We start from the raw sequence: 114,354 nt of genomic DNA on the forward strand, positions 1-114,354 counted from the left end.
GGACAGTGGGTGTTTGAGAGAAGGATGCACGAGATAGGCTTGGATAGAAAAAGATGACACGCTGTGGTGACCCCTAATGGGACAAGCCCAAAGGAAAAGAAGTGTGTGTGAGGGTTTGTGATACATACGCTTCATGACATCAGAGATGTCTGAAAACATACAATATGACATAATCATAAACATTTAAATGCAATTTAATTTAATTGGTTCTCTCACATAGATATGTGAGGGTTTGTAATACATACGCTTCATGACATCAGAGATGCCTGAAAACATACAATATGACATAATTATAAACATTTAAATGCAATTTAATTTCATTGGTTCTCTCACATTGAGACAAACAGCTGCACTCACAATCACACCTAGGGGTAATTTAAAGTGGCAAATTAATGTTGCATGTTTTTGTTATGAAACTGCAGTGCCCAGAGAAAACATGCAAACTACACAAAGGTGGGGCTGGGATTTGAACCCCAGTCCTCAGAACTGTGAGATCAATGCTCTACAGCTGTACCACAGTTCCACTACTGTGAACACAACAGTGATTTTATTTGTTGTTGTTTTTCATATGTAAGCGTCTGCTTGCGACTTGGCCCACGTGTCAAATTTTAAACTACAATTGTCCCTGAGCCCAAATGTTTGCCCAGCCCCTGCCATAATTAAACATGTAAGGTAAACGCGTAGGTTGAAGATGTGCGAGCAGTATTGTGGAGTCACTTTTTTTTCGCAGGTTCTCACGTTAGTTCAATATGTCCCGATAACTCATTAAAAACAATTAGATAAAAAGTCATAACGGAAAAAAAGTCAGAAAAACAGTGTGTGTGTGTGTGTGTGTGTGGGGGGGGGGTTCTGAGAAAACAGAGGAAGTCTTGAAAACATTAGACAGGGATAACAGAGAAGAATAAATGAATCAAACAAATCACAGGTTTTATGCATCAATATTATTTAATCTGAAATGGAAAGTGGAATTTTGAGGAGGACAAAATTTAAAAAGTAGTCCTCCAAATGCAGCCCGATGGGGGCACAAACCAGTGCAATCTGTAGGCCGGTCCCAAGCCCGGATAAATGCAGAGGGTTGCGTCAGGAAGAGCATCCGGCGTAAAAACTGTGCCAAACAAATATGAGCGTTGATCTAAAGAATCCCATACCGGATCGGTCGTGGCCCGGATTAACAACGCCCGCCCCTGGCACTTCTAACCTGCAGGGCGTCGGTGGAAATTCAGCTACTGTGGGTCGAAGACAAAGAAGAGGAGGAAAACTGATCCATCGTCAGAAGAAAAAGAGGAATGCACAGAGCCTACCACTGAGTGTAGGGACTTTGAATGTTGGGACTATAACAGGAAAAGCTAGGGAGTTGGTTGACATGATGATGAGGAGAAAGGTTGCTATATTGTGCATCCAAGAGAGCAGGTGGAAAGGTAGTCAGGCTAGAAGTTTAGGAGCAGGGTTTAAATTATTCTACCACGCAGTAGATGGGAAGAGAAATGGAGTAGGGGTTATTTTAAAGGAAGAGCTGGCTAAGAATGTCTTGGAGGTAAAAAGAGTATCAGATCGAGTGATGAGACTGAAATTTGAAATTGAGGGTGTTATGTATAATGTGGTTAGCGGCTATGCCCCACAGGTAGGATGTGACCTAGAGTTGAAAGAGACATTCTGGAAGGAACTAGATGAAGTAGTTCTAAGCATCCCAGACAGCGAGAGAGTTGTGATTGGTGCAGATTGTAATGGACATATTGGTAAAGGAAACAGGAGCGATGAACAAGTGATGGGTAAGTACGGAATCCAGGAAAGGAACTTTGAGGGACAGATGGTGGTGGACTTTGCAAAAAGGATGGAGATGGCTGTAGTGAACACTTATTTCCAGAAGAGGGAGGAACATATAGTGACCTACAAGAGCGCAGGTGGATTATATTTTGTGCAGACGATGTAATCTGAAGGAGGTTACTGACTGTAAAGTAGCGGTAAGGGAGAGTGTAGCTCGACAGCATAGGATTGTAGTGTGTAGGATGACTCTGGTGGTGGGTAGGAAGATTAAGAAGACAAAGGTAGAGCAGAGAACCATGTGGTGGAAGCTGAGAAAGGAAGAATGTTGTGGGGCCTTTCGGAAAGAGGTAAGACAGGCTCTCGATGGACAGCAGAAGCTCCCGAAAGACTGGACAACGACAGCCAAGGTAATCAGAGAGACAGGCTGGAGAGTACTTGGTGTGTCTTTTGGTAGAAAAGGGGAGAAAGAGACTTGGTGGTGGAACCCCAGAAGAAGTGGGATACCGAGAGGACTGAGGAGAGGCGAAAGGAGTACATCGAGATGCGACGTCGGGCAAAGGTAGAGGTAGCAAAGGCTAAACAAGAGGCATATGAAGACATGTACACCAGGTTGGACACGAAAGAAGGAGAAAAGGATCTCTACAGGTTGGCCAGACAGAGGGATAGAGATGGGAAGGATGTGCAGCAGGTTAGGGTGATTAAGGATAGAGATGGAAATGTGTTGACTGGTGCCGGTAGTGTGCTAAATAGATGGAAAGAATACTTTGAGAAGTTGATGAATGAAGAAAATGAGAGAGAAGGAAGAGTTGAAGAGGCAAGAGTGAAGGACCAGGAAGTGGAAATGATTACTAAGGGGAAAGGCATTACAAAGGATGAAAAATGGGAAAGCAGTTGGTCCTGATGACATACCGGTAGAGGTATGGAAGCAATTTGGAGAGATGGCTGTGGAGTTTTTGACCAACTTATTCAACAGAATACTAGCGGGCGAAAAGATGCCTGAAGAATGGAGGAAGTGTTCTAGTTCCCATTTTTAAGAACAAAGGGGATGTTCAGAGCTGTGGGAACTATAGAGGAATAAAGTTGATGAGCCACACAATGAAGTTATGGGAAAGAGTAGTGGAGGCTAGACTCAGGACAGAAGTAAGTATCTGCGAGCAACAGTATGGTTTCATGCCTAGAAAGAGTACCACAGATGCATTATTTGCCTTGAGGATGCTCGTGGAAAAGTACAGAGAAGGTCAGAAGGAGCTACATTGTGTCTTTGTGGATCTAGAGAAAGCCTATGACAGAGTACCAAGAGAGGAACTGTGGTACTGCTTGCGTAAGTCTGGTGTGGCAGAGAAGTATGTTAAAATAGTACAGGACATGTATGATGGCAGCAGAACAATGGTGAGATATGCCTTAGGTGTTACAGAAGAATTTAAGGTGGAGGTGGGACTGCATCAGGGATCAGCTCTGAGCCCCTTCCTGTTTGCAGTGATAATGGATAGGCTGACAGATGAGGTTAGACTGGAATCCCTTTGGACCATGATGTTCGCAGATGATATTGTGATATCCAGTGAAAGCAGGGAGCATGCAGAGGAACAATTAGAAAGATGGAGACATGCACTGGAAAGGAGAGGAATGAAGATTAGCCGAAGTAAAACAGAATATATATGCGTGAATGAGAAAAGTAGAGGGGGAAGAGTGAGGCTACAGGGAGAAGAGATAGCAAGGGTAGACGACTTCAAATATTTAGGGTCAACAATCCAGAGCAATGGTGAGTGTGGTCAGGAAGTGAAGAAACGGGTCCAAGCAGGTTGGAACAGCTGACGAAAGGTGTCTGGTGTGTTATGTGACAGAAGAGTCTCTGCTAGGATGAAGGGCAAAGTTTACAAAACAGTGGTGAGGCCGGCCATGATGTACGGATTAGAGACGGTGGCACTGAAGAAACAACAGGAAGCAGAACTGGAGGTAGCAGAAATGAAGATTGTGAGGTTCTCGCTCGGAGTGAGCAGGTTGGATAGGATTAGAAATGAGCTCATTAGAGGGACAGCCAAAGCTGGATGTTTTGGAGACAAGAGTCGAGAGAGCAGACTTCGATGGTTTGGACATGTTCAGAGGCAAGAGAGTGAGTGTATTGGTAGAAGGATGGTGAGCATGGAGCTGCCAGGCAAAAGAGCAAGAGGAAGACCAAAGAGAAGGTTTATGGATGTGGTGAGGGAAGATGTGGGGGCAGTTGAGGTTAGAGAGGAAGATGCAGGAGATAGGCTAAGTTGGCAAAAGATGACACGCTGTGGCGACCCCTAACGGGACAAGTCGAAAGGAAAAGAAGAAGACAGCTGTTTCAGCTAATTTCACGACGAGCGTTGCCGATAGATGCTCGCAGCTGGTCTTGATCACAGTCTCGCCCCGCGTCAAGCCATAAAAAAAAAAAAATTCTCAACGGATTTGCAGCTTTCCCAGAAATGACAATTTCAGCTGAAAAAACTCAGAATTCTGTGAATCTACGGAAAATTCTCATCCCTGAACTAAGCAGGAAAAAGGCTTCTCCCCAGTGTCATTTGCTCTTACAAGCAAAGGTCTTCCCACACAGGACATTTCTATTGATTGTGGTCAGTGTGACAAATCAGTTTCAGACTTTTAAATCATATCATTATCTGAGTCAGGAGAGTGTGACCAAATGTCATCACAACCTGATAGTGGGGCGAAGAGGTCGTCTGCTTGTGGTCCTCCACAGTGCCCTAATTTGGAGATTTTCACTTCGGCCTTGTCACTTGAGCCATGTTTTGCTTGCTAGTGTGGGCCTTTTATTTTTGGAGGGTTGCCAGTGGAAAAAATACATTTTAATTCTCTTTAATGGGGAAAATGGATTTGATGTACAAGCAGATGGAGTAAGCCTCAATGTATTTTATTCAGGATCACAAACTCATTTTAGACTCAAAAGTCATTCTTTCCAGTGTTTCAGTCAGTGATTCACTTATTTGATATTGACATCACTAAAATACTGAACAAAATGCATGCATAGTCAGGAAAATGAAAAATACATTTTGGAGCAACTGGTAAACAACTAATTCCCTTTCCCTTTTGAATGCCTCTTTTTCATCAACAAAATAGAACATTAAAAAGCACTGGAAATGCTGGTGTGGGAAAAGGAATCTTCCATTCTGTGGCAGAAATTCATCATATTTTTACACATGTAGTTGTCAGGTGGAATCCTGACCTTCAAAATTAAAACCTTTCCGGAAATAAAAAAAAAACAAAATACAGCTTGCTTGATTTTTTTTTTAAACACTGCTTTGTTCAAATTGGTAGTGTATCATACATTGATGTCATATATTGTTTCATCGCATGAAAAATAGCTAGTACCCCCAAAATTATGTTCCCTCACAAATTTATCCTGCTTAAAAAAAACAACAAAATAAATTTATGGATTTGGATGGAAAAGGACGTTATGCTAAAAATGACAAACATGACAGGGTATCACTTCCTTCCAAGGCTCACCCAAAAAAATGTAGCTTCATGTCCCCAAACTGTCAGTCATCGCCAAAACATATCGTCTTTCTACTCTATTGTACTTTGCTTATTACTACTACTTAATAATTTTTTCAATGACTAGCCCGATATTTTCACTTTTATGGCTCAGATAAGCTCAAATCAGATAAACTGCTCTTTGGGACGAGACCTTTGTTACGGGTCGAAGATACAATAAAAGCTGGTACACAATACAAGAAGGTTGGTTCTCAGTCAATAAAGTAAATAAATTTACACCTTTACATTAAAATCTTTTTGATCATTGCTTTTCTCACATGTTCACTTGTGTGTCTTAACCTGACACAGTAATCCCTCTTTACTTCACGCTTCACTTATTGCAGATCCAGTGCATCACGTTTATTTTTCACCTCCTTCCCAATAATGCGCTCATGATATTTCATTTTTTTAAAGCGATAACATTTTTTGATCATCTAGTGACAATACCATCTCAGCATTGTCCCCTAGCGAAAGCTTCCTCCGCGACACCCAAGAAGTGGTATTGCCGCGGGCATTTTTTTCCTTCTATGGATCCAGCGGGAGGAATTGGCTCCTATTTGGGATCCAGCGAGAGGAATCAACCACTTTGTACAGCAAATTGCATGGGCACTGTGTTACCTACTGGGATGTCCTCCAGGTCTCCAGACAGGGCACTTTTCTCTTTGTTGGACCCTGCATCGTGTTTTACCACGGATGAGAAAAGCCATTTTTGGAAGAGGACCGCTACGTGTACTTCTTCAAGCACCGTGTTTATAATCATGATGTTGCAATGCTGCAGGTAAGTTCGCTCACCTGAGAGAGAGAGAGAGAGAGAGAGGGAGAGAGAGAGAGAGAGAGAGACAAAGAGAGCGCGAGAGAGAGAGAGAGAGATAGAGAGCTTCCCAACGATGGTCAGGTGACTGTTGCAGGAAAGATTAACAAAGGTTTTATAATTAAAGATTGTTAGAATTATTGTAAATACATTTATTATGGATTTTCTACAAAGCCAAAGTATTATCCTTGGATGCACAGTCCCCACACAGGTGTACCAGCCGACCCCTGATCTCCCGAGAAGTGGCCAATGACAAGTTCACCAACACACACACATTGTTATCAAAGAATGTGCCTTTGTCAACTTGCTTCCTCACCCCTCCCTCTTGACCTTGTGTGCTTTCAAAACAAATATGAAAAAAAGTGTGCGAAACGTTGGTTCAGAACGGGGTTGGAGACTGTTACTGTCTAGTCTCTTACGTTCTCCTCATGAGACAGAAGTCAGGTGATAAATCTGACAAAGACTTAAGTAAATACACATAGTGTTGTAAATTTAGTCTCCAATATCTAAAGTATAAATACTGTTTACATACAGTACTTTAATAATTCTGGTACCCAGATACGCATTCATGAAAATTCCTTGCGCGTGGGTGGTGGGTGATTGTGTGTGTGTGTGTGTTGTGGGGTGGGCTGCTTCTCAGTGTTTCACATTTCACGGGGGGTTCTGGTCCCCATTAACCAAAGAAAAAGAGGGATTACTGTACTTAATGTTTGACCAAAGTGACCAGGCGAAAAGTTTACTGATGTGTGTTCTTGTGTGTCTTTTTAAACTTTTATTCACAGAGAATCTTTGGCCACATTCTGAGCAGGAAAAAGGCTTCTCACCAGTGTGTGTTCTTGTGTGTATTTTTAAGGTTTCTTTCCGAGAGAATCTTTGACCACAAACTGAACAGGAAAAGGGTTTCTCACCACTGTGTGTTCTTGTGTGTACTTTTAAGTGTCCCTTTCGAGAGAATCTTTGACCACATACTGAGCAGGAAAAAGGTTTCTCACCAGTGTGTGTTCTTGTGTGTCTTTTTAAATCTCCCTTCTGAATAAATCTTTGGCCACAAACTGAGCAGGAAAAGGGTTTCTCACCTGTGTGTGTTCTTGTGTGAATTTTTAAATTTCCCTTCTGAGTGAATCTCTGATCACAAACTGTGCAAGAAAAACGTTTCTCACCAGTGTGTGTTCTTGTGTGTCTTTTTAAATCTCCCTTCTGAGTGAATCTTTGACCACAAACTGAGCAGGAAAAAGGTTGCTCAGCAGTGTGTTTTTTCATGTGTTTGAAATTTCTCATAGTAGCAAATGTTTTCCTACACCAAGAACATTTACAGCATTTGTTGGCAGTGTGACATTTCCTATCACCTTCTGACTGTTTATCATTATCATCATCATCATTGTGACCGTCTGTTTGTGATCCTTCCCTGTTGCATTCTCGATCACTTGAGCTGTTCCTGCAACGAGGCACTGCCACTTGTGTCTCCTCACTTTGACCATCTTTACTCCTCAAATGGACACTAGTGGATGCAACCTGGATGACTACCTCCTGCTCTTCCTCTTTCATATGGAGGATTTCTTCCTCCTCTTCTTTAATGCATTGAACCCATTCACCCTGTTCTTCCTCTTTGATGTGACCAGACACAGACTGCTGCCAGCCTGGATGAAGATATTCACTAACATCTGCAAGACATAAGACAAACACAAAGTGGTTAAATCTCATTTGTTCACAAGATTTATCTGTGACTGCATAATGCAGAGAAGGAAGGAATGGGGTGCTATTACTCAGTAACTCACAATTGTGGCAGATCACTGAATGAATGATTTTTGTTATGACGGGGGACAAACGTTTAGTATGGAAGAAAGTCCAAGTTGGGTTGGTTTTAGCCACAAGTATAAAAAAAATCCATTGCTGAAATGGGGAAATAATTTACATGGTCCATAATTCCAAAACAAATTATCTTAATAGATTTTTAGGCCATCTAGTGATGAGCCAGAAATTTGAAATGGAGGGTGTTACGTATAATGTGGTTGGAGGCCCCGTAGCTCAGTGGTTAGAGCACTGGCTTGGTAAACCAGGGGTTGTGGGTTCATATCCCACTGGGGACTCCACTCCCTGAGAAGGGTTGTGTCAGGAAGGGCATCTGGCGTAAAAATTGTGCCAAACATATATGTGCGTTCATCTGAGATGACACGCTGTGGCGACCCCGAAAGGGACAAGCCGAAAGAAACTTAACTTGAGAGCGGAGGTAGAAGCACGCAGGTGGAATATATTTTGTGCAGACGATGTAATCTGAAGGAGGTTACTGACTGTAAAGTAGTGGTAGGGGAGAGTGTAGCTCGACAGCATAGGATGGTGGTGTGTAGGATGACTCTGGTGGTGGCTAGGAAGATTAAGAAGACAAAGGTAGAGCAGAGAACCATGTGGTGGAAGTTGAGAAAGGAAGAAAGTTGTGCGGCCTTTCGGAAAGAGGTGAGACAGGCTCTCGATGGACAGCAGAAGCTCCCGGAAGACTGGACTACGACAGCCAAGGTAATCAGAGAGACTGGCAGGAGAGTACTTGGTGTGTCTTCATGTAGGAAAGGGGATAAGGAGACTTGGTGGTGGAACGCCAAAAAACAGTAAGTCATACAAGGAAAGAGATTAGTGAAGAAGAATTGAGACACTGAGAAGATTGGAGAGAGGTGGAAGGAGTACATTGAGATGCGACATAGGACAAAGATAGAGGTGGCAAAGGCTAAACAAAAGGCAGATGACGTCATGTACACCAGGTTGGACACTTAAGAAGGAGAAAAGGATCTCTACAGGTTGGCCAGATAGAGGGATAGAGATGGGAAGGATGTGCAGCAGGTAAGGGTGATTAAGGATAGAGATGGAAATGTGTTGAGTGGTGCCAGTAGTGTGCTAAATAGATGGAAAGAATACTTTGGGAAGTTGATGAATTAAGAAAATGAGAGAAGGAAGCGTTGAAGAGGCAAGTGTGAGGGACAAAGAAGTGGCAATGATTAGTAAGGGGAAGTTAGAAAGGCACTACAAATGGTGAAAAATGGAAAGGCAGTTGGTCCTGATGACATACAGGTGGAGGTATGGAAGCAACTTGGAGAGATCGCTGTGGAGTTTTTGACCAAGTTATTCAACAGAATACTAGCGAGCGAAAAGATGCCTGAAGAATGGAGGAATAGTGTATTAGTTCCCATTCCATTTTTAAGAACAAAAGCAATGTTCAGAGCTGTGGAAACTATAGAGGAATAAAGATGATGAGCCATACAATGAAGTTATGGGAAAGAGTAGTGGAGGCTAGACTCAGGACAGAAGTAAGTATCTGCGAGCAACAGTATGGTTTAATGACTAGAAAGAGTACCACAGATTCACTATTTGCATTGAGGATGCTCGTGGAAAAGTACAGCGAAGGTCAGAAGGAGCTACATTGTGTCTTTGTGGATCTAGAGAAAGCCAAGGACAGAGTACAAAGAGAGGAACTGTGGTACTGCATGCGCAAGTCGTGTGGTGGTGGTGAGGGAAGATATGAGGGCAGTTGGGGTTGGAGAAGAAGATGCAGGAGATAGGCTAAGATGGAAAAAGATGACACAGTGTGGCGACCCCTAACGGGACAAGCCGAAAGGAGGAGGAGGAGGAGAAGAAGAAGAAGAAGCAGAAGAAGGAGAAGAAGAAGAAGAAGAAAAAGAAGAATTCAGTCTTAGTGTATTATTAACAGTCACGTTGGAAACGGTGATCCCAGCTCTTTTTAGGTCATTGACTAAGTCCTGTCCCGTGGTCCTGGGATGATTCCTCACCTTTCTAAGAATCATTGAGACCCCATAAGGTGATATCTTGCAAGGGGCTCCACTCCGATTGAGATTGACCGTCATGTTTCGCTTCTTCCATTTTCTAATGATTGCGCCAACAGTGGACCTTTTTTCACCAAGCTGCTTGGCAATTTCTTCGTAACAATTTTCAGGTGTGTAGAGTTGTACAATTTTGTCTCTGGTGTCCTTGGACAGCTCTTTAGTTTTGGCCATGTTACAAGTTTGACTCTTTCTGATTGGATGGGGTGGACAGGTGTCTTTATACACTAACGACCTCCCACAGGTGCATCTGATTCAGGATAATACATGGAGCGGAGGTGGACTTTTAAAGGTGGACTTACAGGTCTTTAAATGTCAGAATTCTAGCTGATGGACAGGTGTTCAAATACTTATTTGCAGCTGTATAACACAAAATAAATTGTTACAAAAAAATCATACATTGTGATTTCTGGATATCTCTTTTTAGATTATCTCTCTCAAAGTGGACATACACCTACGATGAAAATTTCAGACCCCTCCATGATTTCTATGTGGGAGACCTTGCAATATAGCACTGTGTTCAAATACTGATTTTCTTCACTGACCTATAGACCTCGTGCACCTACGTCATCAAATCACGTCACTGGCCGGAAGTGTTGGTCAAGCAAAGCGTTGCTCAATGCTCAGTAGGTTGGAGACGACACGGAAATATGTCTTGTTGTGTGACGTCCAGAGTCTTGTCCGATACTGTCAGACATTTGGAAGGTTAAAATAAACGACGGTACGTTGAAAAATTAGATAAACTCGGCATAGAGGACCTGTATTTAATGCCGAAATTGAAGTTTTCACCGATAAGAAATTGGACTATTAATTCGCTTCTGCTTGTCTTGGACAACTGGATATACAAATGTATCTGGTGAGTAAGTCGTCGTGATTTACACAGAAAAGTTTGAAAGTGTATAAAAGTCTGGATGCAAACAAATACTTTTTTGGTTGATCTGTTCTCATCAGGAATAAATCCCACATAGTGACGGTTTTGATGGCTTGTGAATGAGAAAGTGTGTCAGGCGACACGTTAACCTTTGCCGGAATCCAACGATTTTTTCAGCTCGTATTCAATACAAATACAAATATTTAAACAAATGACCCCTGGTTTTCAACAAACTCGTATTCATTAATTATGGTTGAAAAAAAGATGACGGTTGACGACTTGTGAACGCGGAAGTGTGTTCGGCGCCACATTAACCTTTGCCGGAATCCATCGATCCTTTCAGATAGTATTCAATACAAATACCAATATTTGAATAAATAACCCCTAGTTTTACACAAACTCACATTGAGTAACTATGATTGAAGTAAACCTCTGTGACAGTTTTTTTTTAACACGCATTGTTCTCAAATGAGCCAACTTGGCATGATAAATACTTTTTGGTAATTTGAGATTGAGATGAATAATTCCTATGTGAAATGAAGTGATTGCTACACAGGCGTGTGTGTATTTTGGTTGGGCACCATCCATCGTGTTTAATTGCCGAAATCCATCAATATTTTCTGGCCGAGCAGCTCTGTTTGACCACCAATATCATGTGCACGGGCCCTCTCTCTCTCTCCTCTGTCTCTGTCTCTGTCTCTGTCTCTGTCTCTGTCTCTGTCTCTGTCTCTCTCTCTCTCTCTCTCTCTCTCTCTCTGCTCTCTCTCTCTCTCTCTCTCTCTCTCTCTCTCTCTCTCTCTCTCTCTCTCTCGTCTCTCTCTCTCTCTCTCTCTCTCTCTCTCTCTCTCTCTCTCTCTCTCTCTCTCTCTCTCTATATATATATATACATATACACATTGTGTATATATATATATATATGTCCACTTTCATCATAAGGGTGGTGGGTGTGTTGGAGCCCATCACACTTGAGTTCAGGGGAATGCCTGACTCCACCCTTAACTGGTCTTTAGTCAGTCGCAGGGCGTATGTTAATAATGTTACGTGGAATGCATCATCGAATCAGGCTCATAACTAAGAATATCATTCAAATGAGAATGCATGCAAAAACAGAACTAACCTGCTCTGCGTTGGACAATTTGAGGCTGCAGATTGAACACAGCGTCCCGTAGTTGACGTTGTGGCTCCTCCTCCCTTTTTGGTCCACAAACTTTTTTCGTGTACTCTCCTGTTGTTCTTGCACACATCTTCACACGACGATTACAACACTTTCTGCTCTACAAAAGAGGGATGAGAAAATCAAGTGAAAATCGGACCCAGTCTCACCTTCCTCGTGAGAAGGCATGTTGGTAGAATTGAGGAGGTCTTTGAAGTATTCTCCCCACCGACTCACAACATCCCAACTTGAGGTCGGCAGCACCCCATCCCCACTATACACAGTGTTGACGGTGCACTGCTTCCCCCTCCTGAGACGCCGGACCAGAATTTCCTCAAAGCCGTCCTGAAGTCGTTCTCCATGGCCTCACCGAACTCCTCCCATAACCGAATTTTTGCCTCAGCGACCACTGAAGCTGCATTCCGCTTGGCCAGCCGATACCTATCACCTGCCTTGGGAGTCCCACAGCCCAGAAATGCCCGATAGGACTCCTTCAGCTTGACAGCATCCCTCACTGTTGGTGTCCACCAATCTGTTAGTGGGTTGCCGCCACAACAGGCACCGACCACCTTACGCCCACAGGTCCAGTCGGATTCAATGTCACCCGCCTCCTCTGGGACGTGAGCAAAGTTCTTTCAGAGGTGGGAGTTCAAATTCCTTCAGGGGAATCTGCCACCCGTTCCAAGCAGACCCTCACAATACATTTGGGCCTGCCATGTCGGACTGGCATCTTCCCCCACCATCGGAGCCAATTCACACCAGGTGGTGATCAGTTGACAGCTCCGCCCCTCTCTTCACCCAGGTCCGATGACACGACCACAAAGTCTATCATCGAACTGTGACCTATGGTGTTCCTGGTGCCAAGTAGACATGTGAACACCCTTATGCCTCAACATTGTGTTTGTTATGGACAATCCGTGATGAGTACAGAAGTCCAGTAACAGAACACCACTTAAGTTCTGATCGGGGGGGGGGGGGGGGGGGGGTTCTTCCCAATCACGCCCTTCCATGTCTCACTGTCATTGCCCACGTGGGCATTGAAGTCCCATTGCAGAATGATGGCGCCATCCAGTACTCGCTCTAAGGACTCCAAAAAGGGTGGGTACTCTGCACTGCTGTTTGGTGCATAAACACAAACAACAGTTAGGACCCATCCCCCTACCTGCAGGCGGAGGGAGGCTCCCATCTCATCCACTGGGGTAAACTCCAACGTACAGGCCCCGAGCCGGGGGAAAATAAGTATACTCACACCTGCTGCGCGTCTCTTATCTGTCGGCAACTGCAGAGTGGAAAAGAGTCCAACCTCTCTCAAGAGGAGTGGTGCCAGAGCCCAAGTGGTGAGTAGAGGCAAGACCTCACGCACCAACTTGGGTTCCTTCCGAGCCAAAAGGTGACATTCCATGTCCCTAGACCTAGTTTCTGTAGCCGGGGATCGGATCGCCATGGTCCCCGCCTTTGGCCACCGCTCAGCTCACATTGCACCTGACCCCTACAGCCCCTCTCACAGGTGGTGAGCCCATGGGAAGGGGGACCCATGTTAACCTTTCGGGCTGTGCCTGGGCGAGCCCCATGGGTGCAGGCCCAGCCACAAGGCACTCGCCTTCGAGCTCCACCTCCAGGCATAGCTCCTGAGGGGGCCCCTGGTGACCCGCGTCCAGACAAAGGCAATTTTTGTAGTCATCATAGGGGTTTTGGAGTCGTATACTTTCTCTGGTACCTCAAATAGGACCCGTTTGCCATGGGTGACCCTAACAGGGGCACAAAGCCCCAGACAACTTAGCTCCTAGGATCAGAGACATACACAAGCCCCTCCACCACGATAAGGTCACGACTCGAGGAGGGGATTTCAAGATTCAGATTTGGATATTATGAGTGAAACAGTACATCCATCCATTTTCCGACCCGCTTATCCTCACAAGGGTCACGGGAAGCTAAAGCCTATTCCAGCTGTCATCGGGCAGAGTAAACCCTGAACTTCTTGCCAGCCAGTTGCAGGGCAAGTATAAACAATCTTTCACAGTTACATTCACACCTATGGGCAATTTAGTGTATTCAATTAACCTACCATGCATGTTTTTAGCAGTAGTAGTCGCTGATCCAAAGAATGACATGATGGATCAGCTCTGCAAAATACATTGACTCCCTGTTGCAGTCTTTGACAGTATATAGTATTTGAATCCAAAAGCTAGTTTATTTTCATATAGTACAATTTATCTGGCTTTAGACGATCAGGATTTTTGGGGCTGATCGATCCCATGAGTCCTTTAAATAACTTGTTAATTTACTGTATATTCTGGTACCCTTAATTGTTCAAAAATATATATATTGACAATAAATAATGTATCTATGTTCATCAATTTATGCCAGCGAGGAATAGTGACAGAACAATTTAATGCTTTTCTATTTGGTAGCAGTAAGTACATACAGCAATTATTGTACTTGTCGATACTTTTGTGGCATTTTAATTCTTGGCTGCACAAAAGTTGGAATTCGCTGTTCTGCTCTTATCATGTGCTCAACAAAATAGTACCATGTTTACAAACAACTGTGAGCACGAGCATTAGGTATGTAGTGTTTCACAAAAAACATAAAAAATATCATCAAAAAAAAAAAAAAAAAAAAAATCACTGGAAAAAAATATCAAAATGTCCAGATTTTTAAAATTATGTCAAGATGTACCAGAAGAAAAATCAGTCTGAATACTCTTCAATTGCACAAAACTATTACATTAACCCCTCTCTACTTTGCACATCACCCTTAGTGGATTCAGTGCATTGCGAATATCTGAGCCCCACCCTCCCAAAAAAAAAAAAAAGAAAAAAAAAATCCAGATCACTGCGTACCAATGACCCATGACATGGACCAATGAAGCCAAAAATAAATAAATGAATCCGCCTGCATACATTAGTTCAGTACTGTAGCGGGAAGCCGCATTGATAGGGTAATAATGCGGCATCCCCATTGAGACAACAAGGAGCTATGAAGCCAAAAAAAAAAAAAAAAAAAAATGCACTTACCTACCTACCTGGCGGTTTTTCACTTTTCACGGGTGGGTCTCTATCTAATTAATTACTGTACTGTAAAATCAATCGTCAATGTCTTTATCATTTTAGGCCTCCTTCTCAAATTAATTTTTTTATGCGTAGTTTGCCCATGTTAATGTTTAAGAAACTGTAAATATCAGGAAAATACAATCGAAGTGGATGTTAAAATGCTATTGCTCAAAATTCTGTACTTGAAATTTATACTTCTATTGTATAGACTGATATCTAGTAAAGATGACATCTTTGAATAATCCCACCTTTTGCATGATACCTTACCCACATAAGAATTGTTGACCATATATCACTGGTATTTTCCCAGATATTGTTGTCAAAGATTCCAAAAGAGTAGCTTTTAGGGGGAGGTCTTACAAATTCAGGCATCTATGGATTAAGTCAATTTTACTCTGCAGCCCCAAACATCACATTTTAAGCATAATTATTTTCAGCCAAATCCATCCAGGAGTTCCTGAGGTACAGTATACTGGTACTAGTGAAATTTTGTAATTGTGTTACAAAATGTCTGTTAACATGGCAACCAACGTGATGTTTTCAAGTTTTTTATTTTTTAAACATTATGGGTTCATATATAATGTAAAAATTTCAATGTTAGCTTTATTATGTCCCGGTTGAAATGTACCTGCTACTCTGGTCTCTTCTTCTTTTTCTTCATCTGTAGAATAATATAAAAAGGACGAATTTCAAACTGCTGAGAATAAGACAAAGATATAATTCTCAAAATCTCTCTTTACGTTTATTGACACACCAACTTCTCTATTTTCTGACACTGATTTATTTTTTGTGATGCATCTAAGTACACGTTTAATTAACAATTGAAAAATTATTAAATAGCCTTGCATATCTTAAAAATAGAATTCTGTTCAGTAGCATTACTCTGTATGAGATATTTGTTTCCAAAAAGTCACAGAAAATGAAATGTTCACACTTTTGGTGTGTCTTACGTCCTCACAATGGAAGTGGGATGAAATAGAAAGGTTTGCTGACGTTTCATTCTACCAGAAAATCCCACGGACAATTAAAAACTAACCCTAGTATGATAAATATCAAATATGTCTTACCTCGATAAGTAGTAAGTTGTTTTCATTCGTTTTTCTTACAGTTCGCCACATAAATAGCTTTTCATAAGCCTTGTCGCTTCTGCAGCAAGCTATGTTTTAGATGATGCATTCACTTCCACCAAGGAAATCAGAGGACCGCAAATCTCATGTTGAAGGGAAATTTAGATAACTCGCAAATTCGACGCTTGAGATTCAAAAATATTATCTGAAGCTAAAGAAACGTATATAGTTCACACCAACATCACCAACTGCGACAATCGTTCATTTTAGTATAAATAAACATGGTCACTTACATGTCAATCCATGTAGTTCTCTACCTTCCGTACTAATTGAAAGCAACACCTCATGCAGGTGCATTCCCCTCCCCCACAAGTGTCTACAAACTTCCAAAAGCAGTCACAGCAACTCTCCCCTCCCCCACTTCGGCTTGACCATTGTTGGGAAGCTGTTTGTTACAGTTGCTCTGAAGAGTCTCAAGGTACTTGCAGAGACAATCTACCCCGAATCTCAGTATGGCTTGCGTCCCAACAGGTCCACCATCAATGTGGTCTTCTCCCTCAGATAGCTGCAGGAGAAATGCAGAGAGCAAACACTGGCACTTTTTGTACCTTCATAAACCCGACGAAGGCCTTACAGTCAGCAGGGATGGTATCTTCAAGATCCTGCCAAAAAATATGGTGCCCACCTGGGCTGCTATACATCATTAAATCCTTCCACAATGACATGACTGACACAGTCGTCTTCGATAGCTCAATCTCCGAGTCTTAAGATCAAGAGCGGTGTGAAACAGTGGTGTGTCTTCGCTCCAACACTCTTCTGAATATTTTTTTGGTGTCCTGTTGAATCCCGCCTTTGGATAAGCCACTTAGGGCATCTATATTTGAACAAGATCAGACAGCAAACTCTATAACCTCTCCCGGCTCAAGGCCAAGTCCAAGGTCCAGCAGAAATGTCTCCGTGATCATCTTTTCGTGGACGACGCAGCAATTACGACCAAAACGGCAGAGGAGCTTCAAGTGCTCATGGACTGCCTTATCTAAACACATGAGGCTTTTGGGTTGACAATCAGCTGTAAGAAAACGCAAGTCATGGGGCAGGATATAGGCTCTCCACCCGAAATTAGACTCTCTAAACGCCTTTGAATACCTGCATCGTACAATCTCTGATTCTCTAGACCCAGAGCTCGAGAGATGCATCTGCAAAGCTGTTACTACAATGGCTAGACTCAAGTTTGGAGAAACACCAAGACGACAGAGCACACTCAAGTCCAAGCCTGTGTCGTGAGCACTCTCGTCTATGGAAATGAGGCAGACAATGACAACCAAACAGGAGCACGAGTTTAGCGCCTTCCACGTGTCCTGTCTCCAAAGACATCCTGCGCATCACCTGCCAAGACAAGGTGACAAACACCAGTGTACTGAATGGAGCCATGGTTCCCAGCATGTACAATCTGCTTAAATAGAAGCGCATGGAGGACAGAGGAATTCTAAAGGACCTACTCGATAGAGAGCTGGCACAAGAACCCGCCCCTCAGCCAGACCCAAACTCTGCTTCAAGGATGTCTGCAAGAGAGACCTGTAAGCCCTTGAAATTAATTTAGACACCTGGGAGGCCACTGACCTTTTAGACTTAGGAAGGTCACACACAACCGAAATTCAGAACACTAACCAAGCATAATGTGTTGATGAACATTTTCACATTTAAACCCTATTTCAAAATAGGTTCATGAGATTTTGGAAATTAAGTCTCAAAATGGGTCCTTGTGGGAGTGACCTTCCACACGGAGGAAGGTCACACATCTTTGAAATTTGGAACACTCACTGTGCGTAACATGTTAATGCACAGCATCAAATTTTAGTCCCTTGCTCAATGCGTTCATGAGGTATTGGAAATAACACATCAAAATTGGGCCCAGTTGAGATGACCTTTCATATTTGGGAAGCTCAAACGCATTTGAAATCCAAAGCACTGGCCACACATGCTATGCTATTGAGAATCACGCTTAAAAAACAGGCCTAGTGACGTTGACCTTCATATACTTGGAAAGGTCACACGGATTTGCAATTCGGAACACTCATCGTGCCTGATGTGTCGATGCACAATCTCAATTTACTGGTCTCTATCTCAAATTGTTCATGAGATATTGAGAATTATAATTAAAAAACAGGCCGAGTGACGTTTACCTTCATACTTGGGAAGGTCACACACGTGTGCAATTCAGAACACTCATCGCGCATAATTTGTCGATGTGCCACCTCAATTTTCAGGCCTCTATCTCAAAACGTTCATGGGATATTGAGAATTATGCTTAAAAAACAGACCTAGTGACGTTGACCTTCATACTTAGGAAGGTCTCACGTGTTTGCAATTCAGAACACTCATCACGCATAATGTGTCGATGTGCCACCTCAATTTTCAGGCCTCTATTTCAGTATGTTCATGGGATATTGAGAATTATGCTTAAAAAACAGACCTAGTGACGTTGATTTTCATACTTAGGAAGGTCTCACGTGTTTCCAATTCAGAACAATAATTGCGCATGATGTGTCGATTTACAATCTAAATTTTCAGGTCTCTCGGTCAATAAGTTCATAAGATATTGAGAATTATGCTTAAAAAACACGCCTAGTGACATTGACCTTCATACGTAGGAAGGTCACACACGTTTGCAATTCAGAACACTCATCGCGCATGATATGTTGATGCATAATCTCAATTTTAAGGCCTCTATCTCAATACATTAAGAATTAGGCTAAAAAAAAGGCCTTAGTAGCTGTGACCTTTCATGCGATGACCCTTCATAGTTGGGAAGGTCACATGCGTTCGCAATTCGGAACACTCATCGCGCATGGTGTGCCGATGCACAATCTCAATTTTCTGGCCTCTCACTCAATGCGCTCATGAGCTATTGAGAATTACGCTTAAAAACAGGCCTAGTGACGTTGACCTTCATACTCGGGAAGGTCACACGCGCACACGCGTTCGCAATTCGGAACACTCAATGCGCATGATGCGTCGATGCACAATCTTCATTTTCAGGCCTCTATCCCAATACATTCATGAGCTATTGAGAATTACGCTTAAAAAAGGCCTTAGTGCCGGTGACCTTTCATACTTGGCAAGGTCACACACGTTCACAATTCGGAACACTCATCACACATGATGTGTCCATGCTCCATCTCCATTTTCAAGCCTCGAGCTCAATGCGTACATGAGATACTGAGAATCACGTTTCAAAAACGGGTACAGATGGCTACCCAAAACAAAAATGTCACAAAATAACACAATTGATACAATTAAAACCGTGTAAAAAAATTAAAGTGCAAATGACAAAAGTGGAGAATAGTCAACCCCTTTGTCTCCTCTCATCAGAGGTCCTGTTCCAAGCACGTTCATACAAAAGTCGTACTGCCCCTCCTTTTTTTCTTACACTTTGATTTAAAAGCTTTTATGATCATAGTGCATCTCCATTTTATTCCAGGCTAACTCAAATGTGTCTTACTTTTAATAGGAGCTACAGGATCCATGACATTTTACATTTCCTAGTTTGTGATACAGCTGTGGTCTGCATAAACTTAGTGCTGGGCCTCTTATTTTAGTACGTTTTCACACTTAGACACATTGGTTGGCTGAATATTTGAGAGAAGCTGTAATTTAAAAAACACAAACAAATGGCTGAGTCCTGAATATCAACAATATCTATCAATGTATCTATCTATCTATCTATCTGAATAGTATTTAATGACTCACACTTGCAATATTATTATAATAAACGTGTCGCTTTCTTGCCGGCTCGCGGCCGAAGCGTAACCAGACTGTGTTTGCACAAAGATATGCCCTATATTTGATTTTTAATACACGTCTCGTATAAATGAATGAGACGTTATTCGCTAGCATAACATTGCTACGTGTGAACGATTGACACACTTATTCTTTGTTGAGCGATATTTAGCGATGATCGGACTGCACAAACGTGTCGCTTTCTTGCCGGCTCGCGGCCGAAGCTTAACCAGACTGTTTGCACGGAGATATGCCCTATATTTGATTTTCAATACACGTCTCGTATAAATGAATGAGACGTTCTTTGCTAGCATAACATTGCTACGTGTGAATGATTGAATGAAATCAGAAGCATGGCGTCTCTCTCAGTTAAGAATGTATTGTATTTAGAATCTATAATATATCGTTGATTTGAATGAAATCCGAAGCATGGAGTCTGTATCAGTTAAGAATGTATTGTATTGTATTGTATTTGCCATTTTTACTGTTTGTCTTACGTCAGCGCACGTGGCGTGACGTCACTTTAGGAGGCGTGGTTAAGTGCCCTGTACGGAGGGGTCAATTCTATGGGGCTTCGAGGTCACATGACTGAAACAGCCAATCAGAAAATTCCATGGCCTTGACCAATCAGAAAATTGAATTGAATTTCGCCTGTAGTACCCAAAAGTGCCACAGGGGACGAGTGTACTCAGGTTTCTAGCTCTCTGAGGACATTCTCTGAAATGTTTACAGAACATTTATTAGGACGAATGGAGCTCATTTAAGCATTATCTTTGTGAGGACCAGCACGCACACGCACACACACACAGTTGGCTTCCGGTCCCCGAACTGGTGACAACAAAGCGAAGAAGCTCCGACCTGCACAACCGTTCAATACTAAATCCTGCTGAATTTGGACCGAATATTGTGAGTCCTCAACGTGGGACACCCATGGTGATGACTTCAGTGGACTAAAATCATCATCTGTATAATCTTCGTACCCAAATTGGAGCCGTATCCATTCGCGTTGAAGCTGTGCGGCCTAGCCTAGCCTAGCTTGGTAACATCAAGTAACGTATGTAATCAAATATTTGCTGAGGAAGTAAACATCAATAGTGAGTACTTCAACGACCTGCAAAACCTATGTTTCGTATACAATGAGGACCATGAATACTTAGTACTTACTAACTTACTTATACCAATTTAAACATGCTTATAGGCCCGGCCCACCTTAGCTTAGCTGGCTAACAACAAGTAGCGTTTGAGAACAAATCGTGCTGTTGAAGAAACATAACAGAAACAGAACGTGTGTAACTTCATAACGTGTACGAACTAAACAACTGGTACAACGAGGGACATGAAGACTTCTAGGAAATTTAACAAGTCTTACGTTAGTACCCAAATACGAGCCGTATTGTTCACGTTGAGGCTCCTCGGACCAAGTTAGCTTAGCGCGCTAACAACCTTACCTAATCCCTTACATCCACATAGCCTTTGAATCGTCATATCCATTATATTTTCACACAAGTAATATGTGATTTGTGTAACTTATGTACCTTTTATCTGACTTAAACTTTAACATAGATTAAATAGTATGTAAATTGTGTATCTTATGTGTTGACTTTGTATATTTGATTGCTTTTATCTGACTTTAACATAGACTAGGTAGTGTGTAAATTGTGTATCTTACGTGCTGACTTTATTTAATTGCTTGTTTTTGTCTATCTGCAGCCCGAAGGTGTGTACAATACCTGTGTGTTCTGTAGGCCGGTCCAAAGCCCGGATAAATGCAGAGGGTTGCGGCAGGAAGGGCATCCAGCGTGAAACTGTGCCAAACAAATATGAGCGTTCATCAAATGACTTCTATAACAGATAAAAGCTCACTGACAATGTCCGAGACCTGATGTGCTGTTGGTTTTCACAACAGATGAGACAGATATTCAAAGAGATAATTCTATAGAATACCCGCTGAAAAGACTAGAAAAGATCGATGGATTTCGGCAATTAAACGTGATGAATGGTGCCCAACCAAAATCACACGCCTGTGTTGCAATCACTTCATTTCAGGTAGGAATTATTTTTCTCAATCTCAAATTCCCAAGAAGGATTTATCATGCCAAGTTGACTCATTTGAAGAAATAAATAAACCATCTGTCGCAGAGAGTTTTACGGAGGGTCATGTGTTGACCTGGGGATGACAACAACATGTATGGAGTGCACTGACTGGATTCTTCTTCTTCTTCTTTTCCTTTCAGCTTGTCCCGTTTTCAACGTACCGTCGTTTATTTTAACCTTCCAAATGTCTGACAGTATCGGACAAGACTCTGGACGTCACACGACAAGACATATTTCCGTGTTGTCTCCAACCGACTGAGCATTGAGCAACGCTTTGCTTGACCAACACTTCCGGCCAGTGACGTGATTTGATGACGTAGGTGCACGAGGTCTATACAGTGAAGAAAATCAGTATTTGAACACCCTGCTATATTGCAAGGTCTCCCACATAGAAATCATGGAGGGGTCTGAAATTTTCATTGTAGGTGTATGTCCACTTTGAGAGAGATAATCTAAAAAGAGAAATCCAGAAATCACAATGTATGATTTTTTTGTAACGATTTATTTTGTGTTATACAGCTGCAAATAAGTATTTGAACACCTGTCTATCAGCTAGAATTCTGACCCCCAAAAACCTGTTAGTCCACCTGTAGTCCACCTCCACTCCATGTATTATCCTGAATCAGATGCACCTGTGTGAGGTCATTTGGTGCATAAAGACACCTGTCCACCCGATACAATCAGAAAGAGTCAAACTTGTAACATGGCCAAAACCAAAGAGCTGTCCAAGGACATCAGAGACAAAATTTTACAACTCTACACACCTGAAAAGGGTTACGAAGAAATTGCCAAGCAGCTTGGTGAAAAAAGGTCCACTGTTGGCGCAATCATTAGAAAATGGAAGAAGCGAAACATGACGGTCAATCTCAATCGGAGTGGAGCCCCTTGCAAGATATCACCTTATGGGGTCTCAGTGATTCTTAGAAAGGTGAGGAATCATCCCAGGACCACGGGACAGGACTTGGTCAATGACCTGAAAAGAGCTGGGATCACCGTTTCCAACCTGACTGTTAATAATACACTAAGACTGAATTCTTCTTCTTCTTCTCCTCCTCCTCCTTTCGGCTTGTCCCGTTAGGGGTCGCCACATTGTGTCATCTTTTTCCATCTTAGCCTATCTCCTGCATCTTCCTCTGTAACCCCAACTCCCCTCATGTCTTCCCGCACCACATCCATAAAACTTCTCTTTGGTCTTCGTCTCGCTCTTTTGCCTGGCAGCTCCATCCTCAGCATCCTTCTACCAATATACTCACTCTCTCGCCTCTGAACATGTCCAAACCATCGTAGTCTGCTCTCTCGAATCTTGTCTCCAAAACATCCAACTTTGGCTGTCCCCCTAATGAGCTCTCATGTCTCCATCTTTCTAATTGTTCCTCTGCATGCTCCCTGCTTTCACTGGATATCACAATATCATCTGCGAACATCATGGTCCAAGGGGATTCAAGTCTAACCTCATCTGTCAGCATATCCATTACCACTGCAAACAGGAAGGGGCTCAGAGCTGATCCCTGATGCAGTCCCACCCCCACCTTAAATTCTTCTGTCACACTATAAGAACAAATTGGGACGAAATATGTTGGTGTAAGGTTTCGCATACTTTAATATGATACAGCTTGGAAGCAGGCAACAAAACGTTAAGTATTCTAGTTAACTATTGCTAGCGGTTTTATGTAAACATGCTACCATTCTGTCGTGTCATGGTCTCAGGTTTCAGTGTGGGGAACTGACTTAATTACGAGAAAGTAATAGGGATCGTAAGTCTCACCCCCGCCATTTTGAAAAACCCACTTCCGGTGGCAAACACACGGATCTGCACATTGCTGCTGTAGACACTGGTAGGCGCTTAGCTGGCTGCGATCACCCCTAGGACCTTTGTACCCTCCACAATATTGAAATAGTGTAAAACGGGTGTTCAATGCGTAGATCACGATGCAGTCTTGGTCGATCGCGAGGCGGCGTGCCAAAAAAAAAAATTAATAAAAAAAGTCAGCCAATGTTCCCTCTAAACTCCGCGCATGTGCAATTGTGCACCGCTGATGCAGTCTCTTCGCATATATTCTGCGTTGCGCGCAAAAAAAATTATCCAATGCTAACTGAAAGTATAGTATACAGCTATTCAGTTTGTGGCATGTTCAATGTGATTGAATGAGTGAGGGATGACTGGTTGTGACATCCAATCGCACAATTCACATACGTACTGTAAAAAATGAAAAGAAGCAGCCACTGGTTTCTTTTAGGACGCACATGGAACATTCTCTATCAACGACCGCTGCTCCACCACACTTTCGTTTTCCTAGTTTACCTTACACCCCCCCCCCATTCTTGCTCTTAAAGACGTACACTCATAATTACAAATGTTACAGTACTTACGCAGCCCATCAATGTGTTTCATAATGACATAATGTCCACCACCACTGCTTTAGTTCGCAACAGAGTCTGGGCAGCGTAGAGCAAAGACGAGCTAATGCTGCTTAAGTTTAGTTTCGATATTAATGGAGAAAGTTAAAAAAGAAAAGCTGTTGTTTGAAGATGCAATGACTGTCAGAGTATGTAAGTAAAGAAAAAGTGGTTGAACTTGACTAGATTTTCTCTTTTCGAGTGGGAAAGATCTAGTGTCAAGCCAAAGTAGAGAGTGCAGGATGAGATGGTGTGTCATTTTGAAATTCCACCTTGGCACAGCCTGACCCAAGACTGCTTGAAAAGTAGATCTTGGGGTATAAATGTCTGGGCACCCCTGGTTTAAAACAAATTCCAAACAAGCTGATTTGCTTGTCTGATGCCAGTTCATCACGTCATAAACATAATGCCCATGGAAAAGGGGATTTACACACCTTTTGTCCCCCCCCCACACATTCTACCGAAGCCCACTGGTTATCCCTGCAGGCTTCATGTATCTTTCCTTTCTCTCATACTTATACAATACAGACGAATTTTTATTATCAGATCAATCTCAGTGATGGATACAGCGTCACCACCTCCTGTGAATGTGTCTTGCAGAATTCACAGTGTCATCATGCAACTCTGTTGTATGGGTGAGATTTTTCACAACGAAAGCAATGACAGGAAAATGACCAGTAACAAATTACACATAAAAAGCTGCAGCACATGAAAATATTTTTCATTAGAAATGTGTCTATAGATACGTGATATAATTAAATGTAATATATACGTAAACTTTTGTTATTTGAAACTTGCTAGCAGGTACAAATGCAAGAGCAAAACAGATGATAAATGTGCATGGCTGAAGCATCCAAAGTCAACGAAGACAAACATTAAAATATTAGATTACTTGTTCCCACCCAGCATGCCTAACTATGAGTACAAAGGCAACAAAAGAAAAATTTTGAAAAAATTAGAATGGTCTCTTTGGATACATATTACATACGTGGACATTCGAATGTTAAGTCATTGTACATCATTATTTTTACCTTTTTTTCTCTGTCCTTTATGTCGGAGAGAGACATGGGTTTGCGCTTTTCACATTCAAGCATGAGGTCCTCAACATTTTTCTGAAGTACTTTAACTTCCAGACATCTAGATGAGCAAGCTGTTGAGGCATAGGTGTGATCTTCATGTGCATGCTAATCAAGGAAAAGTGCAAACAGGCATATAAATGTTTAATTACTCTTTATGTCTTTCTGGGCAAAGATTAAAAAATGTGAAGCACATATGGAAATCGATGATATATGATAATAGAATACATCATCAGCTGTCTGGACATGTTCATCTTCCAGCTGCTGACTATTTGTTGCCATCTCATGGACAAATGTCTCCGATTCCTCCTGACTGGTGAAGATAGCCAAACAATCCGATTTCAATATGTTATCACCACACAGCTGCCATTTGTAAAAATGTCTGTCCAATACCTGCGCTTTCCTGGATCAGCGGAGTCTATCCATTTTTCGAGGATGTGCGGAAAGTACACTGGGTCATTTTCCATCAAGCCATCTTTGAAGTGACAACTACGAAGGCGATCATTGGGCTGTGTTGGTTGTCTGTCAGATCGTCTATGGAATACAAAATTGAAATGGTTTGTCATAAACATGAACATCCCAATTATAACATGCATACATCTGTACAAACATGATAACGTGCCAACCTGCACAATCTTGCCCACAAAGTTTGCTTTTTCCGTGGAAATCTGTAAAACCTGCAATCCTCTCCCCCACTTCTGTGGTAGCACCCATATGCAAAACAGGTTACCATTTCTGAAAAACAAATGTTTAAAAATATATATTTTTTAATTGTTTTCCCAACCATTCAATCTGTGTAGAACTAAAGTCATCCTTGTAGTTGAAAACACAAGATCGTTTTTTACTTTGTGAAGGTACAAAAAAATCCATGAGTGAAGGTGATATGGAACGAAGGTTTTGTGTTTCTTTCTTCTCACAAACATGGACTACTCCAACTAAAAACAAGTTATGACAAAAAGATAGTTATTACAAACCTTTTTGGAGCTCAAATTATCCCCAATTATGACAAATGTGTATTCGTTCACCAATGTTCAAAACATTTTATTTTTGTAGCTGCTCTCATCCGGATTTGTTTTCAAAATCTCGTTAAATCTTGCAAACGAGCTTACGCTCCCTTTTTAATTATTGTAAATTAGCCCCCATTCTTTCTGTTTTATAACGTTGATTTGACCTGAAAAACACAGCAGTAAATTCAAATATTTTTGGAATCAAGGTAAGTACTATTGAAACATCTTACGACACACTAACAAACAAAAATGTCACAAAAATTCCCATAATTAATTGCTGTATTTAGTGCCTTCAAATAGAAGACCATTAATTTGTTCTATCCCTCACTTTGCCTCACAGGCATAAAAAGATGAACAAAGATGGATTATTTCCTGTAAATATAATGTTTGGAGTAATTAAGTTCACAAGTGTATATATACTATAAATGAACAGGTAATTTAAATAGCAATAACTCATTGCTTCATCTTGTTACCGGATCGTTATTTTTATTTTATTATTTTTTTAACTCTATAATCAGCCCTAAATGTTTTGAAGAGGAAACCGGAGTGCCCGCAGAAAACCCACACAGTCACGGGGATATCTCATAATCCACAATTCACAACATTCGTTTCAAATTCAGGAAGATTGACTGAAAGCCTCCTGCCGCATAGCCAGAAGGAAAAGGATTAGTCAGGAACCCTTAGACCGCTAATACTTAAGTGACAGACCACGGCGCCAACTGAAGTCAAGACAGCCCTTTAAAATGAAAGCAAATCTTCATCCTAGAGGGACGTCAATGCTCCGGGATTAAAATACTGTAATTCAAACCATATGACCTCTGGTATAACCCAACCAGTTCATTACTGAGACGAACTCAACTCAGCAACCAGCAAGGTTCATTTGAATCTTGATATGCATTAAAATTTCAAGTTTATTTGAAATCTATATACATAACTGCACGTACAGGGAGTCCTCGGGCTAAAACGTACTCGACCTACAACATTTTCGATTTTACGACGCCTGTGTCTCGTCCGCCATTTTGTCCCTAGTACCATGGTTTGCAATGACCATGGAAACAAAGCCTAACATCATAAAATGATCAAGAGAAAAGGAGTAACACCGACTGACATCGGTAAAGACTTGGGCTTCAGTCAGCCGACCATGGCGAACATTATTTAGGACAAAGCCCGTATCTTAGCACCTGTGAAGGGTTTCGCCCCTATGATGGATACAGTGAGCATGAAGAATTTTTTTTTTTGTGGAAAAAAAAAAAAGCAACGTTCTTCGATCGTTGGTGAGATGGAAAGATTACTTACATGATGGATTGAGAATCATAATCACCGTATAATATATAACGCATAATATCAGACAAAGTTCATTAAAGTAAAAAAAGCACTGCATATTTTCCCAACTTTGAAAGAGCAGAAAGGCAAGGGCCTGGAGGAATTTATCACCGTAAACAAAGGCTACCTGGACTTGCTTCCTTCACAATAGCTAAGCGCAGCCTCCCCTCAATCTTCGTCGTTCACCTCTCACAATAATGGGAACTGTAGCATGTTTTTTTTTTTAAATATATTTTTGTTTTTTTTTATACAAAGTACCCACACTCACCCATTTTCTGAGCCGGTTATCCTCACGAGGGTTGCGGGAGTGCTGGAGCCAATCCCAGCTGTCATTGTAAATGTTGACTTCAACGATGAAATCCAACTTATGTGGAAATTCAGTGATGTAGCCAATGTAGAATGGATCTTGGTCATAGACCAAGGATTCTCTGTACTTTAATTTTACACATTTTCATTAAAAGCTTCTTGATTATGACTTTTCCTACTGGCACATTTGCGTGTCCGAGCCTGATACTTCAACCTCAAACTGAGCAGGAAAAAGTTTATTACCAGTGTGGTTTCTTGTGTATATTTTTAAAGGAAAACTCCGGTGTTTTGGAGTAACAATGTATCCAATCGGTCACGTAATGTGTATGCTATCTTGATAGTGTGATGTTAAATCCTCTCTCATTTAACAGTGTTTTGAGAAGATTTTTATCGACAATTACGAATTTTCAGGTGCACCGTCATTTTTGCGAATCACATGACCTACGTGCGCTGATGTGACGTGTTACGTCCCATTCCAAATACTTGATTACATAGAACACCATTATGCCCAGTGCTGATTTCTTGGATTTTTCCTCATCTAATGAAGAAATAGTAGTATCAGTTGAGCAGGAAGATGGGGGAGCCGTGAGCTCCCTCCCCGTGGAGTCTCCAAGTCATTCCGCCTGAAAAACCATCCGAATATTCAACATTATTTACAGCCACAGGTTCAAATCTATATGGAAGCATTCCTCCGTCTTCCCGGTCAACCATTACTGCTATTTCTTATTCAGACCAGGACATTCCACAAATTGAGCACAAAAAAGGCTTCTCACCAATGTGTGTTCTTGTGTGTATTTTTTATTGGTCTTTCTGAGAAGCTTTCACCACAAAATGAGCATGAAAACCTCATAGATTTATCATAAAAATAAAACTTGTAATTTCTATTAAAAATATAGATATATTTTCATAGGAAAACTCTCATCCTGGATAAAACAAAGGAATAGTGATGGAGTGACATTTAGTGACGTTTTCCCAAATAACTATTTTGGCCTCAAACAGATTTTATCTTTGGTTTCATTCTAGAATACTGTAGTGTCCTCTTTTTTTTTTTTTTAACTACAGAGGTTTGAACTTTGAGTGTTTAAACAAGAGAAATGTGAGAAAATGTTAATGCCTGAGAAAAATTAAAAAAGTGCTAAGTGTTTTAACAGCCTGAAAACATCCCAGTCCTCAGAACTGTGAGGCCAACGCGCTACAGCTGCGCCACCATGCTGCTGCCTTAAAATATAAATTAAAAAAATATTGTAAACGAACAAAATGGAAAAAAATAGGAAACAAAAAAAAATACTTGTATACTTAAGTCCCTGCATGTAAGGGCCCGTAATTCAAAAGTGCGCACAAACATGTACAGATACGCATGTGGACAATCAATTTGTTTTCAGTGTGACATGTTACATCACCTTCACATTGTTCATCATCATCATCACCGTCAGGAGACTCTGATCTCAGGTCATCATGATCTGATAGTGGTGCTAAGAGTGCACTGAGATGTGATCCTCTGTTCTGGTCTCCATCACTTTCTCTTCTCATGTGTTGACTTAAACTGCTGCTTGGAGGCTCCGCCCCTCTGCTCTCCTCACTTGGACCTTCATCGTCACTCTTCATAGGGAGACCAGTCAATGGAAACTTGCTGGTATCCTCCTCGTTTTCCTGTTTGATGTGGGGCCTCTTTTCTTCCTCCTCTTTTTTAATTGAAATCGGCCCCTCTTCCTCTTTGATGCGGTGCACCTCCTCTTCCTCAATGTCCTCTTTAATCTGAAGAGGATCAGGCTCCTGCCACTTAATTCGAAGAGCTTCAGTGATGTCTGCAACATAAAAAGAACCACACATGGTTTGGTAAACATTTTCTTGCGCGACTTTGATGTTGTGTATTATGGTTTAGCTTTATGTTTAAGGTTAATGGGAAAATCAGAGGAGTTTGATATATAGCAATAAAATTGGGCAGGCCAACATCTAAAATAAAATACAAAAATGAGTGGGACTGGATTACTGCCAGAAGGGGCGTAGCTTGGTCACCACTTTGGGCGGTGCCACCTCTTGCACTTTGTCACAGCTGTTGCACATTCAGCATGCTAATTAATCGTGTATTTATGTTGGAGTTTAGATCACAGGCATTTGCCAGTTCATTGAGTTGCACTGTGTTACTGTGTGCGGAAACTCCTTCTGCAATAAAACCCGCTGGACATTATATGCCGTGGTCTCGCAGTCATGCATTTGGGTTCTTCCCCACACCGATGGCACGTGACAGAAAAGTAACATTAATAAAAGTTTTTAAGGACGATACAGTGGAGTCTGAATACTCCCAGTTTCACATTTATAAAGCTTTCTATATAGTTTTTTTTTTTTGCGTGTAACAGTGGCCTCTTTTAAAAATAATTTTTGCAGCAGTAAATACAAAAATCCAGAGTTAAAAATAATGGGTTGCGGATCCATCCCTTGGTTGGTTGTACGGGAGGGGGAAGAGTCAAATCGGCCACACCAACAACCCACCAGACAACGCAGAGCTGGGCAGTGCACGAGACTGGAAGCTGCTGGCAGACCACAACAAGAAGCTCTGCTTTCCATCTGAGATTGCAACTACCAACCTATGACCAAAAGAGTGCTTTGGTCTGCCTCTCTCAAGCTCGTCTACATCATCGAGCTCACAGTGCCCTGGGACGGGACAGTCAAGGAGGCGTATGAGCGGAAGCAGTTGAGGTATGCAGGACTTGCAGCCAAAGTGCAACACCAAGGCTGGAGAGCAGAGGTACGCCTGGTGGAAGTTGGCTGCAGAGTGTTTATAGACTCTTCAACATCCAGGCTCCTCAGAGAGTTGGGAGTCCGAGGGAAGGCCCATCGGGAGGCTGTCAGAGATTTTTCCAAGGCGGTGATAAAGACCAGCCAGTGGCTGTGGATAAAGAGGAAAGACCCCAATTGGGCCTTTAGGAGAGATTGATGGCAGCTAGGAGGAGAACCTGGGACGCTGGGATTCACTGCTGAACCGTCTCGAGAGCCTATCAGCAAAACACTTAATGATGGAAGGAAGCCCACTTGAAACACGTAGGGTGCCATCACTTATTTGAACATCCCACAGAGCCTCATAGGAGCCGAAATATGCATGAATAGAGGGATATTAACATCTAGTGCTACATATTACATATAATGGGGAAAATGGATTTGATGTACAAAATAATGGAGACAGTCTCACTGGTTGAAGTGTATTTTATTCAGGATCACTTACACTTTACCACCAAAGGTCAAAGTTTTTGTATTTCAATCAATTATTCACTTACTTCATATTGACATCACGAAAATATTGGACAAAATGCATGCATACTCAAAATACATTTTGGAGCAATTGGGAAGTAAATTCCCATTTGTACACTCCTTTTTCATCAACAAAATCCAACAAAATCACAAATGACAACAGGGCAACAAGTATCACTTTCTTGCAAACCTCACTGAAGAAATGTGGCTTCATGTCCCCCCCAAAAATACTGTATATGTAGACATTTCTTTGAAGGCAGCTTAAACAGTCATTCATATTTGACGAGCGAGAATGCGCTCGTGCGCCCCCGTGCTCGCAAATCTGGACAGTCTAGCGCAAAAAAAAAAACGTGCGTAAAATTTGTTACGAATAGAAAAAAAAATAGATATTGAAGGACGCTGCTTATTTTGTGTAGTCTTGACATTAATTTACGTGTTAATTTCATAAACGTTAACTAAACAAGCCTGCTCCAAAACAACTAGTATTCACCCAGAAACAGGAAATGCAAGTTATCTGTACTGAGCATGTCCGGAAGTTAGGCCGAAAGCATATGTTCAGAGCTGCTTCACGTACCGCAAGCGCATTTACGTCAAAAGTCATCAACATAATGAGCCATGTCAAAGGAAATTCAGTTACACCCGCGGTGCTTATTGAGTTTATCGCGATGGGTGCTTCCCCCCCACAACAATATGTCACGATGGACCTTTCCGACTGGCGATCTAACGCTCTACCCACCTGAGCTACACTTCCCATGCACCACAACTTTCCAAAATGGCGACTGAACATAACAGGTTTGAACTGGGTCCTCTATCGCGTATTCCATATAATATTGGGATATGCTTTTTGCCAAATGCGTCGGACTTGTCCAAGAAAGTTCTACAGAGAGGTCTCAACTATTCCACGCAAGGATATGTACACGGAATTAAGATTTTGGACGGAGCAGGACGCAACGTCAGAGTTACAACGAAAAGTTGGCGATCGGTGTAAAAAAGTTTGACGCGTCACAAACTTCATATTGAAATCCAACCGGATAAAATAGTGGAATCATACTGCGCACGCAAAACAGGATGAGTACTTTTTACTTGGAAATATCACGACTAATATCATTGTAGTCTTTATAAGTGAGTGGGTGTAGTCATTTGACTTGGCTCGTAATGGTACCCAGTGCTATGTCTTAAAAGGCCGATGTGATACAAATAGGCAAATAGACATTTCTCTTGCATGACATCCCGCATTTATGTATCACGAACCAGACTTGTCGGCATAAAACATTACACACTTCATTCAGCAGGTCAGTGCTATGCTAACAAAGTTAAAGTTGTTTTCCTGCAATGTATAAAGCACTGATAATAATGAAATCCAACCCGGAGAAGATACTTCTCCCTCACTTACCTTCGAAAATACAGCCTTGTGTTTGTTGATATTTTTCACACTGAGTTGTACGTGAGTTCTTCCACAAGCTATCATCCTTTGGAGACACTTCGCCAACTGTGTTTTCGGCTTTGGAAAATGAATCAACCAGGCCCCTTGTAACCTAGCAGGATATCGTTCATCAGAATCGCATGTTCCCCAAGCGCATTCTTCGTAACAATAACTTTTCAAAACGCATGCTACCGACAAACAGTGTTGGGTGTGGGACATGGCTGTGGGAGGGGCAGGACAAGCCAGGGGTTAAGACAATGCGGCTATCTGATTGGCTGTTATTGTGCGAGCGATTGACATGTTGGAAAGGTCCATTGCCAACAGGAATGTTTGTTAAAATGTATCGCTAGCTTGTTGCCACTAACGCCGATTATGTTGAACTAAAACTTTCAGCATCTTCATTACATTGCGGGTATAGACTGTTCATGTTTATTCCTTGACAGGCCAGTGCATTTAACTTTTCTTCAGATAAAGTATGTCAGATCAAGAATTTTTATTGATAATAAAAATGTAAATTAGTTTATCATGTTCTATTCTCAATTGAAAATTATAATTTCTGAGTTTGAAATTATTTTAGTTTTCTATTTTAGTTATGTGTTTATTTTATTTTTAATTTAGAGTTATATTAATCCAGTAAGTTATTTTAAGGTTTTGAAATTCCATTCCTATCTGACACCCGTATATTTTTCAAATGTGAGTCTGTGTGTGTATATATATATATATATATATTATATATATATATATATATATATATATATATATACACACACACACACACACACACACACACACACACACACACACACACACACACACACACACACACACACACACACACACACACACACACACACACACACACACACACACACACACGGGGCAAAGGCTGCACAATGGCGTAACTGTCGAGCGTTGGCCTCATAGTTCTTCAAACCGGGGTTAAAATCCCAGTCTGGTCTGTGTGGAATTTGCATGTTCTCACTGTGCCTATGTTGGTTTCCTCCCACATACCAAAAACATGCATTAATTTGAGACTGCAAACTGCCTCAAGGTGTGATTGTGAGTGTGACTGTTGTCTGTCCCTATGTGCTCTACGATTGGCTGGCAACCAGTTTCAGGTGTACCCTGCCTCCTGCCTGAAGATATCTGTGATGGGCTCCAGCACTCTCGTTACCCTTGTGAGGATAAGCGGCTCAGAAAATTGATGGATATATATTTTGAATTATTAGCACAATATTTAAAATTTTAAGGATCAGGTAAGGTCAAATCAGATCAGTTTGGGGACTAGAAACCTTTGTTTTGGGCCAAAAATAGAATAATAAAAGTTGACAGTTCCTTTTTCACAATCTTTTACCACAAGTTGAGCAGGCACGAGGCTTCTCTCCAGTGTGCGTTCTTGTGTATTTTTAACTGAGCCTTCTGTGAGAATCTATGAGTGCAAACTGAGCAGGATAAAGCTTTCTCACCAGTGTGTGTTGTGTGTAGTTTTAACTTTCCTTTATCAGTGAATCTTTGACCACAAACTGTGCAGGAAAAAGGTTATCACCAATGTGTGTTCTTGTGTGCCGTTTTAAGGTTCCCTTTCGAGAAAATCTTTGACCACAAACTGTGCAGGAAAAAGGCTTCTCACCAGTGTGTCCTTGTGTGATTTTTTTTAAAGTTCCTTTTTCAGAGAATCTTTTACCACAAGTTGAGCAGGCACAAGGCTTCTCACCAGTGTGTGTTCTTGTGTGACTCTTAAAGTATCCCTTCTGAGTGAATCTTTGACCACAAACTAAGCATGAAAAAGGCTTCTCACCTGTGTGTCTTTTCATGTGTCGTTTCAAATTTCTCATAAAAGCAAAAGCTTTCCTACACCGAGAACATTTCCAGCTTTTGTTGGCAGTGTGACAGGTAAAATCTGACTGTTCATCATGACCATCTGATGTTGATCCTTCACAATGGTCTCCATCACTTGAGCTGTTCCTGCTCGAATGCTCCACCCCTCGTCTCTCCTCACTTCGACCTTCATCTTCACTCTTCGAATGGACACCAGTGGATGGAACCTGGATGATTGCATCCTGGTCTTCCACTTTTATGTGTGGGAACTCTTCCTCCTCCTCTTTGATGCGTTGAACCTCTCCATCCTCCTTTTCCTCTTTGATGTGGCAGGAAATTGACAGCTGCCGCTCTGAATGAAGATTTTCCACTGATTTCTGCAAAGGAAATGACCAACACAAAGCCCTCAAATTTAATTTGTTTGCAATATTTAACTGCCATTCTAACGGCACACTGTAGTAGTAGAAATGGTCTTATTATTACTAAGCAACTCACAAAGGACCTTTCCAACCTGTCAATCACTCGTACAATAATGGGTTGTTTTAACTGAGGTCGTATTTTTTTGGCTTAATTACCCAAACAACCTCACCATTTAATCTCCCTACCTAACGCCTACCACTGTGGCTGCCTCCGGAATGCTCTCCGTTACGGTTTGTACTTTTGTGCTTCAGACTCAAGTACACAAGAGACGACTTGGAAAAAGTGGTCCCAGCTCTTTTTGGATCATTGACCAAGTCCTGTCATGTAGTCCTGGGCTGATTCCTCACCTTTCTAAGGATCATTGAGACCCCACGAGGTGACATCTTGCATGGGGCTCCACTCCGATTGAGTTTGACCGTCATGTTTAGCTTCTTCCGTTTTCTAATGATTGCTCCAACAGTGGACCTTTTTTTCCACCAAGCTGCTTGGCAATTTCTCTGGAGCCTTTTCCAGCCGTGTGGAGTTGTAAAAATTTTATCTCTTGTGTCTTTGGACAGCTCTTTAGTTTTGGACATGTTACAAGTTTGAGTCTTACTGATTGTATGAGGTGGAGAGGTGTCTTTATGCAGCTAACGACCTCATCCAGGTGCATCTGATTCAGGATAATACATGGAGTGGAGGTGGACCTACAGGTATTTGAGGGTCAGAATTCTAGCTAATAGGTGTTTCAAATACTTAATTACAGCTGTATCACACAAATTGTTTAAAAAAAAAAAAAAGTGATTTCTGGATTTTTCTTTATAGATTATCTCACAGTGGACATGCATCTACAATAAAATTTCAGACACCTCCATGATTTCTAAATGGGAGAACTTGCAATATAGCAGTGTTGAAATGGATATTTTCTTCACTGTAGCTGTATTGCATTGGCCTCACCGTTTTGAGGACTGAGGTTCAATCCCAGCCCCCCCTCTGTTGAGTTTACATGGTCTTCCCGTGCCTGTGTGAGTTTTCTCCAGGTACGACAGTTTTCTCCCCCGTCCCCAAAACATGCATTCATTTGACCCTCTAAATTGCCATTAAAGGATAATTCCGGTGGTTTGGATTAACAATGTATCCAATAGGTCATGTAATATGTACTGTATCTGGATAATGTGATGTTAATCCTCTCTCATTTAATTTTTAATGGCAATTACAAATTTTCATGGGCGCCGCCATTTTGGTGAGTCACATTACCTACGTACGCGCATGTGACATAATATGCACGGCACCAAAGGCTTGTATACGTTGGGAAACCATTGTGGCCAGTGCTGATTCCTCGGATTTATCCTCATCTGATGAAGAAATAGTATCAGTTGATCGGGAAGATGGAAGAATACTTCCATTCAGATTTGAACCCGTGGCTGTAAATGTAGAATTTTCAGATGGTTCTTCGGACGGGAATGACGAGTGTGAGACTACTCGGGCGGAAGGCCGGTCATTAAGTGCGTAAACAAAGGCTCGGTTACATTCCTACACAATCATGGGCCGCGGTGATTTTTCGGATTTATCCTCATCCGATGAAGAACGCGAGTCGGACGACGCGCAGGACACATCATTCATCCATCCTATCAATTTTGGAGTGCGTTTAGGTGAGTCACCGGAGGACTGCACTGAGGACAGCACCCGTGGCCATGAAGGATGGTAGAACCCATCAGTGAAAGGTAGGCCTTATATTGTGGGAAAGGTTGTTTTAGCCAATAGGGTGGCCGCAATCCAAGTGAGAATGAAATGAACTTTGCCTTGGTACAAGTTATTACTGCCTCCACAACAGCGCCACAGTAGCTCAGCTGGTAAAGTGTTGACCTTACAGTTCTGAGGACCCGGGTTTGATTTTTTGTGGAGTTTTGTGTGTGTGTGTGGTGTGTGTGTGTGTGTGTGTGTGTGTGTGTGTGTGTGTGTGTGTGTAATTGTGGAGTTTGCATGTTCTCCCAGTGCCTGTGTAGGTTTTGTCTGGGCACTCCAGTTTCCGGTCCTTAAATGATTCTTTTTCTTACTGGGAAGAACATGCCACCGAACATTCCGCAAATTATTTCTATCTAAATTATGGCAAAATGTCGCAATACAGTAAGGTATTTTACCGTGTCCGATTGTGGTGGTACCCCATGTGAAGACACTGCAAACGAGCGATGATTTCTTTGTTGCGGTACTGAATATGTCAACATCTGCGCACGTAGGTCATGTGGCTCACCAAAATGGCAGCACCCATGAAAATTCATAGTCGATAATCTCAAAAAACCATGAACTGAGAGAGGATTGACATCACATTACCAAGATACAGTACATAGTACAAGACCTATTGGATACATTGTTAATCCAAACAATTACAATTTCCCTTAAAGTGTGATCGTGAGTACGACAGTTGTCCGTCTCTGTGTACCCTGTGATTGGCGAGCAAACCGGTTCAAGGTGTACCCTGGCTCCTGCCCGATGACAGCTGAGATTGGCTACAGCACTCTCATGACCATTGTGATGATTACCGAGTCAGAAAATGGATGGATGGATGAATGCCCATGCATGCATTAGAGCATGTGTACCTGATGTAAGCACGGCTACACACGGCACCATATTGCCGGTCAAAGCTAGCTGCTCGACACTGCGGGAGCCGGTGAACCAGAACAGATTTTTCAAACTTCCCCATAACTGTCGTGCTGTTGGTTGTCACAATAGATGAGACAGATATCCAAAGGGATCATTCAATAGAATACTAACTGAAAAGATGAGAAAAGATCAATGGATTTTGACAATAAAACGGGATGGATGGTGCCCAACCAAATACACAAGTCTGTGTAGCGATTATTTCTTTTCAGGTAGCTATTATTCGTCTTTATCTCAAATTATAAAGAAGTATTTAAATTGCCATGATTGGTGAAAAAAGGTCCACAATTGGAGCAATCATTACAAATGGAAAAAGCTAAACATGCTAAATTGGAGTGCAGCCCCATGCAAGATATCACCTCGTGGGATCCCAATGATCCTTAGAAAGGAGACGAATTAGCCCAAGAAATACTCGACAGGACTTGGTCAATAACATGAAAAGAGCTGGGACCACCGTTTCCAGGGCGACTGTTGGTAATTTACTAAGACGTCAAGGTTTGAAATCATACATGACACGGAATGTTCCCCTGCTAAAAGCAGCACGTCAAGGTCCATCTTAAGCTTGCCAATGACCATTTGGATGATACAGAGGAGTCATGGGAGAAGGTTTTGTGGTCAGATAAGACCAAAATTTAACTTTTTAGTCATAATTCCACTAAGTGTTTGGAGGAAGACAAATGATGAGTTCCATCCCAAGAACACCATTCCTACTGTGAAGCATGGGGATGGTAGAATCCTGCTTTGGGAGTATTTTTCTGCACTATATTAAGGAGAGAATGACCGCAGCTGTGTATTGTGAGATTTTGGGGAACAAGCTATTTCCCCCCTCAGTCAGAGCATTGAGATGGGTCGTGGCTGGGCCTTTCAACATGACAATGACCCGAAGCACACAGCCAGGAAAACCAAGGAGTAGCTCCAAAAGAAGCATATCAAGGTTCTGGCATGGCCTAGCCCAATAGAAATAGAAAATCTTTGGAGGGACCTAAAACTTCGTGTTCCTAAGCGACAGCCCAGAAACCTGTGTAAAGAAGATCTATGTGGAGGAGCGGGCCAAAATCCCTCCTGCAGTGTGTGCAAAGCTGGTGAACTACAGGAAACGTTTGACTCCTGGAATTGCAAACAAAGGCTACTGTACCAAATAACATTGGTTTTCTCAGGTGCTCAAATACTTATTTGCAGCTGTATAACACAAATAAATCATTAAAAAAAATAATACTTTGTGATTTCTGGATTTTTCTTTTTAGATTCTCTCTCTCTCACAGTGTACATGCATTTAGGATGAAAATTTCAGACCCCTCCATAATTTCCAAGTGGGAGAACTGGCAATATAATTTTCAAATACTTATATTTTCATCATCATCATCATCATCATCATCACCACCACACACACACACACACACACACACACACACACACACACACACACTTGAGCTTTAATGACTTAATTGGCAGAGGGAAAATACTGTTTGAATGCCTGCTACTTTTGACTTTCATTAATCTCTAGCCTTTTCTCAACAGAAGAATGTGGAAGAGCTGGTGGCCAGGATCTGGAGGGTCCGAAAGGATCCTATCAGCTCTGGAGCTAGTTTGGGTTGAGTGCAAGTGGACAGCGTGGTGCCAAGAACTTGAAGGTCACGACAGTTGACACATAAAAGTTGAACAGCATCAGGGGCAGCTGTGGTGAAGGATGCCTCCTGAAGTCCACAATCATCTCCACAATCTTTCGAGTGCTCAACGCTAGGTTGTGTTGACCACACCAAAGCTCCAGTCTCGCCACTTCCTGTTAATACAGACTCGTCGTTCGTGTAGAGTGAGAAGAGCTGAGGGGAGAGGACACAACCTTGGGGTGCCCAGGTGCTGGTAGTGCGCGTGGATGACGTGGAACCCCAAGCCTCACCTGCTGTGTTCTGCCCATCAGGAAGATGTAGATCCACTAGGAGATGGCATGTGAGACACCAAGCTGGAGATGTTTGGAGGGGAGGAATTCAGGGATGATGGTGTTGAATGCAGAGCTGAACTCCATGAACAGGATCCTCACATAAGTACCCTCACTGTCAAGATGTTCAAGGATAAAGTGGAGACCCACGTTGACGGAATCATCCGCAGACCTGTTAGCTCGATAGGCAAACTGCAGTGGGTCCAGCTGGGGACCTGTGACGCTCCTGAGGTGGTCCAGCACGAGGCGTTCAAAAGACTTCATGACCACAGATGTCAAGGCAACAGGTCTGTTGTCATTAAGACCGGAGACTACTGCTTTTTTGGGGATGGGTATAATGGTGGAGTATTTGAAGCAGGCTGGTATTTCACACCGTTCTAGAGACCTGTTGAAGATCTTTGCGAAGACGGGAGCAAGTTGTGTCTGGGCAGTCTTGGGGATGGGGACACAAGGTCTGGGCCCGGAGCTTTGCTGATTTTTTTTTTTTTGTTCGAAGATCTCCCTAACGTCCCCTTCGTGGATGCTAAACGGTGGAGTGGAAGGTGGTGCGGCTTAGTGGGTGCGTAGTGTGGAAGTGTCTAATGAATGTGAGTTTGTGTAAAACCATGGGTCATTTATTTAAATATTGGTATTTGTATTGAAAAAAATCTGAGTGGGTCCATCACTATGTGGAATTTATTCATGACTGAGAACAAATCTAACAACAAAGTATTTGTACCCATCCAGACTTTTATACACTTTCAAACTTTTCCGTGTCGATCTCGACAACTTATTCAATAGACACACATGTATATTAAGATGTCAGTTGTGTGGGTCAGTGGTGGAGGGGGTTGAATTGGGTCCCTGAGGCCACCACTCTGTGCCCAGTTGTTGTGGCACATTGGGTGGACCAAGGGTCAATCCTGGGTCCCTCGGCATGGGATGTGTCACAGGAATTTCTCTCGAGTGAATCCCCGTCTTGATTGATAAGGTGGGGTCCTTATCCTACGTGCTGCAATCACAGCAATCATAGGACACTTCTGTCAGTCTTTTTGCTTGCACAATGGTCTGAATTAAGTCCAGAGGCTCATAACCCTGAGATTCTTTCATTGGGTGTGAGACTACTCACGTTTTGAAACAAACAACTCATATATACGAGCTTATTTATCACCTCACTTATATTCTCGTTCTAGAGAATTCTCTAATTTACTTAGTACCACCACATTCCAGTTGTCTCAGCCAGTTCAAGATCCTAGTCTTCTCCTGTCCTTGTTCCGTCATATCTTGTCCTGTTCTTTCTTCACAGAGTGGAGTATTTCAGTCCCATGCAGCATCCATATTGAATGTATGTTGTATATGTGGAATGATTTCTCATTCTGTTTACACTTACCACTTTTTATTTTTTTTTCCCCCCCTCTCTGACTCCGCTGGAAATTCTGGTCGACTGATCGACTCTGATACTCAATAAGTCCTCAATGAAAATGGGAAGAAATCACAGAGGAAGCTCAAAAACTCCACTGTGACACAGTAAAATTGCTCTGGTATACACAAAATGCTGACTATTGTTCTGCTTGATCTGAGCAGGACACACACACACACACAAAAGTTGATAAAGACCACCATGTTTTCAATCAGACTAGGACTGCAAAGTACTTTAAAGACACTGGTTCGCTGTTAAAAGACTACAATTCGAAGTATGATGATAAATACAGAAATCTGTGGTCAAGAGCGCAAACTGCAAACCAAATGATATTTCTTTTTTCTTTCACCAAACCTTCGACACCCAGATATGCACCAAGTCTGCCAAAACCCAGAGCATTTTCTGACAGAGTTTATTCAGGAGTGCTTACGGCAACCTGTTGCGTTAAAATGCCTGGAGCTTAAGAGAGCATTTGAGAAAATGTCACTCTCCTGACACACTGTAACAAGACGGTTGAGGACATTGCTGGAAACTTGGAGCTTCCACTGAGGAAGAGAGTAACAGACTGATTATTTTTCTCTGCAGATAGATGAGAGCTGCGATGTACATGACACTGCCAAGTTACTCATCTTCTTACATGGATAACCGGAGACTTTCAAAGAACAGAGCAGGTAGAAGCCATGCAATCCGATGAAAGGGAACACCACTGGGAGTGACATCTTTCCAGAACTAACTGCATGTTTCGACAAGTTAGGACTGGAATGGGACAGCTGGCAGATGTGACAATGGATGGTTGTCCTAATCTGATTGGGAAAAATGTTGGAATTTTGAAGAGAATGCAGGAAAAGGCGACAGAAATGAACATCGTGCAGAAATTGACATTTTATTTATCACCAGGAAGTATTGTGTAAATCAGCTCTAAAATTTAGCCATGTTGTTGGTGCAGTAACTACGAGGGTCATTCAATAGATAAGGTAAACTTTTCGTTATAACGCCATGTAATACAGATAGAAGTTTACTTTTTTTTAAAAGTTCTCTTTTAAATCTTTTCCACATGGATTGAATTTCCTTTGCAAGTTAAAAAACAGAGTTTTGGCGATTTAAAAAAGATGGCCGACCAAGAAACATACTCCAGGATCGTACAGCGGTTAGTTATAAGGTTTTTGGTTGGTGAAGGGTGCAAACCAGTAGAAATTCATAGGAGACTATCAGCTGTTATAGTGCAGAATGTTTCAGGCAAAAAACGTCGACAATTGAGCTAAATTTTTAAAGAAGGACTGAGCACTGTTGAGGATGAAGACAGCCCTGGCAGGTGTGAGGTCTCCTGAGGTGATCGAATCAGTCATTGACCTCGACCTCATTCAGTCTGACAGAAAGGTGACAGCGGATGATTCTGCAAGGACTTTGAGCTTATCTGTTGGGACAGCACACAAAATTTTCCATGATGATGCTACTTCAATGTCAGTTGCCGGTGAGTGCCAAAGTTGCTTACTATGGAGCACAAACAGCGGAGGGTCGAGTCTTCCAGCAGTGTCTCTCTCACTATGGGAAAGATTGTGATGAGTTTCTGAATAAGGTAGTCACATGTGACAAGACATGAGATTGGCACTATGAGCCTGAGCCCAAACGGCAGTCCGTGGAGTGGACGCACACAGGCTCTCCACGAAGAAGAAGTTCAAGTCCCAGCAAGGAAAGTGATGCTCACCGTTTTTTGGGATATGCAAGGCACAATCACCATTTCATTCCTTGAGAAAGGAACTACTACTGTGAAATCTTGAGGCAAGTTAAGAAAGACAAAAAGAACAATTTCAAGAGTCATCTGTCAGAAGAAGTCATCTTGCACCATGACAACACACAGCAGCCCAAACGGTGCGGACCATCAACAAGCTGGGCTGGGAACTGTTCCCTCATCCCCCTTACAGCCCATAACTTGAAACTTTAACCTGTTTGGTCCCTTGAAAGCATTCACGAAAGGCTTGAAGTATGAAAGTGACGAAGTCAAAAATTGTGTGAGCGACTGGCTGAGACATCAGTCCAAGGATTTCTACACTGAGGGAATATGAAAGCTTGTGTACGGATGGCAAAAGTGTGTGACAGTGCTGGGAGACTACGTTCGGGGGGCAGGGGGGAGGAGTAAGCTTCTAATTCCTTATCCCGAAACAGTCACCTAATTTATTGAATGACGCTCGTACAATAGCTAATCTTTATAGAGCAAATGAGAGAACATGGTGAGTGAGTCCAGTCTCACTTCTGGATTTTGACTCTTCCCTGAAAAAGGAGAACTTCTCACACATGAGAAGGCAGGCTCAGAAAAATCTCCTCTATTTTGGATCATTTTGCATTTGACGTTATGGTAATTAGGTCAGTGATATTGATTTGTTTATTTGATTGCTTCTTTTTGATTATCTGCAGCCCGTTGGCAGCACATTATTGTGCTACCTGTCTGCCGGTCCCAAGCCCGGATCAATGCAGTGGGTTGCGTCAGGGAGGCCATCTGGCATAAAATTGTGCCAAACATATATGAGCATTCATCACACAAATTCTACAAGAGTTAGGTCGTACACACCTTTACCCGGAAATGTTAATCTACAAGGCGTAGGTAGAAATTCAGATAATGTAGGTTGAAGAAAAAAAAAAAAAAGAGGAGGCAAGCAGCTTAGTTGGAAGAAGAGGAAGCAAAAAACCTACAACTGTATGTAGGGACTTTGAATGTTGGGACTATGACAGGAAAAGCTCAGGAGTTAGTTGACTTGATGATTAGGAAAAAGGTTGATAATGTGCATCCAATAGAGCAAGTGGAAAGGGAGTAAGGCTAGCCGTTTAGGTGCAAGGAGTAAATGGGAAGAGAAATGGAGTAAGGATTATTTCAAAAGAAGAGCTAGTTAAGAATGTCTTGGAGGTAAAAAGAGTATCAGATGGAGTGACGAGGCTGAAATTGAGGGTATTGAGTATAATATGATTAGCGGCTATGCTCCACAGGTAGGATGTGACCTCAAGTTGAAAGAGAAATTTTGGAAGGAACTAGACGAAGTACTCCTGAGCATCAGAGAGAGCGAGAGCGAGATTTTTACAGATGAGCCAGGAACAGAGTGACTTACAAGAGCTGAGGTAGAGGAATGAATAAAGAAAAAAGAAGCCACATGTGAAACTGACAGCATTGTGTCGACGGCGCAACGAGACAGGGCGATAAGGAAGTGAGTTGGGGGGGGGGGTTGTGAAATAAATATCACCCCCGTTAAAAAGGACAGTTGGACTCACGTCTACGTTATTCAATAACACGATAGCAATATCATAACATGGTGTCAGAGTGGGGGGGGGGGAGCCTAAGACGACGAGGAGGCATTCGGTGTTCCAACTCACCCAATTTACCAGATGCGTGGCAGAGATTCAAGCAACACAGCAAACTCATGTTCACTGAACCGTTAAAAAACAGCTGAAGAGGAAAAGTGCTGTTTCCTCTTGCTGTGGATCGGCGGAAAAAAGACGGGATGTCAGGAATACATGAACACTGACCGGAGACGAAGATAAGTTGCTAAAAACTTATTACAAAAAAAATTCTCCGATTACCTTACTCCGAAAGCAAACCCCATATTTGCTAGATAGTCAATTGACCCCTCCGTGGATATTGCACGCTCCGCGTCACTGACCAATCAGAGGCCAGAGATCTGCATAAACCAAAGCCCGTTTTTGCTCCCGCCATTTTCTCAGACAACATTGCATGGTCCAGTATAGGTTTTGTTTGCGTTTTATCTCGTATTTGGGTTATTTAACAAAAAATATGGTTAAGAGGTGTAGTCACGGACTTTGTAATAGTGACGACAGGTATCCTGAAAGGCTAGTTGGAGTTCGATTCGTACCCTTTCCAAAACCGAAGACCCAGTACGAAAAATGCCTTCGATGGATCAAACTTTGTGGAAGACCGCATCATCAACTAATCCATCTAATATCAACCGGAACACATTTGTTTGCACGAAGGTATGCCCTATATTTGATTTTCAATACATATCTCGTATAAATGAGACGTTCTCCGCTAGCATGACACAGCTACGTGTGAACGATTGACACACTTATTCTTTGTTGAGCGATATTTAGCGATGATCGGATTGCACAAACGTATTGATTTTTTTGCCATCTCGCAGCCGAAGCTTAACCAGACTGTGTTTGCACGAAGATATGCCCTAAATTTGATTTTTAATACACGTCTCGTATAAATGAATGAGACATTCTCCGCTAGCATGACACCGCTACGTGTGAACGATTGACACACTTCTTTGTTGAGCGATATTTAGTGATGATCGGACTGCACAAACGTATCGATTTCTTGACGTTCTCCGCTAGCATAACATTGCTACGTGTGAATGATTGAATGAAATCAGAAGCATGGCGTCTCTCTCAGTTAAGAATGTATTGTATTTAGAATCTATAATATATCGTTGATTTGAATGAAATCAGAAGCATGAAGTCTGTCTCAGTTCAGAATGTATTGTATTTGCCATTTTTACTGTTTGTCTTACATCAGCGCAAATGGCGTGACGTCACTTCAGGAGGCATGGTTATGTGCCCTGTACGGAGGGGTCAATTGGCTCAGATACCGTACAGCATTGTTGACTGTCGTGCAGGGGCAGGCTGCTGGCCCCAGACCATTTCTGGATACCCCTAGTTTTGCTCCGGCGGCGGTCCTGATACCAAGCGCCGCCGATTGCAGCAAAAGAAAAAAAAAAAAGCCTGCATAAAGATGCCCAGTCAAAAGAAAAAGAAAGGTGTGGTTTTTTTCGTTTTGTTTTTTTTGGGGTTTTTTTTTTGGCAAAATGAATGTGCGTGCTTTTGAAATACAGGCCATTACATGGACGAAACTCAGTCGCCAAGTTGTTTTTCTTCCTGTTTTTTCAATTCCTGTTTTAAGGCTGTTAAACCCTTAACTTTACACTTGAGCAACTTTTCTCAGACAGGTATTAACATTTTCGCACACTTCTCATTCAAACACTAAAGGTTCAAACCTTTGTACTTTAAAAAAAAAAAAAAAAAGACAAGTATTCTTGAATGAAACCAGAAGATTAAAAAAACCTGTTTGAGCCCAAAATATGTGAGAAATAACATCACTGCATCCATTTTTCTCCGCTTTACCCAGGATAAGCATTTTATAAGATAGTTGTGCCTGCCCTTCACTATCTCTGCTTAGAGACCATGATGGGTTTGTGTGCGTTTTCATGCTGCAGAATTATTTTCTCTCTCCTGGGCACCCTGTACCCACCCTCTTTTTTTTTTTCTCGATGAATCGATCGATTGGACAATCAGAACAACTTCACTTGTGCAGCTGATCAAATAAGTCATTGATAGGATCGGTACATTTGAATAAAAAAGCAGATACGATCAGCATAAAATGCTCATGATTGGCTGATACCAGTATCACTGACCTTTTTCTTTCTGCTTGTCTCGTGCATCCTCTCTAACACCCATTGTCTTCATGTCCTCCCCTGACAATATCAATCAACCTTTTCTTTGGCCTTCCTCTCGCTCTTCTGCCTGGCAGCTCTATCCTCAGCACCCTTCTACCAATATACTCACTCTCTCACCTCTGAACATGTCTAAACCATCGAAGTCCGCTCTTTTGAACCTTGTCTCCAAAACATCCAACTTTGGCTGTCCCTCTAATCCAGTGTTTTTCAACCTTTTTTGGGCCACGGCACATTTTTTACATTGGAAAAATTTTGTGGCACACCACTAACCAAAAATGTTACAAAATGACACTCTGTATAGTATATTTAATTACAATAGAATTTCTCTAATTATACTCAGTCAGTGTGAAACCTGGGCCTGCTTAGATTAACACAAAGCCGATATCCTGGCAGGAATAGAAGAAAGACACACAAGTACTCTATTTCCCACACTACTGGCACCAGTCAACATATTTCCATTGCTATCCTTAATCAGCTTTACTTGCTGCACATCCTTCCCATCACTATCCCTCTGTCTGGCCAACTTGTAGAGATCCTTTTCTCCTTCTTTTGTCTCTAACTTGGTGTACATGTCGTCACATCCCTCTTGTTTGGCCTTCGCCACCTCTACCTTTGCCCTACGACGCATCTCAATGTATTCCTTTTGCCTCTCCTCAGTCCCATCCGTGCTCATTTCTTCGCTAATCTCTTTCCTTGGATGACTTCCTGTATTTTGGGGTTCCACCACCAAGTCTCCGTCTCCCCTTTCCTACCAGAAGACACCACAAGTACTCTCCTGCCTGCTGCTCTGAATACCTTGGCAGTAGTATTCCAGTCTTCTGGGAGCTCTTCCAGTCCATCTAGCACCTGTCTCACCTCTTTCCGAAAGGCCACACAACATTCTTCCTTTCTCAAATTCCACCACCTGATTCTGTGCTCTACCTTTGTCTTTTTAGTCTTCCTACCCACTACCAGCGTCATCCTACACACCACCATCCTATGCTGTTGAGCTACACCCTCCCCTACTACTACCTTACAGTCGGTAACCTTCAAATTACACGGTCTGCACAAAATATAATCCACCTGCGTGCTTCTACCCACCTCTTGTAGGTCACTATGTTCCTGTCTCTTCTGGAAATAAGTGTTCACCACTGCTAATTCCATCCACCATCTGACCCTCAAAGTTCCTTTGCTGGATGCCGTCCTTACCCATCATTTCTTCATCGCCCGTTTCATTCGCCAACATGTCCATTGAAATCTGCACCAATCACAACTCTCTCTATGTATGGGATGCTCAGAACTACTTCATCTAGTTCCTTCCAGAATTTCTTTCAACTTAAGGTCATACCCTAACTGTGGGTCATAGCCACAAATCACATTATACATAATACCCTCAATTTCAAATTTCATCTTCATCACTCGATCTGATACTCTTTTCACCTTCAAGACACACTTAGCCAGCTCTTTTAAAATAACCCCTACTCCATGATAAAATAATTTAATCCCTGCACCTAAACGGCTCGCCTGACTTTTACTTTCCACTTGCCCTCTTGGATGCACAATACATGAATCTTTATCCTAATCATCATGTCAACTAACTCCTAAGCTTTTCCTGTCATAGTCCCAACATTCAAAGTCCCAACACAAAGCTGTAGGGTTTGTGCATTCCTCTTCTTCCGACTAAGTTGCTTTCCTCCTCTTTTTTGTCTTCGACCTACATTATCTGAATTTCTACCTACGCCTTGCAGATTAACAGTTCCGGGGGTGGGTGTAGGAAGCCTGGGCCACGACCTAACCGCTATGGAATTCGTGTGATGAATGCTCATATATGTTTGGCACAGTTTTACACCGCATGCCCTTCCTGACGTAAACCACTGCATTTATTCGGGCTTGGGACTGGCCGACAACTTGCACAATATTGTGCTGCCCAATGGGCTGCAGATAGTGAAAAAATAAAATAAAATAAAAAAAAAAAAAAAAAGAAGCAACCACATAAAGTCAACACATAAGATGCACAAATCACATACTGGCTAATCTATTTTTAAAGTTAAGGTCAAACGAAAGCAATCACAAACACAGTCAGCACATATGGTACACAATTCCTATACTACCTGTGTGAAAATATAAAGGACATGGCGATTTAAAGGTTATGTGGATGGGAGGGATTCTAACCACATTGGCCATTACTCTAGTAGTTGAAAGTTGAGTCCAAGTTAGATGTTTGGTCCTCATTGTATACTCTACGTAGGAAATGTTAGCACGCTAAGCTAGGTTACCTTAGGCCGAGCAGCTTCAACGCGAACGATACGGCACCAATTTGGGTACTAAGATGAGACTTGTGAAATTTCTTATAAGTCCTCACGGCCCTCGTTGAACAAGTCATGAATGGAAAATGAAATGTGTTCCAAGCCTAAAAAATAGTTTTTTTAAAGCATTTTTTAAAATTTTTCCAGATAAACTGCATAGTAGAAATACATGTATAGTTTAAATACTTTATATCATTAAATCATTTAAGAAATGTTTCTTTTTTTGCTTAAAATATATGCTTTAGCAGTAGAGTATGCTAGGGTGGGAGTGCATTGCCGTATCTGTAGCGACTTGGCCCCCAGCCTTCTAAACCTTTTCTTATTAACAAAAGTGCAGAATAACTTTAAACAAGCAATAATGAGGGGGGAAAGAAACTTTTTTTTTTTTGCACAGAAAGTACGTAACGTACAAAAAAAAATTAACTTGCAACTAAAGGTAGGGTTAATGGAACAAACAAAAAAAAAAAGCAATGCAGACAACTGTTCCAAATGTTTTCGGTGGTTTAACAAAGAATCTAATGTAGATGTAATGTCTGCCGTCTTTTGAGCACCTTCCTGAAGTCATTGAAAATTTTCAGTGGTCTACAACATTCTGTTTTGGTAGGGTGATGGAGTTCTACAAAATTATGGATGTCATTCCATTTGGCAAATATAGCTTTTATATCGGCACTTGAGACATCCTTCCTGCCTTCAGCCTCATCAGACGACATCTCCTCCCTTCATCGCAAACACTATCCGCAGCTAACTGCTGCTCGTTTACAAAAATAAGAAGCAACTTTTTGACTTCCCCCAAGATCTGTGGCTTCTGCTTGGACAAGACGGTTGCTCCTTTAGCAATTTTACTTGCTTTGAGGGCATCCTTTTGTTTCAGAATGGTGCTGATCATCGATTGGGCCATGCCATACTTCGATAGCTCAGAAACACTCACACCAGATTCATATTCGGCTATCAAATCCTTCTTGAAGTTGACAGTTTTATGCACCGGCAGTTCCACTTGCCTTCTTTGGAGCCATGATCGGGGTTAATATTGTTCAAATGAAAAAAAAAAAAAAAAAAAAAAAAAAGTCACTACCGGACACGTCCGCTTGCAGAGGAGTGTGTGGGTCAAATGGTGCGTCGCGCGCTTTATGGGGTTTCTGGGTTTTTTTCGAAGGTGCGTTTGAAAGCACAATAACAAATCGTCATGGGTCAGCGCATTCGAATACCGATTTTCGTTCGAAAACCAAAGGGGAAGGGGAAAAAAAAAATAATTAAAAAAAATAAATAAATAAAAAATAATCGCAAAATTCTTGTTCGAAAACTGATTTATACGAAAACCGAGGTCTCACTGTATATGTTTTTACCTATCACGTTTACACAGTAAATGAATGAGTTATTTCAATGGACTCATTGTGATCAGATAAGTTTTTTTATTTATTTATATATTTAGCTGATCAGTGACGGGCCCCAAAAATCGCAATGGATTTAAAGTAAGTTTCTTAAAGGAGTATATTGAAAGGAAGTATCTATCAGGAATGACCACGTCTCAGCTGCCCTTCGCAAAACCAGCTCAGACATTCGGACAGATTTCAACGCTGTTCAAAATCAAGACCGACTGGATTTTTCTCACTAAAGAGGTAAAATGAAGTGAAAAAGTTACAAATGTCAGTCTTTATGGAGATTAACAAATGGAAAAATACATTGGAGTGATGTGATGTTTTACTTCTGCAGGGGTATTTTCTTATTTGGCATGACTTATTTGACTTCTATATTTAAATGCAGTGGAACAACTAAGGTCTCTAGTTACCAAAAATATAACGGAACAAATACCGCTATTTACATGTAACATTTGTACTTACAAACAAATTCAGGTGATGAAACGACTTCTGGAACAGATTAATTTCATAGCACTGTATTGACAGAATACTTTGACTCCAATTCTACTGATGGATTTAAAAATTTATCCATCCAATTTTGAGCTGCTTATCCTCACAAGCGTTGAGCGAGTGCCGGAGCCCATCTGTGCAGTTTGTGTATTACTTTCTTTAAGAGCCTTTTCTCATTTGACATTATTTCACATAAGACTTATTTGACCCATTTCTATAAATATTGACAGAATACTTTTCTTCCAATTACCAGTGCAAGTTAAAATATAGAATTTAATCCATTTTACAATGGGACCAAGTTGAGAATTATGTTGTCAACCATGATTTAACTGAAGCAGCCTAGAAAATTAACTTTTACTTTTACCTTAGAACTGCAGCCATATACTGCGTGTGTGTGTATGTATAGATATATATCATCCATCCATCTCTTTTCTTAGGCGCTTATCCTTACAAGGGTTGCGGGAGTGATGGAGCCTATCCCAGATGACTTCGGGCGAACAACGGACTCCACCCTGAACTGGTCACCAGTCAGTTGCAGGGTGGGATGTGAATAATGTCGAGCAGGGCCCGTAAATAAAAAAAAGTCATTGAATTTAGAATGCTTGCAACAAATTAACCAACCTGCTCTGCGTAGGACAGTTTGAGGCTGCAGACTGAACACAGCGACCAGTAGTTGACATTGTGGATCCTCCTCCTTTTTTGGTCCACAAACTTCTTTGTACTTCTCTGACGTTCTGGCACACATTTCACAGGATGATCACAACACTTTCTGCGCTACATAAGACGGATGAGAAAACCAAGTGAAAATCAGACATCTCAATTATATTAACATACAGATTTCAACATTGTAACATAACATAACAGATTGGTGAAATTGGCAACGCACCAAAAAGTAAAAGGAAACAATAAAAGACTTTTTTCCTTCTACTCTAGGAAGGACAGTTTGTGATGAAACATTATTCAACAAAAGCACTCAGAATGTATCCATCTAATTTCTGAGCCGCTTATCCTCACAAAGGTCTCATGACTGCCAGAGACTATCTCAGCTATCTTCAAACAGGAGGCGGGGTAAACCCTGAATGGCGAACAACAAAGCTGCGGCCGCCGGCGTGCGACAAACAACGGCGCGGCCGCCGGCGAATGACAAACGACGCCGCGGCCCCACACATCAACACATTTTGCACTCCTGACTTATGTACGGATCTTTTGTGATGTTCTGAGAGAAGGATGTCGCCGTCAGACGCAGACGGAGCTAAGCCATTTGCCCGAGGCAGCACAACGGGTGACATCATGTGAAAAGAACCCATATTTAGGGAGTTCATGGATAAAATCCTAGAATCTGTCAATCTTCTTCTTTCTTCTACTTTTGCTTTCGGCTTGTCCCGTTAGGGGTCGCCACAGCGTGTCATCTTTTGCCATCTTAGCCGATCTCCTGCATCTTCCTCTCTAACCCCAACTGCCCTCATGTCTTCCCTCACCACATCCATAAACCTTCTCTTTGGTCTTCGTCTCGCTCCTTTGTCTGGGAGCTCCATCCTCAGCATCCTTCTACCAATATACTCACTCTCTCGCCTCTTAACATGTCCAAACCATCGAAGTCTTCTCTATCAAATCTTGTCTCCAAAACATCCAACTTTGGCTGTCCCTCTAATGAGCTCATTTCTAATCCTATCCAACCTGCTCACTCCGAGCGAGAACCTCAACATCTTCATTTCTGCCACCTCCAGTTCTGCTTCCTGTTGTTTCTTCAGTGCCACCATCTCTAATCCGTACATCATGGCCGGCCTCACCACTGTTTTGTAAACTTTGCCCTTCATCCTAGCAGAGACTCTTCTGTCACATAACACACCACACACCTTTCGCCAGCTGTTCCAACCTGCTTGGACCAGTTTCTTCACTTCCTTACAACACTCACCATTGCTCTGGATTGTTGACCCTAATTATTTGAAGTCGTCCAACCTCGCTATCTCTTCTCCCTGTAGCCTCACTCTTCCACCTCCACTTTTTTCATTCACGCACATATATTCTGTTTTACTTTGTCTAATCTTTATTCCTCTCCTTTCCAGTGCATGTCTCCATCTTTCTAATTGTTCCTCTGCATGCTCCCTGCTTTTACTGCATATCACAATATCATCTGCGAACATCATGGCCCAAGGGGATTCCAGTCTCACCTCATCTGTCAGCCTATCCATTATCACTGCAAACAGGAAGGGGCTCAGAGCTGATCCCTGATGCAGTCCCACCTCCACCTTAAATTCTTCTGTAACACCTAAGGCATATCTCACCATTGTTCTGCTGCCATCATACATGTCCTGTACTATTTTAACATACTTCTCTGCCACACCAGACTTACGCATCCAGTACCACAGTTCCTCTCTTGGTACTCTGTCATAGGCTTTCTCTCGATCCACAAAGACACAATGTAGCTCCTTCTGACCTTCTCTGTACTTTTCCACTAGCACCCTTAAGGCAAATAATGCATCTGTGGTACTCTTTCTAGGCATGAAACCATACTGTTGCTCGCAGATACTTACTTCTGTCCTGAGTCTAGCCTCCACTACTCTTTCCCATAACTTCATTGTGTGGCTCATCAACTTTATTCCTCTATAGTTCCCACAGCTGTGAACATCCCCTTTGTTCTTAAAAATGGGAACTAGAACACTTTTTCTCCATTCTTCAGGCATCTTTTCGCCCGCTAGTATTCTTTTGAATAAGTTGGTCAAAAACTCCACAGCCATCTCTCCAAATTGCTTCCATACCTCTACTGATATGTCATCAGGACCAACTGCCTTTCAATTTTTCATCCTTTGTAGTGCCTTTCTGACTTCACCCTTGGTAATCATTGCCACTTCCTGGTCCTTCACACTTGCCTCTTCAACTCTTCCTTCTCTCTCATTTCCTTCATTCATCAACTTCTCAAAGTATTCTTTCCATCTATTTAGCACACTACTGGCACCAGTCAACACATTTCCATCTCTATCCTTAATCACCCTTACCTGCTGCACATCCTTCCCATCTCTATCCGTCTGTCTGGCCAACCTGTAGAGATCCTTTTCTCCTTCTTTCGTGTCCAACCTGGTGTACATGTCTTCATATGCCTCTTGTTTAGCCTTTGCCACCTCTACCTTTGCCCTACGTCGCATCTCGATGTACTCCTTTCGCCTCTCCTCAGTCCTCTCGGTATCCCACTTCTTCTGGGGTTCCACCACCAAGTCTCTTTCTCCCCTTTCCTACCAAAAGACACACCAAGTACTCACCAGCCTGTCTCTCTGATTACCTTGGCTGTCGTTGTCCAGTCTTTCGGGAGCTTCTGCTGTCCATCGAGAGCCTGTCTCACCTCTTTCCGAAAGGCCGCACAACATTCTTCCTTTCTCAGCTTCCACCACATGGTTCTCTGCTCTACCTTTGTCTTCTTAATCTTCCTACCCACCACCAGAGTCATCCTACACACTACAATCCTATGCTGTCGAGCTACATTCTCCCTTACCGCTACTTTACAGTCAGTAACCTCCTTCAGATTACATCGTCTGCACAAAATATAATCCACCTCCGCTCTTGTAGGTCACTATATGTTCCTCCCTCTTCTGGAAATAAGTGTTCACTACAGCCATCTCCATCCTTTTTGCAAAGTCCACCACCATCTGTCCCTCAAAGTTCCTTTCCTGGATGCCGTACTTACCCATCAGTTCTTCATCGCCTCTGTTTCCTTTACCAAGATGTCCATTACAATCTGCACCAATCACAACTCTCTCGCTGTCTGGGATGCTCAGAACTACTTCATCTAGTTCCTTCCAGAATTTCTCTTTCAACTCTAGGTCACATCCTACCTGTGGGGTATAGCCGCTAACCACATTATACATAACACCCTCAATTTCAAATTTTAGTCTCATCACTCGATCTGATACTCTTTTCACCTCCAAGACATTCTTAGCCAGCTCTTCCATTTAAATAACCCCTACTCCATTTCTCTTCCTATCTACTCCGTGGTAGAATAACTTAAACCCTGCTCCTAAACTTCTAGCCTTACTACCTTTCCACCTGCTCTTTTGGATAAACAGAATATCAACCTTTCTCCTAATCATCATGTCAACCAACTCCTGAGCTTTTCCTGTCATAGTCCCAACATTCAAAATCCCTACACTCAGTTGTAGGCTCTGTACATTCCTCTTTTTCTTCTGACAATGGATCCGGTTTCCTCATCATCTTTGTCTTCTTTGTTAATCTGGGTGTTAATCTCGTTTATCTGCTTGGCGAGCATTATCAGCGCGGCGGTCATGCTAGCTTGATGCAGAAAGTAAACACAGACTAGGATAAAAGATGTGAAGTGATGTGGCAAATAAAACTGCTTTCAGTTCAAATACAGCGACTCTAAAAGCGGGTTCAAGTGTGTGCTGAGCTCTACAACGTCCGTGCACCATTCCTCGTTGATATAAAAGCATATTCCACCATTTCCATTTTCCGTGTTAGCATACAGGTAAGTGCCCATATATATATATATATATATATATATATATATATTATATATATATATATATTTTTTTTTTTTTCAATACGAGGTAAACTCCCTTTATTCCATTTTTTTGGGGGAAAAAGTAAAACCTGTATAATAGTTCACCACATGCAAAGCGAAATGTTTGTTTAAAATTTGATGACGATGGCAGAAAGACAAAAGAATAAACAAATCCAGTATCTCACAAAATTCTCAAATCTTTCAAGTGACTAACAAAAATGGATCTTAACTGTAATGTTGGCATTCTGAAAAGATTAAGCTTGTTCGCTCTATGACACATTCAGCACGGTGGGGGTTTAACCCAGAGAGTGTAATAGTAGCGTCGGGCACTCATCCACAAAGCCAAGTCTCCGTGTAGCACAGAGCCGCAGAACATCCAGTCTTTGCAGGTTTTTAATCAGAAGCTTTAAGTGCCACTGTCATGAAATGCGTGATTTTTAGTATGTTATTAATGAAAAAACGGCAGCCGATATGGACCCATGCGTTTCTTTTTCCCCACCACAAAACATTGACGTGTACAGCTTTTTGTAAGACCCACCATGAAAATCCTCTTGATGGATTTGTTTACAAGAAGAAGCAGGAAGTGACGTTAAGGACAGTCCAGACGGACTCGTTTGTTTCCATTAGTTTTACCTCCGGGAAGGTAGCTCGTTGTTCCTTGCATTGCTGGAGATTGCTTGATCACTCGGGAGGATGGATTTATCCTTCATAAGTTTGCAAGAGACCCGGTTCGTCATTTAAAATGGATTGCACAGGTGCAGAGGACGAGAGCTTTGTGGGTCCCAAATGACAGGTAGGTGTGTATACAGCTACTAATAAAAATAATAGTTTGGGGCGGACCACGTTAATCTCATAACGTAACAAAAGATCCACATACGAAATGTGTCGATGTGCGTCGGACGGTGTCGGGCCGCTGCGCCGCTTCGCCAGCGAAGCTCACGGGCTACCGGACGGCAGCGGCTCTGAAAAATGCTACCACAATGCAGCACTCGGCCACGTGCAACGACAACGCAGTAAAGCGCCCCGGCTCGACGGTGTTGTTCATCGCGTACTGCGGCGGCTATGAACAACCCCCTAAAGCAATACGGCTCCGCCTCACTCAGCCCCGTTCAGCGACAACCCAGTAAAGCGGCCCGGCTCGACGGTGTTGTTCATTGCGTACTGCGGCGGCTATGAACAACCCCCTAAAGCAGCACGGCTCAGTTCTGCCTCACTCTGCCGCGTGCAACAACAATGCAGTAAATCGCCTCGGCTTGACGGTGTTGTTCATCGCGAACTGCGGCAGCTTTGAACAACCCCCTAAAGCAGCACGGCTCAGCTCCGTGATTAGCCACCTCGGTGCCGAAAATGAGCCACACCGGCCGGCTGCGATGGCTCATTTCTGCCACGGAAGTGGATCGGACGGGAGGCGGTTTGGCAGTGATCGCATATCATCTGAATATGGCTCGAAATAATAGTGCAATATTGCCACGGTAACTTCACTCGGTTGTGTGGTGTTATCCTTTTCGAAAAGAGCTTCCGTGTCAGAAGGGGCTTGTTCATCTCCCATAGTCAGGGTGCACTGCGTGTTTTCATTGGCGAATGCCCGGGTGACGTCACGGACAGAGGATGCAGCCAATATGGCAACCATTTGGATATCGCAGAATGACACTTCAACTTTGCCCATGGATGACACGCTCTCCGCTCATATTTATTTTTTCGTATAGACATTGAAGTGAATAATGTTATATGTATTTTTCATTACAATATCTATAGGGATGACACTTGGCCTTTAAGTTTATCCATTTTATTGGCTAGGGAGCGTAGGTTCGCAAGATGGATTGTTGGCCTTAGACGTCCCCGCTCTCGAAGGCGGGCTTGTATCCCGGATTGCAAGTCTCTTCAGCTCGAGGCTTTGAAGAGAGCAGTGACTAGCAACTCTGGAGAAAGCTTCAGCGAATTGGGGAGAATTGTCAAAAAAAAAAAAAAAGTCAGAAGAAGGCTCTCTGATTGTTAGCAAGTCCTCTCTTTTGTACTTGAGTCCCGAGACGCCCGTGAAACACAAACAGTAACAGGGAGAGCATGTGTGGAAGACTCTCCTCAGAATTCATACGTCCAATAAACCCTCCAAATGCGAAGTAATGCTATTGCATATATTTTGTACAGTGATCGAAAAAAAAAAAGCTGAAAATAAAGAACATATTTCAAATCCAAGCAAAATCTGGATGTGTCGCAGCTTTCAGAGCCAGACATCGGCGGTGCTGAGCATTACAGATCATTCGTTCTAGCTAAGCCAAGATGCCGACTTGTTCTGCACCAAAGCTGAGAAAAATTTGTCCTTCTTTAACCTCCCGTGGGGTCAACATGACAGGATAAAGCTGAGGCTGTCACAGTTGAGGCTCATTCATCGGCGGGGAAATTTGCACGCATTTAATCTTCTTTTTTCGGCTTGTCCCGTTAGGAGTCACCACAGTGCATCATCTTTTTCCATCTAAGCCTATCTCTGCATCCTCCTCTCGAACACCAACTGTCCTCATGTCCTCCCTCACAACATCCATCAACCTTTTCTTTGGTCTTCCTCTCACTCTTCTGCCTGGTAGCTCCATCATCAGCACCCTTCTACCAATATACTCACTCTGGCGTCTGCTTTCTCACCTTGTCTCCAAAACATCCAACTTTGGCTGTCCCTCTAATGAGCTCATTTCTAATCCTATCCAATGTGTTCACACCAAGCAAGAACCTCAGTATCTTCATTTCTGCTACCTCAAGTTCTGGTTCCTGTTGTTTCTTCAGGGACACCATCTGTAATCTGTACATCATGGCCAGCCTCACCAATGTTTTATAAATGTTGCCCTTCATCCTGGCGGATACTCTTCTGTCACACAGAACACCGGACAGCTTCCACCAACTGTTCCAGCCCGCTTGGACCCGTTTCTTCACTTCCTTACCACACTCTCCATTGCATCTGTATTGTTGACCCCAAGTATTTAAAGTCATCCACCTTCGCTATCTCTTCTCCCTGGAGCTTCACTCTTCCTCCTCCACCCCTCTCATTCACGCACATATATTCTGTTTTACTACAGCTAATCTTCATTCTTCTCTTTTCCAGTGCGGGCCTCCATCTTTCTAACTGTTCCTTATCCTGTTCCCTGCTTTCACTGTAGATCACAATATCATCTGCGACCATCATGGTCCAAGAGGAATTCAGTCTAACCTCGTCTGTCAGCCTATCCATTACTACCGCAAACAGGAAGGGGCTCAGTCCGGAACCCCGATGCAGTCCCACCTCAACCTTAAATTCCTCTGACATTGCACGCATTTAATCATTACTGGTTATTAGCCGCTAAGTTGTGCCTCTCGTGCCGGTACGATAAAGCAACAAACATACATTATGAGGGCGGCGCAGCTGTTCAATCCCGGACCTCCATTGCCTCCTGTTCATTGACAGCTGGATAGGCTCCCGCACACCTTTTACCATTGTGCGGCTAGGAAAATGGATGGATGGATATATATGTGTAACTTCCCGGTTAATATTTACAGCAATTTGCGCGTGTAACAGCCCACCCCCCACTGTTGCTGGATCGCGAGAAGCTTTGCTGCTTGAAAAGTACAACTTTGTGTTTAAAAAAAAAAAAAAAAAAAAAGTCTGACCACCTGCTTTATATTCTCTACATCTAAAGCAACTCCTCAGAAAAGCATCAAATTGCTGAGGTCCATTTCATGGGACTGTTATTGTTCATCGTCAGCGCCACATCCCTCCCAACATGTTGAATTCCGCGTGTGAGGTCTGGCTCAAGCGTCCAGGCTTGAACATTGTACGTCATGCTACTTTTGTTTAGTTTGTTTGCAATTATTATTATTTTTTTTTTTTTATTCCACAAAATGCCAGATAGCCGAAGCCGTGACCGGCGGACGCGGCGCCGGTGTGTGTGCGGGTGTGATTAGGGATGGCCTTAAAATAATTTAGTGAATTAATATAACATAACTGTAAATTAAGAATAAAATAAACAAATGCGTAACTAAAATAGAAAATTAAAACTTCAAACACAGAAATCATCATTTCCAATTTCAACTGATATTAGTAGAACATGATGTAAAACATTTAAAATTTTTCATCAATAAAAATTCTTGATCTGAGAAACTCTCAATAAAAGTGAAATGCAATATTGAACAAAAATGGTCTGTACTCGCAAAGTTTTGAAGATCCTGGGGGGGGGGACACACCACGGGACTGCCGTAAATACGAGCCCGGCTTACTAAATGTATTGGCCACACCTGAATCAAGCAACGAGGGATGATAGTCTAACGTTTTTTTTTTCCCTGGGTGCGCAGTCACACTGCCTCGCGATCGATGCATTGAGTACCCCTGGTAAAAGTGAATTTCCTTTGACATGCCTCATGCTGTTCATGATTTTCGACATAAATGTACTCGCGTTACGTAAAGCAGTTCTGAACATGCACTTTTGTACATGCTCAGTAGGGTTAACTTGCATTTCCTGTTTCCGGGTGAATACCGGTTGTTTTGGAGCAGGCTCGTATAGTTAACGTTTATGAAATAAACACGTAACAATGTCAAGACCACACAAAGTAAGCGATGTCTTGAGAGAATGCGAGGGAAGGGGCGTTACTATTACTAGTGTTAGTGCCTCAACATGGCTACGCTCGTCAAAGCAAAACAACGAACTCAAACGCATGTTTGTTCAATGTCATCAACTAATATCCGGATTAATTTTAGGCAATTTTTCTTCAATTTTTTGTGGTGAAAAAACGCATGGGTCCATGTCGGCTGCCGTTTTTTCGCAAATATCCTAAAAATCATGCATTTCATGACAGTGTCCCTTTAAGTAGCCACCTTTACAATGGACCCATACATATACCGGACAGCTTTTGTCTTCTTCTTTGGCTATCCTGCCAGAAGACACACGTCTCGTGTGCAGAAGATACTTAGATAAGACCCGGACGTTTGTAATGCACATTCCTTTGTAATAAATCTATTTGCTGTTAACTTTTTCTAATCATTGGTCATATCTTCCTCGACTCGTGAACACGCGTAGGGTCCAAACTCGCAAATCCCAATAGTTAGCACCCATTATTTCCGTTTTATTGTAATGTTGATTTTACCTTAGGAATACAGAGCAGTGAATTCAAACCTATTTGAGTCAAGGCATATATTTTACAATTGAAAAATCTCACGACAGACAAACAAACAAGAATGTCATAAAAAGTAGATGTATTAATTGCTGTATTAATGTACTGCCATCAAATATAAGACCATTAATTAGTTCTGTCGGTAACTTCACCTCACTGGCATAAACTCATTAACAAAGATGTATTTTTTGTTGCAAATATATATTTTATGATTGAATACGTCCACAAGTATATATTGTGTAGCAAATGAAGAGGTCATCTTTTAAATCGGATCTTTAAAAAAAAAAAAAAAAATACCTCGCTGATCGTGTTAAACCTAGTTTTTAGGAGACTATCTACACAGGCACGAGGAGAACATGCAAACGCTTACCTGAGAACCCCAGTCCTCAGAACTGTGTGGCAGACGCGCTAACCAGATTAGGAAAATAGTAACAAAAAATTAACGACTAAGATAATCGAGAACATTTTAATCTTAGACAAAGCCGAAAGAATTTCGTTGTTTGTGTGTGTGTGTGTGTGTGTGTGTGTGTGTGTGTGTGTGTGTGTGTGTGTGTGTGTTTTATGCACACTTTAGTGTAACTCTTGTAAACCCTTACCAGTCGGTGGCGAAAAGAAGAAGACTTTACTTCAGTCTTGATTTCTGATGAGAGACGTGTTGATCACAAACGCGTCTCTTGGTTAGCAAGCTAGGCTATGCCGAGAAACTTCAACGTGCACGAGACGACTCCAACCAGACACGAAGTTTGCATGAAAGACGTTTTGGTCCACTAAAGTTGTGATCAGGGCCGCCCCGCGTCGAGGATTTACAACATTCGTTCCAAATTCAGGAAGATTTACAAAAGGCGATCGAGTCGCCTACCACATGGCGAGAAGGAAAAAGAAATCTGTTGCCTAGCATCCCTTGCGCCACAAATATTTAAGGCAACAGATCACCGCTGCTGCCCCTTCAAAATAAAAGTCTACCTTTTGACTCCAGGGGAGGTGCAGAAAGAGAGAAACCCACTCGGGAAGTCATCCCACAGGAGGGTCATTGAACACTTGACCAAACAGGTTTAAGAATTTTCGTTCCCTGACCAGGCGGCGGTGGTGAGAGAACTACATCATCACCACAAGACCCTAACCCTATCAGGACGGTCTGGAAACGTTTATCTTTTTTTTTTTTTATTGCCAGTGCATTAAAGTTTGGTTTTGGTTAAGTTGTGGGAATTCACAGAACAGCAGCCTTCAAGTGGCAGGAATTTCACTTATCAACTACCCAAAAAAAAAAAAAAAAAAACTAGCCATTGCTTGGTAATCGACGCCACATAACTTACAGTAACATCAACATAAACCTAACATAAAATAAGAGTGTTAAATCATCAATTTAGTGCATAATTGACATGACAACACAGTATAGTATGTGCCTAAATATCAACAAGGTCAGTAACAATATATCCATTTCTCTAAGACTCTGAACTGTCAGAATGATAGACAGATGGATGCCGATTGTGCTCCATTATGCCAGCTCCCTCCCCAGATAAATGGACCGGGGTTGCGTCAGGAAGGCCATCCGGCGTAAAAATGTACCAAACATATATGAGAGTTCTTCTGAGATGACACGCTGCGGCGACCCCGAACGGAACAAGCTGAAAGAAATGTGATCGATACATTTACATACAGTAACCCGCACTCAGCCCTGTGAGATCATAGCAGAACAAATCAAATTTATTTGTGTAGTGCATTTCATACACGAGCTAACTCAATGTGCTTTACATGATTAAAAGCATTTAAAAACAAAGAGCTAAAACATTTAAAATGGGATAAAGACAATAAAAATGACAAATATACATCTTTTGAATTCAAATAGAAGCAATTTAGCAGATCAAAAAGGATATAACAAATCTAACCTCCTTTTTGATTACTCATTTTATTACTTTGTATACAGGAGACAGCATGGACGCTGAAAAAAATGGTCTTTTGAATTTACTTAATTGGAATGTACATCGGATGCATGTGATTAAAAAGTCGAACGATTGGTTCAAGCCTCAGTCGCCTGTATGAAGTTTGCACCTTCTCCCCATGCCTGCGTGGATTTTCTCTGGGTACCTCGGTTTTGTCCTTTTCCTTTCAACTTGTCCCGTTAACGGTCGCCACAGTGTGTCATCTTTTTCTATCTAAGCCTATCTCGTGCATCCTCCTCTCTCACCCCCACTGCCCTCATGTCCTCCCCTCACAACATCCATCAACCTTCTCTTTGGTCTTCCTCTTGCTCTTTTACCTGGTAGCTCCATCCTCAGCACCCTTCTACCAATATACTCACTCTCTCGCCTCTGAACATGTCCAAACCATCAAAGTCTGCTCTCTCGAACGTTGTCTCCAAAACATCCAACTTTAGCTGTCCCTCATTTCTAATCCTATCCAACCTGTTCACTTCAAGCGAGAACCTCAGCATCTTCATTTCTGCTACCTCCAGTTCTGAGGTTGAGGTTGAAAACGTACCGAGTCACAATCCAGAGCATTAGGTGAGGGTAATGCACCGTCATAAAACACTGAAAAAAGGACGAAGCATAAGCTCTGCCATCAAGGATAATGGGTAATACGTCTCCTTTCACTTCTGGCCATGTGGGCAGATGTTCGATCTTACTTCAGTAAATCTTGCTGAATTTGGACCGAATGTTTTGAATTATCGGTGTGGGACGCCCCTGATCACTACTTTAGTGGACCTAGACATCATTCATGCAATCTTCGTGTCCAAACAATTAATTAAAAAAAGCACCATTAACCCCTACTTAGCGATTTTTCACTTCGCGGGTGGGTCTGGTACCAATTAACCGTGAAAAACGAGGGATTCATGTATATTCATGCAAGATAGCTAAGTCATTTCTATTTATCAGTTCTATGTATCCCCCCCCCCCCCCCCACATTCCAAAAAAAACCCAAATGCTCACCAGTCAGTGTTTCCAACACAAAATAAGTTTTCCGCCCTGGGTCTGACTCCTGCCAGTGCTGGATCGGCAACTTCATGGCCAGATGCTTCATCTGCATTTTAACTTGTGTTCTGTCTAACTGGCTCAAATTGATAACTTCAGATTCTTCACCATCTTCATGGGACCCTTCAGAATCATGTTCGTCGCTTGAATTATCAAAGATTCATCAGTGTTCTCAAATTGATCTTGCACTCTGGCCATTTTTGTTTTCCTGTGTGTGACGTCACGAATCTTCTCTGGAATTTCCACTGTGCGCTTGGGTTGTCCTGGGGAATTCGTCAATGTGCAATCAATTTTTGCTGATAATCGTGACCTACAAATGTTTTTCATATCTGATTCAGAGTTGAATTAAACTTAAACACACACACACGAGCATTGTCTCGTTTTTCTTACAACGCATGTCCTAATTTTGATATGTTTCACATGTATGATTTTCACTTGCTTTTTTCATTCCCCTAACGTAGGGCGGAAAGTGGTGTGAGACAAAGTCGCATGGTTCAGTAGAGCTTTTGTTTGCATTTTATCACGTCTTTGGGATCCTTAACAATAGATATGGTTAAGAGGTGTAGCCACGGCCTTTGTAATAGTGACGACAGGTATCCTGATAGGCTAGTTAGTGGAGTTCAATTTGTACCCTTTCCAAAACCGAAGACCGAGTACGAAAAATGTCTTCGATGGATCAAACTTTGTGGAAGACCGCATGATCAACTGAATCCATCAAAAATCAACCAGAACAGATATGTTTGCACGAAGGTAAGCCCTATTTTTGATTTTCAATACATGTCTCATATAAATCAATTAGCAGTTCTTCGCTTACATAACATAGGTACGTGTGAATGATTGACACACTTGATCTGTGTTGAGCGATACTTTGCGAGGACCTGACTGCACAAACGTGTCTCTTTGTTGGCGGCTAGCGAGCTAAGCTAAACGGGACTGCAGAGTCCTATTCGACGTGCACCGAGACACCAAGACTGAAGGAAGGATGTTTGAGGACACTAAAGTAGTGATTGTCGTACTCGGTCGGGACTTACGTAGGTTCGGCACTAATTCAAGAATAATTATTGAGGGGAGCGCGTGACGTTACACAAAGAAAACGAGAGAAACAACTCGTAAATCAAGCCTCGACTTCTTCTTTTCCTTCATACGGCGGTTAACAAACGGCTATACAGATACACATTATACAGATTCTGCACACAAGTGTGATAGGTAACACGAAAATAGGAAACTGTCAATGACGAATTTGTCTTTGAGGTTATATTAAGATCAATTAACGTATGGTTAATTGTTTTCCGCAAATGTATAATATGCAAAATATAACAAATGCACTCACCCTGCTTGACATGTACAGTGAGCTTCAGATATCCTTGTAGGACTCAACTGCAGATGCAATGTATGTGGCTTCTCTGTCTTCCTCTGACTCCGGAAAGATCTCGCACTAATATCAATGGTTTCTCCGTCGATATGCATGGAAATACTATTGAAATACCCCTCGCTGAAATACTTGAAGCCCTGCTGTCTGCTCTTCAATGATATTTCACTATTCGGTAAGAATGCGAGTGAAAAATCAGCTGGTAAATTGGACAATTTCGCTCTCGAGTTTTCTTCCTGCGACGCCATTTTATCTAATGTTTGTCTGAGGTTAGCAACAGTGGGGTGACGTGACTTCAGGAGGCGTGGTTAAGTGCCCTGTACAGAGGGGTCAATTTAGAGGAAAGATGAGTTAGACATGCTGCTTATGTTTACTCTCGGTAATAATGGCAAAAGTGAAAAAAATAAAATAAATGCTGCTGCTTTAATGAATGTCGGAATATGTGAATAATAATAATAATAATAATAATGAAGAAGAAAAAGTGGTGAAACTGGATGAGATTTTCTCTTTGAGTAAAAAAAGGTTGGTCTGAAGCCAAAGTAGAAAGTACGTGATGAGATGGTGTATAATGTTAAAATTCCACCTATGCGCAGCCTGATCGAGGATGAAAGCAAAGACAATACAGTGCACAAAAAGCTAATTCTGTATTTTAGAAACAGAAGACCTCATAATATTAACCTTAAAACTGTTTGGTAGCATCATTCAGCTTTCAACATGCATTGCTAAAGATAGTCTGTAAGCAATAATTCAGTTTTACACCAAGAAAACGAGACACGGATATCATTGTGGGTCAAAAATAAATGAACGAAACAAAGTTGGAAGCGACATTTCAAATTTACAGTTCATAGTTGGCTTGGTTTGGTTAGCAATATCTTTTTTGTTTGTTGATATTTTCATTGCAAGTTTGCAAAAACACAAAATTCTTAAAATTTTCTGATAGTAATGTAAATGCTGTAATCGAAATCTTTTAATGAGGCATGTAACTTCAATGAATAACACCGATCTGACAACAATGCATACGTCTGATGTTGCTCACAGTAGTCAAAGGGAGCGCTCATGGGTTTAGCGTGTTTGCTCAGACACGTCAAAAATGAAAGAAAACAATAAACATCTTGCCAACTTTGCATAAAGACCAACGAATAAAAGACATACCTTTGTCGGCAAGAACTGTTCACCATCGTACCATCGTGATGCCAGATCAAATTACATTCACAATTAACGGATCGAAGTCTCACTGCCTATATGAAGCTTAATCTAACGACTTATGAAGCAGACTATAAAGTCAACAGCTAAATTGTGCGGCACCGGAAGTTGTTTTAATGGTAAGAAGTACTTTTGTCATCATTGATTGAGAGTTATTGTCCTCAAAAAGTGTTGGTCTTACATAAATGCACAAATACACTTGTAGTTAGTTTTTAAAATACTGTATGGATCTTTTGAAATTACATTTTACAATATTTGGCCTTTATGGCTCTCTGTCGAAAAGGCTCCTGACCCCTAACTTAAGTGCACAATTGTTGTGTGACTTGTCGAATGAAGTACACTTGAACACACTGGTTATTGTTAACATGCATGCCAGCAAGTGTTTTAGCGTGAACCATCTGGACTGTTATCGATGCAAAGTTCAAAAGCCAGCATCTGTGATGGCATGCGGCTGTGGTCGTGCCAATAGCATGGCTAACTTACTTATCTGTGAAGGCACCATTAATGCTGAAGATACAGTGAAGAAGATAAGTATTTGAACACCCAGCTATTTTGAAAGTTCTCCCACTAAGAAATCATGGAGGCATCTGAAATTTTCATCGTAGGTGCATGTCCACTGTGAGAGAGATAATCTAAAAAGAAAAATCCAGAAATCACAATGTATGAATGTATTTTTATGTATTTTATATTTTTATTTATATGTATTTTTTAAACAATTTATTTGTGTGATACAGCTGCAAATAAGTATTTGAACACCTGTCTCTCAGCTACAATGCTGACCCTCAAAGACCTGTTAGTCCGCCCTTAAAAGGTCACCTCCACTCCATGTATTATCCTGAATCAGACGCACCTGTGTAAGTTCATTAGCTGCATAAAGACACCTGTCCACCCCATAAAATCAGTAAGACTCAAACTTGTAACATGGCCAAGACCAAAGAGCTGTTCAAAGACACCAGAGATAAAATTGTACAACTCCACATGGCTGGAAAGGGATACGGAGTAATTGCTAAGCATCTTGGTGAAAAAATGTCCGCTGTTGGAGCCATCATGAGAAAATGGAAGAAGCTAAACATGACGCTCAAGCTCAATCGGAGTGGAGCTCCATGCAACATATCACCTCGTGGGCTCTCAATGATCCTTAGAAAGGTGATGAATCAGCCCACGACTACACAACAGGACTTGGTCAATGACCTGAAAAGAGCTGGGACCACCGTTTCCAAGGTGACTGTTGGTAATACACAAAGACGTCATGGCACGCAAAGTTCCCCTGTTTAAACCAACACATGTCAAGGCCGTCTTAAGTTTGCCAATGACCATTTGGATGATACAGAGGAGTCATGGAGAGAGTTTTGTGGTCAGATGAGACCAAAATGGAACTTTTTGCTCATAATTCCACTTTGGAGGAAGACGAATGATGAGTTCCATCCCAAGAACACTGTAACTCCAGTTCAGTCACTCCGGACAAGTTGCTCTTTTTCACAGGCCTTTATTAGGATGTCAACAAGCTTATCTGCCGACATGCCAAGATACTTTGATGCCAAAATGTCAAAGATTCCATAGATGACATAGAGCCACTAAGAACTATATACAAAACAAAATACATACACGTTAAAATTCATATTACACAAATAAATGACAAAACACAAGCACTAAACACACCTCATTGACGTTCTGATCAAAAACACACCTCATTGACGTTCTGATCAAACAGAGTTATTCTTCTTGCTTCTGTCTTTCTAACTCCTGTCAAATCTTTGCCGCTCAAATACTATTTTTACAGGAAATGCCCCAAAATAATCATCCTGACACTAACAACATTGGTGAACAAGGTTCCGCTACATAAACGTGGACTAACAAAATGAAATATTTTCCCCCAATAACATAAATTCTTCTTTACTCCAATTCACTCTATAATTCAAATAAATAAATATATAACAAAATTAACTTGAGTATCATATCTGACTTATGGCAGCTACACTACCACCAAATCGCTGGTGATTTTGGTAATGAACTTAAAGATTTTGAAAAATAATTTCGACAATGTTCTGATATTTGTTTTGAAAAGGCAGTGAAACAGCAATACTGCATCACTCAGTTTCAAGCACTTGAACCAATCTCGTCCAACTGAAAACTTAAGAAACAATCAATCTGTTGTTGAAGTCTTTTTCACAAAAGCCTTGCGTACTTTTGGGTCTGCAACGGAAAAGTCTCCCACCTTGATCTCTCCACTAGGAAGGTTCCATAGTCTTTGTGGTAATGCTTGTCTCTTTCAAATCTCCTCTTTAAACGTCTGAGACGATGCTCAGCCCATTTCCTGTTGGTTGGCATTTCACAGTGTCCATTTTCCTTGATTTTGATTCCCTCCTCCATTACTGATAAGAAGCGGAGATCTTCTTGAGAGAAATGAGCATCTTCTACGCCCCTCTCATTGAAGTCTGACTCAAGAGCCTTTATCAGGTCTGCCGGAGTGACAACTTCCTTTACTTGTGTTCGACATATATATCAAACTTCACTGGTCAGATGAGCAGGCAACTGCTCGCAGGGTATTACTTATCTCACAACAATCTTATGACTGGTTCCAAACGCATCACCATAGTCAACACAGGGATTTGCACAGTCCACAATACTCCAACCGAGATCAGTTCTTTGAGCAAATGGTTCATTGTCTTTGCCGGCCACAATTTCTCTAGGTAGCAGGGCTTAAGAACAATTGTAACCTATTAATGGGCCAGTGTCAAATTCAATTAAAGGAGCCATTTCTTCAGCAATGTGCTCCAAGTGAGGCCATGCTCTTGCGGTTTTAGGTGTAGGAATGTGACTCAGATTGACAGGAATAAATTCTTTTGTGTAAATTACTTGGAGAGGAATCTTCTTTGATGAATCAAAACCTTTGACTTGCAAACCAGTTAACTTCTGATTGTAAACAACTGTGCTTCTGGAACCCAGAGTGGATAGTTTCAACTGCACAAGCTTTTTCTATGTGTCCAGTATGTCACCCTTTTCTTGCAAAATAAAAGTGGTGTCACCTTGACTGTCTAGAAGTGCATATAAGAGAACCTCATTTTCTGGATTACTTGTCATTGATAACCATACTGGCATAACTGAGGAGGTATGGGTACTGTACGTATCTTGTATTACCTGATTAGATGTTGCCTCACTTGATGTTGCACCAGTTTGTTTCGACACTGTTCTCTCCTTTGGACTTTCATTTTCCTTTGAATACCTCCCATTCTCTTCTCTTTCATCTGCACAATGTTCTTTCATTCTGTCCTGTTTGACTCAATCTTCGTGCAGACATGTCGGATGCTTTTGTTTGCATGTGTCGCAGACATTCCTCTTTTCGCAGTTCTTTGAAAGGTGTCCTGGTTTCAAACATCCAAAACTCATTTTATTAGTTTGCGCAAATTTGACTCTTTCTGAAATTGATTTATCCATGAATTTTTGACACGTTTGAATGCTGGGATTTAGCTTCTCACAAAATGCACAACCCTTAACATCTGGTTTCTCTTCAGAACTGCTATCCAGCACCTTTGCACCAACACTTTAGGTCTTTGGACGTTTGACCTTTTCACCCTCACTAGACTTCAGAGCGTGCAGGGATGTCACAGTGTTATAGGTTATCTTGGCTTCCCTTGTGACAAATTCAACAAACTGAGCAAAGCTTGGAAATGTTTTGGCTTCTTCTTCGATCTCAATTACCTTTGTATTCCTTCTGGCTGTTAACCAATCAGGAAGTTTAGCCAATATCCTCTGATTTTGACCACAGTCATTCAGAATTTCGAACGCACAAAAAGCGTGTAACAGCGACCAAATAAGATACCCTTAAAAACCATTAGCGTGTCCAAACGCATCATTGGGGCGCGACGAGCGATTTGTCAACGTAAGACGAGCGTGTTGAGCATGTGACCAATGGGTGAATAACGACAGAAAAGCGTTTTGCTGGCGTGTAATTTTTACAGTGGAACCAGCACTAAAACGTTGGAAAGTTCATAGCCACTTCAGTTGTTGTTGTGAGTTAGAACAGTGAGCATTATGCCGCCGAGAAGAAAAAAGGTTAGGGTGTGGACTTCAGCAACTAGCACTGCTAGTAAGAAAGCTAAGCCTCTTTCATCGAGAGCAATGTGTTTGGAGGAAAAACAACAGCAGGAGAAAGAGAACCTCCGCGAAGTCACGCACCATGTGACCCCTTGGGGACCCTAAACACCTTGCAAACCCCAGTGAGGACGGTCCGACAAAGAGACAAAAGAAGCAGAGAAAGGATTGCAGGATCCTGGACCGGGCTGTTGATGACAGTCTGGTGGAGTTTTTCCGTGAAAACGAACTGCTGCTTTCTGGATCTTCCATAGTAGGCGCTCTCTACTGTAGCTTAATATTAAATGGACCTTGCTTACAAAGCATCGGTTTATATACCCATATGCATGGAAGTTCGGGAAACGCTCGAATGACGCTCAACGGACACCAAATGACGTTCGTTTCAATTTAGTTACACACTGTGTGCGCTAGGACAGTGATTTTCAACCACTGTGCCGCGGCACACTAGTGTGCCGTGAGAGATCGTCAGGTGTGCTGTGAGAAATTATCCAATATCACTTTATGAATAATTTTCTGCAAATATGTCATTGTCCAGTATCCGTGCTGTAAAGGCTGGCAGAGTAATGTAATATTTGTCCGTGTGGCAACACGTAGCTGATTGCCTCGTTCCTCCAAGAGAATTAGTGATGCACCTGAGAGACCGCTTTGACAGTCATGGAGAAGTTTTTAAAAAGGACAACTGCAAACTCCGAACTGGGCCCTGGACAAGATTCTGACCCGGATGAAGGCCCTAGTATGAGTGGTGGGAAAAAGCAAGCAAAGACGGTGAGCTCAAGGCAACATAGTGAAAGCTATCTTTTGTTTGGATTTACTTTCACCGGGGATGAGATGACACCTATTCCGTTATGCCTGGTGTGTGGCGAGAAGCTATCCAACAGCGCCATGGTGCCAAGCAAGCTTAAACGCCATCTCCAAACGACACACCCGTTGCTTCAAAACAAGCCGATAGACTATTTTGTTCGCCTGCGTGTAAACACAGAGAAACAGGCAACGTTTATGAGAAAAACCACAAAGGTAAATGAGAAAGCCCTCAAAGCTAGTTACCTAGTCGCCAAACTTGTTGCTAAATCAAAAAGGCCGCACACTGTGGCAGAGACATTAATACTACCTGCCTGTAAAGCCATTGTCAACGAGATGCTCGGCCCTGATGCGGTTAAAGACATAGCTAAAGTCCCGCTCTCTGATAACACAATTGCCAGGCGTATTGATGACATGTCTACAGACATCGAAAGCCATGTTTTGGAAAAGATACGCATCAGTGGGAAATTTGGGTTGCAAGTTGACGAGTCTACGGATATTAGTGGATATTCTCAGCTCTTGGCCAATGTGCGTTTTGTGGATGGAGATGCCATTAGAGAAAACTTCCTATTTTGCAAGGCACTGCCAGAAAAAACAACTGGAGAGGAAATTTTTCGGGTCACATCGGAATATCTTGACCAGGGAGGACTTACGTGGGAAAACTGCACAAGTGTGTGCACTGATGGAGCTGCAGCCATGGTCGGGCGCACCAAAGGCTTCGTTCGTGAGTAGAGTGAAGGAAAGAAACCCAGATCTGATTGTCACGCACTGTTTTTTGCACCGTGAGGCCCTCGTTGCTAAGACTTTACCAGCAGAACTGGTTCCTGTGTTGGACGATGTGGTGCGCATAGTGAACTTTGTAAAGACACGACCTCTGAAAAGCCGTATATTCGCATCTCTGTGTGAGGAAATGGGAGCGGAGCATAAAGCCTTATTGCTCCTTACGGAGGTCCGATTGTTGTCGCGCAGTAAGGTGCTGACCCGTGTGTATGAGCTGCGAGAGGAACTTAAAATGTTTCTGACTAACGAGAGGTCTGATTACTCAAATCTGTTTGCAAGTGATGAGTGGTGCGCAAAAGTGGGATACCTGGCTGATATATTTCATCATCTTAATGAACTGAACACAATGATGCAGGGCCGAAATGAAAACCTGCTTACAAGCACAGATAAAATAAATGGATTTCGTTTAAAGGTGCACCTCTGGCAACAACATGTGCAACGTGCCAACCTGGAGATGTTCCCACTCAAAGACAAACGCCAAAGCAACACTGCTGCACTGTCTGAGGTAATAGGTAAACATTTGTGAAAAGTCTTGAGGAGAAATTGTCATTTTATTTCTCTTCAGCCTCCACTGAATGCTTTGACTGGGTGAGGGACCCATACAGCTCGGCATCAGTTGTTGGAAAGGACATGACTTTACAAGAGCAGGAGGAACTAACTGAACTGAAACAGGATCGTGGTTTAAAACTAAGATTTGCTGATCTTCCTTTGGACAGTTTTTGGTTGACTGCTGCCAAGGAGTTCCCCATTCTGGCCAACAAAGCTGTTCTGACATTGCTCCCATTTTCCACAACATATCTGTGTGAGCTGAGCGTTTCAAACCTAACTGCTATAAAAACAAAAAACAGAGAGAGACTGATAGCTGTTGAAGAAGAGCTCCGTGTGTATCTTTCTTCCATTCCTGCCAGGATATCGGCTTTGTGTTCATCTAAACAGGCCCAGGTTTCACACTGACTGAGTATAAATAAATTGAGAAATTCTATTGTAATTAAATATACTATACAGAGCGTCATTTTGTAACATTTTTGGTTAGTGGTGTGCCACAAAATTTTTCCAATGTAAAAAATGTGCCGTGGCTCAAAAAAGATTGAAAAACACTGCGCTAGGGGATTGTTCAGTGTTCATAGCCAAACGCATGCAATGCTCGGCGAACCTTAGTAAAACGTTCCACGGACGTTCTTGAACGTTCTGCAGCGTTTAAAATGAAATGTTGATGAAGGCTGGTCTCGGTGAGAACGTTTGTGCATGTTCAAAACTTTTTTTCCGGACCGGTGTTCTCCGCCAATTCCCAGCGATCATTGACATTCACTAACGTTCAAACAACGCTCTTCTGGAGCTATCCCAGCGACCATGGGCGACTACCAACGTTTCCTCAAATGCTATAGAACGCTGACCAGAACGTCATGGTGTGACGGCGCCATTATCTAGAGCAGAGCAAAGCTTTTCTTTATTGGAAGCAGATGTATGATAATTATATTCACAATTATTCCTACACATAGGTAGACAGCTTGCATTGATTGCTTCTGCAATTGCACTGGCTAGTGATGCAGTGCTGTGTTCATGATGGGCAGAAGGCTGCTCCCTTGAGGCATTTGGGCTTAACACAGCAGGTTGAACATGTGAACTAGTTTGTCGTCTCAATTTCACTGGAAGATCTCTTACTTTAGATGGAGGTTTCTTGTGCTCAGGTTCATGAAGCCACTCTATTTCTTGATCCGAGTCCCCTTCTTGTGTATAGACTTGCAGTCTAGCATTTGCTGCATTCATGTTCTTAACTACCTCTAAATGCTGTATTTGCATTCGCTTATGTTCTAGAGTTTTTAGCCTAGCTTCCTGAAGAGCAAGTTTTTCTCTTTCATTTTCCAGCATTTCAAGCTCTTGTTCCGTTCCATTTCTTGCAGTACATGCAAAGTGGCTTAATTGCAGCTAACACTGCTACAGCTTTTTGTATCTTTAAAGAATACCGATTTGAATGTCCTTATTTTTAAGCTTGAATTTATTGCTGACCGACTTCCCTTTGAGTTCACCTTAGATCTTTGCGAGCCTGCACATAAAAATATAGAGTCAATCTCAACAAAGCCCGCTTCTTTAACCGTCTTTCTGATCAGATCCCATTGCAAGATCTGTTTGGTGAAGGCATCACCGGTGCCTACTCGATGACGAGTCTCTCCATCAGGTGTCTCATGTTGATGAAGTGCTTCATATGCTTCTTTCACTTTTGATGAACCATTGTGTATTTTAGTCATTTGGTCTTATAGTATCTCATTGGAGAGGGTTCCATCATATGCTCTTTTAGCGTTCCTCACAAGAGATTTCCACTTCTTGTCGGCAGTTGTGAAACCTTTCAAAAGCCTTCTTTATTTGCTTTCTTGGAGTTCTTTGCCTTCTTCAGTAAGTGCTCTAGCTCTCTGACTTCTTCTTAGTTCCTCTTGAGCAGCAGCTTGTGTTTCAATGCCAATGTCATTCTTTACTAAATTTGCATTTAAATTAGCATCATTAAGATCGTGATATGACTGGTGTACTTCTATAACTTCAGCATTGTCAAGATAGAAAGCTATGTTTAGCTAGTTAACTTGCTTTAGCATAAAGATTCTCTCTCTCTCTCTCTCTATATATATATATATATATATTGTATATACTTCAAAATCAAAATGGAAATGTAGTTGCTAATAAATCAACCTCTTTAACCTTACGTTTTACCAACAAATTTGTTTAAATATGTCTGAAAAAACGTTTCTTGGAGAACAAATGAACTTGTTTTCACTTGCAATTAATTGCTGACATTGTGGTGTTTACATAATTCACCCACGGGACCTCGAGTTGGGGTGTGGGGTTCCGCACGGACTGTTTTTGTTGTTGCTCTTCCGGAGTGAAGGTTAACAAAGTTCCCGCCGTTATGTGAGTAGTGTTTTGATGTCTAGCAATAAAACAAGTTTTGTTCCTGTGTCCGACACTCCGCCTCCGACTCCTTTTCTCCGGCGTTACACTGGTGACCCCGACGTCAGACTGAACCGAATATGGCAACCACCATCCTCAAATTGCCGGAGTTTTGGGAGATGTCCGCGGCAGCGTGGTTCGCGCAGACGGAGGCTCAGTTCGCCCTCCACGGCATCTCAGATGATTCGACGCGTTATTATCACGTTGTCTCAGCCCTCGGGAGCTCAACGGCGGCCAGAGCAGTGAACTTCATCACCTCTCCCCCGGCCCGAGATAAGTATGCTGGGATCAAGGCTCACCTTCTCAAGGTTTTTGAGCTTTCATGGCCGGAACGTGCCCGACGTCTGTTGGCTATTAATGGACTGGGGGACAGCAAACCTTCCGAACTCATGGAAATGATGCTAAACCAGCTGGGCACGGAAGAGCCCAATTTCATTTTCATGGAACTGTTTCTCAGGCACATGCCACCGCATGTTCAGACGCCGCTCGCTAACAGTACTGTCACTGAGCCCCGGGCCCTGGCCGAGGAGGCCGACCGTTTCTTCCTGGCCACCCGGCGCTTCTCCCTTGAGATGCTGGCCGCGACGCGCAGTTACACGCCTCCGGGCGCGGGGGTGGCATCCAGCAGGAGCCCCATCGCCACCGACGGCCGTGCTGGCACAGGCTTGTGCTACTTCCACGCCCGTTTCGGTGCGAAAGCGAAGAGGTGCCGCGCCCCTTGCAACTACGACGCGTCGGGAAACGTCAAAGCCCGCGCTCCGCGGCGGCCATGAGTGTGGGCGCGAAGAGCCGGCTGCTGTTCGTCAAGGACACCCTTTCCGGGCGCAAATTCCTTTGCGACACCGGCGCCCAGAGGAGTGTCCTGACGGCCACTGCGGAGGACGCCGCTGGCGGGACTCAGGGCCACCCCTACTGTCCGCTAATGGCTCCCCTATCCGCTCTTATGGGATAAGGACTGTGGACTTGTGTTTCGGGAGTCAGCGCTTCACATGGGACTTTGTCACTGCCGATGTCTCATTCCCTCTCCTCGGCGCTAATTTTTTTTGTGCCCACGGGCTGCTGGTGGATGTTAAGAGGGGCCGTCTGGTGGATGCACTGACTTTCTCCACGGTTGCCTGCGTCCACAATGAGGCGACTTATGGTGGTCTCTCCAGTTCGCTCTCGGACGGCACAGAGTACCAGCTCCTCCTTGGTGAGTTCCCTGGCTTGACACTGCCCACTTTCTCCTCTGCCACGACTAAACATGGGGTTGAGCACCACATTGAGACCAAGGGCCCCCCGATTCATGCGAGGGCCCGTCGGCTTGACCCCGAGAATCTAGCAGTCGCTAAGTCCGAGTTTGCCAACATGGAGCGCCTGGGCATCGTCCGCCGCTCGGATAGCCCGTGGGCCTCGCCGCTACACATCGTCCCTAAACCGAGACCGCTACCCTGTTCCACACATTCAGGACTTCTCGGCCTACCTGGTGGGCAAAATCCTGTTCTCCAAGGTCGACCTGGTGCGCGGATATCACCAGGTTCCCATGCACCCCTCAGACGTTCCCAAGACGGCTGCAATCACTCCGTTTGGACTGTTCGAGTTTCTGAGGATGCCGTTTGGTCTTAAAAATGCGGCACAATCTTTCCAGCGTTTAATGGATTCTGTGCTCAGGGACTTGCCATTTGTGTTCGTCTATTTGGATGACATCCTCGTCGCCAGCTCCTCGGAGGATGAACATCTGATGCACCTCCGCGACCTCTTCGCAAGACTCGAGCAGCATGGCCTGATCATCAACCCGGCGAAGTGTGTTTTCGGGGTGCCCTCTATCCAGTTCCAAGGGCACCTCATAGACAAGAACGGCGCCGCCCCGCTTCCGGCAAAGGTGGAGGCCGTCTCCGCTTTTCCCCGACCTTGCTCGGCTCGGGGCCTCCGGGAGTTCCTGGGGATGGTGACTTTCTAACACCGGTTCATCCGCCGGGCGGCCCACATCATGCGCCCGCTCTTTGAGGCTCTTAAAGACAAGGACCCCAACCGGGACGTTGACTGGACGGCCGAGAGGATGGAAGCCTTCGAGGCTACAAAGGCCGCGCTGAGTCGTGCTGCTATGCTGGCCCACCCGACCCACGGGGCCCCTGTCGCTCTCACTACCGATGCATCGGACTACGCTGTTGGAGCCGTATTCGAACAGTGGGTCGGCGGCGCCTGGCAGCCGCTCGCCTTTTTCAGCCATCAGCTGGTCCCCAGGGAGCACAAATACAGCACGTTCGATGAGGAGCTCCTCGCCCTCTGGCTGGCAATCCACCACTTCCGCTCCCTATTGGAAGGCCATGAGTTCACGGCATATGTCGACCATAAACCCCTCACTTTTGGCATGTCCAAGGTGGCCGAGCCGTGGTCCGCCCGCTAGCAACGCCAACTGTCGTTAGTATCGGAGTACACTACGGACATCCAACACATTGCCGGCAAATCCAATGTGGTCACGGACTGCCTCTCCAGGGCAATCGTTGGCACTGTGCATCTGGGTCTCGACTACTCCCACATGAGCGCAGACCAGGCCTCGGACCACGGGGTGCAGGCCCTCAAGACCTCTGACACGGGTTTGCGCCTGGAGGAAGTTGCGGTTGGTGACTTGGGCGTCAGGTTGCTGTGCGACTTCTCGGCTGACCAGCCTCGACTGCCGGTCCCTGCAAATTGGCGGCGAGCTGTTTTTGAGGCGGTCCACAAACTCTCCCACCCCGGAAGGAAACTGTCCGTGAGGGTGGTGGCCCAGTAGTTCGTGTGGCGCGGTCTTAAGAAAGATGTGCAGGCCTGGGTCGACTCGTGCGTGTCCTGTCAGCGGGCTAAGGTGCATCGCCACACAAAAGCCCCCTTGGAGCCCTTCGTTGTCCCCGAGAGGAGGTTTGACCACGTCTACGTCGACTTGGTAGGTCCGCTTCCTCCCTCGCGCGGTTTCACCTACTTGCTCACCATGGTGGACAGGACGACCCGCTGGCCCAAAGCCGTTCCCCTCCCTTTGACAACGTCGTCAGATGTGACCCGGGCGTTCATCGGCACGTGGGTTGCGGTTAGGGTGTGTGGTGTTTACATAATTCACCTGCGGGACCTCGAGTTGGGGTGCCGGGTTCCGCACGGACTGTTTTTGTTGTTGCTCTTCCGGAGTGAAGGTTAACGGAGTTCCCACCGTTATGCTAGTAGTGTTTTGATGTCTAGCAATAAAACAAGTTTTGTTCCTCTGTCCAACACTCCGCCTCCGACTCCTTTTCTCCGGCGCTACAACGTTACCTTAGCAACATAAAAAATTACCTTTGGCTAAATAATAAATATGATGAAATCAGAAAGAACTCGCTTGTTATTGTGTACACACAACTGGGAAAGTTCACTCTTCGCACTTATAGAGACCCTTTGTGGCAAATAATGAGCTAAACCTTCTTAACATTGAAGTTGTTTAAATGTTACTTGTTTTTGGCGTAACCACACAATGCTTTTGGACTCTGCTTGCTGTTTGCTTGTTTTACCGGTGAGATCACAGTCTTAATTGCTCGTTGCTTGGACGTGACGTAACTTGCTTGGAGGTCCGTCGAATGGCAGGCGCACACGTCGAAGAATCTTACGTCAGGCAGGTTGAAGCAGGTGAACACGTCGTCCTCATTTTCGGTAAGCTTGAGGCAGGCGCACACGTCATCCTTCCACTTCGGGCAGGATGATCTCTTACTCGACCTTCCACCTTACGTCATGGAGGCTGAGTTCTTATGCCGGGCAGGTTGAATTCTTCCTGCCAGGCTGGAATGAGTTCTTACTTCGGGCAGGATGCGTTCAAGTAAAATTATCCAGAATTTCTGCAGTATAAGGCGCACTTAAAAGTCTTTAATTTTCTCAAAAGCCGATGGCGTGCTTTATTTTCCGGTGCACCCTATATACAGATCAATATTGAGCCTTTAGTGCATCTCAATCTAATGGGTGCATAACGTAACCCCAGCCTCTACTATAGCATCTATTCTATGCACCTTACAATGCGGTGCACTTTATATCTGAAAAAAGTTAGAAAATAGGCCATTCATTGAAGGTGCGCCATATAACAGATGAGAATTTTCCACAGATTCACCTGAAAATGTAATTGTTCTGAAACATGTAGATCAGTTGAGAAAATTAGTCACAGCTGTGATAGCGGAAAACGGCATTGCTACCTGTTTATGGCATTGCTATCTATTTGCATTAAATTTGGTCTTTATAATAACACATTTTGTCAGTATTTCATCGGGATTTTCACTCTAACATTTCTTAGAGAAGCATTCTGTTCACTATGGCATAGATATAACTTATAGACATTTGTAGGCATACGTTATCGAGCAGTCTGCACGTTTTCCAGTATGACGAAAGTCTTGGAGCGAAAAAATGATTATGCCAGGGAAAATAATAAAAAACCACAGGGTAAAAATACTTTCATTTGCGCATGGCTTGAAAAAAGTGTAACCATGCAACGAAAACGGTCTCAACATGTCTAGCCAAGGACATGCAAAAAGTGGACGTTCCCGGCAAAGTGCTGTGCACTTATCCAGGAGCATATCCAAACGAGGAAACACAAGGGTAAGTTGGACATAAATTTGTCAAATATTATATAATTGACAACTGTTAATACAATTAGGCCTATCTGTAGCACTGGCCCTGTATGTCATGCTCCTGGCTTCCTGCCCAGGCTGGGCGTGGCCAGCCAATTAGTCAGCGCACACCTGCACCTTGTCCCGGCTGATGCCTCCCAGTATATATAGGACCCGGGGGATGACCTGTCCTCCGCCAGATCGTCGTCCTTGATGCCTCGTTCCCGCACTCCCGTTTGCCTGACTACTCTCTGTGTACCGACCCACGCCTGTCCACTGACCACCGTCGTAAGCCTGCCGCAATGTTACTTCTGCTTGTTTGGACTGTCTGCCTGATCCCTGACCTTGGACCGAATAAAGGTTTCCTCTGTACTGTCTGGTTGTCTCTGGAGTCGTGCATTTGGGTCCACTCTCGAGCCCCGTTCATGACAGAACAATCTGCCCAAAACATGGACCCAGCCGACTCAGAGGCTATCCGTCGCTCCCTGCAAGTCCAGGGCAGACGCCTGGTGGAGCAGTTGGCTGCTCTCCAGGTAACCAACAAGAGGCTCCATGGGATCTGCACCCGGCTGGAGGCTAGCCTCCCAGGCTAGCGTGGTTGCCACGCCAACGGTGGCCACTCCACCGGTACCACCGTTTCCGCCCGCACCACTCGCCACGGAGCTCCCCTGTAGCAGTGTTACCCCGCTCTCCCAACCGGAACGATTCTCAGGCGACTCGGGGAACGTCAAGCCTTTCCTCGCTCAGTGTGATCTCTATTTTGAACTGCAGGCGTCCGCCTTTCCCACAGACCGCTCCAGGATCGCGTTTGTCATTTCTCACATGACGGGAAGGGCGGAGGCATGGGCAACGGCTGAATGTAGTCGTAACTCAGTAACTTGTCGTTCTTGGACGTCATTCATCTGCGCACTCACCCAGGTCTTCCAGTATGCGGCGCCGGAGCATAAAGCTGCGGCCTGCCTCTTGACACTTCGCCAGGGCCGTCGTCGCGTCTCGGACTACGTGATCGAGTTCCGGGGTCTGCGTCGCCGAGAGTCGATGGAACGAGGATGCCCTGCACGACGCCTTTTTCCAGGGGCTTTCCTCCCAAATCCGGGGTCTCCTCATCGCTGTGGATCTCCCTCCTTCACTGGACACACTCATCGCGTTGGCCCTCAAGGTTGACCAGCGACTTATAATGCAGGGTCACCTAGCCGCGATGACTGAGGGAGAGAGGGAGGGGTCCAGTTCGGCCGCCGCCTGGTCGTCCACGCCGCCCTCCACGGCTGAATCCATTCAGGTGGAGGGTCTGCGCCGGCGACGGGAGGGTTGCTGTTTTTACTGCGGGCGTCTGGGACACTTGATCGCCCGCTGCCCGATTCGACCAAAGCACCCCGACATCAGGATCTCTACTCCGGTGAGTGTGCGGTATACCGCGGCGGAGTCAGGGAGGTCACTTCTTCACCTCACCTTGGGGACAGACTCCCGTTCATGCACTGTGACTGCTTTCATAGATTCCGGGTCAGACTCAAACCTGATAAATCCCTGCGTGGTCGAGGAGCTGGGGGCAGCAACTTTCCCTACGCAACGGCTTCGTAACGCTTATGCCGCCAACGGCAAGTTCCTTTGTCGGGTTACACATCGCACTCAGACTCTCCGTATGAGCCTTCCGGACGCTCACTCAGAGCGTATTAGCTTTCATGTCTTCAACGCACGTAGTAGCGACATCATCCTGGGCAGCCCGTGGCTCAAAGAACATAACCCGCATATAAATTGGGCCACGGGTGAGATCAAGACTTGGGGAGAGGACTGTCGCAGTTGCTGTTTCGCTGTCCATTAAAACAAAGGGATCCAAGTTGCGCCGGTTCGGCTAACAGAACCTAGTACCGCCCCGGAGATGACCGCGGTGCCCTCCTGCTACCATTACCTACGGGAGGTCTTCTCTGAATCTAAGGCAAAGTCTCTGCCGCCACATCGGTCATACGACTGCGCGATTGAACTCCTGCCAGGCACCTCTCCTCCCAGAGGGAAACTGTTCTCATTAACAGGACCAGAGCATCAAGTCATGAGGGACTACATTGAGGACTCGCTGGCAGCCGGACTCATTCGCCCCTCATCCTCACCAGCCGGTGCGGGTTTTTTTTTTTTTTTTGTCAAGAAGAAGGACTCCACGCTGCGACCCTGCATCGACTACCGAGGACTCAACGACATAACAGTCAAGAACCGGTACCCCTTGCCGCTGATCGCTGCAGCATTCGAACTCCTTCAGGGAGCCTGGATCCTCACCAAGCTGGACTTGCGCAGCTCTTACCATCTGGTGCGGATTCAGGAAGGAGACGAGTGAAAGACGACGTTCAACACCCCCACAGGGCACTATGATTATCTTGTGATGCCTTTTGGACTGACAAATGCCCCGGCCGTCTTCCAAAACTTCATTAATGACACTCTTAGGGAATTTCTGAACAAGAACGTATTTGTGGATCGACGATATTCTAATCTTTTCATCAGACATGAACTCTCACATCCAACAGGTCCGGGTAGGTGCTGCGGCGTCTGTTGCAGCACCAACTGTTCGTAAATATGGACAAGTGTGAGCGTCCGTGTCCTTCCTGGGTTTCGTCCTGGCAGAGGGGGAGATACGTATGGATCCTGGGAAGGTCGACGCGGTGCTGCGTTGGCCTACCCCCGCAAGCAGGAAGGACGTACAGAGGTTCTTAGGATTCGCAAATTTCTACAGGAAGTTCATAAGGAACTTCAGCTCCGTGGCCGCTCCTCTGCACGCGCTCACCTCACCACACAACGTCTTCGTGTGGTCCAGGACCTGCCAGGAGGCCTTCAACAGGCTTAAGGCAAGTTTCACCGCCGCGCCCGTCCTCATTGTTCTGGACCCAGATCGCCAGTTTATGGTGGAGGTTGACTCAGCCACTGAGCCATCTTGTCTCAGAGGAGTCCCAAGGACGGAAGGATCCACCCGTGCGCGTTCCTGTCTAGGAAGCTGACCCTGGCAGAGAGGAACTATGACGTAGGAGATCGAAAACTGCTGGCAGTCAAGACGGCGTTGGAGGAGTGGTGGCACTGGCTAGAGGGCTCGCAAGTGCCGTTCGTGGTCTTCACTGACCACAAGAACCTGGAGTACCTGAAGACCGCGAAGCGGCTGAACGCCCGCCAGGCCAGGTGGGCCCTATTTTTCACCCGCTTCCACTTTACTCTATCCTTCCGCCCAGGCTCCAAGAACGGCAAGCCAGATGCACTCTCGCGGATCCACAAGGGGGAGCGCACGGAATCAGAGGCTGCTCCTATCCTGCCAGAGGCGTGCTTTGTGTCCGGCTTCACCTGGGCGGTCGAGTCGCGGGTGAAGGAGGCCCTGGGAGAGACACCGCCGCCCGCGGATTGTCCGTTCGGTCGCCTTTTCGTCGTTCCATCTCTGCGGGGAGACGTCGTCAACTGGGCCCATACCAACAAAACTGTCTGCCACCCGGGTATGGCAAAAACGCGTTCAGTGGTCGAACAAAGGTTCTGGTGGCCCAACCTCAGCAAGGACGTAAGGGAGTTCGTCAACGCCTGCCTACGGCCTGTTGGTGAGTTGCGACCCCTGTCCACCCCCTTCCGTCCATGGTCAGTCATCACGCTGGATTTCGTCACCGGCCTGCCACCCTCCCAAGGGAACACAGTGGTGCTGTCTGTAGTGGACCGTTTCTCCAAGATGGTCCACTTCATGGCGCTTCCGAAGATCCCGTCGGGCAAGCAGACAGCCCAGCTGGTGTTAGACGGGGTCGTCCGTTACCACGGGCTACCCCAGGACATCGTTTCGGACAGGGGTCCACAATTCAGCGCCCGCTTCTGGAAGGAATTCTGGAACCTCATCGGCGCTTCAGCTAGTCTGACATCGGGTCATCACCCAGAGTCTAATGGCCAGACTGAGAGGGTAAATCAGGAGTTGGAGACCGGACTTCGATGCATGGCATCCAGGGACCAGAGCATGTGGAGCCAGCACATCAAGTGGGTAGAGTATGCCCACAATTCTCTACACTCCACCTCAACAGGTATGGCTCCACTCCACGTCGTGCATGGCTATCCTCTCTGTCTCTGTTTCCTCCACTGGCAACAGACCCTGTGGTCCCGTCGGCCCTGGCCGTGGTACGACGCTGCAAACAAACCTGGGAAGCAGCTCGGAGGACCCTGCTGCGCATGAGGAGCGCCTACAAGTCTGCAGCGGACCGCAAGAGAAGGGCCGCACCAGAACTCAAGGTGGGACAGCAAGTGTGGCTTGCCAAAGATCTCCCGCTCCGAACGGAATCCCGCAAACTTACTCCCAGGTTCGTTGGCCCGTTCCCAATTACCAAGATCATTAACCCAGTCTCCGTCTCACTGTAACTGCCCAGGTCGATGAGGGTGCACCCTACGTTCCACGTCAGCAGACTTCGCCCGAATCGCCCTTCGCCGCTGGCACCTCCGGCCAAAAACCCTCCGCCCCCGGCATGGTGGACGGTGGGCCGGTGTATACTGTGCGCCGGCTGCTGTCTTCCTGCCGCAGGGGAAGGGGGGTCCAGTACCTGGTGGACTGGGAGGGATATGGACCGGAGGAGTGATCCTGGATCCCCTCCCGTTTCGTCGTGGACCTCTCCCTCATCAGGGGCTTTCACGCAGCCCATTCACTCTCGAGCCCCGTTCATGACACTGTCCCTTGTAGATCAAGCATTTTATCGCTCACCTTTATATTTCATTATCTCTCTCTCGCTCATATATTATATTATACAAATAGTGTACTTTGTCAGATTCCGCTTATCCACAGGACTAATCGGGAGAAATGTCCTGACCGACTCTCCAGTTAAAGGGTTAAGCTACCCCTTTACCCCAGCCGACTCTAACGCCGTCCATGCAGGAGGACGGGAGCTTTTTAAGTCGGTGTTGCCTAGGTGTACTAACTGCCTTTAGTTTTGCAGAGCCAATCCGGTCTGCCCCCACTTATCAGCCTTGTCGAGTAACCTTCGAGAGTAACAAGGTGACAAAGTGTTCGCTCTGCTTTTACAGCAGCTCCATCTCTTATGAATTGATTGCACTTGTCATTGACCTAGTAAATTTAACAATCCTTGTTAGGGTCGTACAGATTTGGTTTATCTTAAGACGGAGATTATCAATGAGTGACTGATTAAAATAGAATTTTATGACTAAATGATGTTAATGTCGTTGACGTTCGATCTTTAATGAGGTACAATGGTAATAATGACAACTCAATATAAGAATGACAAAGGTAGATGAAGATGGAAATTTTAAGAATTTAATAAAATGATGAAAATTGTTCAGATAACATTCATTAGTACAGTCATTCCCGCCAGACGCGGGGTATGGTTGCGATGTTAAGGCAAAATTCAATGTTAATTGATATAACATAAATCAATAAAAGTAAAAATAGTTAAAATAATAAAACTGATGATAAGAAGGATGAGATAAATGATAAAAATAGCAAAAAGCAATATAAATGAAGTGAGATTCAAAGCGTCTAAAAGCATCAGAAATTAGGGAAAATAGACATTTTTGAGTGAGTCTGTTTGGGTTGATCAAGTCCTATATAGCTCGAAGCCTAATTTAATAATAAGGGTTTTCTGAATTAAGGATAAATTGTCAAGCCAACTTGTGCTTCATAGGTAACTACGTAATATCGCTGGTATTATCCTGCCATTACCTTATTATAGTAGTTTTACTTGCGCCCAATCTCAAAAGGAGTCATCAGAAAATTAAGCATTCCATGTTGCCAAATACTTTCTCCCCGCCAGCTTGCCACACGACTATTACACCTATAGAAAGACCTTGTCTCTTTGTCAGCGAAAACCGAACAAAAAGCCCCGAACTTCCATATCCAAGGTTTTTATAGCTTTTTGGTGGAACATTCTGGAAAATGTTGGCTGAATCCACGCCTAGTGGGAAGCGCCTCCCTTGGTTCATTCTATCGGGCCCCTTTTGTCATTCCTGGCTTGACTTGTCACCCCCTTCTTAGCTTCACTCAATTTTGTCATTTTCCCTTTAATTAATCAATGCATCTTTTAAAAATGTAACCACAACTCACGTTCGGTTTCACCCTAGTTTTGAACAATAGCATAAATGTAGCAACATTCTTGTGAATACAATTCTCTCATGCATTCTCAGGCTTGTTTTAGTTGGTTGCTCATCATGTGTTGCCTTGTCTGAGAGACAGCCATACACAGGTTATATTCTTTTCACAAAGCTTTTTCAAAGCATCTTATTTTCTGCTAAAAGTGGAATGGAAAAATAGTTGAAATCTATTTCTGCTTGCAGACATCCTGCGTGGTGATTCGAGTGTGACGGGCTTCCTGTTCAGTAACTTGATGCTGCAACCGTCTTGAAAAAAACGTTGGGTGTGACATCATATTGCCGTCTTTATATCAGAAATAAGATGTGAATACAAAGATATAACAATAATTGGGTTCTTAAGGTTGCTAACCCTGATATATGTATGTAATACAAAGATATGAAAAATAATCAGGTTTATATAAAGTTACTGACTTTGGTATACGTATGCAATGATCTAATGAGGTCTTTGCCGTACTGGTGACCCAATCAAGTATAATTTTGTTTGGCGACATCTGGTGTTCAATTTGAGGGTTGGTGCTCGGACTCAGCTCAACGAATGAACCTAAGCCATACACCCCAAATGTTATCAATTCGCTCCATTGCTATTTGTGGTATGGCAACCTATCTGACAACTTATTTCAGAAGTATAACTTGTAAGTGCACTACCTTATTTGATATAAATTTCACTCTGTGTACATTTTTTTTGTCTGAAGTTTGGCAAAATTATTTTGGTTGTTTGGACTCATATTTTAAGTTTTCAAAATATTATGATTGCCCTGTATCTGCACTGTTAGAAGTAACCAGAGGTCACCATTTAACATTGTGTTTTATTTAAAAAAAAAAAAAAAAATTGTTCCCCAAAGGCAGACATTTTCAGTGTTTTACCAAAATGGTCATTCTCATCCCTGTTATAATGCGGTGTGTTTTATAGTTTGGAAAATAAAGTAATCTACACGAGAAATGTTTATTTCATTTAAGTATCATGTTTTCATTGAGTTAAAAAAAAATACTCAACTCACTTGCTTGAACCATCACTAAACCTGATATTTCTTTTAATGTGTGATTAAAAATGTCACTACATTGTAGTGAAAACTGCAATTATAGTGCCAGCATATGATATTGCATGAACATAAAAACTGAAGAAAAAAGTGGCAAGTATGTCATCATATCACTTCAAAAATAATTTTGGGGGTGAATGAAAACAAATACAAATCAAACTAAGCTGATATACTTGCATATGTTAAAAAAAAAAAAAACACATTCCATAAAAGCACATTGAATAAAGGGTTCATAACAAAAAACAAATGCAGCAATCATGTACCAGTATCCCTCACAAACTTTTTCAATACCAAATTTGCAATGAATGTGGTGAGGCTTTGGGAATTTTTTTTCATGCAATATTTTGATATTTACCCCTCCTCGAGCCGTCACCTTATGGTGGAGGGGTTTGTGTGTCTCAATGATCCTAGGAGCTAAGTTGTCTTGGGCTTCACACCCCTGGTAGGGTCACCCATGGCAAAAATGTCCTAGGTGAGAGGCCAGACAAAGTACGACTCTAAAACCCCTATGACGAATGAAAATGTTGGATCTTGGTTTTCCTTGCCTGGACGCCGGTCACCGGGGCCCCCTTCTGGAGCCAGGTTTGGAGGTGGGGCTCGAAGGAGAGTACCTGGTGGTCGAGCCTGCACCCATGGGGCTCAGCCGGGCACAGCCTGAAAGGGTAACATGGGTCCCCCTTCCCATGGGCTCACCACCTGTGAGAGGGGCCATAGGGGTCAGGTGCGATGTGAGCTGGACGGTGGCCAAAAGCGGGGACCTTGGCCTAACCCCGGCTACAGAAATTAGCTTTAGGGACATGGAATGTCACCTCTTTGGAAGGGAAGGAGCCCGAGTTGGTGCGTGATGTCGAGAGGTTCCTACTAGATATAGTCGGACTCGCCTCTACTCACCGTTTAGGCTCTGATACCACTCCTCTTGAGAGGAATTGGACTCTGTTCTACTCTGGAGTTGCCCACGGTGAGAGACACCGAGTACCCACCCTTTTTGGAGTCCTTAGAGGGAGTCTCTCTGGGGACTCTATCATTCTGCTGGGGTACTTCAATGCTCACGAGGGCAATGATAGTGAGACCTTGAAGGGTGTGGTTGGGAAGAAGGCCCCCCCCCTCCCGCTCAGAACTGTTATTGGACTTCTGTGCTCATCACGGATTGTCTGTAACAAACACCAAGCTCAGGCATAAGGGTGTCCACATATGCACCTGGCACCAGGACACTCTGGGCTGCAGTTTAATGATCAGCTTTGTAGTTGTGTCATCGGACTTGTCTTGAACACTCAGGTGAAGAGAGGGGCGGAGCTGTCAAATGATCACCACGTGGTGGTGAGGTGGCTACGATGGTGGGCGAAGATGCCTGTCCGACGTGGTAGGCCCAAACGTATGCGAGGTTCTGCTGGGATGCCTGGCAGATTCCCCTGTCAGAAGGAATTTCATCTCCCACCTCTGAAAGAACTTTGCTTATGTTCCGGGGGTGGCGAGTGGACAGTGTTCCGCGCGTCCATTGCTGAGGCGGTCGACCGGAGCTGTCCGTGAACATGTTGGTGAACACCAACAGTGAGGGATGCTGTCAAGCTGAAGAAGGAGTCCTTTTGGGCATTTTTAGCCTGCAGGACTCCCGAGGCAGCAGATAGGCACCGGCTGGCCAAGCGGAATTCAGCTTCAGCGGTAGCTCAGCCAAAAACACGGGCGTGGGAGGAGTTCGGTGAGGCCATGGAGAACGACTTCAAGGAAATTCTGGTCCACTGTCCGGCATCTCAGGAGGGGGAAGCAGTGCACCGTCACCACTGTGTATAGTGGGGATGCGGCACTGTCGACCTCATCTCTGGATGTCGTGAGTCAGTGGGGAGAATACTTCGAAGACCTTCTCAAATCCACCAATACGCCTTCCCATGAGGAAGGTGAGTCTGGGTTCTCTGAGGCGGGATTTTTTATCTCTGCGGTTGAGGTTACCAAAGTTGTTATAAAGCTCCTTGGTGGCAGGGCCCAAGGAGTGGATGAGCTTCGCCCGGAGTTCCTCAAGGCTCTGGATGTTGTGGGGCTGCCCTTGTTGCCATGCCTCTGCAACATCGCGTGGAGATCACGGACAGTGCGACAGTGCATCCGGATTGGCAGACTGGGGTGGTGGTCCCCCTTTTTCAGAAGCTCAACCGGAGGGTTTGTTCCAACTATAGGGAGATCACACTCCTCAGCCTCCCTGGTAAGGTCTATTCAGGGGTGCTGGAGAGGAGGGTCCGTTTGGAAGTCGAATCTCACAACCAGGAGGAGCAATGTGGTTTATGTCCTGGCTGTGGAACAGTGGACCAGCTCTACATGCTCGGCAGGATACTCAAGCGTGCATGGGTTTTCGCCCAATCAGTCTACATGTATTTTGCGAACTTGGATAAGATGTTCGACCGTGTCTCTTTGGGAGTCTTATGGAGGGTTCTTCGGGAGCATGGGGTATCGCCCAGATACGGGCTGTACAACTGCTGGTCAGCGTTTGGTCTGTATTGCCGGAACAAGTCGGACTTGTTTCCGGTGAGAGTTGGACTCCGCCAAGGCTGCCCATTGTCACCGATTTTGTTCATAACTTTTATGGACAGAATCTTTTGGCGCAGCAGAGGCCAAGAGCGTGTCCGGTTTGGTGGCCTCAGCATCGCATCTCTGCTCTTTGCAGATGATGTGGTTCTCTTGGTTTCATCAAGCTGTGATCTCCCAACGCTCACAGGAGCGGTTCGCAGCCGAGTGTGAAGCGCCCGCGATAAGAATGAGCACCTCCAAATCAGAAACCATGGTCCTCAGTCAGAAAAGGGTGGTGTGACCTCTCAAGGTCAGGGGACGAGACCCTGCCCCAAGTGGAGTTCAAGTATCTTGGGGTAAGAAAGGAGCTGGAGATTGACAGACGGATTGGTGCAGCGTCTGCAGTGATGCAGACTTTGTATCGGTCTGTTGTGGTGAAGAGGAAGCTAAGTCAAAACGCGATGCTCTCAATTTACCAGTCGATCTACGTTCCTACCCTCACCTATGGGCACGAGTTGTGGGCCATGACTGAAAGAACAAGATACCGGACACAAGCTGCCGAAATGGGTTTTCTCTGGAGGGTGTCTGGTCTCCCTTAGAAGCTCGGTCATCCGCTTCTGAAGAATTGGGCAACCCCGAAGCAGCGCAACAGTTCAAAACAAGAGCGCAAACTATGTAGAAACAAGCACAATGGGCACATTAAAAAAAAAAAAAAAAAAAAAAAAAAAAAAGAAATGGGAGGCCGCACACAATTAAAATCCTCGCTGTTTTGTGCCTATTACGCTCATTTCCACGTAGTTTGAGCTCTCGTTGTCTTGATAACGAACAGCACGCTATAAAAGAGCTGCTACAAATTGTAGCCGAACATAGGGCAAGAGGCTATGATATTAGCATTGTGGACCTTCGCTTCAAAGCACTGACAATAATGAAGAATAAAGGGAACCAAGACTCTTGGGATTCAAAAAAGGTTTCCTCATAAACACCCAGAGGATGACATTCTATGGGAGCAAAATGGGATCACTGTTCCTGATGCAGGAGGTGCCGGAACTGGACCAAGTCATCAATAATGAATTCGATAGTGATGCACCAAAAGTAGCTACAAGGGGTCTTTTTCAGATTGGAGATGAGTCAGATGCTTCTTTTGAAGTCTTAGCCAAGGATGTATCATGTAGTGGATAAACTGCACTATGCATGAATGTTTTATGCACAAATATTTAATCAAAAAATATGTTTCTAAACAAAGTTTAGGTTAAACAGTGTTAGTTTATTTCAGTGTAATATATGTTATCAACTTTGTTAATAAAATGTTATACCATCATTGAGCATTTATTTTAGTTAATTGAGGGATTCTGTTCTGACATTTACTGGGACCAGGACAAGCGTGTCCTGTGGCAAGATATATTACCGCTGCATCAGTACATGCACAAAGGTGATTATTAATGATTACTTTTTGTCAAGCAATACAAGTACAACAAATACAGACCTAGCAAAATAGAATAGAGCTCTTTCTTTCGTCTTGTCCCATTATAATTCCCAATATTTTGATCTTAGGATAGCAGCAAATTAGTGGTGCGCGTTGTACAACGGTAGAAGGGTTTTCCAGATTTATTCATTTATTTTTTTTAAAGGTCAAATTTGGGGGTGCACATTATACATGAGAAATTACAGTACTTGTTTTTTGAGAAGTTCATTCTACACTTTCCCACAGCATTTGTTGTTGTTGACCTGCCCAATGTTATTAATTTCAGTATGTCAAACTCCTCTGAATTTCACATTAACCTGAAACATAAATCCAAACCGTAGTACACAGCATCAAAGTCACATGAAAAAGAGTTACCAAACCATGCGTTTGTCTTTCTGTGGCTTGCAGACATCACTGAAAATCTTCAGACCAAGTGGCAGGAAACAGAGCCCTCTCACAAAGAAATGGAGGATGAGGAGGTGCACCACATCAAAGAGGAAGAGATGATTTTTCTAAAAAATGAGGCAGAAGAAGCACAACACCACAAACAGGTAGAGGAGGATATCACCAAGTTTCCATCGACTTGTCCTTTTGAAGAGTGAAGATGAACATCAAAGTGAGGACAGCAGAGGGGCCGAGCCACCAAGCAGAAGCTCAAGTCAACACATGACAGAAGGTGACAGAGACCACAATGGAGGGTCACACCCAGGTAGACTATTCGTGCCACTATCATGTCGTGATGACATGACATCAGACTCTCCTGACACTGATGAATATGGACGATGTGAATGTGATATGACATGTCACAAAAAAACAATGGAAATGTTCTCAGCGTGGGAAAACATTTGCTTTTAAGAGTAGTATGAAACAACATGAAAATAACATTTTTCCTGTGGTCAAACATTCAGTCAGAAGGGAAACTTAAAATACCACAACACACACAGGTGAGAAACCTTTTTCATGTTCAGTTTGTTGTCAAAGATTCTCTGACAAGAGCAACTTAAAAAGACACATATTGGTGAGAAGCCTTTTTTTCCTGTGCAGTTTGTGGTCAAACATTTTCTATAATACACACAAACTTGGTGAGAAACCATTGTCCTGCTCGGTTTGCAGTCAAAACTTCTCAGAGAAAGGAACCTTTAAACAACACACACTGGTGAAAAAACCTTTTCCTGTGTAGTTTGTGGTTAAAGATTCTCTCAGGAGGAAAGTTTAAGAACACACACTGGTGAGAAGCCTTTTTCATGCTCAATTTGTGGCCAAAGATTGTCCGACAAGAGATACTTAATAATGCACACAAGAACACACACCCACTGGTGAGAAACCCTTTTCCTGGTTAGTTAGTGGCCAAAGATTCTCTCAAAAAGGAAACTTAAAATATCACATCACAACAACACACTGGTTAGAAGCTGTCACGAAACGGGGCTCAAGGGTGGACCCAAATGCACGACTCCAGAGACAGCAGACAGTACAGAGGAAACCTTTATTCGGTCCGAGGTCTGAGATCAGGTAGACAGTCCAAACAATCCGAAGTACCAGTACGGATGGGCTTACGAGGGTGGTCAGTGGACAGGCGTGGGTCGGTGCACGGAGATCAGAAGTCAGGAAAGCAGGAGTGCGGGAACGAGGCATCAAGAGCAACGATCTAGTGGAGTATTTGTCGTCCCCTGGGTCCTATATGTACTGGGTCTAATCAGTGGTCATGAGGCGCAGGTGTGCGGGCTGGAATCCAGGATTATGACAGAAGCCTTTTTCTGTGCAGTTTGTGGTCAAAGATTTGCTCAGAAGGGTGATTTGAAAATACACACAAGAACCCATACTGGTGAGAAACTTTGCTGCTCAGTTTCTGGCCAAAGATTCTTTTATAAATATCAGGCTCAGAAACACAAATGTACTGGTCAGAAAAGCAGTGACAAAGAAGCATGTAATGCATTCTGTGTACCCATTTTTTATGTATCGTTTTTTTTCATAAAGTTTTAATTTTGTACGTGAGGGGATTCCACCTGACAGCTACAAGATATATGAAATTATAATTACTGGCATTTTATAGGATAGAATATAGATTTTCTCACACCAGCTATGCAAGTGCATTTTAATTTTCAATTTTTGTCATGAAAAGGGAGCATTTTAATTATTTTACAATTGTTTGAAAATGTACTGATATTGTGGTGTTTACATAATTCACCCGCGGGACCTCGAGTTGGGGTGCGGGGTTCCGCACGGACTGTTTTTGTTGTTGCGCTTCCGGAGGAAAGGTTAACAGAGTTCCCGCCGTTATGCGAGTAGTGTTTTGATGTCGAACAATAAAGCAAGTTCTGTTCCTGTGTCCGACTCCTTTTTTCCGGCGCTACACTGGTGACCCCGACGTCAGTCCCGGCGTTTTCGAGACTGAAACGAACATGGCAACCGCCATCCTCAAATTGCCGGAGTTTTGGGAGACGTCCGCGGCAGCGTGGTTCGCACAGACTGAGTCTCAGTTCGCCCTCCGCGGGATCTCAGATGATTCCACGCGTTACTACCACGTTGTCTCAGCACTCGGGAGCTCAACGGCGGCCAGAGCAGTGAACTTCATCACCTCTCCCCCGGCCCGAGATAAGTATGCTGGGATCAAGGCTCACCTTCTCAAGGTTTTTGAGCTTTCACGGCCGGAACGTGCCCGACGTCTGTTGGCTATTAATGGACTGGGGGACAGCAAACCTTCCGAACTCATGGAAATGATGCTAAACCTGCTGGGCACGGAAGAGCCCAATTTCATTTTCATGGAACTGTTTCTCAGGCATATGCCACCGCATGTTCAGACGGCGCTCGCGAACAGTACTGTCACTGAGCCCCGGGCCCTGGCCGAGGAGGCCGACCGTTTCTTCCTGGCAACCCAGCGCTTCTCCCCTGAGACGCTGGCCGCGACGCGCAGTTACTCACCTTCGGGCGCGGGGGTGGCATCCAGCAGGGGCCCCTTCGGCACCGACGGCCGTGCTAGCACAGGCTTGTGCTACTTCCATGCCCGTTTCGGTGCGAAAGCGAAGAGGTGCCGCGCCCCTTGCAACTACGACGCGTCGGGAAACGCCAAAGCCCACGCTTCGCAGCGGCCGTGAGCGTGGGCGTGAAGAGCCGGCTGCTGTTCGTCAACGACAACCTTTCCGGGCGCAAATTCCTTTGTGACACCGGCGCCCAGAGGAGCGTCCTGACGGCCACTGCGGAGGACGCCGCTGGCGGGACTCATGGGCCACCCCTACTGTCCGCTAATGGCTCCCCTATCCGCTCTTATGGCATGAGGACTGTGGACTTGTGTTTCGGTAGTCAGCGCTTCACATGGGACTTTGTCACTGCGGATGTCTCATTCCCTCTCCTCGGCGCTGATTTTTTTTTGTGCCCACGGGCTGCTGGTGGATGTTAAGAGGGGCCATCTGGTGGATGCACTGACTTTTTCCACGGTCGCCTGCGTCCGCAATGAGGCGACGTATGGTGGTCTCTCCAGTTCGCTATCGGACGGCACCAAGTACCAACTCCTCCTTGGTGAGTTCCCTGCCTTGACATGGCCCACTTTCTCCTCTGCCACGACTAAACATGGGGTCGAGCACCACATTGAGACCAAGGGCCCCCCGATCCACGCGAGGGCCCGACGGCTTCATCCCGAGAAGCTAGCAGTCGCTAAGTCTGAGTTTGCCAACATGGAGCGTCTGGGCATCGTCCGCCGCTCGGATAGCCCGTGGGCCTCGCCACTACACATCGTCCCTAAACCGAGTGGTGGGTGGCGACCGTGTGGTGACTACCGCCGCCTTAACGACGCCACTACGCCCGACCGCTACCCTGTTCCACACATTCAGGACTTCTCAGCCCACCTGGCAGGCAAAATCTTGTTCTCCAAGGTCGACCTGGTGCGCGGGTATCACCAGGTTCCCGTGCACCCCTCAGACGTTCCCAAGACAGCTGTAATCACTCCGTTTGGACTGTTCGAGTTTCTGAGGATGCCGTTTGGTCTTAAAAACGCGGCACAATCTTTCCAGCGTTTAATGGATTCTGTGCTCAGGGACTTGCCATTTGTGTTCGTCTATTTGGATGACATCCTCGTCGCCAGCTCCTCGGAGGATGAACATCTGATGCACCTCCGCGACCTCTTCGCAAGACTTGAGCAGCATGGCCTGATCATCAACCCGGCGAAGTGTGTTTTCGGGGTGCCCTCTATCCAGTTCCTCGGGCACCTCATAGACAAGAACGGCGCCGCCCCCCTTCCGGCAAAGGTGGAGGCCGTCTCCGCTTTTCCCCGTCCCCGCTCGGCTCGGGGCCTCCGGGAGTTCCTGGGGATGGTGACTTTCTACCACCGGTTCATCCGCCGGGCGGCCCACATCATGCGCCCGCTCTATGAGGCTCTTAAAGACAAGGCCCCCAACCGGGAAGTTGAATGGACGGCCGAGAGGATGGAAGCCTTCGAGGCTACGAAGGCCGCACTGAGTCGTGCCGCTATGCTGGCTCACCCGACCCACGGGGCCCCTGTCGCTCTCACTACCGATGCATCGGACTACGCTGTTGGAGCCGTATTCGAACAGTGGGTCGGCGGCGCCTGGCAACCGCTTGCTTTTTTCAGCCGTCAGCTGGTCCCCAGGGAGCGCAAATACAGCACGTTCGATAGAGAGCTCCTCGGCCTCTGGCTGGCGATCCGCCACTTCCGCTCCCTATTGGAAGGCCGTGAGTTCACGGCATATGTGGACCATAAACCCCTCACTTTCGCCATGTCCAAGGTGGCCGAGCCGTGGTCCGCCCGCCAGCAACGCCAACTGTCGTTCATCTCTGAGTACACTACGGACATCCAACACATCGCCGGCAAATCCATTGTGGTCGCGGACTGCCTCTCCAGGGCGATCGTCGGCACTGTGCATCTGGGTCTCGACTACTCCCGCATGAGCGCAGACCAGGCCTCGGACCACGGGGTGCAGGCCCTCAAGACTTCTGACACGGGTTTGCGCCTGGAGGAAGTCGCGGTTGGTGACTCGGGCGTCAGGTTGCTGTGCGACCTCTCGGCTGACCAGCCTCGGCCGCTGGTCCCTGCAAACTGGCGAAGAGCTGTTTTCGAGGCGGTCCACAACCTCTCCCACCCCGGAAGGAAACCGTCCGTGAGGCTGGTGGCCCAGAAGTTCGTGTGGCGCGGTCTCAAGAAAGATGTGCAGGCCTGGGTCGACTCGTGCGTGGCCTGTCAGCGGGCTAAGGTGCATCGCCACACAAAAGCCCCCTTGGAGCCCTTCGCTGTCCCCGAGAGGAGGTTTGACCACGTCAACGTCGACTTGGTAGGTCCACTTCCTCCCTCGCACAGATTCACCTACTTGCTCACCATGGTGGACAGGACGACCCGCTGGCCCGAAGCCGTTCCCCTCTCCTCGACAACGTCGTCAGACGTGGCCCGGGCGTTCATCGGCACGTGGGTTGCACGCTTCGGGACACCGTGCGACCTTTCCTCAGATCGTGGCCCTCAGTTTACCTCTGAACTCTGGAACGCAGTCGCTGAGAGTTTGGGGGTCAAGCTGCACCGCACTACCGCCTATCACCCCCAGGCGAACGGTCTTTGCGAGCGGTTCCCCCGCTCCATGAAAGCAGCCCTGCGTGCCGGCTTGACGGACGGCAAATGGTTGGATAAGCTCCCGTGGGTCATGCTCGGCCTCAGGTGCGCCCCCAAGGAGGACCTGTTGTCCTCATCCGCCGAACTCGTCTACGGCCAGCCACTGCGGGTCCCCGGCGAATTCATCCCGGACGCCACAGCGCCCTGGTCCGCAGCCAAGCAACGGTCCTCCCTGCTGGAGGCCGCAAAAGGGTTCGCGCCGGTTCCCACGTCGCAACATGGCACCCCAGCTGCCCGGCTGCCCCGTCACCTGCGCTCTGCGGATTTTGTGTTTGTTCGTCATGACGCCCACCGTGGACCTCTCCGCCCCCCATACGACGGGCCGTTCAGGGTCCTGGAGCACGGGGATAAGAGCCTGCTCATGGACATTGGCGGCAGACCCGAGACTGTTTCCGTGGACAGGGTCAAACCCGCGCACCTGGACATTGCCCAGCCTTTGGGGTTGGCCCTCCCCCCGCGCCGGGGTTGTCCCCCTTTGCCCTGTGCCCCTGCGCCCGCCGGGGTACCCTTGACCCCGCCTGAGCCCTTGTCCTGTGACTCAATGGACAGTGCGGCCCCGCCCCCCTCGGCCCCTACAGTGCACACCCGCCGGGGTCGGGTCATCATCCCTCCACGGCACAAGGATTTTGACTATGGGTGAATTCTGGGGGGGCTTGTGTGGTGTTTACATAATTCACCCGCGGGACCTCGAGTTGGGGTGCGGGGTTCCGCACGGACTGTTTTTGTTGTTGTGCTTCCGGAGGAAAGGATAACAGAGTTCCCGCCGTTATGCGAGTAGTGTTTTGATGTCGAACAATAAAGCAAGTTCTGTTCCTGTGTCCGACACTCCGCCTCCGACTCCTTTTTTCCGGCGCTACAATATCATAACGGGGAAAACGAAAATGTATTTGTGAAATATGGGCCATGAAGATCCATACTTCCTTTGACCAATGGATGCATTTTGTCTTTTTGTTTTCACAACATTTTAAGGATTTCAGTATGAAAATTGATTGATTGAAAAATCCTATCAAAAAACTTGGACCTTTGATGAAAATTGTGTATATGTGATCCTTAATAAAATACATCTCTTATAACAATGAGCTTGACTCAATTTGTTTATCAAATCCATTTACCTCATTAAAAATGTATTGAAATGTCTTTTATCCATTGGAAAACCTACCAAAACAAATGCTCACACCTTCACGGAAAACATGACCCAAACGATGAGGCCGACGTGGAAAAACTTCAAAACAGATAGCGATGATCAAATTCTGTAGTGACAAGATTCTCCTCATACTGATGATCTGGATCTGAAGTCCAGATGTGAGAGGACCTGTCACACTGACAAATGATGGAAATGTTCTCAGTGTGGGAAAACTGTCCTTCTCAGTTTTTGGTCAAATATTCTTATCATGAAGCTTTGAAGAAATCTAAGTTTAACAAAAAAAAAAAAAAAAATCATGAGTATTGTACAATTTTACCCCCAAAAATGTTATTACCTACTCTGTTTATGTTCATATTGTTTTTGTCTTTTCTAAAAACCTTCAGTGGACAAATATTTAAAATAATAAATGCCTTGTTTTCCAATCATGTAGAGATGCCCTTGTCAAATAAAAAAAAATGATTCCTTGAAGTAGGAAATAATCCTTGGTAAACTAAAGTAAAAAAAAAGTAAGTTTCTTTTGGCTTGTCCCGTTAGGGTATATTTAATTTAAAAAAAAATCCTTCTTCCAAGAGTGAGTACAACTTGCTTGTATCGAAAATCCTTTTTCCCTCTTGAAAATTGAAATGCATTTAAAGTGGTGGTAAGCAGGCCCAAAAAATGGGACGTAAATCCACAACACACCACAGAAATGTGTCATGTTAACAAGCTTGCCACATTTGAATGAATAAAACAAATCACAGATTTCAAAACTTGAATTACTTGGGCCCCCTCTCAGCTTTCAGACTATGGATGTGTCAAACGGATGTGCCAAAATGAATTATTTATACGATCGGAGCGATAACTAATATAACGTAAACTCACGTTAGGAGACTCAATTTGCCAAATTAATGGTGATTGTGAACTATAATCATACAAATAAAAAACGCGTCAACCTACCCTCGTTGTTGATGACATCATGTCACAGGCAAACCAGGCACCTGACGACGGGGATGGTAGGAGTAAGCCCGGGTAGTTCGTTAGTTGCCACTGCCCCAGTCACTAGTATCAAGTTACCCACAAAGCCATGTTGTTGGGTGAAAGATTACATCACTAACGTACCTGTATGTGTCTTCAAAACGACAATGCATGGCTTTTTTTCTATTCTATAAAATCAAGGCTTCTGGCGAACACGTATCAGGGTGGTAGCGTTGCTGCTAATGCATGCTGGAGTTATAATATGGGCGTTGATTTGGAAGCAAACCACAACTAACTCACAACTGAGCAGCACAGTCAAATGAAAAACCATCACTTTGTGCCACGGGAGCTGCTTGTCAAATTTCCGCTCTGCACACCTGGTAACATCCTGGTCACAGCCCCAGAATCTGCAACTCCCTCTGCATCTACATCTCCTGGTGTTGAGAGCAGATCTGTCTCTTGGTGTCATGGTCAGGTGCAGATTGAGGATCAGGGTTGTCAAAGGAGATGGAATGGGAGAAACAAAACAATCAACAAGAGAATCACATTTGTTTGAGAGCGCAACTACAAATGGCAGTTGGAAGCAGCATGTTATTAACTGTTTCCGCCTTCCCTTTCATAAGTGTTTGGTGTGAGGTGGAAACTGAGCTCGCCTGTGCTGGTCATTATCAAACAAAACACATTTTGTTTCTCCTTGCAACAGCAATGTGACATGACACTGATGGTTGCACGCAATAATGGACACACAACAGGAGCCTCCTCGGGTCATTGCGCCTGACGAGGCTGGCATTGCTGGCGGATGACACAAACAGATCTTTTTTTTTTAAATTCAAACATCTATAAAGAAATTAAATATTATTCACACTCTCCATTTTGAGTCCCTTTCAATGGATGCTATTTCATTTATTGATAGCACCAAAAAAAGCAAATACTTCCCAACATACAGTCATCATCATCACAGAAAATGAAAACCAAATCCGAGGGCTGAAAACTATCTACAGTCATAAATACTGATCACCGCTTATCCTCACGAGGGTCGCAGGCATGCTGGAGAAAATCCCAGCTATCAGCAGTCATGAGGCGGGGTACACCCTGAACTGGTTGCCAGCCAATCACAGGGCACATAGAGACAAACATCAGCCACACTCTCAATCACACCAAGGGGCAATTTAGAATGTCCAATTAATACATGAGAACCCAACTCTCTATTAAAAAGGCGAACAGACAGGGCTTCAAGTTTTACTTGTTGCAAGGGGAGCGAGCAGAACCTCTCCCTGCTACCAATCAACTCCGACTCGTGTCCCGCTGCAGATTTTTTTATTCACATAAGTCACATGATGAGTGTGTGTGTGTGTGTGTGTGTGTGTGTGTGTGTGTGTGTGTGTGTGTGTGTGTGTGTGTGTGTGTGTGTGTGTGTGTGAGACTGTTTGATTGATTACATCTGTCAGGTTGATTACATCTGTCTGACTGATGACATCTGTTTCAAGACAATAAATTCAAAGGTACGAGCTAGGTGGTAACCAACTATTTACAAGATGGGAACATATGATTTCTTTAACAATCATCATCATCATTTACCCTTTTTCACTTTTTAAATATTCACTTATTTATACATAAAAGATTTAAACACGTCAACCGGGAATGAAAGGAGTGTGTAAATGAAGTGTGGGCTGAAACTGGAAATCAAAGATTAATTTTAAACTATTCAACTAAGTTTGTTAAAGGAGAAGTCCGGTCGTTGAATTAACAATGAATCAGATAGGTCATGTCATATGTACTGTACCTTGAAAATCATGATTTTAATGTGAACTAATTTATGGTTGTTTTGAGAATATTTATATCAGCAATTCCAAATTTTCATGGTCGCCGCCATTTTGGCAAGTCACCTGACCTACTTGCGTGGATGTGACATATTACATGCGCAAACAAAGGCTCGCTTACGTTGTGATACAATTATGGCCATCGTTGATTTCTCGGATTTAGCCTCATCTGATGAACAAATAGCATTATCGGTTGCTCGAGAAGACGAAGGAATACTTCCGTACAGATTTGAACCTGTGGCTGTAAATAATGTAGAATTTTTGGATAGTCCTTCGGACGGGAATGACGCGTGGTCCGACAATTCGAAGAACGATGCGTGGGACACACCATTCATCCTTCCTGATTGATTTTGGAGTGCGTTTAGGCCAGCCGGAGAATCATTGGTGCACATGTGACCGATGCATAGCCATGGACAGTCCTCTGAAGAATCTTTGTTGTCAGGAACTTGAGGGACTTAGAAGGAAAGATATTTGGAGCGGACCTGGATTGCATTTCCTTCCATAGCGAGTTTCATAGCATTGTCCTGTGGAAGCCTGGACTGAGTGTCATGATCCTTCCGCTCCAGCCCGGGATGTGCGGGTGCCCGCGCGCTCGCGCTAATTGGGAGGCACACACCTGCGCCTCATGCGGGCTGATTATCCCGTGTGTATATATAGGACCCCGATGACGACTGGTCCGCCGCAGGATCGTTGAGCTTCATGTCCCGTTCGAGTACTTCCGTATCCCTGATCGTCAACCCGTGTGTACTGACCTCCGCCTGTTCTCCAACCGACCCTGTAAGCCTGACTCCCTTGACACTTCTGCCTTCCTTGATCGATCTCCCGTGTACTGACTCCTGCCTGCCCGCTCACCTGCTCTCTTCGCCCAACGTCCCAACTACCACTGCTGCACCTGACTGCCTGCCCGATCCCCGACCATTGAATAATAAACGTTTCTCCCCGAACTACCTTGCATCTTCCGAGCCTCGCATTTGGGTCCTACTCCCGTTCCGATGGGTCGTGACACTGAGAACTCCCCTCGTGGTGATGAAGGATGTGAAAAAGGCAACTCTGGTAGAACCCATCAGTGAAAGATAGGCCTTATATTGTGGGAAAGGTTGCTTCTACTTTTGGCTTTACCTGTGAGGGGTGGCCACAGTGTGTCATCTCAGATGGACGTTCATATTTGTTTGGCACTCTTTTTACCCCGAATGCCCTTCCTGATGCAACCCCTCTCGGGGAGTTGGGAAAGGTTGTATATATATTAAAAAATTCAACATTTAAAAATAAAATGCAATATTTTCAGTCTCCTGAGATTCAACTGGCTACAATTCGCTTTCTGAAATTAAACCGGCTCCAATTTGCTGTATGAAATTCACTGTCTAAATTCTAGGTGGAGGCATAAAATGTTTCAGTATTGAGCAATTTATTTGGAAGTATTCCTCCATCTTCCCGATCAACCGATACTGCTATTTCTGTATCAGATGAGGATAAATCTGAGAAATCAAAGCTGGCCGTAATTGTGTCACAACGTAAGCGAGCCTTTCTTTGCCCACATAATAAGTCACATCAGCGCACGTAGGTCATGTGACTCGCCAAAATGTCGGCGACTGGGAATATTCAAAATTGGCGATATGAATATTCTCAAAACATCCTTAAATGATATCGGATTAAAATAATAATTTTCAAGGTACAGTACATATGACATGACCTATCTGATACATTGTTAATTCAATGACTGGACTTCTTTCAACGCTGAAACAGAAATGGACACGATTTTCAAATTATTGGACTTCGTTCCTTGCCAGGCGGGGATCTGCAGGATGGGACTTGAGACGTAAGATGAGGGGACTGAGAGGTGAGTTCTGCAGCCAGACTCTCTTGAGTGCAAAAGGACCAGGAAACAGATGGAAGGAGAGGAAAAGCAAACTGAGCGTCCAGGCAGCTGTTTGCCACTCATGTTTTGCTGTACACTAATACTGTACTGAGAGAGACAATTTTCTTGTGTGTTGTGACATACACCAGCACGGTGCAGAGGTTGGAAAGCATTGGCCTCACAGTTCCGAGGGCCCGGGTTCAACCCCAGTCCTCCCTGTGTGGAGTTTTCATGTTCTCCCCCTGCCTGCGTGGGTTTTCTCCGGGCACTCTGGTTTCATTCCACATCCCAAAACATGCAACATTAATTGGACACTCTAAATTGCCCAAGGTGTGATTGTGAGTGTGGCTGTTTGTGGCTGTAAACGAGTTCAGGTTGTACCCTGCCTCCTGCCCGTTGACAGCTGGGATAGGCTCCAGCGCTCCCGCGACCCTTGTGAGAATGAGCGGCAAAGAAAATGGATGGACGAATGTTGTTACATACTTATCACGTTCGCCTCACACGTGAAAGGTCCTCGTTTCAAGAGCGGGTGCAAACATGCTTTATTTTCTCGCTTGCTCGTCAAGGAGCTGTTTGACTGGGTTTTCTGGTCATGTTGTAAATCTTGAGGAGAGTGGAAGTTTCCATAGATTAATGCTGCTGATCTGTGCCTGGTATTTGTTCTAAAACTTTGTCTGAGCAAGGACTTTACGGTGGCGTGACTGTAAAGTGTCGGCCTCACAGTTCTGAGAACTTGGGTTCAATCCCATCCCAGCCAGTGTGGAGTTTACAAGTTTTCCCGTGCCTGCGTGGGTTTTCTCTCCTGTGAGATACCTGTGGTTCTTGGTATTCCCTGGTTTCACATTACAAGACCACAATAGATGGAACACATTTAACTATCATTGGATGGAGTTCTCACTGTCGCTCCCCACTGCCTGCTTTCGGCTGTTAGAGCTTCCAAAGACGCACCACCTGCTGCCCCCTCAGTCGACCTATCACAAGTTCCACAAGAATATCGTGACCTCTCACTATTCAGTTAGGGTCAGGGTTAGGTTTAGCTTTCGCTCTGATGAGTACGCTCACTGCAGAGTATGCCGTTGTTCTGATAAACGAATCACTCATCGTACTAGTACTAGTAGAAGTACATCATTACTCAGTTCACTTAAGTCCCTCCTCTTCAGGACATAAACAAGGTTCATGCCATTTTCCAAAGTTGACAAAAACATTCCAAAAGATTTGATAATGGTCCATCTCGATAAATTATAATGATGTCAAAACGGGAAACTCAAAGAAATGCACTGCACACTGAAATATTTCATGATGTTTTTAATTCATGTATAATTTTGATGATTATAGTTTACAGCAAATGACAACTCCAAATGCACCACCTCGAGAAACAAAAATATAACTTCAACTAACAAGAAATTATTTTAATCTAGAATTTAGCCAGAAATTTGCCCTCTGAAAAGTATTTTTCCAAGTGTTCCATCAATATTTGTGTTTGAGACCTGAAATCAAGTGTTTGCTACCATACACTTTTTTTTTTTTTTAGCTGTCTGATTACTACAATTTTGGAAAGAGGTACGCACACTGAATATATTCAAACAACATTCTATTATTTCATGTTGACAGAGTATTTGGTCAAACTTTATTTGTCATTCATAGTATTGTCCAAGAGCCACAAAAAAGAAATATTGCATTACAGTGGCCCAAGATACTGTTGCCTATTTCGAGCTCGTGCACCTACGTCACTGAAGTCATGTGACTGGCCATATTGCCGGTCGAGCAAAGCTTGTTCAATGCTAAGTCGGTTGGAGACGACATGAAAATATGTGATAGCACTATAATCAGAGTCTTGTCCGATTCCGTTAGACATTTAGAAGGTGATAATAAATGAAGGAACGTGGAAAAATTAGATAAACCCGGCATAGAGGACCCATATTTAATGCCGAAGTCGATGTTTTCGCCGATAAGAAATTGGACTGTTAACCGGCTTCCGCTTGTCTTGGACACCTGGATCTACACATGTATCTAGATTCACAGGGAAGAGTTTGAAAGTGTAGAAAAGTCTGGACACATACAAATACTTCTCACTTTTCTACATACTTCTACTCACCATCCATCATGTTTCTTTTCCAAAATTCATTGATCTTTTCTGGTATTTTCAGATGGTATTCTACAGAATGACCTCTTTGAATATCTGTCTCATCTGTTGTGATAACCAACAGCACAACAGGTCTCGGGTTTTGTAAATATTCTCCTCCGGTTCAATGTCTCACACAATGTCGGGCAGCTCTGTTTGACCGGCAATATCGCACCGTGCAAATTGAGACATCACGTGCACGAGCTCTATACTTCACCACGAGGTGGTTTTTATGTACACACAAAGCATCAGGAAATGGTTCATTACTCGTACCAATAGTGTTACAATGCTTTTTAAGTGTCATCTCACCATAACTAATTTTCACGGCCACCACTTTCAATTCCCTGAGTAGATTCAGGTTTTTGTCAGCTTTTGCTTTCACGGCTGCAGCTGACCACTTGACGGGTCGCGGCACCAATTTGTAGTGGGTCTAACTCTACATAGTGTATTTTTTTTGGATGATGGATGAGAAGACACACACGTTGGCTGCTCTCAATTTGGTTTAATCCTCTCTCTCTATTATAAAGGAGACAGATTCACGGATGTTCACATATTTCTCTTCACAATTACTCTCAAAACTCTTACATTCAGGAATCTCACAAACAAGAGGAAATATATCACAAAAACAAATAACACGATTAACATCACAATAGCTGAAAAGAATATTAAAAAAAAACTCACATACCTCTATCATAAAGGAAACACATTCACAGATTTTTCTTTACAAGTATTCTCAAAAATCTGTAACATCGAGAACATGGTCACCACACGGCTTCTGATAACTCATTCATACCACACGAAGCAGATGGTCACCTAATGATGCACACGGACCTCGACGTCTCCTCTTCTCCAGCTAGCGAATTCATATTTGAAAATAATGAAACACATTAAACACTGCACCTCTGTGACTACACCCGCTTTGGAAACATTGTAAACTAACTTATATTCACATTCTACAACAAAACTATGAAAATATGTGGAGAACAAAATGCGTACCTTACACGCAGAAGTCTCATAAACAAGAGGAAGCATTTCCTCCTGCTACACAAGAAGTGTGTCTTCAAAATAAAGGATGCAGTCTACTTCCTGTGTTTCTCCGATATTCCACCTATAATTCAACGGCATTTTCCCCTCTACAATGAACATTTTAAAACACACAATCCCTTATACCATCAATGACGTTGAAAAGAACAAAAAATAAATGACAGAGAAAGTGCTCCCTTTCAAAATAAAAGTGCACTTCTATGCCCTGCTCCTGTTATAGCACAACATCACACCATTACATTAACTAAATAATAGGGAATACAATTGGCAACCAAGACAAGTCTCTGACATGCCCGACCAGTGAATCGGTGTCAAAAAAGCTTGCACTGTATTTGTCATTCAAGTCAGGAGTGGACAATTTTCTCCCATCTTTGAGAGGAGGCTTTTTTTGCTCATGAGATGACCAAAACCCTCAATTCATGCAGTCTCTGAACAAAAGAACAGGAAGGGGGTATCCAGAGTTGAACTGGCGACCTATTGATCTTGAGTCAAATGCTCTACCACTGAGCTATAGCCCCCTGCCGTACTGCTACCTCTTAGTTCTGTAGACAATTCAATATTCACCATTCATTCCAGTTGTGATATGTGTATGATTGAGAACTGTTAGGATCAAAGGATTTGTGCCTATCCACTGCATTAGATCATTTTAGTTTAATCCCTGATTGTGATTGTGTACTGATTGTGAGTAATGTTTTACTTCTGACACGTCTCTTGTAGATCTGCTTTAGGATCCTTCCACTGTTCTTGGTCCCTGGATAAAGCTATTGAAAAGTCACATCTGTGGTGCAAAAGTAACATGTCAGAGCCTCAAGTTTCTGAGTTCACATTGGGGTCGTTTCCGTTACAGACGAACATTGGTGAAAGTAAAAATAATGTCAGTTGTGACCATAGTAAAAGTGGTGAAGACTGAGCAATGTCAAAGTTTCTCAGCTATTTTCAGCAGTTGCTTCACTAAATTCAAAGGGCTGTTTTTTTTCCCCAGCGTCCATGCCTTCTCCTGTATATCGAAATAATAGGAGTAAGAGGTCAGATTTTTTTATAACCTCTTTGATCCAATAATTTCCTTCTATTAGAATTCAAAAGATGTATAACAAATATCACCCAACGTTGTCACAAGACCCTTGAGTGCGGGTTACTGTATGTTTATGTATGTAACCTCCTTAACCTTGTGGGGTAAATTGAGTCAGCCACAAGTAAGGAGTGTCAACCATATTTCAAATGAAATGGGAGAACTTTGAACTTCATTGTAGTCCGGACTGTGAGCTGGTTTAACGCGCTGCACAGCTGACGTCACGTGAATAAATGCTCTTCCCCCTTTCAATCACCCACAGCTTTGCTTTTTTTTTTTTTAAAATATTTGAATAATCTTGTCACCTTTTCTTGCTCTTCACATCAACATTATGGTGGTAGGAGAAGTGGTAATTTATGTGGTGTAGATTACCAAATAATAGATACCGTTTTGTTTTGTTTTTCTTGGTAGTTGACAAATGAAATTCCTGCTACTTGGCAGCTGCTGTTCTGAGAATTCCCACAAAATAAACCAACACCAAACTTCAGTACACTGGCAAAAAAAAAAAAAAAAAAGAGAGAAACAAAACGACACAGCTCTCATTATAAGTAAATCAAAGTATTAACACTTCAATGCTACAATACACTGAAAGGTTTTTTGGTTTATTGGTTTATTTTTCAAATGTAAGCTTGTGACTTGGTCTGCCTGTCAAATTTTAATCGCCACTGTGGCCCCTGAGGCAAAAAAAAAAAGTTTGCTCACCCCTGCCTTAATTGAACCGGTGAGGTAAACTCGTAGGGCAATGACGTAGAATAAAAACCAGATTACGCACAGACCCCTTTGACATGGGATTTCGGCTTCAACTTCCGGTCGGGGCAAAACATTGTTTTGGGTACTATTTCACGGGAAAGTTGACATCTTTTGACATCCTTACAATTGTACATTGTGAAAGATAATCACATCGAATTGAATTGGAATACGTTAGGTTTACCTGTTTTATTTTTGTCAAAACCACACAAGCGGTCGCAAAGAAGTAAGTTTTCATTGCTAAGTGTGTTTCAGTTTAGCCTTCATAATTATTATAATTATGAATGGAGAAAATATATCATTACAGTGCAGATTAATGTGTTTGGAGTGTTAGATCTATGTGTACAAGAGGCTTCCATCACTCATAATATATTTCAGTGTCACAGATGTATATCACAGCTTCATCACAATTATTTTGTATCACAATAACTGATACTTCAGTCTCACAGAATTAGAACCAGAATCAGCTTTAATGGCCAAGCGTGTAAAACACACAAGGAGTTTTTCTCCGGCAGTCGGTGCTGCCCTGGTACGACAATCAGAACAAAGAACAAGTAAAAACATAGCAATAAGAACAAAAAAATTCTGTTTATAGGAACTATTCCTTAGAAGATGTGCAAGATGTAAAATCTATATAGATGTGTTAACAATGTCAATTGTGCAAAAGGAACAGTTTAAAGTGATGGATCGTGCAGTTTATATAATATAAATATTACTAATAATGATTGGACCAGCAGGATGTGAGTGAGTGTCCTAACACAGCACATGGCAGAAAAATCAAGAATTTAATGACTTAATTGTAAGAGGGAAAAAAACTGTTCAAATGCCTGCTACGTTTCCTCACACATCCCAAAAGCATGTAACATTAACTGGACACTCCAAATTGCCCCTAGGTGTGATTGTGAGTGCAGCTGTTTGTCTCGATGTGCCCTGCGATTGGCTGTTGCACTCAAGAGACTCTGGCTACAGACCTCACCTCTCAGCCACCCCCACTTCATATCTAAAGTCCCATCCAGCAGACCCCAACCGCCACCAGTACAATCATTTGAAAACTCTGCCCATTTCTGTTTCAGCATTGAAGGAACTTAATTAACTATTTTGAAAATAATTTTTAGAATCCAGCTTCAGCGTTAAAGCTATTCATGTATAGCACTGGGCACTTAATTTACACACTCCTTTTGTTTCCGGTTGAAGTGTTTTTATCTTTTATGTAGAAATGTGTGAATATTTAAGAAGAGAAGAAGGATTGACATATATGATGATGATAATCATGATCATGATGATGATCATGATGATGATGATGAACTTACTATTGATGTTTTCATGCCATGGAAGGAAACTGGCCTGTCATGGCCGTGCCAGTCCCTGTCATGGGTGTGCTGGTCCCCGATGCAGCACGCACCTGCCTCAATCAGCAGATGCGCACACAGGTGCCTCGTCCCAGTAATTACGGCTCACAGATCTATGGCCACACGTGTGGTCTGGCCTTTGCCAGATTGTTGTACTTATGTCATGTTCCCGCAACTTCTTGTCCATGCTCTTGCTATCCGGTGTTCCAAACCCAGCCTCATTCCTGACTTGTCTCTTACGCCTGCCAATTCTGCTACTGCTGCCTCCATGGACTGCCTGCTTGTGTTTTGACCTTGCCCTGAATAAAGACGGTTTGCAAACAGCACTTAAGTCTCGTGAGTCGTGCATATAGGGTTCATCCCTGAGTTCTGCTCCCTCACTGGTCTCCGACGCCTAGTGTCTGCTCACCGCTCTCGCACCTGGAGCAATTTTCCGGGGACTCACAGTACACAGTATTAACAGCATTAAGCCCTTCATCGTCCAATGTGAGCAGCACTTCGAGTTGCAGTCTATTGCCTTTCCCACCGACCGGTCTAAAGTTGCGTTCGTGATCTCCCACCTCACGGGCATGGCAGAAGCCTGGGCTATCGTGGAATGGAGCCGTGCCACAGACACGTGCCGAATGTGATCATCCTTGGCCACGTTCAAAGCGCAGGTCTTTAAATACGCATCCCCTGAACGAGAGGCAGCGACCTCGCTGATCACACTAGAGCTGGGTTGATGCAGTCTCAGATTACGCAATCGAGTTCCGCATTCTGGCAGCTGAGAGCCCCTGAAATGACAGGGCACTCCTAGATGCATTCTTTCAAGGGCTGTCCCCCACAGTAAAGGACCAGCTGATCCCGCTGGACTTGCCGACCGACCTGGACACATTCATCGTGTTGACTTTGAAAATAGACAAGAGACTCATGGAACATATGCGGGACAGCGCCTGGTGGAGGGACACACTGACGCGTATAAGGGACACCAACATTCCTCAAGGTACATCTGACAAAGCAGAGAAACCCAGGCAGGTGGGCTGACCCCACCTGTCACCCGAGGAAAGTCTACGCCTCTCCTTCTACTGTGGGCAGTCTTGGCACACTGTGACCCGCTGTCCAGGCAAACCTGGAACCTCTCCCTGAATGTGAACGAGGGTGCGTCTCAACCTCATTCAGGACAGTACGGACCAAGCACTTCCTTGTGTCACCTGGTGTTCGGGAGGACAGTCACTTAAGACGACGGCGTGCATAGACTCTGGTTTGGACGCCAACCTTTTAAGTTCTCACCTGGTCAAAAACATGGGCCTGAGGACCTTCACAGTACAACGCCCCCGTAAGGCTTACGGGGTAAATGGCAGCTTCCTCAGCGAGATAACTCACCAAACTCAGACGCTAACCCTGACATTTCAGGATTCACATGGGACACATCAGCTTCCATGTTTTTGACACCCCAGGTCATAACCTACTCCTGGGGAAATCCTGGCTGAAAATGCATAACCCCCATATTGACTGGTTGACCGGATAAATCAAATCCTGAGGAGCCAAGTGCGCGCCCACGTGCCTCTTATCACTGAAGGCGGAGAGGGAAGAGGCTGGCCAAACCCCGCGAAATGAGCCGGACCTCACTTCAATCCCCTCCTGACCTGAAGGAAGTATTTTGCAAGTGTAAGGCCAAGTCACTTCCTCCCCACAGGCTGTATGACTGTGCCATTGACCTGCTGCCCGGCTCCCCATCCCCCTGCGGGAGATTATTCTCTCTTTCAGGTCCAGAGCATCAAGCCATGAAGGCCAAGGTAGAAGAGTTATTGGCTGCAGGACTGATCCGGTCCTCGTCGTCACCGGCCGGGGTTGGCTTCTTTTTTGTGGAAAAGAAGGACAAGACCCAGCAGCCCTGCATCGATTACCAGGGACCGGATGATGTCACTATAAAAAACAGGTACCCTCTCACCCTCACGGCCACGGCCTTTGAACTGCTGAAGGGGGCCAAGAATTTTACCAAGCTGGACTTGAGGAATGCAGTCACTGTGATTTGAAGAGCGCATTCACGCTCCTGCACCATCGCGCTCGCCATCTGCACAGTTGAGCAGTAAACATCACACGCGTAAAATTTGTTACGAGTAGAAAAAGTAGATATTGAAAGACGGGACTTATCATTGAGTTAGAAATTTTTGTTTTCTATTCTAGTTATGTATTTGTTCATTTTATTTTTAATTTACAGTTATGTTATATTAATCCAGTAAGTTATTTTAAGGTCTTGAGATTCCATCCCTAATCACACCCACAACTTTAACTGCAGGCATGACTGGTGGACGACATCCGTAACATTATATCTGGGAGCATGACTGGCCACACCTGTACATATTTCAAATGTGACTGACTGGGAATGCGTACCACCCAGTGCGGATAAGGGCGGGGGATGAGTGGAAGACTGCTTTCAACATGCCCACGGGACACTATGATGCCCTTCGGAGTCACGAACGCAGCAGCCATATTTCAGAATTTTGCCACTGACGTCTTACGCAAAATGCTTCAAGGTCTAATCCAGAGGACCTTTATTTTATTTATATAATCACACAAACATAGCTAATTTTTCATTTAAAATATATTTTTAAAATTCTCAACAACAGAAATGAAATAAATCAACGCCAAAGTGCAAATTTTTTTAGTAATCGGAATGTCGGCGATGTCTTTTTCAAACCGAGGCCCTGTTGAAGCTGCTTCCACGTGATGTCACTCCTAGACAACCCCAGTACAGAAATGGTTTCCTATACAGACAATCATACACGCTGCGAGCGAGATCTCGAGGAGATCGACAGCAGTGATGAAGTTTTTATGGAATGCTCTGTGGAAGAGATAGAAACTAAAGAGGAGGATTTTTTTTTATTCTTCTCATGGGCTAAAAACATCCCATGCAGGTGTAATTCAACCATATATGTTCGAACCTGAGTTGACAAATGCAACGCAAGGACATGAGTCGGCGAGACCTGACGAAGTTGACGTGGAACCTAACACCCACCCAAAAGACAGACTGGTAGGTGCCTCAAGAAATCTACGTACACCTTGTTGACTAAATAATCTAATTCAAACACGTTTAAACGTCTGATGCTCCTTGGACACAACAGTGAGTCGTTTGTTGTTGTACTAAAGACCGAGTAGGCGTAAAACAAAAATCTAAACATTCGGTATTGTTCTGTGTTTATAGATCACGTTTATAGCCCATTCTTCTCGTTATTTACATGCATTTAGCCCGTATTTTAAAATAATGCACCTAACACTTGAGAGCACACACTGCTGTAGTCGAATTTCAGGAAGACCTCAGCGTCAACAGTACACTAACTTTATACAGCGTCCAAATTTCGTCACCTCCCAAACATCACGTGGATATGGATATTAGCTGACATATGTATGTATCAGCATTGTATTTTCTTTTACTCATTTAAAATGAGGTAGGTAATTGTCAATACTAAACAATTGAAGATGTACATACTTATTTGCTACCGAAGCGAAGTAAACGCTGTACTGAATTTTCAAAGCAGTCCTCCGTGAAATGCTTGGAACATATTACAGTCCACTTTGATTTGTAAGTCCAATGCGCCTGCTTTGTCTTCACAAATCTGGTCCATAACCTGCCCGTCTGTTCATCTTTCGGCCATTCATGTAAGGTGACTCCGTCAGCGTTTGTTGCAGAACAGCTGTATACAACACTCTTCCTTGATCACCATCTTTGCTAGCTTTTTCACTCTCTGGCTAACTGTTGTCTTGATGTGACGTCACATTCTGGGGAGTTACGTAACTTGCCGAATCATTACATTCATGACATTTTGAACAAAATCTTGAGACTGACTGGCGCCAATTTATTTCATTTCTGTTGTTGAGAATTTTAAAAATATTTTAATGAAATTTTAGCTAGATTTGTATGATAGGAAAATAAAGTACAGGCCCTCTGCATTAGACCTTTAACATATATGTTTTTGTGTACCTAGATGACATCCTGATTTTTTTCCCCAGATGAAAAATCCCATGCTGGACACTTCTGTGCGGTGTCACAGGAGTTGTTGCGTCACGGCCCATAAATCAAGGCTGAAAAGTGTGAGTTACACCAACCGTGTCATTCTTAGGCTTTGTCTTGGCGGAGGGGGAGATACGCATGGATCCCTGCAAAGTCAAGGCCGTCCTTCTTTGGCCCACTCCTACTACTCGCAAGGAGGTATAGAGGTTTATCGGGTTTGTCAACTTCTACTGCAAATTCATCTGCAAGTTTGCATGGGCTAGCCTCACCCCACAGTTCCTTCATTTGGAATCCGGCCTGCTAGGCAGCCGTTCAGAAGATCGAGGTCAGCTTTACTTCAGCTCTGGTCCTCATCCTGCCTGATCCTGATAGGAAGTTTGTCGTCGAGGTCGATCAGTCGGATTCTGGGCAGTTCTCTCAGAGAAATCCCAATGATGGAAGACTACACAGCTGCGCAATCCTTTCAAAAAAGCTAACTCCGGCGGAATGAAATTATAACATCGGAGACTGCGAAGTACTTGCAGTCAAGACAGCCATGTTGGAATAAAGACATTGGTTAGAGGAGACGGAGGTTCCGTTCTTGGTACCAGTCTTTACCTGGGCAATCAAGACCCAAGTTAAAGATGCGCTTAGGATTCTCTCAGCCCTGAAGGCTGCCCCGAGGACAGGCTATATATCGTTCCCCCGTTAAGGGGAAGTGTAATTGACTGGGCCCATACCAATTGCACTGTGTGTCACCCAGGCATGGCGAAAACGCGGTCGGTAATAGAGCAATGCTTTTGGAGGCCGAGTATTAAAAAGGACGTCAGGGAGTACATAAATTCGTGCCCAGGTTGCGCAGCAAACAAACCCTCCCGGCAACACCCCTCAGGGGAGTTACGAACTCCCGTTCCTCAATGTCCATGCTCACACATCTCCCCGGAGTTCATGACTGGGCTTCCGACTTCGCAAGGTCCCACCGCTGTCCTTTCAGTGGTGGATGGATTCTCCAAAATGGTTCATTTTATCAGACTACCTAAAATCCGCCCCGCCAATGAGAGCTCCTGATGAACAAGGTATTCAGGTATCATGGCTTGCCCACCGACGTGGTGCCTGACAAGGGGCCCCAATTCGTCTTCTGTTTTTGGAAGGAATTTTACGCACTCATAGGGGCCATCATGAGTCATTCCTCGGGCTATGTTCTACCGAGGCGTGGGCGCGTCTCGGCAGCGGGTCGGTCGCCACCACAACGTGGGCGTGGCTCGACATTTCTACGGAGGGGCCCTCCGTGGATATTGCGCAATCCGCGTCACTGACCAATCAGAGGCCAGAGATCTGCATAAACCAAAGCCCGTTTTTGCTCCCGCCATTTTCTCAGACAACATTGCATGGTCCAGTATAGGTTTTGTTAGCGTTTTATCGCGTATTTGGGTTATTTAACAAAAAATATGGTTAAGAGGTGTAGCCACGGACTTTGTAATAGTGACGACAGGTATCCTGAAAGGCTATTTGGCGGAGTTCGATTCGTACCCTTTCCAAAACCGAAGACCCAGTACGAAAAATGCCTTCGATGGATCAAACTTTGTTGAAGACCGCATCATCAACTAAATCCATCTAATATCAACCGGAACACATATGTTTGTATGCCCTATATTTGATTTTCAATACATGTCTCGTAAAAATGAATTCAAAGTTCTTTGCTAGCATAACACTGCTGCGTGTGAACGATTGACACACTTATTCTTTGTTGAGCGATATTTAGCGATGATCGGACTGCACAAACATATTGATTTCTTGCTGGCTCGCGACCGAAGCTTAACCAGACTGTGTTTGCACGAAGATATGCCAGAAATTAGATTTTTAATACACGTCTCGTATAAATGAATGAGACGTTCTCCGCTAGCATAACATTGCTACCTGTGAACGATTGACACACTTATTCTTTGTTGAGCGATTTCTAACGATGATCGGACTGCACAAACGTATTGATTTCTTGCTGGCTCGCGGCCAGAAGCTTAACCAGACTGTGTTTGCACGAAGATATGCCCTAAATTTGATTTTTAATCGACGTCTCGTTTAAATGAATGAGACGTTCTCCGCTAGCATGACACCGCTACGTGTGAATGATTGAATGAAATCAGAAGCATGGCGTCTCTCAGTTAAGAATGTATTGTATTTAGAATCTATAATATATCGTTGATTTGAATGAAATCAGAAGCATGGAGTCTGTCTCAGTTCAGAATGTATTGTATTGTATTTGTCATTTTTACTGTTTGTCTTACGTGAGCGCACGTGGCGTGACGTCACTTCAGGAGGCGTGGTTAAGTGCCCTGTACGGAGGGGTCAATTGGTTGGCAACCAGTTTCAGGTGTACCCAGCCTCTGCCCTAAGATATCTGTGATAGGCTCCAGCACTCCCATGACCGTTGTGAGGATAAGGCCCAATATTTTAGCTTTTACGGATCAGATAAGCTCAAATCAGATCAGCCGCCATTTGGAGACAATAGACCATTGTGATGGGTCCAGGAAAGATACAATAAAAGTTGGTACACAGAATACAAGAATGTTCTCAGTCAAGAATAGTTATTACTATCATATTACACATTTACAATAAAAGCTTCTTGAGCATGGCTTTTCCTGTTGGCACACTTGTGTGTCTGAGCCTGATACTGAGAAGAAAATCTTTGACAACAAATTGAGCAGGAAAAAGG

At 44.0% G+C, this 114,354-nt stretch overlaps 1 protein-coding gene and 1 non-coding gene across 2 annotated transcripts; both read right to left on the reverse strand.

Annotated features, from left to right (window-relative positions):
- Positions 1-4,644: 4,644 nt before the first annotated feature.
- LOC133493940 (uncharacterized) lies at positions 4,645-68,069 on the reverse strand. Its single transcript, XM_061807947.1, has 11 exons — positions 67,915-68,069; positions 51,143-51,290; positions 34,504-34,900; positions 29,437-29,841; positions 26,027-26,135; positions 25,794-25,934; positions 25,629-25,713; positions 25,356-25,508; positions 21,564-21,638; positions 11,898-12,054; positions 4,645-7,746 (listed from the first exon to the last, which is right to left on the reverse strand). Exons 1-11 carry the CDS (start codon positions 68,067-68,069, stop codon positions 6,737-6,739), a joined length of 2,835 nt encoding a protein of 944 aa, XP_061663931.1. The 3' UTR covers positions 4,645-6,736.
- A 36,886-nt stretch (positions 68,070-104,955) lies between these two features.
- On the reverse strand, positions 104,956-105,028 carry trnal-caa (transfer RNA leucine (anticodon CAA)). The gene has a single exon. It is a non-coding gene; the product is annotated as a tRNA-Leu (tRNA).
- Between the last annotated feature and the right edge of the window lie 9,326 nt (positions 105,029-114,354).

The sequence above is a fragment of the Syngnathoides biaculeatus genome, chromosome 20 (assembly GCF_019802595.1).
Source record: "Syngnathoides biaculeatus isolate LvHL_M chromosome 20, ASM1980259v1, whole genome shotgun sequence".
NCBI classification, from domain to species: Eukaryota; Metazoa; Chordata; class Actinopteri; order Syngnathiformes; family Syngnathidae; genus Syngnathoides; species Syngnathoides biaculeatus.

What these genes read in the sequence shown, in the direction of transcription:
- LOC133493940 (XM_061807947.1), bottom strand. Translation starts at nt 68,069, where the DNA reads ATGGAGGAGGGAATCAAAATCAAGGAAAATGGACACTGTGAAATGCCA. An exon ending in TGATGATGAACAATGTGAAG is followed by an intron (nt 26,136 to 29,436) that starts GTGATGTAACAT and finishes TTTGTTTTTCAG; the next exon opens with AAATGGTAACCTGTTTTGCA. An exon ending in AATTGTCCAACGCAGAGCAG is followed by an intron (nt 7,747 to 11,897) that starts GTTAGTTCTGTT and finishes TATGTCTTGCAG; the next exon opens with ATGTTAGTGAATATCTTCAT.